The sequence below is a fragment of the Diabrotica undecimpunctata genome, chromosome 7 (assembly GCF_040954645.1).
Source record: "Diabrotica undecimpunctata isolate CICGRU chromosome 7, icDiaUnde3, whole genome shotgun sequence".
Taxonomy (NCBI): Eukaryota; Metazoa; Arthropoda; class Insecta; order Coleoptera; family Chrysomelidae; genus Diabrotica; species Diabrotica undecimpunctata.
Window position 1 is genome coordinate 64,105,880 of NC_092809.1, and position 144,179 is coordinate 64,250,058.

Consider the following 144,179-nt stretch of genomic DNA (forward strand, 5'->3'; position numbering starts at 1 on the left):
ATCTATTCGTTCAGCAAGTCTAAGTACGGTCCTGGCGGTCTAGGTACTTTTCGTCGGCATAGCCAGCTATAGCTCAGACCCAACCCGTTCCTTAATGTAAGTTTTTTTTATGAAAGTACAAAACAAAATTTGCAGTGTATTGTTTTTAGAGCTTAGCAAAACAATGTATTTTTACGAGAGAGAGGCAAAACATTTGCAACGTCTCTACGAGGAAGTTGCAACCGACGAGGAAGAAAATTATAAAGATTCAGATTCCGATGAGTCTATAGTTGGCAACTTAGAACATGAAGATGCTAATTATAACTCAGAGTCTGAATTGGATTTATGAAGAATGTATTCCACAAGGTAAGTCAAACCAACACCTTTATTACAATACCAAAGATGGAATGAAATGAAAAAAGATATGCGGATCACGAAATGTTAGAACTAGACGAGAAAATATCATAACAAAACTTCCTGGAGTTATTCGTGAAGCTAAAAGTTGCAAAACTGAAAAAGAATGCTGGGAACTGTTTTTTAATGACAAAATTATAAAACATATTGTTGAATGTACTAATGTATATATCGAGCGTGTGTCCGTGAGATATAAAGACAGTTCCGATGCGAGGCTAACAAATATATGTAAACTAAAAGCTCTGATTGATCTGCTTTACTTAGCTGGAGTTTACCGGGGAAGTAGAACTTCAATTTTTGAGTTTTGGGAAAGAAATAGTACGGGCATTGACATATTTCCGGCAACGATGGCTCTCCGCAGATTTCGATTTCTTATGAAGTGCTTACGCCTAGATGATATTCGTACTAGGGACGAACGGACACAAGTAAACAAACTTGCAGCAGTTAGAGTCGTATTCGAGGATGTAGTTGAAAATTTTTAAAAATATTATACCATTGGCCAATATGTCACTATCGATGAGATGCTTTAGGCTTTAGACTGTACTTCCAGTACCTTCAAAAAAAACCGATATGGTCTGAAGGTATTTTCCTTGGTGGATTCTCGCACGTTCTATACTCTTTAATTAGAAATATATGCCGGTACACAACCACCAGGTCCATATTCTATCAGTTCTGCAGTCAACGATGTGGTTGAGCGGCTTTGCAAACCAATCTCCAGATCCAACCGGAATGTCACAATGGACAATTGGTTTACATCAATTGAACTGGCACAAAACTTACTGACAAATCATAGTCTAACAATTAGGCACATATAGGCACCCTACGGAAAAACAAAAGGCATATCCCAACCGAATTTTTAATGAACAATAGACCGCCAAAATCAACTATGTTTGGATTTAACAAAGATATGACAATATTGCCCTATATACCAAAACCAAAAAAACATGTTGTTCTTTTGTCAACCCTACACCATGATGACCAAATCGATCCGACAACGGGTGACGAAAGTAAACCTAAAGCAATAATGTTCTATAACTCTACGAAAGGTGGTGTGGACACCGTTGATCAACTTTGAGGTTCCTATACTGTCGCAGGAAATACAAACGCTGGCCCATGGTCATCTTTTATGCATTGCTTGATGTTGCTGCAATAAATGTATTTGTGATACGGAGAAGTAACACACCGGATCTAAAAACAAGCAAAAGAAGAAGATTTTTTTTAAAAGAGCTAGTTCTTCAGTTAGTGATAAACAATATAAAAGCAAGAGTTTAATCTCCTCATTTGGCACGAGATATAAGAGAGCTTGCTGCTAAATTAAGTGGTGTTGGACCAGTAGAAGCACCTGCGTAATTGCAAAATAAAAGGGGGCGTTGTGCTTTTTGTAGAGATCGTAAAACTCGCTACATGTGTCACTAATGTAAAAAATTTATTTGCTTAGAACATACCGTACCTGTTTGTCGCATATGCATTGATAAAATGACTAAGTTATATACAAGGTGTTCTTTAAACATCTGCCATATTGTAGTATGTAATTTCTTTTTTATTTTTAGATATAAAAAAGAGAAAGTTTTTTTAGACAAAAAAACTCAATTTTATCAGTTCCTTTCCTACACAGTGATGAAGTGCCAATAAGGCCCCTTTTTTAAAAGTTGTATGTCTGTTTTGTCCTTTTAATTGTGTTCTGTTTGTCCCTAATTGTCCGTAATTGTCTTTAGTTTTATCATTTTAACATTCGACATCACAATTTCTGCCAACACAGAAATTAAATGCTTTTTTATTAAAAATCTGATAATTACAAGCCAAAGAAATTGCACACCCACAAAATTAGTACATCCAATTTAATTCATTGTCACAAAACTGTCCTCTTACTGTAAAAAATTTCAGTAAATTAACACACATTTCTAGAATATATCTCTTGACTAAATATAAATAACTTTTAATAGGTTAAATAATACAAAACATCACTTTCATTTAACAAACAATCACATATACCTTACTCCTATTTCATTTGTTAACATCTCTCTCCTCAAGAAACAACCTCGTTAATTGTAAGACAGTTACAAAATTAACCGAATATCACTCAACATCAGCAATACAGGATAGTTTGAACTATGTATCACGAATCAATAACTAAAACTTCTTGTACCGGAATCATTTAATTTACTTTGTACCGTTTGACCTGAAGATGCTTTGCAAAGTGTAGAAAGCGAAACCGGTTGTTTTGGTAGTAAAATTAAATTAATTGTGAGTAAGTCTTATTTTATTTCTTTTACCTATTTAAACTCTTTTTATGTATTTCGATTAAAAATTTCCTGCCATATATAAATGGGGATATTCCAAGTATAGCTGGTTTTTATTTTAATTTTCCACTTTCAGGTGGTTTCTGTACGTACGGTGTCTTAGCACTCCCTTACTATAAAATGTTTGGTGCGTATTGGTCCATTGTGTTTTCCTTCGTCATGACTAACTGTTCCAAGTCAAAACAGTGCAGTAGTTTTCCCTTATGGTAGTAACAAACACATAGATAGTCCAATACCTATAATGAGAAATCAAATAGATACAACATTATCAACAAAAGATTTAGAAACTCCATCAGTAGAGTTACTACACACTCTGGAGCAGATATTGGATCTGATCCCAACCCTTAAGTCGCTGATGCAATAGTGAGGCTAAAACGAATAGAAAAAAAAAAACTTCAGCAGAAGAATTTAACTATTTCAAATGTCAACAAAAGTAAAATCGAAAATGATGTAAACAATTACATAAAGGAAATAAGAACAACCGAAAATGTTGAGAAAATATGCAAATTATTTCGTGCACATCTAAAAAAGATTGTGAAAGAATATAGTGTAACAATAGATTCAAGAAACACCAATGCTTGACAAAAGAAATACTAGACGCTATAGAACAAAGAGGACAATAAAAAAATAAAGCAGACGAATACAGTAGAAAAAAAGAGAAATAAAATAAAAACTAGGATTAAAGAAAAGTGAATGGCAGAACGATGTTCACAGATGAAACAGTTAAAATTACAAAAAAATTACATGTTTAATATGTATAAGAAAGTTCATGAATTGGTTGGCCTATAAGTATTATAAGAAAATCACTTATACTCTAGAAGATAATCCAGGAAGAGTTAATACTGATGAACGAGAAATACTTAAAACATGAAGTTACTACATAACTCAATTATTCCAAGATGCCAGGCTAAACATAAAGAGCAATGTCAATCAAGAATGACCTAAAATTTTAAAATCTGAAGTTATTTATGCAATAAAATTAGCCAAAACCAAGAAAGCAACTGGACCAGACAACATCCTAGCTGAACTTTTAAAAATAATACAAGAGAAATACATCAGCGCTCTAGTTAAGCTTTTTATGACTTACATATTACTGGTGAAATACCTGAAAAATGGCTTAAGTTGGTTTTTATAATAACTCCGAAGAAGTAGTAGGAAAAGAAACGATGACTAGAGGTTAATTATTCTGATAAGCCACACATTAAAATTTTTCTTAGCATTATTAATGGAACAATAAATATTAATTCTGAAAGACACCTAGATGAAACCCAGTTTGGATTTAGGAATACGCTGGCTTTCGTGAAACAATTTTTGGGTTAAATGTACTTCTTCAAAAACTCCGCGACCAACGTAAAGATATTTATGTGGCTTTCATCAATTAAAGAAGGCTTTCGAGCTTAGAGTAAAACGTGGAAAGCTTTTGAACATATTAAGAACCAAAGAAATTAATGATAGAGACATACGATGAGAGAAACTTATATTGGAATCAGAAAACAGTCGTACGAGTCCAGAGAAAATTAATCAAAACATGTTTCATTCAAAGAAAAGTCAAACAGGGATACATTCTATCCTCGCTTTTATTTAATATCTACTTGGATATAATTGTCAAACATGCTTTGCAAGATAAAGATTGCAAAATTTTATATTCACTTTGAAGTGAGAATCAATGGTGAACTGATTAGTAATCTTTGATATGTTAACGACACTGTTATTTTATGTAATATTCTATAGAGCCTTCAAGAAAAAAATCATATTTAGTTGTCAACTTCACAATAATGCTTTCCTATAGATATCTCAATTAAACATTAAAAGTTGCTCACTTTAAACATCTGAGATGCTACATTACAGTCCAACTAGACCCAAGTAGAGAGATCAAATGCAGAATTAAGGCGGCTGGCACAACGTTTCTAAAAATAAAATAATTCATCTGTAACTAAAGCTTCAACCTAAAATGATGTCAAATAATAATAAAATGCTATATTTGGTCAGTGTTGTTACATCGCATCAAGATCTGGACTCTGAAGGCTATCAATCGCCTAGAGGCGTTTGAGATATGGTTCCGTAAAATAATGCTCTGAATACCGTGGTCAGCGATGCAGACCAACGCAGCTATGTTAAATTGATCAAATGCCGTTAGTGAGTTATTTAATACAATTAAAATAAAGAAAATTTAATACCTAGTGTACATTAGGGGAGACCAGTAATTCTTGAGGTGAAAGGTTACATTAAGGACTGCGTAGGAATTGGAAGGATGAAAGTCATGGCTTAAGAATATTAGCTATTAGACAGAAATATGCAGTGCCAACTATTTTAACCGGCTGAAGACCACGAATAATGCTCCAATAGAATTACCAACGTTGGTAAGACCTAATATGGCACAAAAAGAAGAAGTCATTTCTCCTTGCTTTCTCGGCATTGCTGTACATACACTGGTTTTATATTTAACACTATTGTGTTGCTTGATAATAAGTTTTACACTACTTCTGATCCATTTGATCTCTGCTTAGTTGTGGTAATTCAGCTGCCTATTTCTATGGCTAGTTTTTTGGTCCGCCCCTGAGTTTTTCATTTTCTCGGTACTCAGATAACTGGAAGGTACCCCTATACGACACTTGACGAAACGCCCGATGGGGAACTCGAGCAAAAAATATATAAACATCGGTAAAGGCAAAAAACAAAAGTATTATAAATTGTTCATCATTTTAACATTATTAATAACAAATAAAACAACTGCGTAGTCTCAAACCATTTTATTCCCAATAATATAGAGTAAATACATTGTACAAAGGGCTTTATGTTCAAACAATAACGTACCTTAGGTGTAATTGTTTAACTGCAAATTTATGATTATGTAAATATAATATTATAGAGGCATGGGTAAAATTTCAAGGCCACTATCAACTAGTGAATAACATATTAAGGATCCCTTGTATAGAGGGAAAAAATTCTAGCTAAATAGCTACTTTTAATTTCACTAGCCAAAATATTTAGTCATAAATTGTAGTATTCTTTACAAAATAAACGTGAAGTCTAAATTATTATAATTAAAATATCGTAAATATTAAATTATAAAAATGTAAGACATGAAAAACTAAAGAACTTATTTATATTTCTAAACGAAACATATAAAGTTGCCAAAAATTACATTTATTATTGCATTAAAAGCTAATTACATTTTTTATTCCTATATCATTGTGTTTTTACTCTGTATGTAAAAATTATTAAATATTTAAAAGTTTTCTTTTGTTTTTGTTATTTTAATGATTTAAAATGCGGTTATGGAAATTTTACTAGTTATTTTTATTAGGACAACCTATTACTTTTATTAATTTAAAAGCAAATCATTAATAAATAAATGATATATGTAGCAAGAAGTCTTTACCAAGTCGCAAGTCAACCTTTACATGAAAATGATATTAAAGAAGTTGTAAAGTTTATAAAATTAAACTTACAATTAAAGAAAATATTTTTAATGATTTAAAGTTTCAGGACGTTTTGAGTCCGACCGAAACATTATCACTGAAGACATCTTAAAAGTAATGGACAGTGGAAGTGTGACGTCACAACTGTCAATTACTTTCCAAACAAAAGTTGAAATGTCCAATCTCAAGACTTTTTAAATTTCTATAAAGTTAACATTTTGCTTCCTTTGCTGCTTTTTCTTTTAAGTATAGTGTTTTTACGATAATACCATCATAATTCAGTGTTCTATTTCTATGAAATATAGTTTAAAAGTTTAAATTAAAGACATTCTAACCTTACTTTATTGATACATGCATTTTATTGCTATTTTTATAAAACAACATGCTTTATTATTTACACAACCTTGTAAAATTGTTGTAGTAAGTATTAGAATACTTAGATATTGCAAAAATCGGAAAGGTTCTGTAAAAAAAATGAAAAAATAACGAAAAATAGAAATTATCCACACTAAACAAGGTTTGTTTGGAAAGTGAAACTGACAGATGTCAATAAAATATACGTCATCACTTCCACGGTCCATTGAAACTAACCTTCAAAGGAACTGACAGATGACATATCCTCACTCGAAAAAATGGACGTTGTCCAAATGATTGATACTAGCCAACTGAGTTATTTATGAAACTATAGAAATGATGGAATTATATAATTCTCTAAAAACGAAAAGAACCAAAATCTAAATCTAAAAAAGAATAATTTAGTGAAAAGCTTATAGTTCGTCGAAGATTACACGAATTTAGTTTGCAAAGTTGCAGACTAGCAACTGGGCCCAACTTCGCTTGGCTCTAGAAGAGGAATGACAAAACATCCAGCAAGATGATATTCGCAACCTCATAGACAGCCGACGTTTACAGGCAGTTATAAAGGCTAGGGGAAGCAATACAAAGTATTAAGTTATTTTTAGTAGTTTTTCTTTGTTATTTGCTTACTTAGGTTAAGTTACATTTAAGTTGTTTTTTTTTTGTTTTTTTATTGTTATCATTGTTTATTAAAACCAACATCATGTCGGTGTTTTTAATCATTATTTAAATACAGTGCTTCTAGGATGTCGATATCAAAGTCATTTCGCACCTAAAAATAAACCAATCCATATTTTCACATAAAACAAAAAACATAATACTAAGAAGACATGGTTGCAATCGAAAAACTACGTTTTGCAAAAATACGCTAACGGAATTATTCCACAGGATGTTTTAAAGTTAGGATAAGAAACCATTTTTCGATTAACCCCCGTATAATAAGTCAAATACAAATTTTTATTAAAAAACTCACTATACTAAATTAAAGTTTATAAATTTATACACAGTCTGCTAAAGAAATCATCAAAATAGGGCTAAAAATAAAAAAATTGAAATACTTTGAATTTGATCAAAGTTTTCTCCGTTGCTTTTTTTTTGTATCTGAGTGTATTTGTTGCTCGTAAATGCGAATATGTAATTTTTTGATTAGATGACTAAATGTATCACGTATTTTGTAAAGAACAAATCAATTCATGCCCTTAATTTTTTTTTTTTTTCGATAAACGTAAGTAGGCCTACGTTAAAACCTTCTATATAAATTCTTTGCTATGCCTAAAGTAATTTGTGAACTTTTATTTGATGCACCTTGTATATAATTGGCTGGACTTTACCAGTTCAAGCAGTACCTTACTGATCCCTGGTTAGCGACGGACTTTAATACTAATATCATCCCTTTGTTACGTATATTATTTCAAGGCATGTAGACGCCGAACAACAACTTATTTACTTTTTTTTGGACATCTTTTACTCCTTTTTATTAAGAGATCTCATTTATCTTTTTTATTGATTTGCAATGATGTTTTTAAATGCATTAAGTTTCATTAAGGCTTTATTATGCCAGTAACACAAATAAAATTATAACTTCATAATGCAATTACATTGTGTTCAACACTAATAAAGATGCATAGAACAGCATTAGATAAAAGAGAATAAAAATGTAAACAAAAGACATTTATATCACCCAAATTATATTTATTTGAAATCATTAGATATTTTGATAACTTCTTAAAATTTTTAAGGCTTTCTCGAAACAACCTCTTTATTCTTCATAGTTTTGGCTATTGAATTTTATCAGGTCAACATAAATAAAACAAAAACACAAAGAAGCAAACACACATCTCGACTTGTTAGTTGCCTACGTTCAAGGTGCTAGAATGTTCAAGGCCACGTCTTCCTCAAGTAGTACAATTTTAGATGCTTTCTATATTATATAGATCGAATATTTTGTATTTATCTTTTGTGTTTATAGATCTACCTCACCTAAGAATATATTTGTCCTGTTTATAATTTAAATTACTTTAAATTACCAGAATTTAAATCTGTACATATGAATTTCTCATATGAATTTTGTACGAAAAGATCATTACAGATGCAATATTTGACACAAAGCCAATTACTGAGAAGAATAGTATTTTTATCTCATAAAAGAGAAACAAACATGGATTTAATCGTTTATACAACACAAAACAATATAAAACATCTATCGAAACATCAATATTCAAGTCATACCTAATAGACGGACCATTTCAGTACCTTTAGAAATAGGTAATGAAATGACAGGGACATTATATCGTGCTCTATACAAAGATGGTAAATACATTTAATATGACGATGGCAAGACAGTCACATTAAAGGGTGTCCAGACACTCTCCTGACAAACGAAGACCGGAGATTTCTTAGATAATTTTAAGACAATTTAAAACAATTCACCAAGTCCGAAAATGCTTCCTGAGTGAGCTAGAGATCTTTGAAGACGGCACTTTGTAATTAGTTTTTTTAATAACTCCAGAACGCTTAGATTTAGAAAAACGAAAACTGGTACAATTGTTTACTTTCTAAAGTCCAATAGATTCCGTCAATTGCAAATTTCTAGTACCAGTCAGAAGCGTCCGTTTGGGGTAGGTCAGCGGTTATTTTAACTCACAACTTTTTTGTCTTTCAATTTTAAACATTCGTGATAATAGAATATTATTTTTTTAGGTATTCTAGTACTAAAAGGTACTCTTACTTTAAGTAGGTATGATATACCGTTTTCTAGAAAAATCGATTTAAAAATTTTTCCTTTTTTCGTCATGAAATTAATATAAATATTTTTTGCACTAGTTGGCTTTGAACTGTCAACAGAAATATAACTTACAACATACTTTGTGTCATTCAAACACAACACATTCAACAAAAATTGTATTTACTACTGAGGAATGCTGGTATGTATTTTGGCGAAATGAGGTGTAACGCTCGAGCAGCACAACGTATATACGCTGAAAAAATTTTTAATTGTGGTCATCCCACCCCCTCAAAATTTACAGCTCTTCATCAACGATTAAGAATAACAGGTTCAGTGGCCCCAAAAAATAATGAAATAGGGCTGGACATAATGATGTAACAGCAGTACATGAAGATATTATTTTATTGGAAGTTGGGGAAAATCCAGAAATTAGCGTTCGAAGACTATCTGCCATGTATCTTACAACTTCAAAATATTCCGTAGTAAAGATTATATACAACGAAAATTTATATCGTTTTCATTTTACAAAGGTACAAGCGCTGCTACAAGAAGATTTTACTGCTTGTAGAGGATTCGATAAATGATTCCAAATTAGAAAAATTAAAAATAAGTTTTTTTTAGACACTTTTTGTTTTGCGACAAAGCCACATTCATAAATAATAGAAGTTTTAATTTACAAAATACATATTATTATTCGTACGTTGGTGGCAATCCTCACGTTGTTCAAGAATTAAAGCATCAGAATAGGTTTAGCATAAACGTCTGGACAGGAGTAGTTGATGATTATCTACTTGTACCTGTGGAATTGCCGGCTGGTTTAAATGGTGCTGATTATTTACATTTCCTGAAAAATGCTTTACCTAATTTGTTAATGTGCCTTTAAATACTCAGAAAAACTTATGGTTTCTACATGACGGCTGTCACGCTGCCTTTAGCAGGAATGTACGAGACCTTCTTGATAATAACTACGAATACCACTGGATTGGAAAAGGCAGTCCAGTTTCTTGGCCAGCAAGGTCGCCGGATTTAAATCCTTGCGATTATTGTATTTAAGGTTAATAAGAGCATTTGTTTATTCTGTTCAGATGATGCAAAACCGTGCACAAGTTTGGCTAAGGATACAAGATACTTGCAACGAATTTAGAAATTGTTGGAATATTTTCAAGAATCCGGCGTTAACTAAGCAAAGGGGCAAGTTTATGCATAGAGACTAATGGCCATCACATCAAGCATCTTTTGTAACTATCTATCTTTGAACTTTTTTTTGTGTTAGTTTCGTTCCATCGTAAGGAAATACTTTAATAACCTTTAAATACAATTTTGTTTTAATTCGAATTTGTTAACGTAATTTAACTTTCATGAAGAAAAAACTAAAAATTTTTAAATAGAAAACGGTATATCCAACAGATTTAAAGTACTAGTACCTTTTAGTACTAGAATACCTGCAAATTTAATTATCTAATAACAGAAATGCTTAAAAGTTAAAGACAAGAAAGTTATACGTTAAAATAACCGTTGACCTACCCAAAACGGACGCCTATGACCTGTGCTATAAATTTGCAATTAATGAAACAAATTTAACTCTGGAGGATATAAAATTGTGCCAGTTTTCTTTTTTCTAAATAGAAGCATTCTGGAGGTATTTAAAAAAATCTAAGTAAAGCTTCATCTTCAAAGAGCTCTAACTTCCTTAGGAAACATTTTCGGACTAGGTGAATTAAGTTAAACTGTCTTATACTTATTTAAGGAATTTATTCTGTCTATTTTTCGTTCGTCAGGAGAGTTTTTGGACACCCTGTATAACTAAGATAAATTTATGCAGCCACAATAACATCAACACAGTCGTGTGGAACATAAATAAAATCCTATACAGCTAAAAGAGAGATGCTATGAAAGACAGCGAAGATGACAGTATTGTAAAGAATAACAGGAAACATGAAATATATAATAAAAACTGAAGACATTAGAAGAAATGTTATGTAGGTACAGAAAATAAACTAGTGGATATTGGACCAAACAAAATGGAATAATAGTATATGTTGCACATGACAATATGACGATATTATAATATATTAAACCAGATTTGTACATTGGTAATAATAAACTGCTTGAATAAAGAAACAAACACAGCGGAGGAATAAATGTGAAAAGCCATCATTCTATTCATAATGTTATACCCAATAAAATTTACTAGGGTAACAGAAAGTAGAAAGAATAGAACAACGCAACATGCATATTTATAACAAATTAAATAGTAAGGTCGTTACCAAAACACTATCTACTATCTGTTCGTTTATAGGATGTGCATATTTTACATGGTGGGTTTTAAAATTCAATAAAAATTTGTTGAAACTGTCCTTATTTTGTCAAGGAATGTTTATATAATATAATATACATTGTATTGCTTAAATTTACTGCCCAACCAAAAAGTAAATAACCTTTGTTCAAAATCTTGTTAAGAGCGTGTTTATTTTGTACAAAAAACCACTTATACTTCGTAGAAATATAGATAAAGTCATGCTTAATACCTTTCAGATCACTAAAGTAATTTTTGGTATATCATAAGCACCCCTAGTAACCGTAATTACAGGAAGGTACCCAAAATTGTAAATATCTAGTATTGAAAATAACTTCTCTAAACCTAACTTTCCTATAATCATTAAATATTGCTCTTCAACGCTTAAAAATCTACAACCAGAGGGTTTAAAAACAAAAACAATAAGTGTTAGTAAAGCAATCGATAAGCCCAAAATATCACCATTATCAGTGACGTACTTTTCAGTTTCCTTTCTTAATCCTAGAACTTAAAAACTACTATAACTTTCCATATATACAAATTGTACAAAATATAGAAGAGTACGCCGCTGGTTCTTGGAGCTGAGGATTGTTGTCGTGTACGTCCAGGTTCTTCTCGACACAAAAGACGAACGTGAAACAGTTGCTCATGGTAGAAGTCAGGCTAATCCAGCGGCTGCCTTGATCAGAGGCTTGCTAGCACGGGGGATAATAGCTTCTCCAGGTCATTAGATGCCGATATCCCGGTGGGAGAGCTGGATTAGGTTGAACACGAGCCATGGTGAACTAAAAACAGAAATGAATATGTTAGACAGTTATTTGTAAACGTTTTAAAATAATTTTCTATTTTGATATAGTTGGAGTCGCTATAATCACCCATAACTATACAGGGTGATCAAAGTTTGTGACAAAGTCCGTTGTGTCTATTATTATAGCAGATACAAAAAAAAATATTTACAAAAATAGGAGGTGGCTGTAAGCTTCATATTTTAAAATTAGCTACAAATGTACAGAGTCTTCCATAATACTGTACCACATCAAAGATATGTTTTTATTTTTAATAAAATATCCTGTATTTTATTTTAAATTTAAAAGCAACGACCTGTTTCAGCCATAGTTTTTAAAAAATTATCAAAATTCATAAGAAGGATTTATTACAAAATATCTTAAAGCAACATAGAAAAAAGAATAAAACGATTAAATAAATTGTTATTTTCAGTATAAAAGGTGTTGGAAATGAGCTTTCATAACGTCAACACCGGCTTAACCCGCCGTTACACGCGCTATGAGGGAACACCTCACCATATTTATTTATAACCAATTAAATTGTCTTGGCTAATACGATAACCTTGAGCACCAAGGAATGCCTTTATCATTGTTCATGAGAGGGGATGACAAAGTTGTAGAATATTTCAAGCGGTCAGTATGTTCTGATACTTAAAAGAAGTGACATACCTCTTCAGGTATGAGTATTCCTCACTGCGCATGCAATCACGGTGAAATCACATTTGTGTTATCTCAAAGAAACTTTTAGGTTTTTGTTTAATATTTGGGTAAGTTTAATTAAAATATTATGGTTTAGGTTAGGTTAGGACCATAGGCGCCCATAGGGGGGGCTGTGGCACCCCTAGCTTTTCGGGAAAGAACAATTATATTATACAATTATAACAAATTATATTATATATTTATACGCATTATACCTACATATATAGACAAACATTTTGACAAAAATACACGTCTGCCCCCCCCCTTCCTACAAATTTCTATATGGGCGCTCTTGTTAGGAACCCTTTGTTAATTTTAATTTGCATTTTTAGTAAAATGGCTTCACGTAAAGAACGTCAATTACTGCAGTGGCTTGCTGAAATTGAAAATGAAGAAAACAGCGAAAGTTTGGAAAACCTCGATGATAATGAAGGAAGTGAAATTGATCAGGTAGAGATACAAAATTATAATACGGATAGTGAAATGTCGGCAAGTTCTGAAGACGAGGGGGACTATATTCCTTGCCTCCCCGTTAGTGTATCACGCAGTCCTACGTATTTATCCTTACCAAAAAACGTGGAGTAAAAGGTTCCGCAAAAAAAAAAGAAAATTCCATCTGAGTGTTAGAGTTTATATTTTTCAGATGACATTGTTAAAAAAATTGTTATATATACAAACAAATATATATCAAAAATTCGACAAAACATATCCCGTCCAAGAGACGCAATGGACACAACTTTAGACGAAATTAAAGCACTTTTTGGACTACTTTACTTCGCTGGGACCTGGAAAAGTGCTCATCTAAGTGTGGATGACTTATGGACTGCAGATGGGCCAGTAATATTCCGAATAACAATGGGGAAAAATCGGTTTCTTCTTCTGCTAAGGGCACTCAGATTTGATGATTTTAGCGACAGAGAAGAGCGTAGGAAAACGGACAAACTGGTGCCGATACGAGAAGTATTTGACTGTTTTGTGGAAAAATGTAAGGTTTATTATGAAATAGTACAGTATGCTACAGTGGATGAAATGCTAGAAGCCTCTAGTGGAAACTCTAAGAAAAAACAAGCGTGAGATACCAACAATTTTTCTCGCTACGAAAGAAAGGAACGAAAATACATCTATGTTTGCTTTTAGGAAAGAATGCTTACTTACCTCCTACGTACCAAAGAAAAATAAAAATGTTATAGTTTTGTCAACTTTGCACGATCAAGATATTATCGACCATAAAACAGGTAATGCTAAAAAGCCTGAAGTGTTAACATTTTACAACCAAACCAAATCTGGTGTAGATGTGGTCGATAAATTAAAATCTCTATATTCAGTTTCATGAATAAGTTGTAGATGGCCACTTACAATTTTCTTCAGTATGTTAAATATTTGTGGCATAAACTGTCATATTATTTATTATGAAAATACTAGTATTGAGTTACCACGACGTAAATTTCTAAAAAATCTGGCTTTAGAACTGATTAGACCACATCAAATGTTACGAATGAACATAAGAACTCTCCCTGTATTGTTACAAATGCAAATAAGGGACTATTTGGGAATTCGAAATGAAGCAGATCCTGTAGAAATGGAACAAGTATCTAATAAATGTGCATACTGTCCTAAGAAGAAAAACCGAAAAACCCAGACAAAATGCTGCAAGCCAAATTGTAGAGGACCAGTTTGTAAGGAACACACAAAAACTTTGTGTAATTCCTGTTGGGAAATAGAGGAGGAAGAATCTGAGTAGATGCATTTATTATTTTTAGATTTGTGCAATATTTTTAAAACTTTTCATTTGTGTATTGATTATTTCTTTTGTGTATTGTCATATTATTTTTGCTGTATGTATTTGACATTTTTATACTTTTGATCTATATTATTTTATGACTTTTGTTTTGTTAAATAATAAAAAAATGGTTTATGAGACTTTCTATGATATGTGAGTATAACCCATTTTAGTTTTATATATGTTTAAATTAATTCTTCCTCGAAATAAGTCGAATTGATGTAGGTGAGGGCGACGGTCATACGCGTGCAACCACGTCACAATAGAAGACGCGTGTAACGGTGGGTTAAAGGCAATTTTCAAATGATCTGCTTAAATTTGTAAGCATTTATTAAATTATGAAATGCTTTGTGAATTCTGACCTTCATGTTATCAATGGTTATTGGAGGTTTATGGTACCCTACATCTTTAATATGGCCTCAGAAGAAGAAGTCAATTTTACTTAATTCTGGTAAGTTAACTGGCCAATAAATGGGTCCTTCTCTTTTTATCTGTTTGGAAATTGCTCATGAAATTTACCCAGGTGAAGTGCGTTATGATAAGAAGAAGCTTTATCATGTAAATGCCATAATCGTTGACATATGTTGAGTGGCACGTTTTCAATTAAACTAGATCAATATTTACTACAAAGTCTCAATAAATCTCTCCGTTTATTGTTTCTTCAGATAAACAAAAACTTATTACATAATAAGTTACGAAACCACATTATCCCTGATTACTTGCATAGCAACTTGTCATAAGAGCGTCCGCGTGGAACACACGTGTGTCCCAGGGGATACACGTGTGTCACTTTCTAATCTGCGGCTTCATCTGGTCCAAAGCTGTACACTCGCTGTACATATGCAGGCGACATAAATCGTTAAAAGATGACTCCTTTGAAATAAAAATCGAGCTGTTATAGCATTTTTACAAAAGCTAATGAATATTGCCAAATATATAGGTGGACTGATTTAAGGGGACAGCCTGTATATAATATGTATTGTATGTTAAGGTCATCATCACAGATAGTATGTAAGATGAAGCTTTCGTAAGTTATTTCTTTAAAAATATAGATGAAATTAAGTCTAGATCTAATTAGATTGTAAGTAATCTAATTAAATAAGATTTTTCATCATAGTTTTATTCTTTTAATTTGCTTTTCCGGTTGTTTTAAAATTTATTCCTGTAAAAGATCTAAATAGGATTATTACTGCAGACTTACCGGCGTTCCCCATCAGTCGAACGGAACGTTCGGCATTTTTGATGAAACTGCGAATACAAGGCTTTATTTTGTTTTTCGCCATGTTTCATTGAGTGGTATCGATCAGATTGCGCATTTTGGGTTACGACATTTTACAATCTGATTTAGCTTTTTATTCTGTATTACTTGTGCAAACATATGGAATTTTTTATTTTAAGTAACAAATTTGTACTATATAGATCATTGACACAGATACAAGGGATTTAAGATGACAATTTTATAATCGAATTCATTACTATACGTAATTCATTTTTGGATATACATCGACACTTGATATGAAAAACTTTTGTAATTCAGTATACGTAGTTTACAGAATGGCGGTTTCAAAAATTTGTTATAACACATTTTGTTGTTGAACTTCAGGTTTCGTAATTTTTAGTTTTTTATCAACTAGAAAATGGTTTTTAAGGGTGTTACAGTTGAAGTATATATTTTTATATAATCAAAAGTTAAATATGTGGTGTTTTTTTTTTGGAAGCTGTGGTTTTTCGATCTCTTGCTAAAATTATTGTGAAATTCGGATCATCTGTCTGAGTAAGACTTTAGCTTAGAAAAGTTTAATTAGTTTGGATAGCAATTAAGTTACTCACTGTTCTATCAATGAACAGATTTTAATCTTACTCTGAAAAGAGTACAATAAAAAAATATTTATATTTTGGTTATATTTTGTTATATACATGTATCAAAAAATAGTATAGTCTCTACAAAATGTGTTTATTTTCATCTCGACATTGAACTTAATAACATTTATACTAAAAAAATAATCTTTTATTACTCTACGGTAGGTTTGGCAGAAATCGAATAGCCCCTTTAGTGATCGATTGTTTCCTGGCTGCAGAAGAATGATTTATGATACAAAAACCATTATTCGAACTCGATACACTCGAAAAGTTTGGTGTAGTTTACGGGATAGTCGCAATCAAAGCTTTACTTTCGCAATAATTTCTCTTTAATTTTTACCAAACAATTTTTTTTGGAATTTTGAAAACAACAAATTCAAATAAAGAAATAATATTACCATAAAGAACTGTTTTCAGTGGCATATAAAAGTTAACTGAAACTAAATAAACTAAGGATATAAAGATAGTATATCCATATATTACAGCCAAATAAAATGGAAGTTTTTTAAAAGTTGTAGTATACGAGTAAAATTTTAATTAGATCTAGAATATTATTACTTTGAAGACGATTTCTGAGGAGCAAATGGAAACAATCGTTACGAACCGAATTTTAGCATCGATCCTTTATTTTTCTGTTTGTTGTGTTCTGTTTGTTCTGATGCTCGCCTCAGGATTTCACTATAGATAAAAAACTAAAATACAACGCCACTATAGAAGCTTCGCTTTAAAAAAGCGACAAGTGAACGGATAAAGGAGTATTTTTGCTATTCGGGTATTTGCTTATGCACGCGAACAAAATAAATAATTGATGAAAGAATGTACCCTCTTTGCCGCCGTTACATTTCGACTGGTTTTACTAAGACTGTAGTAACCCATTTTTTTACTCAATTGAGATAATTACAAAAATATATTTTCATCGTTATCAAAATGCATTAATCTATAAAATGAATGTTGTTATAGCATTAAGTGATACTTTTAATAATGATCTTACAAGAGTAAAACAGATTTAAGAGAGAAACGGTAATACGTGACGTTTGAATGAGTTTAGTAATAAATACCAGAATTATTTGCTTCTCAACTTTATTTATATAAAATACTACATTTTGAAGAAGTTAGTGATCTAATTTGCAGTTTTGCATCTTAATTCATCCTTTGCACTTTCTTGCATACTGTCCCCTCACTCTGGGTGTGGCCTTTTTCCAGAAATCTGTGAACAATATCAATGTGAAAATGTTCAGCAGAAAAAGCAAACATCGAAAACAGTCTTCCACAGTTGTCTGAGTAGAACATTATCGTTTTAACACGTTTAATGCTTTGCCTTGAAATCTAAAAATTTTCAGAGACTACCGGCAATTTCATTTGAACCCCTTTTAGCTACCTGCTCATGCCAGACAGCAGTAAAACCTGATTATTTCCAACGTTATAAACTGTAAAGTTATATGTAGATTATTTGCTATTGTAGTAAAAATCACTTACGTTAGACAAAGGAGTGGCTGAAACCTTTTGAAAGTCAAGGCAAGCCACACACAAACTCTTATAATTTCATCTAAGCTGTTTGTCCATGTCTTTTAAGTTTCTAATACCTTCTTTGTTTTACTGTCGGTAAACGGTACACTGGTCCTTTTTTCGTTTAAAGAACCCAGTATTAAACTGTTCATTGAAAATATCTCTTTATTAACCTGACTTGGCAACTATAGTGATATTATTTTGTTCACAATAGTCGTTGTAAATCGATACACTTACTGGATATTTAGCCTTTGTTTAAGGTACAACTTCTTCGTACTCTTAAGCGTATAATGGCAAGGTACTACAGGAAACTAATTTAATCGATTTTTTTTTAGTTTTCTATAGGTTATGTGGTCTAATTATCCACCATCTTTTAGTTTTTATCATTCTGCACTAATAGTTATGTGTTTTTTATCAACCTGTCTCACATGACGAGCAATAAAATCCCACTTTCTCGTATGATCTTTTAACTTTCAAAATTCATTGAAACAAAGGTGTCCATCTTCTTAATCTATTTTGGTAGCACATTTCAGTCTACATGTGTTTGCGCATGATGCACCTATTTATCTTCCTTAAATTTTAATGCCTTTTCGATTTCAATGTTCAATGTTTTAGATTTTTCATCCTCCTACTCACTAACGTTTCTAATTGCTCTCCTACTTACTCTCTCTATATTGCCCCTGCTTCTTTTCTTTCTATTTGTGGCTGCCTCAATTATGTTCTTATTAAGTTTAATTATTAATTCAGATATGTTTTCCTCTTCTATCGGAATGTAATTTGGGTCAGTATCGCAGTCTGCATGGAATGCTTCCTCATCTACAAAACTAGACTTTTAAACATAACCTTAAACTAGCGACGAACACCGTAGTAAACCATGGTACGATATCTGATGTTATCGCCTCGGATAACAACTAAAACTCAAGATATGACGATGTTCTACGGTAGTTTTTCATAAATGGGAGATACTATAGAAGAAATCATTATGTTTTATTGTTTTGCACTATTTACTAAAAAGTGGAAAATTTAAGTTACTACAGTCTTCGTTGGACCAGTCGATTTGCTCGTGAACATCCTTTGGTGGCCTGGTACAGACACGTTTACTTGCTCCCTCGCTTCTCCTGCTTCGTGGTCTAACTGTATGTTTTTGATTGATCTAAGTATTTAACACTTAATTTAATTAAACTAACACTGTCACGCTGTCACACTGTCTAGTATTGTGCCACTGGTAATGAGATGCAGAAATAGACAATAAATACCTATATAAGAATAACTGTTTTTATAAGAATGTTTTACACAAAACGCGTCTACCTCTCCAGTGAAGAGATTTATTTTATTGTAAGTTCCAAGAAGCTTGGAAGCGCACGTGAATCGCTACAGTTTCTCCGCTCCGCTCGGTATCACGCTCTCAGCGCTGGCTCGGTATCCTGATCTATTATACCAAAACTACAAAAGATGTCAAAGACGTCAACACTGTATATTATTTTGCTAAACTTTAAGAATTTATTTTTTTGTGTTTTGTTTAGAAAATGAAGGTTTATTAAATGATGGCTGAATATGCAATTTAGAACTTCGTAATGACTAATATTAAATAAATTCATATTAATAGTACACAGTTATATTTCAAATGAATTATTACAAATTAACTGGTCCAACAAAGACCAGTCCAACAAAGACCAGACCAGTGAAAAATATTACATATTTACCTCTTGTGTTTAATTTCAGTAAGCTTAGAAGAGAATGAAACCAATGGAAATGAAAATGAAATAATTGAGAGGGAAAGCGATAAGGAACCATTTCATGCAGACTCTGATACTGACCCAAATACATTCCTACAGAACAGCAAAACATCTCTGAAGTAATAACTGAAACTAATAAGAATATAACTAAGGCAACCACAAATAGAAAGAGAAGCAACAGCGGCAATATAAAGAGAGTAAATAGGAAAAGAATTGGAAACGTTAGTGAGTGGGTGGATAAAAATCTAAAACAAACCAAAATCTGTGACTTCGAAAACTGGGAAAATCGAAAAGGTATTAAAATTAAATGAAGACACATAGGTGCACCATGCGTAGACTAAATTGTGCTACTTAAATAGTTAGAGAAGATAGAGACCTTTTTTCACTGGATTTGGAAGTTAAAAATGGTTATACGAGATAGGGGAATTTTATTGCTCGTCATGGCAGTCAGGTTACCAAAAAACAAGTAACTGTTAGGCAGAACAACGGCCTCGAAGAAATTACTCTCTACAGAGAATATTACTTTCTACATTCGCAATGAAACACAACGTGTTTACAAAACTATATTCTTGAAAACCTTAAACGGCAGAAACTTGGATCACTACAGCATTAAGAAAACTGCAAGGTGGTAGATCATTGGAGGAAGATAAACGTGAAAAACATACTAACAGACCACATAAACTATAACTACAACCTATAGACAACGTAAAAAATCACATAAATCAGTTTCCTGTAGTACCTTTCCATTATACGCGTAAGAATATGACGAAAATGTACCTTGAAGAAGGGCTAAATATTCAGAAAATGTACCGATTGTATAACAGGTATTGTGAACAAAATAACATTACTACAGTTGCCATGTCACGCCAGTATAGAGATATTTTCAATGAACAGTTCAATATTATGTTCTTTAAACCAAAAAAGGACCAGTGTACTGTTTGTTCTGTTTTTAATATGGCTGGAGATGCTGAAAAAGCAAAATTGGTCGAAAAATACGAGTCCCATATCAAAAACAAAAAAGTTAACAAAAACTTAAAAACATAGACAAACAGCTTGCACTTAATGATACGTGCTTGTGTGTATCTTGCTTTGGTCTTCAAAAGGTTTTAGCCTTTGTCTATCAGAGTGGAGCCATAACCTCTTTTAGTTTACAGACCGGGCGATGCCGGTTGGGTGGCTACAATCATCATGCAACCCAACCCTCGCCATCCGAAAACCGACCTGATCCTGCTGGTCTGTTCCTCCCCGTTACGATCCGGAAATCAACAGACCAGAAGCGTATGGCCCGATATTTGGCAAGATTACTTATCGCTCGAGAATCCACCACCCCCCTCTGCACTTACTAGTTTCGCCAAGCCAAATCGCAGGTCTTGAAAAAATTAGCATATATAACTATAGGAAAGTTATTAAAAAACATTTACAAATTAAAAAATAGTAATGATAAAGAAGTAAAATGGGATATAAACATGACATAGAAGACAACACAAACAAAGACGAACGTAGACCACACGATAGGAAAGAAGCCGGTATATATACTCGAAGTGAAATTCTCATAAGTCATTTATGTTAGGACCTCATAGAATGACTATGAATATGGATACTACCTTGAATTGCCTTTGTGATAAAATTGCGGACGTCGAACCTAGAAAGGTTTAAAATTCCCCTGATAAGAGAATTCGACTGACACCAAGTTCCGCGAGCTCCAACGATTAAAGGTGCCATGAAAATGGTTTTGAATGGTCTGAAGGAATCGAGGCTCTGTGTACAGCGCCGTTTTATTGGCGGTTTTATTACCTGCTCATCCTGTTGCGCGACATCGATTAAGTAATTTTTACTACCTAAGCAAATACTCTACATATAGCTTTACAGTTTTGTGATGTTGGAAATAATTAGGGTTACTGCTATGTCTAGCATGAGCAGGTGGCTAAAAGAAGTCCAAATGAAATTGCCAGTTGCCTCTGGAAATTTTTACATCTCAGGCTAAACATAGTATTAAATCGATAATATTCTACTCAGACAACTGTGGGGGACAAAATAGGATTTTTTTTGTATTTTCGATGTTTGTTTTTGCTGCTGCATATTTTTACATTGATATTGTTCACAGATTTCTGGAAAAAGGCCACACTAAGAACGAGGGTGACAGTATGCACGTTGTTAGCGAAAATGCAAAGAAAAGGCAATCGAAAGGTAAAAGAAATAATAAATTAGACTTACTCACAATCAATTTAATTTAACTAATCAAACGACCGGTTTCGCTTTCTACAATATGCAAAGCATCTTCAGGTCACGATACAAAGTTAAATAAATGCTGAAAATAATAAACCCATATTAGGGTGTTGTCGAATAAAGATAAAACAAAGATAGGTGATATAAATTATATAAATTACAGTAATTATGCTAATATTACATGTCTGTGGTTTTTCAAAATGAATAAAATGTCTAAGCAGACAAGGTAAGACCCACAAATTGGTAAATTAGTCTATTAAACTATAATGAATTAATAAATAAACAAATAAATAAAACATTACTTACATGCCGGTACTCTATTAATGGATGGTTGAAAGAACATGGTTCAAACTATCTTGTATTGTTGATTGGAGAACTCAAGTCAGTTCTAGTTCTTTTAAAATCCTCCCCCTCCGTCTCAATTTTAATTTTTAACTTTATATATTGGACTTTACAACCATTTGCCATATATTGCAACATAACTTTATCAAAGAAATTTGATAATTACAAGCTAATATAATTGCACATTCACACAATTTATACATCCATTCTTATTCATTGTCTCACAACTGTCACCTTCCAAAACAAAAATAAAAATCTCAATAAATAACACACATTTCATAAATATATCTCCAGAATAAATATAAAAAACTTTAAAGAACTTAATGGTATAGAACCTTTCCTTTCATCAAACAAACAATTACATTTACCTATCTCTACTTCATTGGATAAAATCTATCTCCTCAAGAACTTCCCCGTTTACTGTTAAACAATTACAATAGTTGACTTGAGTTCTCCAATCAACAATACAAGATAGTTTAAACCATGTTCTTTCAACCATCAATTAATAGAGTACCGGCATGTAAGTAATGTTTTATTTATTTGTTTATTTAGTAATTCATTACAGTTTAATAGACTAATTTACCAATTTGTGGGTCTTACCTTGTCTGCTTAAACATTTTATTCATTTTGAAAAACCACAGACATGTAATATTGACATAATTACTGTAATTTATACAATTTATATCACCTATCTTTGTTTTATCTTTATTAGACAACACCCTAATATGGGTTTATTATTTTCAGCATTTAATTAACTTTGTATCGTGACCTGAAGATGCTTTGCATATTGTAGAAAGCGAAACCGGTTGTCTGATTAGTTAAATTAAATTGATTGTGAGTAAGTCTAATTTATTATTTCTTTTACCTTTTGAAATGGACTCACACAAGCAACACATTCATGATTTAAAAGGCAATCGGTTGTATATGTGTCAGAACAGTGGGTCACATTAATCACAATGGCTAAAACTATAGAAAGAGTTTATGATGTTACGGAAATGTCTAAAGAAATTTTTTTAAATTTAAGTTGACAACGAAAAAAAAAATCAATAAAAGTTAGCAAAAGGCGAGAAATAAAATTTTCGCATGAACACCAAAATTCTATAACGTGTAGATACGAATTCGATGATGGTTTTAAAAGTTGTGACATAAAATTAAATCGAAAATGCAGAGAACGGCCTTCTACTACCATCAAATTTCCACCGAAACTGTATGATGCACAATTACTAATTATCGAAAAAAAGCTAAAAGGATTACTGTGGCTGTGTAATACTAGCAAATTACCATGGATTTTATAAAAATCGTAATCCAAAGAGTTATGTACGTCCTAAAGTCGAGCTCGAAGATCAGTAACTTCTTCAAAATATAGTATTTTATATGAATAAAGTTAAGAAACAAATAATTATGGTATTTATTACTTTATAACTATCTCCATCGAAAACTATAGTAACCCATTCAAAATTCACTTACGGCCATTTCTGTTTTATCCAATGTTTTATCCTAAACATCCATTTTATAGATTAATGAATTTTGGTAACGCTGTAGATATATTTTTATAATTATCTCAATTACATACAAAATAAGTTAAGTTATTACTACAGTCTTCGTAGGACCAGTCAAAATGTATTAACATATCCGTCAGATTGTTCTATTGGTCAATTACGTATGGTTTTATTTTCATCTCTCTACGTACAAACAACAGCTTTCGCGAACAACACACTTCCCTCGCGTACTTATACAATCCTATTTTGTTTTTATGTGTTATTTTTTACAGCAACCTTATCTCTTATTACATAAACCCCATTTTCTGTTTTGTTTTTCCCGTCAACAGAAGCTATTTAATGTTATAAATTAGGACCTGAAATTAGTCTGAGATTCCCGGTCCCCAGGATGATGCCATCATTTTATCTACGCAAAATCGCTACGCAGCAAATGTCCGAACCTGAAAGATTATTTATAGAACCCTATTTCGAAACAAGATTTTTGTAAACAGCCCGTACCGTCTGTGAATACGGAGACATAAACTTTTAAATTTGTATTTTATACTGTATTTTATCTCGCAATATAAGATTTTTTAAATACCACAAGAAAAAATGATAGAACTCATCAAAATAGACATTGATTATAGACAAATTTAAAAATAAGTTTATTAAGCATCTATTCTTTTTTTAAAGACTTTTCAGTTTGTGATTACTGCAGAAATGGGAATTACCACGGTCACAAAATAAATGAAATTTAAACAAATAAATTGTGATGAGTTTTATATATGGACGTATAAATAAAGATTTATTATATCTTTATTTATATGTCCATGGTTTTATACCATTGTACATTAAATGTATCATGCATGTTTCTATATTTATTTAAGGGTTGTGGGTAAATTACAAATAATAATTATTTTTTAAAAATATTAATGTAACAGCTTTCTCCGCAAAACAAATCTTCGAGTAAAAGTTAGGAAACCAGTTTCAGTGTAAATAACAATACCTAACATCATTAGTTCTGCGACAGTTGACAATTTAACCAATTAAACCAACGGAAGTAATTTTGTAGATACTATACAAGTTTGTAGATACTAAACCTGTTGCCCGATTTAAGTGATTTTTTTAATATGTTATAGCCTTATTTCTTGACAATATCGTTATAATAATATGGTTGCTAAACAGGTAAATTTTCATTGTATACCGGATGTACGAATTAAACTGTGTTTTTTTCCTCAAGTTTGCATCACCCTGTGGAATATTCTAGCATTTATAAAATATTGAAATTAAAACCTAACTATAGCCTCATGTTTTCTCAACATTTTGTTTGTTGATTCATTCGCTTATGTTGGATAATACAAAAGTTAGGTAGTTTAACAACTAGCCATGTTTTTCATCAATACAGACGATTTAACTCACCAGCAAAATTAACCCCACCACCTTTATTATTGTTTTGTTTACATTACCTGTGACAGTTTTGTTTCCGTGTTAATAACAATTCTTGAACAATTTGTAATTAAAATTAAATTTCTAATTAAAATTGTAATTTTATATCGTTGTGAGCGAATATTGTTTAAGTTGAAATTTTAGTGCTTATTTATTTTTTGTGATTTTAAAAATGCCACTGGTTCCAACTGATGCTGCTAGGGCAGTGGCTTTAGTTGATGCTGGTTACAGTAAACGTCATATCGCTGGTATACTCGATGTACTGAGAACTACGGTACAAGATGCCATCAGATGATTTCGAGAGACAGGATCGTACAACCGCAGGCCAGGTCAAGGCCGAAAACGATGCATTTCAGTTCGATATGACCGCTTCATTGTCACTAAAGTATTGAGAAATCGCTTTTGCACCGCTCCTGAAGATCGTAGGTCTCTTCTTGAGGTAAGAAATGTTAGTGTGAGTAGACAAACAATTAGAAGAAGACTGTCAGAAATAAACTTGAGGGCTTTTCGTCCAGCTCGCGCACTACAACTGCTCCCACAACACCGTAGGGCTAGACTTCATTTTGCGCGAGAATATGCTATTTGGACTATGGCGTAATGGAAGAATATACTGTTTTCAGATGAGAGGAGAATAGCCCTAAAAAGTCCAGATGGACGCCAACGTGTCTATAGGCGTCAAAATGAAAGGTTTGCTGCATGCGCTATAACCTAACCAATGGCTTACCGATGAGGGTAAAAATAATTTGGGGAGGTATTTCTTACGAAGCGCGTACTGATCTTGTTGTGTTCGGTAGAGGCAGTGGAAATGCCCAAGAATACGTGTAAGAAGTTCTCCAAGACCATGTCATACTTTTTGCACCATTCATTGGTGATAACTTCAGACTGATGCATGACAATGCACGTTGCCATACAGCAATATCTACCCGTGAGTACCTTAATCAGGTCGGGATTCAAGTTCTACCATGGCCAGCACACAGTCCTGATATTAACCCAATTGAGCATATCTGGGACAACCTCAAAAGACAGGTAAGAGCAAGAGTACTAGCTCCTGCATCATTTGAAGAGCTTAAGACAGCTGCGGTAGAGGAGTGGCACAATATCCCCCAATCTGATATCCAGGATATCATGAATGGATTGCCAAACCAGCTCCAAGAAGTCCTAAGGGCTAGAGGCGGCAGCACCCATTATTGATACCTAATTTTTTTTTTTTCAATTAGACTTTGATTTCCAAAATATTGTTAATTTGAATTTTCTTCGAAGATTTTATTCTTTAGATTTTTACTGTAACAAATGACTTTTTTTCAAAAAGATTATTTCTTCTCTTCCGCGGAGATAAAAATTGATAAAAAACATGTCTAGTTGTTAAAGCACCTAACTTTTGTATTATCCAGCATAAGCGAATCAATCAAAAAACAAAATGTTGAAAAAGTATGAGGCTATAGTTACGATTTAATTTCAGTATTCTACAAATGCTAGAATATTCCACAGGGTGATGAAAACTTTAAGAAAAAAACACAGTTTAATTTGTACACTCGGTATACAATGAAAATTTAACTGTTTAGCAACAATATTATTATAAAGATATTGTCAAGGAAGAAGGCTATAACATATTAAAAAAATCACTTAAATCGGACAACAGGTTTAGGAGTTATAAGAAATCAAAAATTACTAATTTTTAAGGTGGCCGGTTAATTTTGGCCCAGAGTGTATATGCAATAGATAGTCACTGAAAGTGAAAAGTAGGTAAAACTTTCCAATTTTTTTCGAATTGCATGGACTTTCCTGAAAATTAGTATATCAATTCATCCGTCTCCCCACTTTATATTGCCTCGGGCTTTTCTTGTTTGAGGTAAAAATTACCCTTGTATAAAAAAATTCGAAAAGTCTAAATTTACGTATTTTAAAAATTTACGTTCAACTAAATTAAATACATTACTTTATACCGTTAAAATCCTTAAAAGCACCTCCTTCAAATCCGAAAAAATAGAGAAAAAGGTTATTAGCAGCTTAAAATGAACTTTTGTTGTATTTTGTCCCCCCAACCTTCAAGCCACTAGCAAAAAGCTGGAGTATGTCCGGCTAGTTGAACCCTGTCACGCAGGGGAGTGGGTCGGAGTTCTTTTGACCAAAACAGTTGTAAGAATGGGCGCCAGTCCCTTCCAACGGCTAAGAATGTTTTAATTTTGGAACAACCAAGAAATAAAATGAGCCTTAATGTAAACCCAACATGAACTGACTCTTCTTATTAATGACTATTTAAATGGAAATAAGCCACAATTAAAGGTTAAAATACGTTTATTGACGTTTCAATTTCCAGTTCGGAAATCGTTCTCAAAATACAAACATTAGTAAATTTAATTTAACAATAAACGTATTTTAACCTTTAATTGTGGCTTATTCCCATTTAAATAGTAATTAATTTAAAATGCCACAAGAAAATAGCTTCAGAACAATATTAAGAGACTCTTCTTATAAACAAAAAAACTAAAATAAATGAAAAAATCACGGAATCGGTATGTGCTGACAAAACAAAAAAAAAAAGATCAATCCCGAATCAACCAATACACTCCTTTTACAAAAACTATACTGAAATTTTGTCAGTAACGTAACTTGTTGACTTATAGACATAAATAATAGTTTAATAAAAAAATATAAATTAAACAACCTGTATAAGTTAATATTACGATATAAAGTTATTGGTAATATAATATTATTCTCAGAATCATCACATTTTTCCCCAATTATAACTTCTATCCAAATTTTAAGAGACAAGCGTTAATTGGAAATAAAAAGTTTATTCCAAAACTAAAACCATTCTTTAATTACAAAGTAAAAGGGGAAATCCCAGTAGTTGGCTATATGTCATAGTTTAAAAGAACTTACCAATAAGTAAAAACTTCTGGAATATACTGGTATATTGTTTTATTAAAAAATAATTAAAATTTATCCAAAAGGATAAAAATTATTCCAAAACGTTTTCGGTCCAGGCGGACTATCATCAGTGAAAAATTTTCAACAGTACTTGAAACTAGCTACTGAACTTTAACCTGGTGGTTACTTTGCCCACCAGGTAAAACCCCTTAAAGAAGAACATATGTACCCATTATAGTAAACTAAGCTTAGTAGACAGTGGTTGAAAGAAAATCAATTATCTTTAAAATGGTCTATAGTGGAAGGTTCTAGGATAAAGTCCCTTAAACTTTTCAACTTTAAACGATTTTTGCCAAGTTTTACGCTTTTTTTTAAATTTCACAATATATCTTTTTATTTCTACATTTAGCAATATGTATTCATCAACATCATCACCCAGCACTTTGCGTTCACTGCTGAACATAGGCCTCCCTCATTTTTTTTCATTGTGCTGTATCTTGATATAGAGGTATATGTATTACTAAATAAAAAGAAAGCATATTTTCTGTACTTTAAAATAGTCTATTTTAAAATATTTTAAAGCTAGCGGTAACCAAGATATGGTTCGTCAAATTGTGATATTTGCAACGATTTGTATGCACCTAAACAATGTACAAGGAAAGAATACTCCAGACGCAATTGTCAGAGAAGCTGAATTTTGCTGAAAATGTCAATATTTTGGAATCTCAAAATAGATGCAAAAAATATCTTGGCCATGTTATGAGGAATGAACGGAGATACGGCTTGTTGCAACCCATTCTTCAGGGCAAGGTATTTGCAAAGAGAGGACCGGGGAGAAGAAGAATATTTTGGCTTCAAAACCTGAGAAAGTGGTTTAATACATCGACAACCGGACTATTCAGAATAGCAGCAAGCAAAGTTAGGATAGCCATGTTGATCGCCAACATCCGGAACGGATAGGCATCGTAAAAAAAAGAAGAAATATTAAATTTATAAGTTTATATTAGATGTATATTTACAATTTTAATTTTCTTTATTTAATTTTTTTTTTGTTTAATGTATATTTTGCATTTAAATTACAATGTTATTTTTAACCCGCTTCCCCTGGGCTATCAAACGGAACCAGAAATGTGTCTGACTTTTTCAGTTATCACTTTACCCTTTCAGTGCATCGTTGTCAGTTAGATCTACGCAACCATTTACAACGCCATAGAAAATACATTACCTCTAACAAGATATATAAGTATACTATGTGGAAATGTATATGTCCAAAATTAAAGGTATATTCACAATGGATACGTGAAAACCATATTCGAATACCACAAAAGATGCGGTTTCAGTACGACGAAACTCCAGCTCGTTTTGGTGTAAATGTGTTTCTTTAACTTATTTCCTAGAGATTGTCGTCGTACAGCCCAACCCTTTCTATAATAATTGTTTTATACCTTCTTTTTTTATTTGCTTTTGTTAGAATATTATTCCACAATAGTCCATGTAAATGTTATTTAGAATCCCAAGTATTTGAAAATTTTAATTCATTTACTTGGCTACTTGTATATTAACTGTGAGTCTCCAATTAGTGCACTCTTCTTTTAGTAAGCCTATAGTCTCTATCAATCTCGTCTTCAGCCAGAATGGCTTGGTCGTTAGTGAATTGTATCGTGTACAATCTCTCGTCTTCGATTGGGATGTCTATATTGTACATGTTGCTTTTGTACTGATTTTAAATATTTTTTGTTTATTTCTTATTCAGTTATTGCTACCCAGAGCTTCAAAGTGGTACACTATTGTATGCCTTTGTCAGATCTATAAAGACTATAAATATAAGTTGATTGAAAAGTTGTAGTACTTTTGTAATAACCTGGTCCTAAAAAAATATTCTGTACATAAAGGATCTGCCTGCGCAATAGTTATCTCTTATCACCTTTAAAGCTTCTTCTACATCTGTTATCGCTTTTTAAGTTTAATTTTTCACTATTTTTCATAGAGCTATGAGAGTGAATTTATCACATTTAGCCCTCTGTAGTGTAAACAATTTTTTCTATTTTCAGCTTCTACCAGCTTCTACGGGAGCCTAGAAGCTGTAGAATATGTGTATATTTGTATATGTAGTTAGACACTGCTTTGTTTCTGAAAGGCCAGAAGTATTATAACAAAAATACTCTTTATAACTGCAAAGAGGGCATGATCGTAAATGATTTAAATATGAATCCAAGATATGCTAATGATAATGTTATATTTGTATTTTAGCTTAAATTCGTACAAGAATTGAAAGAATCGAAGAATTGCAATCAATTATTACTTGAAAATTATATTTATCTAACAAAAACTGCTTTCTCCAACCGATAGTGCGAATTCCATCTTAACTTAAAAATAGAAGTCATATGACAAATGCTTAAAAACAGCTTCAAAGACATTAAAAAATAATAATTTCCGTACCTGCCGCTATATATCTAACCCACCGATGATGTAGTGTTGCTTTATGTGTCATTTTAATTGGAAAACTATCCACGGTGAGCTAGGATTTAATTAGAACATAAATAGGACATTTGCCCTTGAGACTAAAATAATTCTGCGCCGAGCGAAAATATCAAATTTAACGATGTTATATTTGTAAAACAAATGCTAGTTTGTATTCAAACTATTGGCATAATAAACTATTGTAGTCAACAAAAAAATCTGTATGGAATGTTTCTAAGTTTGGGATGCAAAGTTGGAAATTTTGTGAATAAATAGTTGCACCATGTTTTATTATTTGCTGGATAGCGAATACGTTTTCTAATAAGAATTTAAATCTAAAAGTAGTATTGGTTCTATGGGGAATTATTCCTTTCAATCTATACACGTTAACAGGTTCGTGTTTAATAACTTCTCGATTGTATCGGTCCATCCAGTTGGTGATCGTATTTGATCTCTTCTTCCCTCCGGTTTTACTTAGAACACTAGTCTCTCCATATTATTGGCACGTGTTATATGTATGTCCAAATAAAGTTAATATTTTTGAATGTATGGAACTGGAGAGACGTTGTGTATTGTTAACCTCCGCAAGGACAAATGTATTTGTTCTTCTGGTTGTCCAGATTCTTTTCCTATTGTTTGAATAGTCTACATTTTAGGGTTACAAATATTTGTTGTTTGGTATATTTTTATTTAAACGCGAGAAATCAGCTTTTTAACTTATATTTGGAGGTATATCAGTGAAGTTAAAACATTGTGGAAGTTGCATTTTTATTAAATTTACTTTTGACGAATTGGCTTGTTTTACCGTTACGCAAAAATCGTCAAAATCGTATACTTTTTTTTCGTTTAAGGGCAAGCTCAACTTGGTGATGAAAGGAATCTGTGGCCATAAAAACATAAGCTGGCTCAAAAAATTTGATTATTATGTTTTCCACGGCAACTTCTAAACTATTTACCAAATAGGTACATAAAGAAAACCAAACTGAAAAGGGACCAATTTTTATTTTGGCTGGAGCAATTATCAAGCCAAACTGTTGAAAAAAAGCGTAGAACGCAGAAATAATGTCATCTTTAGATCTGCCAGCAATTCCCTTATGTTACAAGATGGCCAAAGGGTAGGTATTGAACTTCTTTCCAAGCTAGACAAAACTTTCACTATATGCTACAATACGTGGCATAAAAATAATTTCCTTGAACGTTTTCAAACGAGTCAGCATAATCACCTAACAATTGAGGAAACAGTATTTTAAAATTCTATGTATGTACTTAATTAACCTTATTACCTTTTGCAAATCATCAGCTATAATAATCTCATCATCTCGTTTTATTTTCTCTGTATCTTTCTGGAAATTTTATCGGGCGTTTATTCCTTTTATGTTATCACAACACAGTTACCAAGATTTTCTTCATCAGCTTCATGAGATGTGGCTTTTTTGTGTATTTCAAATGCTTCGCAGTCCCAGCACTCTTCATTTCCTAGATTGGCAAAGGATATATTTAGGTCATTAGACACAATTTTTCTGTATAATTCGTAAGAAAATCTGTATTTGGATATTTTAGTCTAAAATCTTTGTACATGACTGTAATGTTTACATCACTAAGGAGCGTGCTCTGTTTTGAATGTGATATCGTTGGGTTAAATGAACTAATATGTTCAATAATTGTGTTTCTGTCCACTTTGCGTGCATGTTAGCGGTTTCTCCCCTCTTTTTTAGGTACTTACAATTTCAAATTTGTTTTTTTGTATATTTTTCAACATTCTGTCGTTGTCTTTTTCATAGCCCAATGTCGCCAAAATAAATATCTTACACGCACATCATCAGATTTCTTTGTTGTTTGATAGTAGTTGTAAGAATACACTCTTGGTGATGTTTGATTTTGAGATGTACTTCTTTTTTTCTCACTTTGTTTTACACCGCTAAAAACAAACTGTTTTTGTTGTTCTTTTTCTAATAGCCAGTATTATTTATTAATATCTTTTTGTCTAGTAAATTTTTAAAGCGCAATTAATGTTGCATTTATATGACTTTTTAACTTCATGAGCTCTTATGTAACTCGCTCTTTTTTGTTTCTTTCTTTCAACAAGTTGCTCATAAATTTTTTTCTTTTTCTTATTTTCCCAATTTTTGTATACAGTTTACTCTCAGTCTTATCAACTGCTTTGTTTGTAATGTGTAGTTGTAAAATATTTTCTCGAATGAAATCATGAACCAAGTAAAATTCATTTTCTCCTGGTTTTATATCGGATAGGTCTCCTTGTGTTCTTCTTATTTGATAATTGAATATCTTAAATTACTTAATTCTACCTGATTAGAACTTGCAGGGACTAGTAATACATTGGACAGTATCACTGTCCTAGTACTAGTAATACATCTGTATGCTTTTACTTGGGTAAATATTTTGGTTAGATTCGTAACTAGAATTTGACTCGCTTCGTTTACATCTATCGCTGTTCCGGCTAATTGACTGCATTTCTACTACTACAAACAATAACTACAATCCGTTATTGCTTACCTAATGTTACCTAAGGTAACATTATTAAACTTACCCTTCATCCATTTCTCACAATATATATTTATTTAAAATGCAAAAAACACGAGATAATACCCAATTTCTGACAATAACATATACCTTTTATAATTTGATTTTATGAGTATGAAGTATTTGAGGTTATGTTACATATTGTTCTTCTGTTATACGACGCAAAATTGTCCTAACTGATGCCGATCAGTATAAAATGCTAGTTTAAATAGTCCTAACTACATTTTTAAAGTCAAAACGGACTATTTTTCTTAGTATATATGAGATAGGACTATTTGTGTTAGTGAACATGGCATTTTAGTCAGTTAGGACAAACAATTTGTATATAATATAATATATATATATATATATATATATATATATATTCAATAAGGCACTTACGACGTTTATACGGCAATTTCATTTTGTATATACATAGATAACATATATACATACATACCGTGAGCCAATAAAGTCAATTTATGAAATTTTGCAGATAGAACCTTTCATGTTAGGACCGCAGAATATATATGGTAAGTATTTGTAAAAACATATATTGATACGCTACTGTTTATGTCGCTCGTGCGCGTACTGTCACAGCGCCATTTAGAAACACTTCCTGTCAAGCTCTAAAAGGGACAACATATATACTCCATTCGCTTAGCTCGGGCATATTTTGTCATTTTTGACAGATTCATTGTCGGAAACCTACAACACAACAATTCCTACTTCTCAGTATTAATAGCTCAAGTATACTACTATTGCAGACTTCTTTCTGTGAAAAAAGAAGAATTATTCTAAATAGTGGAAGTGTATACCAAAGTATAGCGTCTATATTCTTTGTGTATACTAAACCCATAAAATTTTGGGTAGTATATATTTAAAAGATATATTTTAACATAACTATTTATTATATATGGTGCAAATAAATAAATATTGATTGTCGTTCTGTTTCTGAAAGTTCTGTTTTATATAGTATTTAGTTTGTTTACTATTAATATTGGCTATAAGTACGTGTGCTTGGTTGTATAGTAATTTCCAGCCACTTCGAGTCTGCCAAAAAGTAACTAACTTGCAAAAAATTATTACTAAATTCAGTAAATTCACTAGACAGTTCGGATTGGAGATAGCGAACCGAGTCTACCTACTGCAACACAGTGAGTAAAGAATTTAATTTAAATCGGTTTTTGTTTGTCCGTTTCTACAATCAAATTAGTAACTAATGTGTCTAGGAGTATATTCCCCGTGTCATATAGCTCCAATATATTTAATGTTTTTTCGACGGTGTTTAATACGTTGGGTTTAAATTTGTGTTGAATAGTAGTACCGTAAGCATAAATGACAAGATATTTCGATTTAACATATTATGGCTAAATTAAAAAGAGACAAATTTCACATTCTCCAAATTTTCATATCAATATGATATATTTCATAGTTATGTATATCAATGAATTCATCTTGTAAAGGCGAATAGAACCGTGATAATATCTTGAACCAAAACTTACATCTTAATATCGAAAAACCATACTGAAAATGAAGTTCTGAAACATAAGTCACATTACCCAACACATGATTTGCAGCAAAATTAACATTCTTCAATTCGACCAATCAGAGTGCGCAGGGCACATCACGTGATTGTCGTCACTCTGATGATGTTTTCTCAACAGTTTATTTTAACCTCACCTCACTTGTTGTATTTACATGTGCTGATTGCACGCAACTGATTAACGCTTTTATGATTGTGATTTAAATAATACGTCTTTTATTACTAGTTAATAAACTAAATTATTGGTGCTTAATAGGTGAACTAGTAGAGCCCTCGACTAGTCAAACAAGGAAAAAGAAAATAACTCCCGCGAAGTGGGACTAAAAAAATCTAAATTATCAAGGTTGGTTGTTAGTAGTCTAAAATAATAGTAGGTTAGTCTTACCAAAGTTGTTTTTAAGTCATTTTTACTACATCTAGAACCAAGAAAAATATTGTTAGCTCATAAGCTGTGGAAGAATAAAAAGCTAATAATACTGTTCTTGTGTAGGTACTCTGCGAAAAGTATGCCGGATTTTTCTTCTTGTAACCATGATGGAAGGAAATTTCAATGCGCTACCGTTTCTTTCCAAGACATTAGACGTTTCCATCACAACTTGTACTCTTAAAAAGATAAGGTTTACGAAGATAATTTTATTCTGAAGTTTTCTTCATCAATAGAAGTTAAAATAAGAAGACCAACTTCTGGACGATACAAAAGACGACCTATGAGGACTTTATAACATTAAAAGATAAATCCGTGATGCCTGTATGTCTTAACACGTTTATAGGTGTACTCCATGTTTCACGATTTCGGGAAAAAAGTATTTTGAAGCGAATCAGAGAAACCGGCCAGTTTTGTAAAGAAAACAGATAGTTATCTGTTGTCTGTATCTTGTTGTCTGGTTATGCAAAAATCATCGATTTCTTGGCAAAATTTTTCGCAGATATCTGAAGTTTTTAAGACATAGGTGGGGGTTACTAGATGATAAATAGATAAAAAAGTACTCGTATTGATACCTTGCGTTTTTTTAACAATAACTTATGGTCACAATTTGATTTTTTGTCGTATAACGTTTTTCCCTTATATTTTACATAAACAATATTTATATCGTTTTTTTATATCAAGAATATCTTTATTTTCCCGTTTTTAAATTAAAATTGATAAATAATTTACGGAGATATTTGCATTAATTTTTTTTATTAACAACATAAAATATTACTAATACATTTGAACATCGAGGAATTACCGTCTTTTAAATTTGTGCGAAATTTCCCCTGATCGATCAAATAGTTTAAAAGTTATTTAATTTATTTATCCCTTAGGCTAAATATTTAAACTATTGAACTTGCTAGAATTGATGCTAGACACATTTAGCCGATTTAATAGGAATCTTTAAGACTAAAACTACCTCAGAAGTTAAATGCATATTGCGTTTTCATTGAAATTATTTACAAAATAAACGTTTAAAAAAGGGGTATGGTTTTTACTTATAAACAATTGTAATAACTTCTATATCTTTCAAGCTACAGACTTGTACGTACAACCATTGGATAGCTGGTAAAAAAACTCACATTAAAAAAAAACCTTTTATGACCAATAGGAACAAAATTAGGGACTATTTTTAAAAAAAATCATATCTCCATTGTTTATATACATTAAGAAGTACAAATTTTGAACGAAAATATAAACTTTGTATTGAAACTTATAGCTAAAAAATTCATCTAATTTTTCGAAACTTACAGCCCTTCGAAACGAAGGTACTTTCGAAAGATCGACATAGGAAAGTGGAGGAGATAACTGTTTCAGCTCCATTTTTTTTTCGAGATTGGAACTTCAAATTGAAACACGTAGGAAAAATTTCGACTTCCATTGCAGCTTTTTTTTAACAATAATTTATGTTCACAATTTTATTTTTTGTCTCTAACTTTTTTCCCTTATATTTTACATAAACAATATTTATCATTTTTTTATATCAAGAATATCATTACTTTCCGGTTTTTTTTTAAATTAAAATTGGTAAATAATTTACGGAAATATTTGCAAAAAAAGCAATTTTTTTGCAATAATTTATAAATTTTATGAATTTTTTTTTATTAACAACATAAAACATTATTAATACATTTGAACATCGAGGAATTACCGTCTTTTAAATTTGTGCGAAATTTCCCCCCAATCGATTAAATAGTTTAAAAGTTATTTAATTTATTATTTCCCTGAGGCTAAATATTTAAACTATTGAACTTGCTCTAATGATGCTAGACACATTTAGCAACTGTTTCAGCTCCGTTTTTTTTTTTCGAGATCGGAACTTCAAATTGAAACACGTAGGAAAAAATTACATTATCTCGGCTTTCATTGCAGCTAGAAGCCTTTTTTTTTTAATCTGGGGTAACTCGTCGAAATATGAATAAGTTTATAGTTTTCACTGGCCGGGAAATATGGGAAACCTCGGAATAATTGAGTCCATTTAAAATTCACCGTAAAAACTTACTTTTTTTTTAATTTGGCTGGAATAGTCTCTCGCCGTATGAATAATGATGACATAATTTTTATCTCGGAAAATCCCGGAAAATCAACATATATTTTTTTATCATTTTATATTAATGAATATAGATATTTTATAAATTTCAAGTAATTTTTACACATTATAGTATTGTATTCCTTATAGGGGGGGGGGGGGGTAAAAATTATGTAATTATTATTAATACTGCGACATACTATTCCAACAAAATTTAAAAAAAAGTTTTTACGGCCAATTTCAAATGGACTCAATTATTCCGAGGTTTCCCATATTTCCCGGCCAGTGAAAACTATGAACTTATTCATATTTCGACGAGTTACCCCAAATTAAAAAAAAGGCTTCTAGCTGCAATGGAAGCCGAGATAATGTAATTTTTTCCTACGTGTTTCAATTTGAAGTTCCGATCTCGAAAAAAAAAACGGAGTTGAAACAGTTGCTAAATGTGTCTAGCATCATTAGAGCAAGTTCAATAGTTTAAATATTTAGCCTCAGGGAAATAATAAATTAAATAACTTTTAAACTATTTAATCGATTGGGGGGAAATTTCGCACAAATTTAAAAGACGGTAATTCCTCGATGTTCAAATGTATTAATAATGTTTTATGTTGTTAATAAACAAAAATTCATAAAATTTATAAATTATTGCAAAAAAATTGCTTTTTTTGCAAATATCTCCGTAAATTATTTACCAATTTTAATTTAAAAAAAACCGGAAAGTAATGATATTCTTGATATAAAAAAATGATAAATATTGTTTATGTAAAATATAAGGGAAAAAAGTTAGAGACAAAAAATAAAATTGTGAACATAAATTATTGTTAAAAAAAAGCAAGGTAAAAATACGAGTATTTTTTCATCTATTAGTTATCTGGTAACCCTCACCTATGTTTTCAGGTTCGGATATCTGCAAAAAGTTTTCGACCTTTTTTTTTAACCAGACTGAAATGTTCAGATCCTCATCACTGTGCCAAAGACAAGGGCAGAAAATATCTTTCTGCTGAGTTAAATATTAGAAAAATGTAGAAAAGGTATATCAATTCACTCACAAAAGATCAGAGTGATTTAAAAGTAACACACTGGTACTTAAGGTCAATTTTCAACACGAAGTGCAATCATGTCTTCGGATCCCCTAGAGCAGACGTTTGCTTTACTTGTCTATAGTTAGATGAACGATTAAAACACGCACAGCAAGGTAACGAAAAACAGGAGCTCATGACTTAAAAACGTGTTTATAAGCTATGTGCTAAGGCTTTTTTAAAATCACTAAAATGCTCTGACCCAAAAATTTTGATTTTTAGTTTTGATTGTCAAAAAAACCTAGCCTTGGCCAAATTACCAGATCAAGTCACTTATTATAGTAGGCAAATCTACGTTTACAACTTCACTGTGTTCAAAGGGAATGCTTAAAGTAAACTGACTCCGGATAATGTGACATCCTACATTTGGACAGAAAACGAGTTTAAAAAAGAATTTATTGAAATTGCTTCGTTTATTTTGGATACATTCAAAACAACAGAAATGGAAACCCCTATTACTACTGTGCGATTAGGTAGTGATGGATGTGGGGCCAGAATAAAAATTGAATAGTCGATGCTATGGTTTGGTTCTGCTATCCAAACTTGCACCAAAAAATGTAAGTTTCCCATGTAATAAAAGAGTTCTTTCTTCCCATAACAGGTTCTAGCTATCTTCCACCAGATCGAGTATTTGGAGTCTCAGAAAAGTGTATGAGAAAAAAATAGGTGATTTACAAACCATCAGAGGACATTGATATTATAGCCAAATATTTGAAAGTAGTAAAGATTGGCCAATACTGTGACATATTTGACTGAAAGAAAAAAAATAATGTATTCATGAAAAAGCCGGCACAATTTCATTTTCAACAAGGGACCTGCAAAAGGATTATTCTGACAAGAACTAAATTTAAAAATGTTTTCGTTAGAGGTGAGTACACATACAATTCAGACATGGGTGTGGCAAAGTGTTTAAGCAAGCCAGGAAACTGCTTTTGGACATGAAACCAAACTTGATTTCTTTCTAAAACTCGACGAAACCAGTGAATAAAGTTGACGTCAACAACTTGTTGAAGAGGCATTATTGGGACCAATGGAAGAACGATGAGAACTTACTCTTCTACAAAAATGTCATCAATGGGGTTGACGACAATGCAGAAACCAAGTCAGTTTGTGAACACATCGAAGAAGTCAACATCCTTAATGTTTAAAAATATGTTAGTCTAAACAGTGTATCTAAAACAATTAAAGTAAATCTGATTTACAAAACAAATAAAAATTGGTTTTAAAGAGTAAAACATCATAGCACTGTAAAATAAATTTAATAATTTGTTGAAATTAAAATTGAAATACAATAATTTATTTAATGTTTATTTCTAACCCACAAAAATCATAACGATATAAATCACTTAATTTTTCTTGGTTCTAGTTTTTAATTCAAGCTTAAAATATACATAGAGCAAAGTTCAAATATTTTGCATCATAACTAATATTATTCATGAGATTTTGGTGCAAAACTCACAGTTAACCACACTTTGGTACAAAACTCTAATTGAAGTGTATCAATTTTAAATTAAATTTACAAAACAACCTTTATTAAATACACCCATAAAGTTTAGGCAAACTAGTTTCTATTACAACAAAGTTGTTACACAAAAAAACTGAAGCATTATACCATGACCTTCAATAGTAAACAGTTTTTCTTAGTTTTACGAAAGTTGAGAAACGTGAAGCATGTGAATTTTGCATCTATACAATTCATATTATACTAATAATATGGTTTCTTAATGTAATCCATATTAAATATATAAATGTAAATGCAATTGTTTAAATTAGCTTAAATAACACTATATATTATATATATATATATATATATATATATATATATATATATATATATATATATATATATATATATACATATAAAAGAATAATAATCCTCAAATTATTGCGATTTTACTAAAACAACATTCACATTTAAATAACTTATAGGTATCGTAATAGGTCGCATATTTATTTATATAAAAATGTCAAAAGGAATCTCATATATTGCCGTAAATACCTCAATTACTGACATGAAGTATAAATACACCTTTCTCTTTAACTTTAATAATATCCAGCTTTTGCTTGCGGAGTATTTTTAGAGAAGTATGTTTGTTTTATTGTGCGTTTTGTCTTTATCTTGCTGCTTCTAAAAATAAAGCTAGATAATTTAGCATTAAAATTTACACCATATGTCCGGGGTTTCTATTATTTATATTTGTAATTAAATATCTGGAGCTGCAGATATAAATGTAACAGTAATGTATCTAAGAAATTGTTTTTAAATATATTTACTTTTTTATGCTGTATATTTTTTTTGATAAACTTTTTTAATAATCAGAGTGATAGTTAGACGTACTTTCCCTTCTTTAACATTCTTCTCTTAAAACTAAGCTGATGTTTATTAAGAAAAACAGAACGTTCACAGAAAATGTAACATTGAATGGATCTATTAAACGTGTAAAGAAGTTAACATACCTGACAACAACTGTTTACTATGAATGGAACATGACAAAGAAAATTGGGTCCAAGATCAAAAAAGCAAAATCAAGGTTATTAAGATGAAAAAACTTTCCAGCTAGAAAATTTCACTATCATTAAAAATACAATTAATTAAATGCTACGTATTCCCAGAATAGAATAACCACATAATCAGAATGAAGGAGACCCGTGTCTACAAAATAGCAAGAGATAAGTCACCAATCGGCAGAAGAAGTATCGGACGACCGCCCAAAAGATGGAGTGACAACCTTCCATAGAGGTATTAATCCTCCAATGAACAAGCAGAATTGCTTATGAAGAGAAAGAAGAAGTAATCCCAGTTCTACTATATGGGACGAAAGCTTGGACTTTGACAGGACAATCTCTCAGCCTTCGAAATATGCCCTTTCTCCTTTCTCGATGAAAACAACATTTTATCACAAAATCAGTTCGGTTGTTTTTTGTGACTATGCCAAAGCCTTTGATTGTGTAAATCACGACATTTTGTTAAAAAAACTAAATTTTTACGGAATTCGAGGTATTTCTTTAAATTGGTTCCAATCGTACTTGAGGAATAGGAAACAACTAGTAGCAAATGATACTGAGTCTTGTCACAAAAGCATTGTATGTGGAGTACCAACTATAACTTCTGATCTACTTAAAATAAAAACCTGGTCCGACTCTAATTTACTATCTTTTAACATGGATAAGATAGTAGCATTATCCTATAAACGAGCTCTTCAACCCTTGCTTCTTAATAACAGACAGATCAGTATCTTTGAGTCTGTAAAATTTCTTGGTATTTTTATCGAGACCAACCTTGAATGGTCCCTTCATATCGATTTAAGTAAGAAACTAGCCTCAGCCTGCTATGCAATAAGATATGTTTCGAAGGAAATCTTCGATATGGCGTTCCTTTCTGGAGTTCTAGTACCGCTGCCTAATCTGATGTTATTTTTAAATTACAAAAAAAAATACGATATCTTTTTGGCCTCAGTAGAATAACAAATTGCACAAACTGCTTCAAAAATCACGGGATTTTAACTCTTCCCTCTTAGTATATTTTAGAAACTGTTTGCTTAATTCGTAAATACCTACATGTTTTTCCAGCAAGACCTAATAATGACTACTCCACCAGAAAGTAAACCTTTGATGTGTATTTACCGATCCCGTCCAGTGAGTTAGTAAAGAAATCTATTATATTTGGCAAAAAAATTATACAACTATCTCCCTTTGCAACTTAGATCTACAACTTCTTTCCGTAAGTTCCGTAAATTGACAAAAGCCTATCTATCTGAAAGACCATATTATTCAGTGGAAGAGTTTTTTAACGAATAACTAAGAAATTACAGTACGTTTAGGTACAAGTTACTAAAGTATTTTTGTATATATATTTGGGTATCACATGCAGCAACTTAAACTTATTAGTTCGTAAGGTTCCATTATTATTCAATTTGCAGTTTGTTTACATTTTGCAATGGATTGTATATTTTATTTATAATACAGCACCATTAGCTTAATGTCTCATACGCTAAAGTTACTACTTAAAGTCATCCATAACCGAATATATCACAAACTGGACATAGACGTTAATAATACACAATTTGGTTTTCGCAAAGGCCTAGGAACACGTGAAGCTCTTTTTTCACTTAATATACTAATACAAAGATGCCTGGACGTCAATCAAGATATATACGCATGTTTTATTGACTATAATAAAGCATTCGATAAAGTACGACATAAACATTTAATGAATGTCCTGAAATCAAAGAAGATTGACTACAACGACCTCAGGATCATATCAAATTTATACTATAAACAGCGAGCAAAAGTACGTGTTAACGAACAGCTGTCAGAAGAAATTGAAATTAGATGTGGAGTAAGACAGGGATGCGTATTGTCGCCAATTCTTTTCAGTGCCTACTCCGAAGAGGTCCTGAAAATAGCTCTTGAGAGTGAAACAGCTGGAATAAAGGTAAATGGAGTCCCCATTAGCAACATTAGATATGCGGACGACACTGTAATCTTAGCTGAAAACATTGAAGATCTTCAGAGACTGGTGAGCAGAATAGCAGAGTATGGAAAAGAGTATGGTCTAACAATGAATGTCAAGAAGACGAAATTTATGAGAATATCGAAAACTCAAAGAAATAACGAGAATCTTCTAATAAACGAAACCAACGTCGAACAAGTGGACAAATATGCATACCTGGGAACAATGATTAACTCCACAAATGATTACAATCAGGAGATAAAAATAAGAATAGAAAAGGCTAGAGCAAATTTCAACAAAATGAGAAGAGTTCTATGTACCAGGGATTTAAAACTGGAACTAAGAGTTAGGTTGGCGAGGTGCTATGTTTTTTCGACTTTATTTTATGGAATGGAATCTTGGACCTTGAATGCGACATCAATGAAAAAACTGGAATCATTTGAGCTGTGGGTGTACAGAAGAATTCTGAAAATATCATGGACAGAACACGTCACAAACAAAGAGGTTCTGGGAAGGATGAACAGAGAAATGGAAATTTTAAATTCAATAAAAACAAGAAAATTAGAATATCTCGGACATATTACACGTGGAGAGAAATACACCTTGCTCCAACTGATTATGCAGGGAAAGATCCAAGGAAAGAGAAGCATAGGGAGGCGTAGAATGGCATGGCTGCGCAACCTGAGAGATTGGTACGGATGTACATAAAATGAACTTTTCAGAACAGCCGTCTCAAAAGTCTGAATAGCTATGATGATTGCCGACCTCCGCCGCGGAGATGGCACTTGAAGAAGAAGTATATTTTATTATCTTTTATTTTGTTATATTGACGACTTAATAATTTTAGTAAATATTAAATTGTTATTGTTATTTTTCTGACTTTTTGTAAGCTTTGTCCATAAAATTGTACAATTTTCAGTGAAAATAAAGCATATTTCTGTATAGAAGAATTCTCCTAATATCCTGGACAGACCACAAAACGAACATGGAAGTACTGGAAAGACCGAGTAAATAACACAAAACTGCATTTACAGTGAAAAAAAAAATTAAATATTTCGGTTATGTTATAAAACACAGTAAATACCGTCTCTAGCAACTGATTGTCCCGAGAAAAGTGGATGTGAGGAAAGGTCCGAGTTACAGAAAACATTCTCAGACGCAAATTGAAAGGACTCTGGCTATGCAGACAATCTAGTTACAGTGATGAGAGGTGAGCATGACAGAATTATAACTGATCGAATGCATCTTATTCTTCTTCTTTTTATGTAGACACGATTCTATCTGTTTTTCAATGTGTGTCCAATAAGTTATGATTTTATCGTTTTCGTGGTCTTCCTACTGATCGTCTTCCTATTAAATGAACCGTCTCTTACCGTCTTTACTACTCTATTTTTTGTCATTGGGCTTATATGATTGTTCCGTTCTACTCTTCTATTTCTAATTAGTCTTTGATGTTCTCCACCTTGCATCTACGTCGTATATCTGTACTTCTAGCTCTGTTCCATATTATTTTACCATTAATTTTTCAAAGTGTTTTATCTCTGCTGTTTCTAACATCCTTTTTGTTCCCTCTGTGTCAGGTCGTGTTTCTGCCGTTTATATCATTATTGGTCTGATGTCTGTTTTGTACATTGTGCCCTCCATTTCTTCCCCAATATTTTTATTTCTCCATATCGTTTCATTAAGGCAACCTGCAGCTCTGTTTAGTCTATTCACTTGATCTTCCACTTTTGTTCTGCACTTTTCATAGCAAGATAATGTGAGGCCTAGATATTTAAACTCCATCACTTGTTATATTATCTGGCCTTCCAGCTTCAATTAACATCTTAGTAAATTTGCTGTTATAACCATGTATTTTGTCTTTTTGGGAAAATTGGTTTGTTTAATTTTCTGGCGGTTATATTAAATTGGCGCAGCATGCGTTGTAAGTCATCTTCACTTTGAGATAGTAATATTGCGTCGTTTGCCTAGCACATCATTTTAAATTGTTTTGTCTTCCATTTGGTACCCTTTGTTAGTTCTTACTTTTTTATTATTTGCCATAATCCTAGGCACTGCCTGGTGTTCGACAAGAGGTTAGGTCACTATATACAGATCCAGCCATTGTGAAATTTATTAAAGTTCAGAAGATATGATGAGTTGGACACATTACTAGAATATTAGATAATAAGTACACGAAGAGATTTACATTTTGAAACCCAGAGAGCAGAAACAGAGGACGACCATGTATAAGACTGATTGATGATTTGAAAGAAGACCTTAAGATTCAAAGAGTTAGAAGATGGGGGAAAGTTGCTAGAAATCGACAGGAGTTTTAGCTCTATGAACTGGCGAAGATCGAATAAATTGTCAGAGACAGAACTAGCCTTAATTGCGTCAATCGTCACTTCTCTTTAAATCGTGACTTCACTTCCATACACCGACATTTATTTTTGTAATCTTTATTCCATTCTTGCTCTTACAATTTATTGTTTTCTTCTCACTACTTGACCAGTACCTTTCTTTTCCATTTGTATCTATACTTTCTGTTCTTAACAATATAAACAATATTCAATATCATTTATTACAAACATTAAGCCTACTAGTCTTTCTAACTCTATCTGGGGTTTCCTATCATATCTAACGTTTTCAATTTAGTGCAACCTTCTACGCCACTACTATTAAGATAATATTAACTCTTCTCTTACTGTGACAATTTCGCAATTTTCAAATACCATTTTTCTTCTTAAAAAACTCTACAGGTTCTTCGTACATATATTAATTTGAAATTTTACAGATACCCATACATCGGTAACCATCAATACTCTTCGAATTTAACCATAATCTCCAGTTTTTAGGTCATGTCTACAAAAGCCTCATATTATCATCAGCACATTCTCCAAATTTAGCCAATCATAATTGATTTTTTATAAAATCCTTATTTTAATAAGTCAGTTTATTGAATGACGTTATCACTTGAAAGGAAATAATTATCTGACTTTTTAATTATTCATAATACAATTATTATTCTTTTTTCTTCAACAAAAAATAAAAATATTTTTACTATATACCATTTAAAACAATAATATAAATTTAATTCTAAATAACAGCCTTATTGGGCATAAATCATTCGACGATTTTTTTTTTAAAACTACCTATCACTTGTCTTGAAGGTCTTGTCATTTCAAAACAATTTTTACTTCCTTCTGTCAACAGTTATTTGTTATTGTACCACTCAGGGCATAAGGTTCCCTTTTTCGAGCTGGGAAATTGTACGTTCTTTTAAAAAAAGTAATCCTTTATCATCGACCTAGTTTCTTATTAGTTACTCAAATTATGTTATTTAAGGTTCACCTAACCTCATCATATGGCTACTTCCAAATACTATATAAACGTAAGTAATAACTAAATTTTCAATTTAACAGTCAAAATTGTACCCCTTTTGTTTTCATTTTTAAGTGGTTATACGTTTAGGTTTTTCACTGAGGATGATCTGATAGGGTCCAAAAAGGCTCTGAAAATTCATAAATCTATTTTAGGCAATTTTTAAACATTTTAATAACAAAATTTTATACCATTTTACAAAAAGAATTTTTAGGTAAACCATCAGGTTTTGCAGCTTCCAACAGGATATCATATATAATATATTTTCAACGTTTGATGTTTGACCTTGAACGGTCAGTACGAAATAAGCTGACAGTAGCAAATACTGGAGATTCATCTACATCACAATCGCTTGTTGCACTCTTAGTTGACGGGCAAGATGTTGTAAACACCTCCAAGTGAGGATCGTCCTACTAAGAAGCAGAAAATTAGTGCTGTGGATAGCGAATTTTAACGTGTCATAGAGAAGACGATTCAATCTCGTTGTTAGCTCCCACCACAAACACTCTCGATGGAATGCGACGATGAAAAATTATTGTGTCTATTTTTACGTACATAGCTCCTTAAGGTACCTGAAGAGCAGCGTCTTCAAACTAAAATCGAAGTAATGAGCGTGCTTCAAAAAGCATTAGACAACCATTTCGCAACGTACATAAAACATCTACAGTTAAGTTATTCACATAGCTTCCATATACTACTCAACACCCATTCCTATCCGTATTATCAGTTTCAACACGAACTAGATATGCCACCATAGTGACACCACGTGCGGATGGCTACTATTCACGCGAAGGTTCTGAATGTCTACAATTATCTAATTAATACAAATATCTAAATATTTATAAATACGTTTTGGTTTCACTGTAAGAAAATTAAAAATTTTCTTGCCTCAAAGTAATGACGAGTTTTTCTTCCGCAGAGACAGTATCTCTTACTACATAGTTTTCACATGAGGATAAATCCTCTTTTATAATTTCTAATAAATCATCAAACCATCTAATGAACATGCGAAAGGAATTAAAAAAATTATTTTATGATTTCTTAAATTTGGATATAGTTTCACAAACTATACCGTAAGACATTTTTTTTTATTTAGAAATTACAGCCGCATCCACCATAATGGTTATTAGCGGCGGCTACAGAATTACAAAATTAGAGTTTATAAAATATTCCTATAGATTTTAAGAAATTTACGATATTAATAACAGAAAAATTAGTGCCTAATAAATGACTTAAACTGTTACGTATGTTAAATGTAAGACGAAAATGGGCAAATATATGACATTCAATTAATAAATGGTTAACGGTTATTTGTACATTACATGTTCCACAAATAGGTGGATCACTTTTGGACAGTAAATATGAGTGAGTAAGTCTCGTGTGTCCAATTCGTAATCTAGTTATCACCAATTGTTCTCTTCTGTTCCTGGTTGAGGGTTGCCAAGCTGTAACGTTATTTTTAATTTGCTTCAGTGATGTTTGAGAAGATTGCCTTTCGTTTTTCCACTTGAACAAAACTCGATTTTTTATAAAAGCTTTTATATCACTCGCGGTATTTCGATTCTCGGCTTTTTCTATATCGGCACATTTAGCAATTTCACTCACGCACTGGTCCGCACTTTCGTTGCCAGCAATGCCAATGTGGGATGGAATCCATATAAATCTGATACTCCTAGAATTTTCTTGAGCCTTCATGAGTTCTAGTTTTATCAGTTTCTCAAGGGGACCTTTAGGATAGATCTGTTTAAGGGTTTGAAGGGCGCTTAGTGAGTCACTTAAGATAACAGAGTTAGGAATGTTATTAGAATTTATATGCATGATAGCTTTAAACATTTCATAGAGCTCAGCGGAGAAAATCGAAAAGAAGGTTGGAAGACGAAATTGATATGTATCGCTTGGAGTAACGAATGCAGCACCTACTCCTTTATCACACTTACATGCATCTGTAAAGATTTTATAGCTATGTTCGTAATGCTGACGGAGAATTAGATCTAGATTATTCTTAATCTCTGTGTAACAGTTAATATGTTTGTTGTAATGGGTTAGACAAGTATTTAAATTTGGGGTATTAATTATCCAAGGAGAGGGGCTTTTAATATTGATTGGAAAGGTATTTGGGAATTCTATATTAAGACATCTCAGGTAACACCGTACTCGCTCATAGTAAGGCTTATGTTTGGTACTATTGGTAAAGAGATTTATATATTTATTAGTGAACGTATTATTAAATAGAGGTTTGTTTACATTTGAGGCTATTGACGTTGCGTGTGAAAGTGTTAAGGAAATTCGGCGGTGATATACCGTAAGACATTATATCATGTAAAATGGGATCCACCCTAATTTGTCTGTTTTCTTTTATTTTGCGGTTTTTCCATCAACGATACTCCACCAAGCCACAATATATCTGCTTCGTCCAACTTCATTCTAAATACTGATCGAAAACTCGCATGGAAAACGACTCATGTGGACCAACGAAATAAAATGCATATTTCGAAACGCGTTACTCAAATAACGCGCAAATCGCCTCATCTGAACCAGCTCTAAGGGTATTTACAATAGTGAGGTGCTAAACGTTTTCACGAGAACAAACTGTATTTAGATCGGGATACAGCTCTAACGACCACTTACTAGTGATAAAGAATCTGGTGAAGAAGTCTACAGAATACAACAAATCATGCCATTCGAAAATGTTAAAAGCATTGACATAATGCCGAATAGGCCATCGCTACATTAACATAATTAAATAGATCTGAAAAATTGCCACAGCTCGCGTAAGACTATCTGAACAAAAAACGAAAAAATTCTGTATACAGCGAGGAGTACGGCAAGAATACGCAGTGCCTCCAAAGCTATTCGCAACGCTTTTAGAACATACTTGTAAGAAGGGCACATCTGAACAAACATGGTATCAACATAAATGGAGAGAAGTTTAGACATTTGAGATTTGCAGATGACATTGTCCTTATAGCCGATCGTACGGATGATACAATATTAATGTTGGAAAAATTATTTGACGCTTCCTTAGAGGTTGGACTAAAGATTACTATGAACAAGACACAACTAATGACTAATCTGGTGCTAAATCGAAATAGTGCTCTTGATGGAAGGGATTTTGTGCAGACTACATCGTATAAGTACCTAGGACATGAAATTCGGTTGGGTAGAGGTAACCAAACATGTGAGCTCCCACGTCGCATAGGATTAACCTGGGCAGCCTTTGGTAAATTAAACTATGTATTTAAATCGGATCTACCTATATGCCTCAAAAGGAAAATCTTTGATCAATGTGTGTTACCTGTACTCACTTATGGAGCGGAACCCTTAACACTAAAAAAAAAGGTAGTTAATAAAATTCGCGTGACTGAGATGGCTATGGTGCTCCAGATGTTGGGTGTCTCTCTGAGAGCCCGAATCCCAAACGAAGAAATACGTCGTAGAACAAAAACAACAAATGCTATCGAAAATTAATCACCGTTAAAATAGAACTGGGCAGGACACGTCGCCAGATTATCAGAAAACCGATGGACAAAACGTATTTTAATGTGGAGACCAAGACAAGAAGCAATAAGGAGTAGGGGACGCCTACCAACTAATTATTAAGCTTAAATTACCCTTAAAAGAAATTAAAATGATTAAGTTTAACAAGAACAGTTCAGGTGTTATGTACGAGATGACGTGATATTGCCAGAACGACTATGTTTGAATCATCATAGTTGGTGGTAGGAAAAAAAAAGGATTTCATAAAACTTAAGCCAGCCGGCGAAAAGAAGGTGAAAATCATTAAAAACGAGAAAGCAGGTGTAATAGTAGTATGCGTGAATTGAATAAATTTTAAAAAATGTGTGACTGAAGTGTACTCGGTTTTCTTTAAAAATGTATAAACATAATGTTTATCTATAAGAAGGTACATAATACAATGGCATTTTAAGCTTATTAAAGTATTTTTTAAAGCTTAAGTTGTGTATTATCTCATTGTGTGTTTCCCAGTTCCCTCATGTATGCGGGGTAAACATAAAAAACCTCGAAGGTCAAGCAAAAATTTTATTTTTTTTTTCCTGAAAATGACGTGAGAGTAATAGACGAAATTTCATACTAAAAACAAAATAATTAATTATTTTAAACTCCGAAATTTAGAACATAGTCTGAGCTTACAGTTACGAACTTATTACGGTTTAAAATTAAAAAAAAAATGAAATTTTCTGAAAAAAGCAAGAATTTTGATTTGTGACGTTTTTCTTCCGGAAAAGCCATATGTCTTAGTAATCATTTTTCCTTATATTTCTGCTCTATTTATTTGTTAAATGTCATATTGAAGCATATTTCTTGTTTAGCACTACGACTAGATACTTTGCGGTTTTTTTATTCTTAATTTTATAAGATATTTATTGCTTGTTTTGACCCATTATTATCTGTATAATGGGTCAAAACATAAATTTCAATGAAAAACTATTAAAGTTTTTATTTAATATAATTATTTATAAACAAAAAATGTACTAATATTCTTGCTTAGATTTGGAGCTGCGACTGATAAACAGCAACTTGAGCTAATTGCCAGAAGTCGTAAAATCAATCAATAGAACACCCGAAGTAAAACTTTTAACACATCGATATCAAAATATTAGTTTAAACGTTCCAACTTGTTGCACACTCATTGAACACACTGTTTACTATTATTGGCCATTAAAATGTTGGCCAAGAACAACACATTCCAAACAGTAGTTTTGGCGGGAAGTCGTGCAATATTGACCAGATGGCCTCCCGAGCACGTGGGCTTTTGGCTTCGGCTGAGGTTTTCCCCGTTCTATAGCCAACACCTCTTATGAGTCAGTCATCAAGTCATAATTTAATATTATTTTTCATGTTTTATTATAAAAAATTTGATAAAGAGAGAGTGCATTAAAAAATTATCAGAGTTAAGATATGTGGAAAATAACAATGTCCTTAAACTATCAAAATATTACTTATATATCTGAATTGGTTTTAATTTAATTAAATAAGTTATTTTAAAAATAAGTCACTACCACTTTTAGTTTAAATTTTACAGGAGTCTGACGCTGATACGCTAGAAATCTGACCATCCAGATTTCTTTTGAAATCTGGATGGTCGACTTTTTTCCTTTCCATTATGAGTTCGCCGTTTTCGTCCTCCACAAAAGTCTACTTACCCAGTCACCTTCTCTGAGGTCTTAATCTATCATAGCATTTTGTATGTATGTCTTCCATCTTATAGCAGGTCTTCCTCTTTGTTTTATTCCCGGCGCGTTTCAGTGCTATATTCTTTTCGGTCACCTGTGTTCTGGCATTCTTTGTACATGCCCGTATCACTGCAGGGCACTTTTTTTTATATTGTTTATAGCGCAGTGACGCAGTAATGCAACGTTTACAAAAAGAACCCAAAGTCTTGAAATCCATTAAAGAAAGTTTCTTCGGACATATAGTGAGAAATGAAAATAAATACAGAATACTACTATTGATATTAGAAGGGAAAATAGAAGGAAATAGAGGACCAGGACGCCGCCGAATATCCTGGCTTAAGAATTTGAGACAGTGGACAGGTATGACTACCACAGACATATTTCGAATAGCTGCTAATAAAATACGATGGGCCATTGTGGTAGCCAACATCCATAGAGGATAGGCACTGGCAAAAGAAGATAGTTAAGCATTCTACTTTTATTCTGTATATTTCCTCTGTTCTTATTCTATCCTCTCTGGTGATTTGTAGATATCTTCTAATAAAGTCAAATTCAACTGTTCTTATTTTATTTCGTATTGTTGTTTTCATTGGTCATACTTCCGCTCCATATAGGGTAATATTCAGCACTGTACTCTGAAAAATCCTTTTTTGTTTTTTTTGTATATGTTAGTGTATTGTTTCATATCACTTCGTAGAGTGTTTTTGTAGCTTGATTTTTCCGTGCCATTTTAATTTCTATATATTTCATACAAGTACCATCTCGTCTTGTTATTTATTCTAAATACTTAAATGAATTACAACTCTTAATAGTCTCTTCTTCTAAAATAAAGTTCAAATCTGCAGCCTCGGATACAATACATAACTATTTAGTCTAACATATATTTATCTTGACTCCCCATAGCTTATATTCTTTTAATTTCGTTATCATATATTCCAAGTCTTCCTGTCTTGTACAAAGATGGCTTTTTCATTTGCGGAAAGCAGTGAATGCAATATATTCTCTTGTACTGATATGCCGATTGTTCTGCATGTTGTATATCATTCTTAAAGCATTAACACCCATTTATATTCACCTATTTCTCTGCATGCATTCTTTTCATTCCTTCCCATAATTGTTTCCTGGACATGCTATCTTCTGCTTTCTTTTCGTCCATAAAGGTCATACGTGTTTTAATATTTTTCTCTGTGATCTTTTCTATCACTTGCTATAGGACGAATAATTACCTAGACATGATCTGGCTTTTCGAAATCCGGCCTGTTCTTTGCCGTAATAGTCCATGTGCATTTTACTGATCCCTCTATAGTTATTTGTTGACCTTTAGTCACCTTTTTTGAAAACTTAGAACATATATGATACACTCCACTTATCTGGAATCTCCTCTCTTGCTTTGATTTTATTGAACAACACTTGTATAAAGAATACGATCCTTATGTCTCCATATTTCAGCAGTTCTATTTTTATGTTCTCTGGTCCAGGTTCTTTATTGTTCTTGGATTTCTTTAGTGCTTTAGTTTAAGTATCTTTCTATGTGAAGATCGGCTTTCTTTTTTATTCTCACCGGGTCTTGTGCGATATACTCCGGTCTATTCTCCTGCAATAAGTTTGTCTTGGTCTACGGTTTCATAGTTCTTGGTCCACTCCTTTGATGCAATAATCTGTATGATATTTTTCTTTTGTTATCTTGCACATGCTTATTTATGTCTCCCACACTTTATTCTATCTATGTCTGTACATTTTCTCCCAGTACCTATTCGTTCTTCTCGAGCTTTATTCTTTGTTTTACTTGTTGTTTGAGGGTAACATATTCTTCTTATGTGTTCTCAAGATTCTGTCGTTTAGCCATTTATAAAACGTATCTTTTTTCCTTATAATTATCTCTTCTCCGTTGTCACCGTATTTCTTTAAATATTTATTCGCCGCTTTCTTTAGTTTTTCTTTAATTAATACTTTTCTTTTGGTGTTCATACTTCGTTTATCTATAGCATATTCTGTGGCCTAATCCAAAATAGTGTTCGAATACTAAATTGTTGTAGAAGTTGTACTTTTTACCTCGTGTTTACGATTTTTTGCATCTCCTTATCTCTTTGGATATGGTTTTTGTGTCGTTTTCCCGTATGTATGAATTTCCTTAGTCTTATTCGGAGGTCACTTGCACATTATGTTTGTCTGTATACTACTTATGTCTGTGTATTACATCTTGTATTATTGTTTTGCTAGCTTTTCTTACTTTTTTTAAATCAATAGAATCAGAAGGTAACATTGTGATGAAAAAAATACGCAACTTAATTACAAATGGATCTGAATTTAAGAAGAAATTAGAAAAAAATAAAAAAAGAGCATGGCACTTGGTGAGTGCCAACAGAAGTGAATACATCTTATATAGAATTTTTCATATAAAAATGATTGCACGTCATTCAAGATTTACCACGTCAGCACCCCGCAGCGTTACCAAAACATCAGAATAGTTAGTAAGTGAGGAATTTTTAAAATGTCGACTATTTGTCAAACTATTATATAAACAGTAAATACACTTAGTTTTAAGACTACTGTAACACACTAAAATACATAAGAAAATATTTTAATACAAAATTATATATTCTAAATTTTAAACTTACCCCTTTAAGAGCATTAATAGTAAAAACATTCCGCCATTATTTCTTGTTCAAAATAATCTATCTTATATGAAAGCTTATCAGCTTTCTACAGACTATTTAGTTGTTTTGGCATAGCACAATCACAATACACAACAATAATTAGTTTTTAAAGCTATTAATCTAAATTTAATATGTATTTATAAATACAATGCGGCCTAAATACCCTAAAAATGCGGCAACACTTATACAATTATACAATTTTGCCACACGGTGAACTGTCATTAAAATTTGAAGTATTCCCGTATCAGTTGCGTACACTTATCTAATCTATTTCATTAAAATTATTATTTTGTGGAATATTAGACTTAAAGAGTTATTTCATAAAATTTATATTATTAATGATAACAAATGTTTTTGGTTATTTAATCCATCCATTTGGATAATTTATTTAATATAATTCTAAAACTCCGAATATAACGAATGATTACATTATTCTGATTATTATATCATGTTACGCCCACAAAAGATCGAGCAGTTCCGTATGGGTTTCGTATTATCAGCTGTGTTAGGAAAATTTGAACACTAAGGTTGACGTTCTGGAAATTTTAAATATAAGTTATGTAACTTTATATAAATTGTGACGTGCAACGGTTTTACTTTGAAAAATGGTATAGCGTGCTATTACTATATATGTAGGATAATGAAATTTTATGTCTACTTATTATTGAATTATAAATATTTTATATAACAACATTACACATTTAAAACCTTAAAAATTAAAAAAAAATTTTATTTAAAGATTTTGTTTCTCATTCATCATTATCATTTAATAATCATGAATAATGGGAGGGTATAATAATTAATTCTCATCATTTAATTAATATTCATTAAAAACTTTCCATTTGTAAATACTTATCTACAAACGACTATAAAATTTCCAAAATAAACTTTTGTTTATTTGAATTATTTGATTTAATTTTTAGTTTTATTTAGTTTTATTTAATTTTAGTTAGCTTTTTATAGTTTTATTCAATTTTATTTAATTTTGTTTATTTTATTTAATTTTATTAAATTTAAATAAATTTTATTTAATTTTATTTAGTTTTATTTAATTTTATTTAATTTTATTTAACTTTATTTCATTCTATTTAATTTTACTTAATTTTATTTAATTTTATTTAATTTTATTTAATTTTATTTAATTTTATTTAATTTTATTTAATTTTATTTACTTTTATTTAATTTTGCGTAACTTTATTTAATTGTCTTATACAATTGGATATGTATGTATATTATGTATATTACGGTATACCGCAAGCTTCCAAGCCCGTCCAAAAGATCATACCGAGCGATAGGGAGTATTCACTTCAAAACTGCAGTAATCTATTCTCTGTGCAATAAAAGCGATGCTCTGGATTATTTCAATGATAAAATATATTATTAGTGCTGGATATTGTTCATAAAATTTTTGAAAATGTATTAAATGGGAGACTAAATGCTATTACTGAATCTATCTTGGAAGACAATACACATGCTTGCATATATAATATAATAGATAAAAGTACGATCTGATCTTCTATATAAAACAAATTTTAGTGAACGGGTGCACGTTGACATGATATTCATCAACTCTTTTACCCATCCTTGTATTCTTATATAAGTTATACCCACTTCAGAATGCCATACGACATTTGCAAGAGAAGAAGACTTATCAAACCTTATGGGAATTCAGGTTACCAAATAAATTAATAAGGTTGGTTAAGATGACACTAGTAGATATTAAACGTGACGTGAAAGTAGGTAGAAGAATGTAAAAACAAATACATGTCAGCATCAAGGACTTATTTAAGGACTCTTGACATTATTCACAATATCGCATTACGAATATGTCTCGGAGCTTTCCAATCCAGTCTCGCCGAATGTCTTCGCTATGAAACAGGTAATCGTTCCCTTTCGCTCCGCAGGCAACAACTTCTTCTTACAAACTTTGCTAAAGTGTCTTCGAATTAAAACAAACCTATATATTTTAATATTTTATTTAATATATTTTTTTTAGTAACAGATACTCACATATTTTCATTAACTCCTCCTTGGATTAATAACTTACCAAAAATTAACCTTTGGCTTTATTATTATCACAAAAAAGAAATTTTGAAGAAATCTTTCCTAGAGTTGGTCAACACAAACTCATATGCCGAGATTATCTACACAGATGCATCTAAAACTAAGACAGGTGTCGGATATTCTGTAAAAACTTCAAATAGTATCATTCAGAAGTTCTGCCTTCCACAATCTACCTCTATCCATACATACAGGAGATCTGTACGCCATCCTACAGGTTGGTACAAAATGGTTATGTAACCAAACTAAAGCCAAGAACACTGCAATATGTACAGATTCTATGTTCTCCATCGACTCGATTAAAAATATATATTCCGAACATCCATTAGTTCATGCAATACATAAAGCAACAAACTGTCACACTTCTTATGGAACAAACATTAATCTAAATTCCTTTACATGTTGGAATTTTAGGTAATGAGACTGCTGATACTACTTTATAAAAAGCAATTACAATAAAATCAGACATCAAATCTGTTCAACTAGCATAATATCTAAAACCACTTTTCAAATCCCAAATCAAAAACTCCTGGCAAAACCAATGGAAGAATTTAACCTCGAACTTACTCAAAAATACAATCCATCGAAACCTTTCAGCTACCTTACTTAAGTAGAAGAGACAAATTAATCGTTCGCAGGCTAAGAATTATTGGTCATACACGGCTGACACATGGACACCTGATGGTCTCGCAGAAATCACCTGTTGCTGAAAAGTGAAGTTCAAAATATTCTTACACAGTGTTTCAAATACGAATAAGAACAAAAAATCCTCTATACAAGGCCTTACAAATGTGATTCTTAACAAATTAGAACTTGTTTAGAATGTACTAGATTTCCTTTTTGATTGCTTTCATTTTTACATATTCTCTTTATTGTAAATCATACCTAATGTAATGTAAAATGTAGTAACAAAACTGACCCAGTGTCAACAACCTTGTAGTTGAGAAATAATAAACTAAATAAAAAAAATCTGCTCTTTAAATATTTAAGATTTTAAGTGCCAGATGGATGTTCTTTGGGACTAAGTAAATAGATAAATTAAACATATTACATGATCACTGCAACGCTTATAATTTATTTTCAATGTTTTTCAAAATCAATTTACGAAATAATATAATCTTTTATTAATTATTTTACATTTATCTGAATTATAATTTTTAAAATATATTTATTGTATCGAATATTACTAAACATCAGTAATAGTTTTAATTGTGTTTGTTATTCTAGAATAGCTGTGTCTTCTCTTTATTTATCTATTCATTCTTACGCAGAACTGAATACTACTTTGACATAATTCCAAGAGACAGAATTTTATCCGAATGTAACCTTTGGAAAAATCCCAAAACCACCTAACGCCACGTCACTCACACACATACACACACTCTCACACACACCTCAACTTAACATGCCAGCCAATGTGCGTGTCCATTGACTGGGTGTCTTCCAGTTGGCAGACGAAAAATCGTCCGACAATCAGAGCCAACTAGGGTGACTCTCTTTCGGCTGTTAATGCTAGGCCTGCTTGTGTCAAACAAGTGACTGTTTACGTTTCCAGAGCCAGCCCCGATTTGTGCCAGTTTTTATTGTATTGAATGAGGTACAGTTATTGGCAAGGTAATAGGTCTAGCCTTGACTTTTTAAAATTTCTACGGAAATGTATATAAAATGATTTATGGTTTATGAAATGATATAAACAAAATATAAAACGAGGGATAGTTACTGTTGATTTTGGTTTGTTGTCCAAAAGATGTATAAAAATAATGTGATCTTTCAATTTGGTTTTATAGGAATATTATATTCATTTCAAACATTATATTTGGTGATATAGTTGTTTAGCTTAAGAATTTTTTTTTTTTAAATATTAGCTAGTTTTTGTGAACTCACTACGAACAAAAAATACCAAATTAGTGTCAGCATTGGTAACATTTCCGTGGACCTGTCAACAGAAGTATAACCTGCGTTTTTATTTGTCAAGTTATGATCAGTTCGCGAAGTTTATCTTTTAGTTTTTTACTTCGTAGCATTCAAACACAACAATTTCAATTCAACAAAAATTGTTTTTACTAATGAGGAATTTGCTGATATGCTTTAATTTATGGCAAATTGAGGTGTAACACTTGAGCAGCACAACGTAGATACTGAAAAATTTTCCAATCGTGATCCGACTCATTCAAGATTTACAACTCTTCATCAACGATCAAGAGAAACAGGTTCGATAATTGATGGATTCGACCGTTACTTGATGGAAATTCATTGTATGTAACAATTAAACACTGAAAACTTTGTTTTCAAAACTTTCACAAAATTGGTTATAAAATCTTATCACTACAGCTGTTTCGACAAAGTGCCTTTCTTAATTGATCTATTTTTGGTATGCGTTAAAACGAAATAGGTTGAGAAGGGGAGAACTGTTTGTCTCAAGTTGGTCATTCAGAATTATGTCTGTGTTTTTTAATTCGTTAATTTCCATAGATTCTAACAACGATAGCTTAAAGCCTTTATTTTGAATGTGAAGAATTTGAAAATCGTCATTAAAAAAATGAGTATGATCTATAAGGTGAACTGCGTACGTAGAATCTATGTTTCTATTATTGAAAGCCCTTTTATGTTCTGCTATTTGTTTATTAAAATTTCTACCAGTTTGACCTATGTAAGTTTTTGGACAGTCGCCACATTTAAGTTTGTATACACCACTGTGTAAGTGCTCTTTATTTTGGCTCTTGTTGTTTTTAATATATTTACCTAAGTTGTTGTTCTGAAAGCGGATGTTATTCCTTTCTTTTTTATGTGTTTGGCTATTTTTTTGATATCTTGCCTGTATACGTAATCGAACAGAAGCTACTGGGTTTTTCTTTCTGGTGGTGGAAATAGTAATTTTAGGACTTTCTTGTGTAGTTTTTGATTTAAAATTTTATTAATTGTTTGTTCGTTGTATCCATTGTTTACTGCAATTTGCTTAATGATATTTAATTCTGTCTCAAAGTTGTATTTTGACATCGGAATTTCTGTTAATCTATGTAACATTTATTATGATAGGCTGCCAGTTTATGTTGTGTGGGATGAGATGATGAATTGTGTATAGTCGTATCAGTATGGGTAGGTTTATGAAATATGGAGAACTCATGTTTGTTTTTAAGTCTGATAATTTTTAAATCTTAAAAATTTATGGATTTATGTTTGTTTTTAAGTCTGATAATTTTTAAATCTTAAAAATTTATGGATTGGTTTTGTTCTGTTGCTATTATAAATATTCAATATGACTATGGAGTGAATTAATATACGATAAAAATTGGTCGAGTTGCCTGTTAGTTCCTGTTGAACATACCAATACATCGTCTACGTATCTCCACCAATATAAAAACTGTTTGAATACGGGATGTTTTGAAATCTTTGTCTTTAGATCTTTAGATGATCTATAAAAATATCAGATAGTTATGCAATGGGCTTAGAGGATTGCCCATTTTAAGTCCTGCACTGTTACTTGTATATATTTGATTATTAAATTCAAAGTAGTCCTGGTTTATGGAAATTTCAAAAATATGTAAATTTTCAGATGTAATGATTGGATTTATAATATTATGGTCCACAAGTTTTTTTACTATAATAAAAGTCTGTAGGAGGAATACTAGAAATAAGATTTTTTACGTCAAATGAAATTAATCTGGAGTTGTTAGGTAATTGCAAATGTTGTATTTTGTTAACTAGTTTTATTCTATTTTTTATGGTAAATTGAGGTGAAAATTTAGTGTGTTCTAAAATAATCAGTAACAGTTTTTTTAAAAGTTTATGTGACGGAGCTGTATAAAAAGAAATTACAGGTCTTATTGGGTGATCCGGTTTGTGTAGTTTAATAAATGAGTATAATTTAGGAGGCTGTGGGTTCATAATATTGAGGTATTTCTGTTCTGTTGGACTTACTCTTGATTTTGAATTTTCTAACGCTAGCTTAATTTGTTTTTGATACTTTTCTGTTGGATCTTTGTGTATCGTTTCAATATTTTGATTAATTCAAAATTCTATTGTTTTGTTATTATATTTTATTTTATCTATAGCAGTAATGTTACCTTTGTCTTCTTTGATAAACACTATGTTGTTTTCTATTGATTTATTTTTAATTGAAATGGCTATTTCATTCTCTTTGTAGCAGGACTTTTTGGTTTCACTACGCACATCTGTAATAGATTTTGCAACTATACTTTTTTCGATATTGTTATCAGTTTTGTTTAATGCTACTTCACATTCAAGTTTTCTGATTATTATATTGAGACAAGTTGTGTTTAAATCCTTTCTCTGAAAGTTGTATCTTGCTATTACTGAATTAAGTATCTGTAAAATTTATAAATCTATTGAAAAAATTATGGTTCGAAAAACTTTCTGTATAATCATTATTGGGTTTTTTACTATCGCAAATTAGATTATTTAGTTTTTTTACACGGCAAATTGAACCTTAAGGTTATATAGCACGGTTTATACCTTAAGATAAACAGCTACGATGTCTCACTTTTTGTATTGCTTTTTTCTGTCATCTTTCAGCCATCTGGTCTTGCCGTGACCAGACCTTGCCATTGACAGAAAAAAACAATACAAAAAGCGAGATATCATAGTTGTTGTTTATTTTACGCTATGTCATTCAGAATTAAATTATAGATTAAATAATATAAAATTTGGTATCCTAGATTTTAACTTGAGAATTAACCTTTAATAAACACAACATATTTAAAAGGACCGCAATTAAAACATTTTACAGGAACTGGCATCTTTCAATGTGTTGCTTTATGAGGTTGGTTCGGGCTAGCACTTGCCCTATACTTGATTCTGTAACAAACCTCTGTCCACACCCTTATGCCACTTCTTTAACCACGCTCTCCATTAACTGATATAAATCTTCTGTGCTATTGAGTACGGATAACATCATTTTGGCTTGATTTTGAAGTAGAAGATTATGATAATGTAACATATCTTCATTATCAACTCCTGCTTCGTTTACCAGTAACAGTTTGTCATGAAAATATGTTGAAACGCTCTGCTTTTTTCATCCTCTACTCTTCATCTTTCTTCTCGACAACACTGGATCATAAGTTTTCCTATACATTTTCTTAATTTCATTTTTTAATCCTGTTGAAATCTATTGAAATTAAATTTGGTTTGCTGAGGTACCATATATATATATATATATATATATATATATATTGTTATGATTGTTTATTTTGACTTTGATTTTAATTTATTGAGCCAATAAAAAATTATAATTTAATTTTATCAAATGTAAAATAAGACTCCTTATATTACCTGTGTTCGATGGATTCAAAGATTTTCTAGTTGTCCTTTATCGAGATAGAGAAGAAAGATAATAATAAAAGAAATAGTATATTACAAAAATTAAGTATTCTTTATTTTATATAAAAAAGGAATAAAACAATTTTCAACTTCTGCCGTTATCTTATCAATCAGCATACAAGAAAATAAATGAAATTTTTATAATAATAAGATTTTAAATCTACATAAATTTATAATAAGTGAAAACCAATTTTACTTAAACTTAACTTGAAACAAAAAACAACAAAACTTTAACTTTTGATTAGAAAAACAAAACTCAATTCTTTAAATTTGAATGATAATGACCATGATGTCAACACAGATCCTTCACAGATACCAATTTCAATTGTACAAAACACTTACAGCTTTTTTTTCTTTTCTTATTGAATCGTATGTTGGCACATACCCAGAAAAGTCCAGTCTCCTCAACGATGTGATCTCTCCTCTTTGGCACCTCGGCTGCTTCCTAACGTCTCTGCAAACCTCCTGCAGACTACACAAAAACACCTGATTCACTTCTCCAAAAACTCAGCTACTTATTTATGACACAAGGACCTCCTTTTGTCAACTTGATGTCGTAAAACTATTTTCACATATACTTCACAAAATGCCTACTGTAGATATAAGGACCTCTTTTAATCTACTTGTTATCTCCTTCTGCAAAACTATTCACTTCTTTTCACAATGCCGGTATCCAAACTCATGAACCACACTCTATCTTGAGACAAACGACTGTTTCCTTCGATGACCAAATTATAACTGACTTCTCCGGTCCTCATGATCGGCTCACAAATTCCCATTTAAAAACGACCGTCCAATCAAAAGCTCAAATTGTGTTTACCATGATTTTGGAAAAGCCTAATTTCGGTTTCAGAGAAAAACTAAATAGCTTACTTTAAAATTGGTTTTGTCAATACACAATTTATACATAATTCAAAAGATTAGAATATGGTCATTTAATACTCGATTATACAAACAATGAAAAGATTAACTTACAGGTAAAATGTCTTCTAATTCTAAACAAAGGTTTTTTGATAATTTTGTTTGAAACGGAAAAAGGTCATTTTCCAAACAAATTTCTATTCTTATCTACACTAAATCTTATCTTAAATTACTATATACATTTTGTTTATAATGATATCTTAAAATTTTATTCTGATGGATCTTTTTATTTATTTTTTTTTCTTTTCTAATATATATATATATATATATATATATATATATATATATATATATATATATATATATATATATATATATATATTTGGGTTACGCCAGTAATATTATAAATAGAAGCTTAGTCGTAATTAGAAAAAGAGTTAAGCGAACCGTTTCGAATGGTCGTATATCTTTTAAATAAACCTTGCAATAATTAAGGATGACAGGAAACTACTTTTAACAAACGCTACTTTTCTTAAATCTATTTATAAGTAGTTGTTGCTCTTCACAGAGCATATAATTCAGGAAGCGTAGCCCAACTCTTTTATTTAACATTGCCGACAAATAAATGAATCGGATAATGACATTTGACATTTCATTGCCCAATATAAGAGATAAATTAAACAAAGCTTTTTTTAGTCTTACTATTGGATTTATTGTTTTAATTGCTTTATATAAATCCGCTTTGTGATTCTTCTAGTTATGTTTTATTTCTGGCATTATTTTAATTTGTTCAAATATTTTCATAACTTTACCCATTATTATGATTACTTGATAGTTTTTGCACTTCGTAGTAAACTGTATATTCTTTTTCAATTCTTTGATCTAGCATTCTTTTTTATTTAAATTATTTCTGAAGCCCTAGGAGAACTTACATGATAAGTATCAAATTGATTAGTGATTTAAGAACGAAATCAAAAATATACATAAATATATTCTCTTCTTCTTTTAATTTTTTTGTGTAGACATGGCATGTCTATTTTTAAATGTGCCTTTAGTAAGCTTGTTCCATGATTTTCGAGGTGTTCTCACAGATAATCTTCTTATTGGGGAACTGTCTCTCGCCGTCTTTACTGCTCTATTTGTTGTAATTCTGCTTATATGATAGATCCATTCTACTCTTTTTATTTCTTACCCAGTTCTTGATTTTCTCTACCTGCGTATAGTAGAAACCCTCAATTCAGAAGAGTGATTTCATATTTTAAACGCCGAATATCCTCAAATTTAAATGTACACAGCGGCCCTCGAAAACTGCCTGTTTTCTTGATTGCAATTTGCGTTTCCTCATAAGAAATTACAGAATATATAAAGTAGTATATTTATTTGTGCTTCTCTATAGTAGACTTGACCAGAAGTTGTCGTACAGTGTAGCCAAATCTTGTTCACAAGTAGTAATTATGGTCATACAAAACCTGTATTCTTCCACGCAGCGATTATTACCGTCATAAAAATACCAAAAAACATGATTTTTTCAATAGTAAAAATTAAGCACAAAATTGTAATAAAATAAATTTTATTTATATGTTCCGTTTCGTTACGTATTTAAATTTATAAAATAAAAATCGATATTTTAAAACATTATTTTTCAATCGTTTGGCAATGTTGGAATTAGCGAGGGAAACTCGGTTTTACAATTCGGATCCAGATATGCAGTAAAACTAGTTTTTATTATTTTTTGCCGAAGAAATGAACGAAGAAAACATTGGTGTTTCTATGGGTAAATAGTGCATGTGTTTTTGTGAGTATATTTTATGTGATAAGTTTGTAAACTTATTGTTGTCAATACTGTTTTATCAATACTGTATTGTAGTATTGATAAAACGTGTTATTGATAACACGAGTGTTATAGTTTGTCGTTTTATAGTAAATATTTAGTTATATTCTTTGAAATTATTGTATATATAGTATATATCCAGATTATGGAAATACAATGGACGAAAAACCGAGTTGTTCCAAGAGAAGACAGCAAAATTCTAATGTTGATTCCAAGAATGAAAAGCCGCAAAAGAGACGGAAAATGTTAACGTCCGAAGAGAAGGTAATGATACGAAACGTTTATGAAGAAATTGTCGGCAGAAAAATGGCATTAAACGTTAGCCAAGCGGTCGACATTTGTAGCAGTTTAACAAAAGTATCCGTTAGCTGTATTTATCGTGTACTTAAAAATACATCGGAAAATAAAAAGCAAGAAAAAGGTAAAACTAGAGGTAGGAAAACCATTGTTTTGGATGACGAGACAAGGAATATTATACGTCATTTTATTTTCAGAGTGAAATTCCAACACTGAAAAAAATTTCTCAAGAGCTCGAAAATGATGACTCTTTACCCAAGATATCTCGTAGGGTCTTAATCAGGACCATGCACGAAATGAACTTTCGATACGTAAAACGCAACAGAAAAAGTATGCTATTAGAAAAAAATGAAATTATTCTGTGGAGAAGAAAATATTTAGAAAAAATACGAAAAATTTGCAGCACTGGATGCAAAATATATTATTTGGATGAAACCTGGATTAACGAAGGTCATACAGTTGGAAAAGTTTGGCAAGATTTAAATGTAAAAAGTAAACGCGAAGCATTTATAGAAGGCTGGTTTTGCTTCAATTTAAGTCGAAAAAAACAGGTGATTATCATGAAGAAATGACTTCTGAAGTATTTGAGCGCTGGTTTAAGAGAATCTTACCAAAATTGGAATCTGGGTCTGTGGTTGTTATGGACAATGCGCCATATCATAGCCGCAGACTAGAACAATTACCGACGACGGTATGGCGGAAAGGGAGAATTCAAGAATGGCTTACAGAAAAGGGGATTGCATACAAAGAATCAATGCTCAAAATTCAACTACTTGACATTGCACGGTTAAGGAAAAGTAAATATCTTAAATATGTTGTGGATGAAACTGCAAAAGATTATGGTGTTAAAGTTCTGCGTCTACCACCTTATCATTGCGAACTTAATCCCATTGAACTTATCTGGGCACAAGTGAAAGGAGAAGTAGCACGCAATAACAAAACGTTCAAATTAAACGAAGTTAAGGAACTTTTGATTCAAGCAATCCTCCATGTAACTCCAGAGAAATGGGCTAAATGTATAGGCCACATAATTAAAGAAGAATATCGTATGTGGGAACTTGACACTCATGTCGAAGTTTTACTAGAGCCAATTATAATTACACCAGGTGAAGATAATGACAGCGATAGCAGCACTGCATCTTCAGATTTAGACAGCGAATAATATTTTCTCATAGTTTAGCAGGAACACCAGCATAAAAAAACCAAAAACAAAAAAAAAACGAGAAGAACATAGTGTGTATAGAATTTGTGTTAGAATAGAACAATGTTTTGTTACATCCAAAATTATTTTTATCTTGTTTTGTTTTATACTATTTAAGTGTTTTGTTTATTTTATTTAATGGGAAAATATGGCTCTTGGCGAACACCCATTTAAAAAAAAATAACGCGCCACAAGACATACCTCTCGGGTGGTGTGGAAACTGTCTTAAAATTTGTTTTAAAAACATTTCATTGTGTAACTCTTTAAGGGGGGGTCACGTCAAAAGACGTTTTAGCGTAACTTCCGCGGCAACCGGGTGGCATCAGTAAGCTTTCTGCAAAATTACTTGTTTTTTATAGCTTTTTGTTTGTGGCATTCTGTATTTTTAGGAGACAGTAGGGAATAAGCCACAAAATATTTATTCATAGGTTTAATTCACTGACGTTTCGATCTCTATATAAAGAGATCGTTTTCAACTATACAAATGATAGCAATATTTATTTTTTTTTGTGGCTTTTTGCTTGTGGCATTCCGTATTTTTAGGGAGAATGTTGGAAATAAGCCACAATACATCTATTTACATGTTTATTTTACTGACGTTTCGATCTCTATTACAGAGACCGTTTTTAAAGTTAAGAAAAAAAAAGAAAATAATATAGGAATATATAAATATATAATATTAAACAAATAAAATAAATATAACTATAATTTATATCTTTGAAAACGGTCTTTGGATATAGAGATTGAAACTTCAGTAAAAACCAGATAAATATATTGTGGCCTATTTTGAACAATAATATTTAAACAATATAATATAATTAACGTTGAAATAAAAGTGAGTGAACGCCACTGGATTTTCATACGTCTTTCCCAACTTCTACGCTTTCAAACGATGACTCACTCTCCCAAATAGTGAAATTAGAGTTTAGTATATCTGAACTGTAGCTCTATTTCATAGTTTCTTCATACAATCGATTTTTCTAACGGTTTTTATCTATATTTCACACCATTATGAACCTCAGTACCTATGTTGGTGCTTATGGCCCCACGAGTGATGTTTTAAGCAGGGGGTCATGAGCGTCACCTCTGGTAATCACAATAAAATACTTTATTCTAATATTTATCGACCTGCAGATTTCTGTAAATTAAAATTGAGAATATTAGGAGTTGCCAACGATACATGTCTGTCCTATTAGAAGTGGCAAATACAAAAAAAGCTTTTTGCAAACTCTAACGGGTAGTTTAGTTGTCTGTTGTTGCTTTCCGATATAATCGCGATTGTAAATTATAATAATGGATTCCAAAGATGAGAAGAGATTATTGCATTTGATTGAGACTGTAGAAATACGAAGCGGATCATCGTTTATTTCTGAGTTTCATGACAGTGACCCAGCAGACCCAGAGTATGCACTAGACAGTGAAAATTCGGACAATTATGAAATTAGTGAAAATAAAGTTTTGAGAAATGAAGAGTTAAATAATGAGCAAGAACCAGCACCTGAAAATGTTCCCATATCTGAAGATTGGCAAATACCTGATCAGCAAAAGATTAAAAAAAATATAAATTATAACACGAATTTCGAAGAAGTAGGCGTAAACCTCGATCTTGCAATAGATACCTTGCAAGATACCAGTCTTTTTTGATTTTTTTTGTTTGTTTTTTGATGAAGAAGTGGTATTCCTGTTAGTAAATCAAATAAACAATTATTCTCAACAATGTCTTGGAGGACCCAATATAAAGAGAAGTGCAAGAATGAAAAGCTGGGTACTGACAAATCGACAAGAAATGCATACCATTTTAGTCATATTTATGTGGATGGGTTTAGTAGATATGCCCTCTCTGGCTCAATATTGGAAAAACAGTTATATAATAGCAAAGTGGCAGTTTACATGGCCAAAAACAGATTTGAGTTAACTTTGAGGTACTATTACAATATTTTATATTAGGTTTTAATTACTAAAATATATATTCATTTTTAGCATATTTCATATTTCGGATAACTCAACACAGGTTTCCGGTTATCGGCTTAACAAGGTTCAGCCCCTTATTTATAATTTATAAGTACCTATACCTTGGTGGTACCATTTCAAGGTAGGCTAAAGTTTAGGCGGTACCTGCAAAACCAAAGGCATCGGTATGGGGTTAAAATTTCTAAGTTGTGCACCGATCCTTTTTACACTTTGCAATATGCAATATGCAATATGCAATAAGGTTTATCCTTGATAGGAAGATCAGCCTGGTATATGTGTATCATCGAAAGTGGTTATGGAATTAATGAAGCCTTATTTAGATTTTGGTAGAACAGTATATGCAATCCAATTGATGTTACTAAAATAAAACTAAAAAAGGTGATATTGTTGTAAGGCAAAATGATTTTAATGGTTTTAAATTCGTATAATTCATTTTCAGAGAGGTCATTGAAATGGTACCGAAAAGTTGCCTTTGTTATTTTACTAAATGTTGCCGTTGTAAATGCCTTGTCACTTTATTCTAAAGTGACAAATAAATCAATATAAATAACACAATTAAGAGAGGAAATTATCAAAGATATGCTTATTAAAAGCGATTGTGTAATGCCTGCTAATAATTTACACAATTTAGTAAAATGTCTAAAAAGAAACCGATGCAGCCAACACTATAGGGATATTGTTACCAAGCATGGAAGACAAATAGCACAAAAGAAGAAGTGTGTGGACAAGGTGTTTTGCTTGCGCGAAATATTTGTGTTCTGACAGATATTTTAAGGTGCATACTGCCAAACTTCAGTAATTTTTCTTTATTATTATTTTTAATAAATAATAATAATAAATAAATTATTATTATTTTTCTTTATTATTTATTAACAGTTTAAGTTATACTGATTACTAAGTACCATATATGGTACTCAAATGACTCTTTGGCAATGCAACTAAAAGAGGCTTGCAGTTAACCTGTTAATATTGTTTAATTGTATTGTACTTCAGGTCTAATCTATATTCCTATCATAATTTTTAAGGGCACTCTGTGGTGCAAAAGAGGTCTAATCGACAAAAAAGCTAAAAATTTTATTTTTTGTTTAACATTATGTTTGCTCTGATTTGATGTACTAGTCAATTAGATACAAAAATAACAGACCGATACAAACACAGGACTAAAAAGAGGCAACATACATTTAAAAATACAGATAATTTTAAATGTCACTACAAACTATAAAATATCTGATATCCAACGGTATCTAGATATCGTACGCTCCCCATAATACTTTAGAATGCAAAGTCACTATATTTACAGCCATATAGCACTTATTTAGGCCGTAGGCATGTTCCGGAAGGAACGCAAAAGCGATGCTATAAGTTTGGTGGAGATATTTTGGTCAATGTTAAACAAAAATCAATAAATATATCCACGCTCATACCAAGTATTCATGCAGAACTAGCTTGTGAGATATATTATTTTTTGGATTTATTTGGGAAAAAGAAGAGAAAAAAATATTTATGATGCTAGTAATAATTTCGGAAATAGTTATCGTCCTCTTATATTAAATTGTGTATCGATTAATTTCCTCCTCGTGACTGTATCACTTACTCTAAATTCAATCCTAAAACTTAATAAGAACTTAAAACTGATCACACAACAAGGCAGATCTCACTTGTTTAATATTTGGATTTGTTTCACTTATATCATAGCTTTATACAGGGTGTTTTAAAAAGGTATGTCATAAACTTTCGAGCTGTTTCTAGCCGCAGCGAGCAAGGTCATGATTGCCAATATGATTTCCAACATACGAAACGGATAGGAACCAGAAGAAGAAGATGTCATAATCACGCATTCCGGGGACAAAAATAAATTGATTGAATACAACTTACCTTAGTAAAAAAGTGTACAAAAAAAAGTTACAGCCCTTTGAAGTTACAAAATAAAAATTGTTTTTTTGCATTATCTCCTAAACTGCTTAACATTTTGTATTAAAAATGGACACGTTACTTTCTTGTTCTGAAAGCATTTTTTATATAAAAGAAACAACAAAATCTAAGCTTACAGAAAAAATTTAAGGGGGGTGTGCAACCCTAAAGCCTCCCAAATTTTGAGGACGTTCAAATCAAATAAATTTTGTGGCATCATTAGTTTAACACATTATTTTTAAAACTTTTTTGCCTCCTATCACTTTTTCGAAAAACTAGGTTTTTCCTAGTTGGCCATAAAATTACAATTAGTTTGTACGGATACAATAATTACAAACAGTTTCATCAATAATAGTTAATAATTTGAAGCTATTATTTATTGTGTGCATAAGATTAATATTAAAAATTTTGATATAACAATGGCCTACACATTTCAGGAAATGGCAAATATGCATTTAACTTTGGGTAAGTTGAATCAGATTAAATTATGATTCAATAAACTATCGGGAATATCGTAGGTGAATGTCAAGGAAATAGTGCAGCAGCCGTAAGGCGTTATGCAGTAAAATACCCCAATCGAAATACACCCGATAGACGATTATTCCTGACCATTGATCGTCGTTTACGGGAAACGGGTACATTCTAACCGCAAGTTGCTGGCAATAGTGGTCGTCCAATAACTGATGAAGACATTTTAGAAATCATTGAAGGGTTTGGAGGTGTTTGAAGGATCATCTGCTTAAACCCTATCACTTAACAACGGTTCAAGAGTTATTGGTTGAAGATTATCCTAAAAGGATTGGATTTTGCGATTGGTTGTTAATGGAAAACACTCAAAATGTTAAGTTTATTAGAAATATTTTGTTTACCGACGAGGCTACCTTCAGTGTAAATGGAATACCAAACCATCATAACGAGCACATTTGGGCCGACGAAAATCCTCACGCCAAAAAAAACGACTGATCACCAAAGGACTTTCAAAGTTAATGTTTGAGCAGGAATTGTGGATAACAATCTAATAGGCCCAGTATTTCTTTCCAACAATTGAAATGGTGATAACTATTTGCAGTTCTTGGCAAACAATTTACAAGAGTATTTGGAAAAAGTAAATATTGCAATAACGCAAAATATGTGGTTTCTATAAGATGGCGCTCCACCGCATTACAGTAATGAAATTCGAGAATACCTTTGAAGGCAGTATCCTGGTCGGTGAATTGGAAGAGGTCGTGACCTATTTCTTGGCCACCCAGAAGTCCAGGTCTTAATCTCATGGACTTTTGCTTCTGGGAATTTATGAAAGAGAAAGTGTATTCTGTAACAATAGAGGACGAACAACAATTGAGGGTTAGAATAATTGAAGCTCCAAATCAATTTCGTCAGAAAAATATGATTTTTCAGCGCATTCGGTTTTCCTTATTAAAACGATACCGAATGTGTACCGAAGAAAATGTGGGTTATTTTGAACCTTTATTTTTATATCATATTTATAGAGATTATAGACATTTTTTGTACTTGTTAATTTATTTAAGCCATTTATTTAGTTGCACGTATTTTTTTAAAGGATAATGAAAAAGGCCGTAACGCAATAAAAACTGTTTTTTGAAAAAAGTGATAAGAGGCAAAAAAATATAAAAAATAATTTGTTATCTAATGATGCCACAAAATTCATTTGATTTGAACGTATTCAAAAGTTTGAGGGGATTTAGGGCTGCACGGCCCCCTTAAAATTTTTCTGTGCTCTTAAATTTTGTTGTTTCTTTTGTATTAAAAATTTTTTCAGAACAAGAAAGTAACGTGTCCATTTTTATTACAAAATGTCAAGTAGTTTAGGAGATAATGCAAAAAAACAATTTTTATTTTGAAACTTCAAAGGGCTGTAACTTTTTTTGTGTAAACTTTTGTACTGAGGTAAGTTGGATTCAATCAATTTATTTTTGTCCCCGGAATGCGTGATTTAATTTACGACATACCTTTTTAAAGCACCCTGTATAGTCCACGTAAATCTTAGATTCAAAAGAACGAATGTTTTGATTTGGTTTCAAAACCAAACACATTATTGTTAATGAGATTTAAGATGAAAACTGGTTGAGAGGTTTATGATAAGGTTATTTTTTCATTCTATTCAGGAAATATAGAACAACAGCAAAGGTAAATAGAGAACATTCACAAATATAGGGCGTTCAATATCCTAACAGCCTCTAAAAAATAGTGGTAAAATAATAAAAATAATCCACCCTTATAAATGTGGGGTATTGAAGCAAAACCAACAATCTCCATATTTTCCCCTAAATTGAGCTATTGTTGCAATCTATATCTTTATATTCATCTCTACAACTTCACAAAATATTGTGTAGCGAAACCTTCAATATTTTAAGCATATTTAACGTCAAAAAATGAAGTAGCAAAAACAGCAATCTCCATCATCGGTCTGCGAATGGCAACACCGACAATCTCCGTTGTTTTGACCGATCACCACACATTACATTTTGACGCCTTTGACGAAATTGCAACGCCTTTGAGTGTTATTCACATTTTGTTGAAGAATTAGTACGTATTTACTAAATGTATCGCTTAAGAGTTAAATAGTTTTGGGTTTATTATCTTCTGTGGTATTAAATTTAAAATGGAGACTGAAGCTACTCCAGTTACACCAACAAGAACTCGTAAGAGAATTCAACAAAAACGAAAATGGAAAAGGAATATTACTAAAGAACTGCTGTAAGACATTTTTTAACTGTTTTTGGTAGGTTATTTATTTTGGCGCATTTATCTAATACAGTAATTATGAAATAAACGTATATAACAAGTAAATTCGATGACAGTAGAAACAATATTTTTGCAGGCTTTTTATTATTAATTTATTATTATTTGTTTCGGGCACAAAAAAGTGTGTTCAACCGATAAGGTTTAGACACGTTTGTAAAGTTTTCTTTTAATATAAAAATAATTAAGAATAATTGTTGACCATAATAATCTTTGCTTTATTAGATTTGCCACTTTTTTTAATATTTAACTGGAAAGAACAAAAAATAGTTACTGCTATATTTTTTGTTTTTTACAGATATGCACCAAAAAAATCCAGGATGCATTTCTTACTAGATTTTGTAAAGTTACATCCTGAAAACGAAGATGCCCAAAACATGACCGTCAAGCCCCTAAAACACTAAAACATCAACAGTTAAATGTTTCGTTAGAGCGCAAAATGGTATTTTGGTTCCCGTTTATCAAGCAACATTTTTTAAAATTTTCTATATCAAGAAAAATAGATTTCAAGGCGTAATGAAAAATTACCTTATGATGGGTTAATCACTAGGAAAAAAGAGGGGGGCGAATCAGCTTTAAGTTTAAAAGTAGAAAAGAGTCGGTGATGAATTTTACTAAAAAATTTAAATGTGTAGAAGCTTACTACACAAGAAGCTCAACAACTATTAGGCGATATCTTTCATCTGAGTTAAATATAAAAAAAATAGAAAAAATATATAATAACGAGATTACATACAATCTTAAAGTTAAGGATTATTATTTTCGAAAAATTTTTAACAAATGTTTCAACTTGGGGTTTGGAACATTACGAACGGATATACGTTCTACTTGTTTGTTATTTGATGAGCAATTCAAAGTTGAAACAAATAATATGTATAAAAAGAATGGCCTATTTATCAACAAACGCGTTCATAAACTAAGAGCAAAGACTTTTTATTCACTACTACGAGAGACTAAAGATGATTTAATTACAATATGCTTCGACTGTCAAAAAAATCAAGTACTGCTAAAGGTTCCGGATAAAAACGCTTACTTATAGCCTACAGTTGTATATTTATAACCTTTGCTTTGTACAAGGAAGATGAGTTTCATAAAGAATCCAGTGAGGTAAGTTTCGCTTTATTTCATTGACTTAATAAAACAAATTTGGAAGGCATTAAATCTTTGAGATTGGTCTCCGATGGATGCGGTGATAAAAATAAAATTGCAATATAGTGGCCATATGCGCTAGATGGTTTTAGGATACCCCCCAAAATTTACATTATATTGAACTTATATACCCAGTCATAGGTCACTTATTTCTTCCAAGCGATCGTGTTTTTGACAGAATCGAACAAGTGTTAAAGAAAATAGAAGTTATTACCAGGCCAGAGCAATACAATCAGGTATTCAGTCAATTTAGCACAACTAATTTGCATAGGAAAGGATTTTAAAGTTGCTAATTGGAAAGAACCTATAGGGTGTTAAAAGGCACTGCCTCTTGGCACTTTAAGCTTTTAATTATTAAACGTATTATTTTAACCAAGACTAAAAAGGATTAAACGTTTTGGTACGGGGAGAGCCGCACTATCGAAACGATATTGGAAAATCAAAAAGTGTTTGTAAGGCTGGAAAAGATATCAGGATGAATAATCCTGATATTATTAAATTGGGAGCTAGTAAAGTTAATCCCCTAAAACTTCGGGACGTAAATAAACTCCTAACAAAACATTTTGGAGAAGGGTGGAAAAACTTTTTTTACCATAACGCTTTAAACACGATTAATGATACGCTAGAAAACATTATTGATTCTAAAGAAAATGAAAGATATATTGAACATATTAAAGGAGAAGCTGATGCTTGTGATAAAATTTCAGATTTGGTTGTTTAAAATTTTTTTGTTTCATAAATATTTGTTTTAAGATTTTTTCAATAAAAATTTAGTTATAAGGAAGAGGTGTGTTTTTTTGCATCCATATATATTGTTTTTTCTGTTGCAAAATCGGCAATCTCCAAGTGTTTGAAAAAAAAACAGACATTTCCAAACCTAAATCGTTAATTACTTTAAATTTAATTAAATAATTAGGTTAATTTTGTGAATTACCAAAGCCTATGTACAAAATTTTATTAATAAATTCTAGTTCCTGAAAAATTTGTCGAAGTGGAGATTGCTGGTTTTGCTTCTAGACCTCTCAAATCTTCTATGGTCAAAGATTTGTAACTTATCAAGGCCGATTTAAATTACAGTTAAATAATTCTGCAAATTTTTATGTTTTTCAATTCTAAGAATTTGAACTTAGGTAAATTATTGAGGATTTTTGCAAAAAAGTTGTGTGATAATTTCAGTTATAATACTTGACTGATCCTTCCTCTCTAATAGATCGGGAACATTGATAAAAAAAATTAAAATATTTAAAAATTATTCAAAACTTTGATTTTTTTTTATTTTCGTTGCTGATAAGCTTAAAACAATTTGTTGTAAAACTCGCAGATCAATTCCAAAACCTTACTAATTTCTTCTATGAAACCAGGCTTTACCAGGAAGTTTAGGAGAAGAAACGTAGTTTAGAATTTGATAATTAATAATTGTACTAACATTTAATGTATTTCTTTGTCGATTGTAATGTTACTGTATATTTTTGTATTGTAATGTAGTAAAATTGTACCTGTGTCAGTGACCTACGCTGTCAAGACACGTAAAGCTAAATAAAAAAAAATTCCGGCAGAGGAAACTTAAAAAAATAGCGACACACAACGTCCTTATCTTAATAAATCAGCGATCAACGATAGAAATAAAGTTAAATAGAATATTATAAATTCTCAATCTGTCAGTTATTTCAAACATTTTTAAAAAGTCATAATAAAGTCATAAGAGAGGGAAAGTTATAAGTTTAAATTATAGCGAACTGTGATCCAACTACTAGTACTGTATGACAGTGAATATTGGGTGATGAACTGAGCTACATTAAGAAAGTTATTTAAAAGAGTTAAGTCGGTGTAAACGAGTAGAGAATACAAAATATCGCTGTAGTTGTAGGGGCAGTCAGATATAAGCAAAATCGATCAAATTAAAAATACTATTAAATAAGACACGTCACAAGAGTCATAGTTAGATAATAGGCAAAAAATTGTCGAGTGGGGGCTTATAAAAAGCAGAAAAAGAAAGTGACCACACAAAATTGATTAGTAATATATAAAGATAATCTACAAAGAGCAATTGTTACAAATTGAAGGACGAGAATTAGGGAAAAGCAGTGAAAAAAACCATGGCAGTCTGGGCCTGTAGTACTGTCTCTCTCTCTCTTTCTCTCTCTCTCTCTCTCTCTCTCTCTCTCTCTTTCTCTCTCTCTCTCTCCAATAGCTTTATAGCTCAAATCAAGCCTTGGCATTCTCCAAACTATGCCTCCAATCTTGCCGGTCCCGCGCCGATCTGTTCCAGGTTCTCAGATCTAGCAAATTTTGCACGTCCGCTGCCACTTATTCCTTTCACCTTTTCCGTGGTCTTTCTCTTGGTCTTGAGCCTGAAATTTTATTATCTAGGCTTCTTTTTGGCAGTCTTTTCTTTTCCGTTATCACTATATTATCAGCCAATCGAAGCCTCTAAAGTTCAACGAATTTTGAGATCGTTGCTTCTTTGAACAGTTGGTAGAGTTCATGGTTGTACCTAGATCTCCATACTCCGAAGACTTTCAGATTTTGTTTTGTGTCTTCTGTCATTACCTATGTCTCGCATCCATAATATACTATTTATCTGATAATAGTTTTGTAGACCCTAACTTTCGATCTCTAGTGTGTTTTTGAGCGGAACTCATAGGCGAGTAAAGAGTAAGCTTTATTTTCCTTTACTATTCTTTTTTAACTTTCTGGTTCTTCTGTTCCATCCAGGTTAAATGTAACTTCTACATATGAAACTTTTTACAGTGTCAATGTCGTGTCCTATAATCCATCTATGTGTTTTTTTCCCCTAGCTCTTGCCTATGTTAGCTTTTTTGTCTTTTTGAATATTTATTTTCAGTTATGTCACTTTTGCGCTGTTTTAAGACGTGAATATATTTCTGCTGTCTTTTCTGTTCTTCGTAATATAATGCTAATGTCATCGACATAGCTGGCAATCTGTAGTTGAATAATCTCGGGGTCAGCTCGTGTCCTTGCTTTAATCCCTTGACTATTGAAAAGTTCTCAGAGAGCTCATTTTGTACTCTGACAGTTGCTGTTGACAAGGACATTGTTGCTTGTACTAGTAAAATGTATTTTTGGGGGATTTTAAAGCTATGCAATATTTGATATAACTTTTGTCGATTAATTGAGTTGTAGGCCTGCTTGAAATGTACGAATATGTTATGGATTCCCATGAATATGTCGTATTGCCATGATTTTTTTTATAATTTGTTTTACTGTGAATAGTTGATTAGTTGTAGATCGTCCTTATCAGTAACCGGTTTGATAATCCCCGACAATAATCAGTTTGTGCTTTACTATAAATTTATATAATGATTTATAAACAGTGAATAATAAAAACAGGTATCTCCTCAGTACACCTTCTAAATAGAAATAGAAGTTAACTAAAGCTTCTTAATATTTACAGTTGAAAAAATCCTTTTTTGCTATTCTATAAAAGACCTAATTTTTTCATCTTTAGCTATTTTAAAAACAAGAGCTTTTATAATAAAGAAAGACTTTTTTAAATAAGAGCAGCAAAAAGCTTTAAATTGATTTCTTACTTCTTCAGTACCAAAATGGCTATTGAGCTGTGTTAAATTTTGTAAATCAATACGTCAACTGTTTTGTTTAATTTTCTTATAAAATGCAACAAACTTTAGTGTTACTTTCCAATAAGAGCTTTATAGAGAAAAAGAACGAGTTGTCTCCCATTTTAAAATGCGGAAACGGTAAAGTAAAACTTTAAAAACGCAGAGGTCAGTTATTTATCCTCGACACGAAACTTTTCGCTGAAACAAGCTGCAGTAGTCAAAATGCAAAGAAACAAACCAAAACATCTCTATTTTTTGCGACAGAGAACCTTAACCCCGCTCTATAAATTCCAGTCGAATGTCTTAATCTTCCACATGAGAGGCTGTAATTTATCAATAGAGTCGCGAGAAGTAAAACAAGGAGAGTACGATAGTAGAGTGCCAACGAAAACATTTTCGATAATAATGCAAATAATATACATTGGAAAGAGTCAAATAAGTCTTATAGAATATATTAGATATGTAGTTTTTTTACAGTTTCTAGAGAAAATTTAAAATAGTACTAAATCATATTTAAAATTCAAACTAATTTCTTTGGTACATGTTTGGAAATATTGGACCAACATAAAATTTTAGAAATTTATGGAACAGAGCCAGTCAAGTAATTATTATTCAAGCAATCGAATACTACTGGCAGTAAATTTGATTAAAACGTCCGACATCTTCCGATTTAAAGTCGCCGTCTATATGCCTTCATGCAGAAAAAATATTGATCATTTTTCTCTGATATGGCAACATTCATCGCTTTGGTAGATTTTCTGAACATTGATATTTTCTAATCTTTTTAGTTATTCTGTATGTAATTTTTAACAAAGGGTGATGTTTTTAGTAATGCTTTGTTCTTAAAGAAAAAAGTCTCTTTTCCTTCTTCCTACTTTTCTTCACCAAAATAAATGCATGGTAATCCTTCGGAGTATTTCTCGGTTACAAACATTGTCTGGCTATTAGTTTCTTGGTTTTCCTGTAGATCGTCCATTAGATAATTTAGAGCTCGCTATTTTTATTATTCTACCATCTGTCATTAACATTATTGCTCTCCTACATACATTTGCACTCAAAGCTTGGAAAAAAATTGAATTTTCCCCTCTTGATTAATAAACATCTCTTAATAAACTTTTAGACACTTACCATAGCACAAAGGATAAACAACAAAATTAATAAATATTTTTCGTTTATGGTCATCAAAGCAGATGAGACCTTTGTACGCTTACCACCTGAGTTGGTTTTTCGTGTTTAAGTATGTAGTTAGCCCCTGCATCTGATAAGGCGATGAGAAGCCAAAATGACGTCATACCGCGACGTTGCTTACCAATTCTAAACACAGATAAACACATCGTGCTCCTACGATATGTGCTATATCAAAGCGATAGCAAGCTTTTGATAGAAGGTATAAACTATATATATATATATATATATATATATATATATATATATATATATATATATATATATATATATATATATATATATAAGAATAAGAAAAAAGAAGTACTTGTGACTCGTTTGGAACAAATATATAACTGTTTTGGATGGGTTGGAGTCAATAATAGGGCTATTGGTTAACTATTTTTTTATTCTCGAGCTTTCAATTGTGTTTACAATTATTATCAAGAGCTAAAAAAGACAAAATACTTACAAGGTTGAACTAAAAAGAAAAAACAATTTTTGTTAACTTACCAAATAAAAATTAGTTTGGTAAGTAAAAATCACTGCTCACATCTTCAAAATATTTAATACAAAAATGTTTTTATCTAATAAATGTTTCTCTGAAAAATTTTTATAATTTTGAAAACATTTTTTTTTAATATAAGAATAATTGAATTTATAAATAAGTTCAAATAGCAACCAATTACAAATAGCCTCAATGTCATAAATGCCAACATAAAATTTTTATTTTTGACAATTATATTGCCAAAAGTAAAACTTCGTTTAAACATTCTTTTTTGTTTAGTAACAAAAAGAAGAAGATTTATTCACCGTTGACAGATGTCTGAAAGAATGTGACAGATATATGGAGAATTAAATATGACATTTTACAAGTTTTATATATAAATCATAAAGAAAGAATATAATTATAAATTTTGCTTAAATTTTGAATTTCAGATCTTTTGTTTAAACTCGTTATCATTTTTGCTAAAACAAACCATTTCCAAAAAAGTCCTTCTAAATTTATTACTTTCACTACATAAAATTTTAATGTTATCAAAATCCATAATATGGTCTTTATCGATTACATGTTCTGCCAAAGCACAAGATGGTTTTTTAATTCTGCAATCACTTTTGTGAGAAATAATGCGATTTGAAAGATTTCTTCCGGTCTCACCAACATATTCAGCCTCACACTGAGTACAACTATAATGCTGTATACTAAATTCGTTTTTTCAAATTTGTCTATAGGATATTTAGTTTTAGAATATAAAGATGAAATAGTTTTGATGTTCTTTGTTGCTATTTTTATATTGTCAATAACCTTTAGTGTTTGTATTAATTTAGGTGTTAATGATGGTATAAAAGGTAGTGAATGATAATAGATGTTCTGATTGTTAGATACAATGTTTTGAGATTGAGCAAAAAATGGTGTTAAATTATTTATATTACCAATATTAGAAAAAAGCATCCTATGTAGCATATCTGGAGGATAAGAGTTTTCAATTAGAATATTTTTTAATAACTGAATATCTTCCTGTAGATAATCAGGATGAGAAAGTTTTAAAACACGTTTTTTAATCCTGTTATAAGGTTCATTTTCATCTTATTTGGATGGTGAGAGTAATAGCTTATAAATCTATTACTACATATGGGTTTTCTGAACCATCTGGTTTTTAACATATTGTCTGTATTTCTTACAATTCTCATGTCAAGGAATGGTAGAGAATTATCTACCTCTTCCTCAACTGTGAATTGTATATGTTGATTATGACTGTTGAAAATGTTGACTGTTTCATGAATTTTGTGTTTAGGAAGTGCCAAAACTAAATCATCTACATATCTCTTAATAAAAGGAATGAAAAAAGTGCAATTACTGATACAATCACTGATAACATCATCCATGACATAGCTACTTAGAATGGGTGAAAGACTAGATCCCATAGGACTACCAAAAATTTGTTTATAAAATACACCATTAAATATAAAAATATTAGAATCAAAAACAAAGTTGATAAGTGTTTTGAAATATAATAAGTCAATATTAGTGTGTTGTGAAATCTCATTCCAATGTTTTTCAACAATAGCACAGCTCCTCACTGACATCTTAACTAATGCTTATAATTTAAACAACAATTTTTACATTAAAGATTCATTTGATTTTAGTTCTTTCATTAATAATTTCCAATTAACACAAAATTATGTTTTAGTTAGTTTTGATGTAACATCTCTTGTTACTAATTTGCCTTTAGATTTAATCATAAGTAGTGTTAAAAAACATTGGAATGAGATTTCACAACACACTAATATTGACTTATTACATTTTAAAACACTTATCAACTTTGTTTTTGATTCTAATATTTTTATATTTAATGGTGTATTTTATAAACAAATTTTTGGTAGTCCTATGGGATCTAGTCTTTCACCCATTCTAAGTAGCTATGTCATGGATGATGTTATCAGTGATTGTATCAGTAATTGCACTTTTTTCATTCCTTTTATTAAGAGATATGTAGATGATTTAGTTTTGGCATTTCCTAAACACAAAATTCATGAAACAGTCAACATTTTCAACAGTCATAATCAACATATACAATTCACAGTTGAGGAAGAGGTAGATAATTCTCTACCATTCCTTGACGTGAGAATTGTAAGAAATACAGACAATATGTTGAAAACCAGATGGTTCAGAAAACCCATATGTAGTAATAGATTTATAAGCTATTACTCTCACCATCCAAATAAGATGAAAATGAACCTTATAACAGGATTAAAAGAACGTGTTTTAAAACTTTCTCATCCAGATTATCTACAGGAAGATCTTCAGTTATTAAAAAATATTCTAATTGAAAACTCTTATCCTCCAGATATGCTACATAGGATGCTTTTATCTAATATTGGTAATATAAATAATTTAACACCATTTTTTGCTCAATCTCAAAACATTGTATCTAACAATCAGAACATCTATTATCATTTACTACCTTTTATACCATCATTAACACCTAAATTAATACAAACACTAAAGGTTATTGACAATATAAAAATAGCAACAAAGAACATCAAAACTATTTCATCTTTATATTCTAAAACTAAATATCCTATAGACAAATTTGAAAAAACGAATTTAGTATACAGCATTAGTTGTACTCAGTGTGAGGCTGAATATGTTGGTGAGACCGGAAGAAATCTTTCAAATCGCATTATTTCTCACAAAAGTGATTGCAGAATTAAAAAACCATCTTGTGCTTTGGCAGAACATGTAATCGATAAAGACCATATTATGGATTTTGATAACATTAAAATTTTATGTAGTGAAAGTAATAAATTTAGAAGGACTTTTTTGGAAATGGTTTGTATTAGCAAAAATGATAAGAGTTTAAACAAAAGATCTGAAATTCAAAATTTAAGCAAAATTTATAATTATATTCTTTCTTTATGATTTATATATAGAACTTGTAAAATGTCATATTTAATTCTCCATATATCTGTCACATTCTTTCAGACATCTGTCAACGGTGAATAAATCTTCTTTTTTTTGTTACTACACAAAAAAGAATGTTTAAACGAAGTTTTACTTTTGGCAATATAATTGTCAAAAATAAAAATTTTATGTTGGCATTTATGACATTGAGGCTATTTGTAATTGGTTGCTATTTGAACTTATTTATAAATTCAATTATTCTTATATTAAAAAAAAATGTTTTCAAAATTATAAAAATTTTTCAGAGAAACATTTATTCGATAAAAACATTTTTGTATTAAATATTTTGAAGATTTAAGCAGTGATTTTTACTTACCAAACTAATTTTTATTTGGTAAGTTAACAAAAATTGTTTTTTCTTTTTAGTTCAACCTTGTAAGTATTTTGTCTTTTTTAGCTCTTGATAATAATTGTAAACACAATTGAAAGCTCGAGAATAAAAAAATAGTAAACCAATAGCCCTATTATTGACTCCAACCCATCCAAAACAGTTATATATTTGTATATATATATATATATATATATATATATATATATTATATATATATATATATATATATATTATATATATATATATATATATATATATATATATATATAATAAACAAGGATTAAACATTAAACGTTGGTATAGGTATCGAATGATTTGATCTTTTCCTGAAAAGAGAAAACCATTAAAATCTACGTACCTAAATGTCTAACTAATAGTCATGAATGGATTGCAGTTGATCTAAAAAGTCAGCCAGCTGTGCCAAAGAATCTTACCTTCTACGTCCATGAAGACATAAATTGCCGGCAATATATGATATATATGATATATTATGGCAGGAAGTACGTCAAATAGCAGAAGGGGGAAGGTGAAAAGCGTTTTATAATCAGAACACACCAGCGAACCTTTACCAACCCGCACTGGGGTAGCGTGATTTTATTTTCTATAGTCTCAAATGTCTCTGAACTGGGTAGCTTTTAAGATCAAGCCAGGAGAGTAGAGGCTCCTAAGAATCTGTGGAGTCTAAACCGATACCCAAATTAAACAACAACGCTTTGTATAAGTGTTTAAATCTGCCGCTCGCTATCAAATCAATCCAGGATTGTAGAACTAAACAAAGAAACGAAAAATATAAAAAAGGACGTCATAAGCTTACTTTATTTTAATTTATATGAAATATAAAACAAATAAACACAACGAAATTTTCAAATCAAGTTTAAAAAAAAAACAAGTATACCGTTTACAGCACCCAGTAATTCTATAGAGAATGAAGTGTAATAACGAGATCGTATATTAAAATTTTAGATTATTCAGTATAATGAAAAAATAAGTATTTTGCAAAGGTTTCTGTTTTTTGAAGTACTGTATTAGGTTCTCTATAATAACAGTAAAATTTTACTTTGTTTAAATAAATAATTAAAATATTATTTTGGTACGTCCCTGCAACGTTGATAAGAAGAATATGATTTCGTCGCTTTAAGTGCGATGTTGCCAAGTAATCACCTTTAATTAAAAATTGTTTTAGTATAGGTCTAAAACTATAAAGAATAAAATTTATCGCAAAACCAACAATAATTGGTGTAAATATTACTAAAAAGAACATCTAAAAGAACAATTAGATTGCTACCAAACTCTAGAAAATATATTCAGCAAAATAAATTGATAGAAAAAAGGCTTATCCTTTGATGAAGAACATCTTACTTATCTAAAATTTGCGGACGACATTTCTAATCCTGATTTCTAATAATCCTGTAGAACTACAAGAACTTATAAGTGACCTAAGTGCATCTACCAATAAAGTTGGCCTAACAATGAACTTGACAAAAACAAAAACCACGTACAACGAACTAGTGGATGCCAAAGGTGTAATAACAAACAACACTGCACTTAAGACAGTAGACGAGTATGTATATCTTGGACAATTAATACATAAATCTGGATCCTTACTCCCAGAAATCAATAAAAATATAAAACTGTCTTCAGCGTCTTTTGGTAAAAATGAAGTTATATTCAAATACAAGATGTCACTCAATCTAAAGAAGAAGCATTTGATCAGTGTATACTACCAATCATGACATGCGACTGCGAAACTCGGACACTAAAGAAAGAGATAATAGCGAAACTCAAAGTCATTGGAGCGATGCATATTAGATATAACAAAGAGAGATCGAAAAAGAATATAATAGATCAGACAAGAAACCAAAGTCACTGACCCAAGAATTTGACATCACTGACATCAAGACCCAAGAAGACGTCCGAATTTAATATGGAACTATAGGAAAACAAGCCGGTACAACATGGCACAGCAAAGCGAATCTTAGACAATCGTTGGTAAAAATAAAAAAAAACTATATAATGGAGGCTGCACCTCCTTAACAGTCTTCAATAAAGTATTAAAAACTAATAAACCAATGTTCCAAAGCAAGAATAATCGCTGTGAAACTTTTTGCATTTAATTAGGGAAAGTGTCGATCATATCTACATAAATGAGATCAATTTTGATACTAGGAAATTTTCAACGTCGCTAAATACGAATATAAATAATAATTATATACGAATATAAATAATAATTAATGTTAATAAAAAATCTAATAGAGCGGTGGAATGCTATTTCCCTATCTCAGAAAGAGTAATGGTACTGAAGTTAGTGACATCTCATGCCAAACTGAATTTGATACAAGTTTATGCTCCTACGGCGAATGCCGACGAAGAAGAAGTAGAATTATTTTATCGAGATATCGAAGAGGCACTTAGAATAACGAAAACAAGAGAAATCACGATAGTCCTAGGTGATCTCAATGCAAAGATTGGAAAGGGACAAAGCGGAAAGTGTATAGGAAACTATGGTCTGGGAAATCGAAACGAGAGAGGAGACCGTCTGTTACAATTCTGTCAAGAGCAGAACTTTATTATTACAAACACATTTTTTATGTTACCAAACAGACGACTGTATACATGGCGATCGCCCGCAGATACATCGGAGAAAGTAGTCAGGAACCAGATAGACTACATTATGATCAATGAAAGATACCGTAATGCTGTTAAAGCCGTGAAAGCATATCCTGGATCAGACGTGGCCTCAGATCACAATCCACTTATAGCCAAAATTACACTCACCCTTAAAAATATTAAAAGACATCAAAGAATCCCTACAATAGACACAAGAAAACTTAAAGAACCTAAAGTAAAAGAATGCCTCCAACATAAACTGCATGTGAACTGCAACAAATTGAACACAAACACCAACGATATTGACGAGTACTGGAATCGACTAAAAGATTGTCTACTGGAACCCTGTAAAGAAATATTAAAGACTTCCTCAAAGAGAAAAGAGGAATGGATGAATGACGAGATACTCAATATGATGGAACAACGGAGACAATTTAAAAACAAGGATAACAATAAATACAGAGAGATAAACCACGAGATTAGAAAGACGATAAAGCAGGCAAAAGAAAAATACTTTGAAGAGCAATGCAAAGAGATCGAAGACCTTCAAAATAAATATGATTTGTTTAACCTACACAAGAAAGTCAAAGAACTGGCAGGACTAAGAAAACAAAATCCCACTTGTGTAATTCTGGATAGACACGGTACTGCTATAACACATACGGACGAGAAAATACAAAGATGGACAAAATATATCGATGAATCGTTCGATGATGAAAGAGAAGATCTGGAGCACATAGAACTTACGTCAGAAGAAATAGGTCCATATATTACAAAAGAAGAAATATTGCACGCATTAAAAACAATAAAGAGCAAGAAAAGCCCTGGACCTGATATGCTCCCTATAGAAATCCTAAAAATTCTAGATGAGAAGCACATGGATGTTTTAGTGACACTCTTGAACCAAATTTATAGTTCAGGTGTATTACCCAAAGAGTGGTTAACATCTATTTTTATTTGTCTCCCTAAAAAGAAAAACGCAAGAGAATGCAGCGATTACCGCACCATTAGCTTAATGTCACATACGCTAAAGTTACTACTTAAAGTTATCCATAACCGAATATATCACAAACTGGACATAGACGTTAATAATACACAATTTGGTTTTCGCAAAGGCCTAGGAACACGTGAAGCTCTTTTTTCACTTAATATACTAATACAAAGATGCCTGGACGTCAATCAAGATATATACGCATGTTTTATTGACTATAATAAAGCATTCGATAAAGTACGACATAAACATTTAATGAATGTCCTGAAATCAAAGAAGATTGACTACAACGACCTCAGGATCATATCAAATTTATACTATAAACAGCGAGAAAAAGTACGTGTTAACGAACAGCTGTCAGAAGAAATTGAAATTAGATGTGGAGTAAGACAGGGATGCGTATTGTCGCCAATTCTTTTCAACGCCTACTCCGAAGAGGTCCTGGAAAAAGCTCTTGAGGGTGAAACAGCTGGAATAAAGGTAAATGGAGTTCCCATTAACAACATTAGATATGCGGACGACACTGTGATTCTAGCCGAAAACATTGAAGATCTTCAGAGACTGGTGACCAGAATAGCAGAGTATGGAAAAGAGTATGGTCTAACAATGAATGTCAAGAAGACGAAATTTATGAGAATATCGAAAACTCAAAGAAATAACGAGAATCTTCTAATAAACGAAACCAACGTCGAACAAGTGGACAAATATGCATACCTGGGAACAATGATTAACTCCACAAATGATTACAATCAGGAGATAAAAATAAGAATAGAAAAGGCTAGAGCAAATTTCAACAAAATGAGAAGAGTTCTATGTACCAGGGATTTAAAACTGGAACTAAGAGTTAGGTTGGCGAGGTGCTATGTTTTTTCGACCTTATTTTATGGAATGGAATCTTGGACCTTGAATGCTACATCAATGAAAAAACTGGAATCATTTGAGCTGTGGGTGTACAGAAGAATTCTGAAAATATCATGGACAGAACACGTCACAAACAAAGAGGTTCTGAGAAGGATGAACAAAAAAATGGAAATTTTAAATTCAATAAAAACAAAAAAATTGGAATATCTCGGACATATTACACGTGGAGAGAAATACACCTTGCTCCAACTGATCATGCAGGGAAAGATCCAAGGAAAGAGAAGCATAGGGAGGCGTAGAATGTCATGGCTGCGCAACCTGAGAGAGTGGTACGGATGTACATCAAATGAACTTTTCAGAGCAGCCGTCTCAAAAGTTCGAATAGCTATGATGATTGCCGACCTCCGCCGCGGAGATGGCACTTGAAGAAGAAGAAATACGAATATGATAACGACGATCGACCTCGAGATACCTGTTGCCCAATATGAACCTCCTCTCCTGGAGAATGTTAATTTCATTCTTAATCAGTTGACAGTCATTAGTCGAGGGCTTTCGAGTTCACTGAATACAAATATGATAACGAGGATGCTTCTCTAGCTACCTAGTGCCCAGTGTAGACCTCGTCTTCTAGAGTTTTACGTTAATAAAAATTTTAAATAAGTAATTAACAAAAAATTTTAGGAGACGCGGTCTATGCTCGTCACCAGATACATTGGAGATTATTGCCGACGTAATATTCGTGTTTAGAAACCACAAAAGCTTTTAATGAATAATGACTTTTAACTGATTTTTAATGTAAATAATACAAAACTGCAGGAGACGAGATCGCACTAGGTTTCAGGTAACTTGATGATCATAGCTGTTATAATAATCGTGTTAATCGATCTCGAAAACCCAGAGTAACGACTTTTGACCGATTTCGAATAAAACGAACATAAAATTTTTCGACGAGATTCACTCTAGGCACCATGTAGGTCGGGGATCATCGCCTTTGAAATATTTGTGTTCAGCTACCTTGAAAACTCTCCAAGTAATGACATTCGACGGATTTGGAATTAAAATAACTTAAAACTACAGGAGACGTGGTCCACTCTAGGCACTAGGTAGCTCGAGGACCATCGTCATTATCATGTTTGTATCGAGCAACCCATTCGAAAACCCAGGAGTTATAACTGTCGACTGATTTAGAATGAAATTAACATACTCCTGGAGATGAGGTCCACCGTGGGCACCAGGTATCTCGAGGACCGTCGACGTTATCATTTTCGTGTTAAGCCACCTCAAAAATCTCACACTAACAAAATTAAAAGAATTCCTGTTGTTATTTTTTTATGCACAAAATGCAACTTTTAATTTTACCACCATCAATTTTGTTTACAAAGTGTCCTGACACTTTCCCGAATGGAATTCAAAAAGTTTCACAGCGATTCATCTTACTGCGGAATATTGGTAGGGTTAGTGCTTCGTTTCCTAGCCTAATAGTATATAGAGATAAAACAGGTTGACATTCCTCCCTAGATGCTATTCGCTGGAGAATTGCAAAAATAGTGTTAACATCGTGAAAAATATTCACTTATTTCCTTTCTAGGCAACACTTCTTCACATTAACAAACTTATTTCATTCACAAACTTATTTCGGTCTGTAAACTTTTGTAAACATTAATTTTGTCACTCGTTTTTATATTTCTATTAAGTTTCTTCTCTTTCCATATTAATGTCTAGTATTAGCAGCAACTGAAAGACTATATAACTTATTTCAGTACAAAATACAGGTAAAATTTTCTTCACTATTCACTCGACTATCGAGAACAGTACAAATAAAACAAAGATATCTATTATAAAACAAGCCATAGAGCAAACCTATAAAATAAATTTGACGCATCAGAGCATCGGAAGCTATAAACTGCTGAAAGAAATGGGTCAGACAACTGAAAAGATTCTATTCAGAAAATGTGTGCTGGAGTATAACTATATATACTGCATCATCGCTTCAATAAGCTTTGTTATTTTAAAGCGTAGAATAAAGGTGGCGCATACTCGCATTTTAAGAGGTTTTCACTCGGGATTTTCTGTATTTTAAAGTGTTACTTGTATTTTGGAGGTAATACTGAAAATGGTTTTGTCTAACGATGATTCTGTCATATTGCAGTCACTTAAAAAACAAGGAATACATTTAGTTTAATCACTTATTGACGTTTATGTATATGACGTTTAAAACACTTTCACTATTTTTATCTAGATACAACGACGGTGAAGATATTTCTCGGTTAGTCTCGGACTGTACATCAAAAGTACAATCTAAAGGTTTTAATGTTTTGGGTAATTGAAAAAATTATTTTCAAGGTGTTTTAAATTTTAAATTTGGATTTTTTGATGTGTTTATTATTTAATTAAAAACATTATAGATTTCTTTAGGTCTAGAATAAAGTTTTATGCGCCAAAAATGGCTTATTTGCCATTTAAAATGCATTTATTTTTAAAACGTCTTATCTCCTCACTGGTTCTAGTTACAAGGCGTCTTAAATCCGACTATCCAATTTTTCATAGAAGTTACGTGACTCATCATTCCTGTTTACTCGTTTGCTTTTATTTGATGTGGACAGTAAGCAGCAATCAGCAAGGATCTGTATTACAAACTTACATTATTTTTTGTGTTAATTTGTGTAAATAATGATATTAGCTATCTTTAAAGAAGAAACACATGGGTTGCATCGCGAGAAAAAGATTACAAACGCCTGCACAGTGGCCGAAAAATATAGATAAAACAATTCAATGTGCCAGTAATAGTGCTTGGTATCACCACTTAACTGCTTTTTGTAACCCTCATCTATCCATAAAGAAAACCTTTTTTTGTGATGGATACAGTGCTAAAAACAAAAACTACATTGTTCTCTCAAGGTGCTCAAATATAGGACATTACAATTAATATTACTTTTTACCTACGAGAGCACAGTTATTTGCCAGTAGATAGGGTTTTTTAAAGAGTAGAAAAAACATTACGGAAAACTGAAGAAGCGTAGTTACCAACTGATTAACACATTATATATATATATATATATATATATATATATATATATATATATATATATATATATATATATGTTTTTTCTCCTCGAGGACTGGTTTACTCATAACTGGAATCTATCGTTTAGGAGGCACATAAAATTTAAAATGGGCTTTAATATAACAGAAATAAAATTAGAAATGAGATAACAGGTAGCAGAATGGGTTGCAAGTCCAGCTACTCGGATATTTATATATGTTTTATACAGTGTTAAAATGGTAAAAGAAATGGTCATCTTATAATCTAAATAGAGAGGTCTTAGACCATTTAATTAAGAACGAGAAGTTAAAAGGTAATAAATTATTCATATATTAATTAAAGTAAACTAGGATACAAGATGTTATTTGTAAACTAACATCACAAATATCAGAAGCTTTTGAGTCTAATAAACGTAGTTTATTTATATTCGTCGATCTCTCTAAGGCGTTTGACACGATATCTTGTTTAAAAAATCTTGTTTGAGCCCCTGTTTAAAAAACTTGGGAAGCATTCTGACTTTATTCTGGGACAGATTCTGAAATTACTAAAAAACTGACAGAAAACAATTTGTAGAAATTGTTGGTGTCAAAAGTGACCCTGAAATAATTTTACTTCAGGATCACTCTACTTTTTACCCTCTATGTTATTGACATGCACAAACTAAAAACTGTTAGAAACATAATTAGTTTTGCTGATGACACCGCAATTTTTTATAAGGCCGATAATTAGGAAGATCGTAAAATTATAGCAGACCAAGACTTCAAAATTATAAAAACATGGTTCCAAATAAACAAACTCACATTAAATTAGGAAAAAACTAAATATATACCTTTTTCAATATATAAAAATTCTCTGCCAACTTTTAGTTCATTAAAAATAAATAGAAAATAACAAATATTTAAAGCAGAGTACATAAAATATTTAGGAGTTTTAATTAACAGGCACCTTAAATGGGACTTACAAATAAAAAATATTATAAGAAAAATACGAGGACTGCTACCAAAATTCCGCTATTTAAAACAGTTTTTGGATGTTGAACAGCTTAAAATGCTTTACCTATCTCTAGTACAATACCATCTTGTATATGGGATTTTAGGATGGGTGAAGTAGCTGAGTGCCATCTGGTGACCCTTCAAAATACTCAGAAATGGTTCCTTAAACTAATATAATATGGAAAACGAAAAACATATCCCTCAGACCAACTTTGTCATGAAACTCAGGCTCATGATGTTCGTTAATTGTACTGATTAGAGCTACTTAAAAATATTCATAAAGATAAAATTCCTCTTAAAGTAAAAGTGTCAAATTATGAAACAAGAAGAAAATTGAATGTCGAATGTCTTCACACTTTAAAAACAATCACGCAACGGTCAATTAAATATTTTGCTTCAAGAATATACAATCATTTGCTCGTAAATTATAAAAATATCAAAAAATTTGATTTGTATAAAAAATTAGTTACTGCTTGGGTAAAAGAAAAAAAGGAGTTGTGTAACAATTTATTAAATTTAAATTATACTAGATAAAAAAAATATAGAAATTAGATTAGAAACTGTACAAATAAAATATTGATTTAAAAACAAACAATAAACATAAACCTGTCAATATTAGACAGATTAAGTCAACAAGCATGTTTATGCTTTTAACACTATTTTTACGTTCATTTTATTATATGTAAACTGAAATTGTAAATTAATGTAATACCTATTGATTTGAATAAACGTATATTATTATTATTATTATTATATTAATCACGTACATGATTAAATGTAATATAGTATAATATACATACACAACGCGAAAGAGAGTCACCAGTGGGTTCTAGAATGAACATACACATTCTCCTTCCCTTTATCATTGCCTCATATGTTATATAAAGATCATGGTATGTGCAGAAAGCAACATACAGTTTCCTAGTGTCTGCATGTATGGACATCGTAGTATGAACTCTTTAGCGAAAGATAGGATAAAGAACTATTTTGAAAACGATTTTCGAAGTAGAAATTAAAACGTGAATAAACTTATTTTAACGTTCAAGTACATCTTATTTCCATTAAAATAGTAATTACTTATTGGACGATTTAATTTAAGCTCAGTGGAAATATATATTAAATTCCCACAAGAAAATAGCTTCAATGCACACATTCACTAAATGTTTAAACTTATCAAATGAAGTTGTTTACCTCGTTAACGTATGACTACCAGCAGCTTGAATGTCAAATCCAAGATCAATACGTAGTTTACCCTTAACCGGTCTTTTTGCCATAACTAATCTTAGCTATTTCAAAATAATTTGAAACAACTATGAAATAGTAAAGTGTATTTTAAGATAGTAGCTAGAAAATGAACGGTAATTTACGAATTTTTATTTCTCTAACCTCTGGGTATCTCCTTGAAACATTCAGACGACTGACTTCGGGCCTATAAATAATACGCGGTTGCATCTGTTCTTTGCGTTCAACCAGGACCGACTTCAGTCTCTCCTATTGTGAGTTATGGGGTTCATACTTATATTATCTTTTATTTGCAAAATTATTTTACAGGATTAAAGACATTTTATTTAGACAGATTATTTAATTTTTATTTTAATTTTAATTCATCGTTGTTACGTCAAATTGGTCTTATTGTCTTTACAAACACTTGCTTATTATATACAAATGAAAAAATAGAAATAATATTTTGTCAGACATGATATTTATGTACTAACAACGCACACGCGTTAAGTTCACCACTAACAAACAGCTGCACATTTTATCAGGCGTTTTATTCCTAAATCTATTAAGTGATTTACCGTATGCTATGGGATAAAAGTATTGCAGGCAGGTGTAGACATGAAGTCTCTTCAGCCTTGGTAGATTGGGCTCAGGAAGTTTTGCTTACGTCTGACATTGAAACGCTAATAATTCGGTCGGACAATTGTTCTGGACAAAATAGAAATATAATTATGTCGGTGAATCATTTCTATCTGCTTACAATATGTCTTAATTTAAAATGGGTGGTGCATAAGTGTCTGTTAAAAGGTAACATGCAAGTAGAAGCAGATTACATTCATGCGTTAATACAAACGAACATTAGAAAGAAATCAATAATGACCATAGCTACACCGTGGGACGGACAGATTAGATCCACGAATTCGTGCGTTTTTAACATGGAATTACGGGATTTTAAGAATAATAATGTCTTATTTCCTTCATCTAATTCCCCATTTTTGAATAGAAAGATGGATACCGAATAAAATGTATTCTACATTTTATCTGCAGTTTGGCTAGAAGCTCGCAGAGGCAATTTACAAATTCTTTATTATAAAAACATATTCGATAATATTGATGCAAAAATAGATGACTTGCGTCGATTTCCTCGAAAAGACCTTGGTAAGCTTTCTTTTTTTATTTAGTTTTATATCTTTGTTGTCCACCAATATGGTTTTTTGATTTTATAATTTATCTGGTCATTTACCCTTCCAATTACTTCTTCTACTGGCTTCTTCTAGATGAATTTGGGTTTACACGTTTGCGTATCGTTTTTTATTTGTTATTTTTCGTATATCTTTCATTTTTAACGCTAGTGTTAATTTACAAAGAAAAGTTGTCAATTCGTCATTTAGTTCATTTGTTGGCTAATCGTTATATTTTATGTATATTCTTGACCTCACCAAATGGTATTCTGATCCACAGGTGTCTCCTTTATATACTCTTGTTTCTTCGACCTTGATCACTGACTCGTTGAATACTGGTCACATGAAATTTATAAAGTTGAATTTATTTGCAGTTATTCAGTGTTTCTTCTAGAATTTCTTCGAGCTGATCTTTTTTTACTGTCTTTTGTGAGGGCATATACTCCTATTATGACTATATCTCTTCCTTTTATTTTCATGTCTAGACTGATTTATTCATATATGACTGACGAATTTTTGACATATTTATTATATTTTTTTCTTACTGCTACAGACGTTCCCCTTTTTGCTCTTTGAACTTTATTTACTTCGCTGCAGTAATGAACGCATTCTTCCATTATTTTGTATCCTTGGTTCATTTTTCTTATTTAAACAAGTACCGCTGTGTGCATTTTCAATGATTTTAGATCCGTAAAACTTTCATGGTGTTTAGTTTTTATACTGTGTACGTACATTCCATCATCCTATATTCATTGTCCGTTTTTGTTGCTGAGTTTGTTTCCGTACAGTATCCAAGGATTTGTATTAGGATTGCTCTTTTTCTTCCCTTCTCGCTTTATAAGTCATTTAGCTTGTTCATTGGCGGATTAACACCTCTATGGAAGGTTGTCACTACATCTTTTGCACGGTCGTACGATCATTTTTCTGTCGATTGTTGGCGTATCTCTCACTATTTTGACGACACGATTCTTCCCTATTCTGCTTATGTGGATGTTTCATTTTTTTTCCTGTTTAGTGTCTATTTGTTTACACACTGTACGTTACAATTTCTTCTAATGCCTTCACACTTCTTTTTCGAGCTATCATCGTATTTCCTGTAATTCTTCTCAGTACTTACTCTAATCTTTAACGTTTCCCGCAGCCTTTGTATTGTATCTGTGTCGGGTTTCTGAAGCATATATCATTATTGGTCTTAAATTGACTTTACAAATTTTTGACTTCATCTCAGCGTTTACGTGTCTGTTTCGCCTATAGTGGCGCTAATATTCAGGCATCCTGCCAGTCTATTTGCTTTTTGTACTTAATCTCTCACTCCTTTGTCCAGGTCTTCATAGCTGGACAGTGTAATTACAAGGTATTTTGTTTCCATTACGTGTTTAACACTTATGCTATTAATTTCTATTTTACATCTGGTTGGTTTTTTGCTAATTACTGTTGTTTTAGTTTTTTTTTAGATGAGATTGTACTATTAAATTCTTTTGCGTTGTCTACGTAAAGATTATTTCTATAGGTTCCATCTATTCTGACATCCATGTTGTTCATCCAAGTCAATCAGACACAGACATGGTAGTCTATTATACTCTAGTAATTTCTCGGTAATTTGATTTATGACGAATATTGCATCTGTGCACGATCTTCAACTACGAAAACTCTGTTGTTCATCTGCTAAACTAATTCTATGATTCATTGTTCCTTGTAAAATTTTAATTGTAAGTTTTAGGTAGTATTCAACAAGTTTATACCTCTTTAGTTTTCTCCTTTACCGCTCTGCTTTGACCTCTTATAAAGCGCCATATTTTCCTTTGCAGACCGTAAAAATGCGATGACAAATAGACAACAGAGGAAACATTTTAATAAATCATCCCAAATTTTGGTATATGCAGATGAGGTTGACCTAGTTGCCCGCACAACACGCAAGCTAGAAGAAATGTATACCACCTTGTCAAACGCCTTAAAAAATATGGGCCTGCAAGTAATTGAGGAGAAAACTAAGATAATGGCATCAACACCCAACAACAGAGCCAGAAACATCGGTCACCAATTCACGGTTGATAACTGTACCTTTAAAGCGGTGGACAAATTCACATACTTAGGCTCCCTGATTACCAAGGAGAACGAAATGACGAAAGAAATCAAGCGAAGAATAATCCTAGCAAACAAATGCTATTTTGGTCTGAGTAGATATATGAAAAGCAGAAACTTAAGCCAAAAAAAACAAAAATAACCATATACAAAAACCTTATACAACCAGTGTTGACATATGGGTCGGAGACATGGACCATTTCCAAGGCAAATGAAAACCTCTTGCTTATATTTAAACGAAGGATTCTGAGATGAAAAATCGGTGGCATCTGTGAAAATGGTGTTTGGAGAAGGAGGAACAACTACAAGATATATCATAGATATAAATATATATTTGGTGGTAAGGACGTAGTATCCCTTTTAAAAATAGAAAGACTAAGATGGGCAGGACATCTGACAACATCACAGCAGAACAACCCTCCTAAAAAAAACCTTATGTCACAACCTGTGGAAAGTAGAAATAGGGGTAGGCCAAAACTCAGATGGAGGGATGATGTAGATGAGGATGGTAAAAAAATAGGCGCAGCAAACTGGTAACAGTTGGCAATGGATAGAACTGACTGACGTAATAGACTTGGAAAGGTCGAGGCTCTTTTATAGGGCTGTAGCACCAATTATGATGATGGTGATGATGATCATAAAAATCATGTTCCATTTCTTTCGAAAAGCGTTCCCAATGATCGATCATCTTTTATTTTTCGTACAAGTGTATGTGTTTTGTTTCTTATTGTCTTGTAACTATGGTATACCTTTTGTATTTTGGTTGACATGTATTTCAGGTAAGCTTTTTTCTTTTCTTTACATTGTTCCTTTACTTCTGTTTAAAACCATGGAACTCTTCGCCTTGGGAATAATTTATTTTTACTTTTATTCCTTTCACCAAGAACTTTCTTGATCGAGGCTAAGATGTTAGACTTAATTTTTGCCCTGCTTTGTTTGACCTTTTCACTTTCTGTGATGTGTTTCTGCTTTTTTCGGTTATTTTTCTGGAATATGTGTGAAGTCATCCTGTAAGCTTTCGGCTTTTATCTTTGTGGTGTATTCTGGTGTTTTGTTATCACATATATGTTTTCGTTCGAATTTTGCATAATAAAACATTTCAGCATCAATTTTAATACAATTGGGATTGTTGGCTTATATTTTTATTTTCCAGGTACCACAATGCCCAATTGAATCTTTTTTCTTAACGAGACTTGGGACCGACTACACCTTCATATCTTTTAGTTATGATTATTTTTCAAGTATTACCTAATCATTTCTTCTTGATTTTTACACATATGCTCACATATTTTGTTTTTTTATATTCTTGTATTGTTTATTCTATTGGACCAAAATATATAAAAGACAACCTAAGAATTTGTTACATATTAGGCTAGTACTTGGCAACAACTGTAGAGTAAATCCCAATCGGTAAAAAAAAATAAATGTATTTTTAAGTACGTATTTTCAAAAAATCTATTGATTTAGTTTAGTATTACCGCAGTCCAACAATTCATCATGTCAAAGAGATTAAAACCGGTTCTGCTCAAGAACCTTAATTATTTACCACGTAACATTATGTGGATTATTTTTAGTATCAAAACTTTGTTAAGGTTGTTTTTATTAATGAGTGGATGCTTAAAATTTCAGCATAGGAAACTCAGGTTTTTCAATTGTGACCAACAACTGCTACAAACAACTGGAAGATTTATTAAACGGCACATGACCACAAAATAGATAGCGGTTTTAGCATACCGTATTAAACTGCGAAAAATATCGAAGTAATTAAAAATAACATTAATAAATTGGGTACATCTAAATAGATTAAAAAGAAAAATATAAATATAGAAAGTGTAAAAAGTTATTGGAAATAGTATACAAGAAGGGTTTGTTAATATGAATACCTGTTTTTTTTCTTTGGTACCACTGAGTTACTATAATAATTGAAATAATGAAAAACTTTTTACTTTTTTTTAAATGCGCCACAAGTGTATGTTTAATTTTCGTATTATTAATCAGTTTTTATTGTTTTGCTCCTTTTTCACTTGCCATATTATAATTATCCGATATAGGCGATCACCATTGCAAAGGTTTCTCAATTTTCTGCCACGTGAAATAATTGTCCTGCATTGGATGTACTGTATATACACTGTATATACACTGTATATACTGGATATATAGTGTTCTCTACTCTTCTTTATAGCTTGTAAGCGTGGACACTAAAACAAGTCCATCTGAATAAGTTGGCCTCCTTTGAATTTTGGTATTACAGAAGAATCCTACGAATATCATGGATTCAAAGAATGTCAAACATGGAAGTAACTAGAAGGAGAGGAAATGAGGCGGAAATAATATTAACTATCAAAAGAGGAAAACTTGAGTACTAAGGATATGTGATGAGAGGGCAAAAATACGCATTATTACAACTTATTACGCAAGGCAAAATCCGAGGAAAGCGAAATGTGGGAAGACGAAGAATATCCTGGCATAAAAACTTAAGGGAATGGTTTGAATGCAGTAGTGCAGAACTTTTTAGAGCGGCAGTCAACAGAGTCCGCATAGCCATGATGATTCCCAACCTTCGATAGAAGATGGAACTTAAAGAAGAAGATTGGATATACGAGTCCATTCACGAAAGTTTTTTAACCAAGACACCTGTTTTCTTCCTGCACCTCGACGGCCTTTTGTTTTGCCTTCAGCTATAGTATTATATATCAGTTTTCTCTCAATATCTGTCCCAGATAAGACATTTTCCAGTGTTTAACAGTCTTAAGCAATTCTCAGTTTTTGTTGACCCTTCCTAGTATATCCTTATTAGTTTTTCTTGCTGTCCAAGGTTTCTTCAGTATCCGTCTATGTATCCACATTTCCCGTGCTTTAATTTTGTTCATACTTGATACTCTTAATGTGCACACTTCTGCTCTTCTGCATTTTTGTAATAGGATATTTAGCGCAAAAAGTGCCTTCCTAGTTCCCATAGCATTTCTAAAAACATGTCTATTTTGTAGACTGCTACTTAAGTAGATTGTCTTCTTAAGTTATCTTCCGTGTTTCTTAAGCTGGATAGCTGTATTCCCAGATAATTTAAATTCATTGATTGTTGCCCTATTTACTTATTCTTTTACTTTTATCTTAATCGTTCAACAGCTTAACAAAATGCTTTTGCTTTTATCTTATTCTTTCAATAGCTTAAGAAAATGGGACTCAGGTATTTGAACTTCATCACCTGTCCTATAATTTTTTCTCCTTCTTTAATCCTTATTCAGAAGTTTAACACAATCTTGCAGATCCGGCAAAATTATTAATAATTATAAACTAATGGAATGTAAGTAGGCAGATAAATCGAACTAGTGATCCTAACAACCAGAGTTTGCAATTGCTGGACGCAACATCCAGCAATCTAGCTGGATCCAGCGTTTTTTTCGATGGTGGATCCAGCAAACTGGGCTTGATCCAACGGAGCGGATCCGCAAACGTGACAAATTTGAAATAAGTTTATTTCGTGTTTTCATTGGCCGCTTTATTCAAATCCGTGAGTCGGTCACTTTCTCTTCTATCGCGCTAACGTCGCGATATTCTCTCTTGCTCTCTCTCTCTCTCTATTGTACGCCTACGCCTATCCTTCGACACTTAGATCTCTACTATTTATTGAATTTTTAGTTGACTTTCTGATCTCGCCAGTAAAAGTGTTTTTGCATCTAATAAGTGCTGTTTTCAATCTGCCGTACTGCCGCGTGTCTTGTGTGGAAACTAAATGGTAAGTTATTTGACTAAATATCTAATAATTTAGCATAATTTATAATAAGAACATCATTTGATTTGATTTATGTAAGGTAATTGTATAAGGAAGGCCAACCAATAGTAAACATTTCCTTCTTAACTATCTAACACCGACCTTATCACAGTGTGAGTGCGATCTTTTATCACAGGACGATGGTAATGTTTGTTTGTTAATTTTTAGTTTTTGTTTTCAATCAAACTATTCCAAAAATATAACTCGTCCAGATAACGAAACAATATATAAAAAGTTGCCGGTGATTATGCTTTTGCGCTTACACTCAGACTAAGGCTCACACATATATCAGGCGTTCTTGTTTTTTTACTTACGCTCACGTTGAGATAGCCGTCGCCATTTGCACATTGTTTCTTTATCTGGACGAGTTATACATTCATCTTATTTGACAAACGTTTTTTTAGCATTAAAGCTGCTTAAGTTAAATTAATATCAATAATATTTAAAAGTGTCTCTTGACGATGATAAAAGAAAATTGTGGGACTTCTTCACAAAACTAGATGAGGGGCGAAGTGCAAGATGCTCTTTATGCTCAAAAAATTGTTGATTAGAAACAGCTTAACAACAGTTGAGCTGTTAACAACAGCTCGTTAACAACGCACTGTTAACAACAGTGACGTTAACAATATTAACGTCAGTTCGTCAAGATTCAGCACCAGCACCAACATACCAGCTTCCAAAGCCGCTAAAGCAGCCTCGTTATAAAATGATACTACTAGGATGGTTTGCAAAGTAAATTTTAACTAAAGTTCATTGTGTACCTCACCCGAATGTGGACGATTATTCGCAAAAAGAAAGGTTGGAAATTTTTGGTTTAATGATTGATTTCAACACCATTAGTATCACAACCGACTACGCAGCCGCTATGGTGAAAGTTGTTAAGTTCAGGCTTTTTTATTAACAACTGTACGATGCACATGGAATTTAGTTGGCTGTAGTAGACGTGCTGTATGAAAATATACCTTCAAGAGAAGTAGAACAAGTGGCGATAGACGACACTGATGAATATGAAGGTAAACATGAAGATATGGAGACAGAGATGAATGAAGTATTGGTAGTAACAAATAAGCCAACATCGGTGAGCCCTATTGAATTAATTTCTCGTTACAGCTATCTGCTCATGAAAATTCGAAAAGTTTTAAAATGTTTAAAAAATCAACTACCAAAGACGACATGTTTTTGTCAAAATATGTCAAGGAAGGGAAAGGTAAGAAATTAAGTTTAATTCTTGACTGCCATACCAAGTGGAACAGTTGGTTCACTATGCTAAAGTGTTTCTACGGCCTTGAAGTTAGCATCGATAAAACGTTGATAACCATTGATTCTGCGATAAAATTCTCTGCTAGCGAGTGTTTATTAATCAATGAGTTGATCGCCACGCTTCAATTGGTAACACTGGCTGTAGAAGCTCTTTGCAGAAGAGAGTTAGTCCACTTTTGATAACGGCCGACACAACCATGAAATTTGTCTTAGATAAACTAAATAGCCAGGATTTTAGCCTTAGTGACTAGATATCGAAAGCACTACGCAACAGAATCGCTAAAAGGCGCCTCTCTAAAATTAAAGGAATATAACTGTACTTACAAAATCCAAAAATGTATGACAAAACACTAAATAATCCTGGTTGAAAGAGATGAAAAGTTTTTTTGAGTTTCTGTGGCGATATTATTAGGCGATAAGACGACAGATAAAATATGTTTTTAAGTCTCAGTTTCAAAAAACTAAATAATTTATGTTTATGTTGTTTACAAATTCAGAATACAGACTGATTTTTATCATGAGATGTCAAAAAAATTCGTCCTCAGTAAGCCATGAAAGAAAAACCTATTACTTAACTTGTGTCAGCTCAAAATTGCCATCAATGAAATTTGCTTCAAATAAACTAACTCTTATAACAGATAAGTTCATTTGGATAACATTTCATTCCTGACAATTCTCAGACAAAACAAGCAAAGCCCTATTTTTCACTTCTATGGCTTACTGACGACAAGTTTTTTGGGAATCTAATGATAATTATTGTAGCATTTGCTCTAGCCATTTTAAGTTAAAGTGAGGTAAGATTGCGAATTGCGACTGATTATTCGTCCTTATTTGATTTTTACACCTAAAATAATTTTTATTCTGAGTTTTTATTTTATGAGTTGTTACTAAAAAGCTTAAATAATAAATGAACAAAAAAAAAACATTAAAATCGTGTTTTTACTTTGATTCCACCTTTTGCTAGATCTGCGCTGGATCCAGCTGGATTTAGGCCAATCTTGCAAAAATTTAGCTGGAACAAAAATGTTGCTGGATTGCAATCCCTACTAGTAACTAATTATTGGTTACCGTACAAGTAAATATCTGATATTTATTGTTTGCCAAAAACAAGTTTGGGTATTTTTGATAGTAACTAAGAGAATGTTTAATTTATTGATTAATATTTGATATACATATCTAAAAAAATCGCTATGTTTTTCAATCAAGTTATACGATACTTAAAATACTCCAAATATAAATCCATGACGTAGATCAGAATGACTACGCACAAACAGTCTTCCTTGTATTCTAATGATTTTCCTATCAAACGAACCATGATTGATTACGAATCCCATCAGACCTATTATATATTATAAAATTTCCGATGGGTTTACTTTTTTCTACAATCCGCAAAACTATAAAGTTCCGATATATATTTACATAGGCAGATAGAGCCAAAAAATATTTTCGTCTTTGGCGATCAGTAAAAAATGAACTGGTGATGGATGTAGTAAGCGAGAAGCTTTATTTATTATTTTAGTTTGTTTAATATAATATAATATTATATTATTAGAAATTTATTTAAAAATTTCTTTAACAAAGCCGTAGGATAATACACTTCGTTTAAGGGACGTATAAGTATGTTGTCAACATTTTCAACTCTTACAGCAGCTGAAAACCAATGTGGAGAAAATTGGTTAGGATTATTGGAGGAAATAACGATCTTTATTAATGGTAAACGACAAGAGTGTGAAAGAGAGCGAAAGACAAAATGCAGTATAATCAACATATTAAAAGAATGAAATAAAAACACTGGTTATAATCGCTTTAGATCAATCATCAGTCGGAAATTAGAATGTTGATTTTCCTAGAAATAGGTTGAGCGATGACCCAAGCACTATATAGACACTGAGTTTCTATAATTTTGATTGTATTTTAAAAATGGCTTCCTACTGTGCATACCAAGCGTCAAATAGTTAATTCTCGAATTTGTAAATAAAAAACCAACCTATTAATAATATTTATTAGTAAGTCTTACTAGAACCGACATGTTCTACAAATTCAAGGAAGTAATAACAAATAAAAGAAAATCTAGAACAAAATTTTAGTTCCTGTGCTACTCAAATATTTTAAAAGGAAAATATATTTTCGAAAAAAGTTTGTCGCTAACTACAAACCACACGACATTCTAGGACGATTTATTTCTATTTTTAGAATAGTTTAGGTGTTTTAGCAAATGCCGAAATATTTTGAACATCAATTTAAATACCGGATTTACTTCTGGTACTAAATATTTTAACAAAGTTGCTTTTTAAAAATAGAACAACAGAAAAATGTGTTGTTTTAATTTATCATAGATAACAGGACCTATAATGATACGATCGCATTTGATGGCAGATAATTTCAAAATACAAATAAAAAATATTAAAAAAAGTGTAAAAACTGGAGTTAATTGCATAATTCTGCATAGTACTTTTTTCTTGGTTTTTCTCAAGATAGCAGTAGTTAAATTCATTAACAACGACTCAATTAGATGCCGTGAAGCTGAAACCAATAAGCGACCTATAGTTAAGTATTGAACTAATAAAAAGACATTAATAAAATGAACTTTGAACTTTCATTTATCTCTTAATTTAGATAAACGTAGGTAGAAATAGTAATGGGGTAGTGAGTAGTACCCTTTTACAGTTTCCATTAAAGAACAGACTATTTCAAGTCTTGGCAATCCTGTCCCTACGCTATCTACTCTTTCTCTCCTAAGCTTCCCCTAGGAGAGGTCCCAATCCTGTACTCCATATAATCGCTATATATCCTCACAAACCTTGAATGGAAGGTCGTTAAATATTTCCGACGAGGGACAGCAGCGATCAAGACTACCAAGATAAGGCACATAGGAAATGATCCTGGACCCACTTATCATTGGATTTTTACAAACAGGAAATCTATCGGTTTATTATTCTTAAGATGGTTATGCGTAATGTCTAAGAGAATGCCCCGAATGTTGTCACACAGTATTAGTGACGACCGGTAGTAACTTGAGTCCTGATCAAGGAGTGTGAAATTGGCCACCGGCAAAGCGAATGTTAGTTATTAGGCATCGGGTCGTGTATATATTTAGCTACTGGTCCACAGAAAATTAAATAATGTTATTACATGAAACGTACAAGGGCTAAAGGCATTCAGAAGTAAACAGTCAATTTTTGAAAGAAAGCTGGCAAGGTATGACACTGAAATTTTTGGACTAGCTGAAACGCATTGGTTAGAAAAGGGCCATTTTAGAACACCTAATGACAATAATTATGTTTGCCTTTCTAACAGCGAGACTAAGAACCATACGGGTGTTGCCATTCTGGTTTAACTAATATTACAAAAATCTATCGTCATATAGTTAAAGCTGTGAGCGATTGGATAGTTCTCTTTAAACTAAAAAACAAACCAGATAATCTCAATATCATACAAGTTTATGCGCCAACCAGCACAGCAGAAGACATAAAAGTCGAGGAATTCTACCAAAAATTGGGAACAACAATTATCAACATTCCTAATAAAGATTTAAACTTAATATGCGGTAACTGGATCGCAAAAGTCGGCAATATTACACAGAATTTCGACCTAAAGACGTACTGGGAAAGTTCGGCATAGGTCTAAAAAACCAAAGAGGAGTCCGCTTAATCGAGTATGCTACCACAAATAACTATTCTAATGATTATAAAAGCGCCGAAACTATATCTAGAAATCAAATTGGCTATATGCTCAATAATATTCGCTGGAGATCATCAATTCAAACAGTCAAATTATATCCAGGAGCGATATGTGGATCAGATCATACTATCTTCGTAGCTAAAGTAAAGCTTAAACTTGAAGCGACCAAAGAAACGAAGAGAAACAAAGAAGATAGAACTAAGAAAAAAGAACGACCTTTTCGTCCTATGTTTACAAAAGTATGATCTTCATTGCGAATGGTACATCACAGGAAATATAAGAGACTAATAAACATTCTGTAACAATACCAATTAATCGCCCAATACTTAATAATTCTGTGAAACAAAAATATTGGGTAAGAGATGAAATCCTTAAAATAATTCGAATATAAAGAAATATTTTTCAAAGTGATTTAAATGATAATAGGGAAAAATCTAATCTAAGAGACCTTAACAAAGAAAAAAAAAACGAAGATGCAAGGCTAAAAAAAGCAACAATACCTACTATCACAATATATGCAAAGAAATTGAGAAACACGATCAAAACAATTAGCCAAGAAATCCATTGACAAAAATACGTTACATAACAACAGACTTTAAAGACCACACAGGGAACCTGAGAACTCACAGAAAAGATATAGCAGTTATATACCTAAAGAATATATTGCCGGAATTTATATAAAGATTATCTTCACCAAACCAAAGTACCAGGTCCAGATATGGGATAAGTGGCTATGTGGCTTCTGTCCAAAGCCACAGAAGAAACCGGAATAAAATTGCTTTACTTAATCTGTAACAAAATATGGCATTTCAAGCAATGGCCTGATGACTGGGCCAAATTTACAACAAAGACAATACATAAAAAAAGGCAGTTTCCATAAATGTCACAACTATAGAAATATCCCCTATGTCACGTGTTAGACAAATAATGCTATACGTTATTAATAAGACACTGAAAACTTTCCTACAAAGAGAAATACCTTAAGAGCAATCAGGATTTTCCAAAGGTAGAGGTACTCAAGACAACTTCTGAATATAAATAGAAAACTTTAGGGAATTCGATATGTCACTATACATTGGTCTTATAGATTATCGCAAAGCGTTCAATGGGACATCACAAACACTTATGGCAGATCCTTAACACGTTCAAGTCCAACAATGCGACTGTCGTGTTCAATGAATATAGCCTCCAACGCGAGTCTTGCGGTCTTTGACTATAGGACAATATATGAACGTTATCTTAGCGGATTTTTCACAAATTACAACAAATATCTGGTGGCCGCTTGGAAACACAGGCATATACTGGAGTTTGTGTTTGATTTTCGAATTTTGATGTTAAACTTTATTCTGAGTATATGACAACGTATGAATGTTATCTCGGCGGATTTTTCACAAATTATAACAATTATCTACTGTCCCATTGATAAATTGGATGATAAAATATAAAATTCTCAATTTCATTGCTTAGTTTTCAAATATTGAAGCTAGACGTGCTCGAAAACGACAAAATTAGCTGTAATAAAAGATACCTAGTTAAAGTATCGGTACGCTTTAAAAGAATCACCAGATGCATTTAGATTATATTGCATTTCCAATAATTTGTTGTATTATCATAATCCAATCCCATCGGTATATTTTGCTATACATTCAGTAATATTTTTAGTGTTTTGGTTTTACTGTGAGCTATTGCACGTGTTCTGCTAAATAATTCAATTTTAAATTATTTTTAAAATGAGTGATGAATAAGTATTGCCACCCTTCGACTTCTAAACGAGGTAGGTGAGAAACTTTTCAGCCAATCTTAGATGATGAATTATTACACATATTAGAAGATTCACATGACGACAGTGACGCAAGTGATGAAGATTTATATTTTAATGAAGATGATCCGACAGATGATCCTACTTTACAAAAAGAATCTGAAGATGATGATGGTGATGATAAGTCTCAAAATATAATTGAATGATTTTCAGAGGTTCAACATCCTACGGTGCTACCATTTACAGCAATACCAGGATTGAAAATTAATGTGAGTGACAGCAATCTTGATTACTTTAATTTATTGGCATGTGAATTATTCTATGACCTGATTATTGAAAATAGCAATTTATATGCCGTTGATATTCTTTCTCAAAGAAATCTGAGAAAAGTAGAATTGCGGCTTAGAAAGATATAACTGTAGAAGAATTTAAAATTTTTCTTGGTTTGTTGTTTCACATGAAAACCATAAAAATTAAACGTATGAATGATTATTGGAAGAAAAATCATTTATTTCCTATTTCAGTGTTTGGACAATATATGAGCCGAAATCGCTTTATGTTAATTTTGCGTGCCTTACATTTTAAAAATAATAGTGACAATAACCAGTCCAGACTTGGCAAGATATCTCCATTGTTAGAGTTTTTAATAATAAAATGGAGAATCTTTATTATTCAGAAAGAAAATTAGCCCTGAATGAATCTATGATTTTATGGAGAGGAAGACTTAATTTTCGTCAATTTCTCAAAGGCAAACGACACAAATATGGTGTCAAACTATATACTTTGGCAGAATATACCGGGATGATTCAACGCATATTAGTTTATAGTGGAGCTAGTGATCCCGTAGTTGGATAACGTAATCATACGGAAAAAATAGTGCTAAATTTGATGGATTCGAAACTAAATGTTGGTCACTCCTTATATATGGATAATTTTTATAATAGTGCTCCATTGTGTAAAAAACTACTTTCGGTTAAAACTTATCTTACAAGAACATTGAGAACAGGAAGAGCGGAAAATTCACACGAAACAGTTTCACGAAAATTAAAACAAAATAAACTGGTGAATGCTTACAATAATAAAGGGATATGTGTGTGTAAATGGGAAGATCAACGAGATATTTTAATGATATTTCCCGAATTAGGTCATGAAATGGTTCCAACAATATCTAGGAAAGGAATTGATAAAGAAAAGCCCCGTTTAGTCGCTGAATATTACAAAAACAAAGGTGGCATTGACTTAGGCGACCAGATGTTAAATTATTACCGTTGCGAACACAAAACTATGAGGTGGTACAAAAAAATAGGCATACATATTTTTCAAATTATGCTTATCAACGCATGCTATTTCTATAATAATTCTAATACAAAAATGTCATTGTACGACTTTCGATTGTCGGTGATTGATAGTCTTTTGGAACCAAACCCAAAAATCCCCCAAGTCAAGAAAAATTTGACGTTTCATTTGCCATCCTATTGCCCTAAATCAGCTAATGGTATTATAAAACGACGACAATCTAAATATTGCTGGCAAACTAAAAAAGAAAGAAAGGAAAGAAAGAAACAACAGACACATTTTCTGCCCTGTGGCCGCGACTCAATTTTTTTTTACACATATTTATTATAAATGACTTTTTAAAGTCTACCTTAAAAATTAATTAGTTTACACGAACACATCTCAGTGGCCCACTATTTTCCCTTAAAAAAAAGGGACGGAGCTGAACGTGCAAGTAGGCGTACAACAACACTTAATTTCGCTTATAACTGAACTACACGAACATACTACTATAACAGTTAAAATTCTTAACACACTCTTAAATGAATTCCATCCAAAACAAGGTGTTAGACAAGGATTTATACTGTCTCCATAATTATTTAATTAATATAGGAAACATATTATGCGACGAACGCTTGCTTAAAGAATGCGAAAAGGGCATCTCAATAAATAGCCAAACAAACAATAAACAACCTAAGTTTTGCAGATCATACAGCCCTTTCGCATGCCTTTACAGCCATAAAAATAGTCAAGAAGAATTAATTGATCTTATACGACTGGTTGAAGACGAAAGTTAAATATTTGACGAAGTTGTTTTTCCAACACTTGGTATCTTTTCTAAGTTCTTACTTTTTTTATTATTTCATCCATAATCAGGTTGAAGAAAAGAAGACTCATGGAATGCTGTCTTATTCCATTGCCATTGCCAGTTTCAATAGGGTTAGCTAGTTCTTCTTCTTCTTTTACTTTTATTTTGTTGTTTCGGTAGATAATTTCGATCGTTTTGATTATTCATAGAAGTATCCCTCTTGCGTACAATAAGTGGATATCGTCCTTTTATTTGACACGGTCAAATGCCTTCTTAAGGTCCACGGAATATAGATATGCCGGTTTGTTATATTCTAATAATTTCTCTTTTTAAAGAGAGGTACCAACATGCTTAATCTTCATTCTTGAGAAATTCTGTTTTCTTCTTCTATTTTTGGATTAGTTTTAATAGTTGTTTGGTTAGATCTGGTCCTCCGTACTTCAGGAGTTCGTTCGGTATTTTTTCCTCTTCTTGTGATTTTCTATTTTTTAATTTTTTTTTTCTCTAAATCCATATCTGGATAGGCAAATACTACATTAATAATTAGGTGTCTTTAAGGATAAGAACACAAGAACGCAAATTCCTAATATAAGAAGCTCATTGCAAAGTTTCGAAAAGCTTGGGATTGTGCAAAAATATCGAAACTACATGAAACATTGAAAACCGTTCAAGCTTTTAAAGTCACCAGGGGAGTCCGACATATATCTCAAAGTATTTCCAACTTCTGTGAGAAATACATAATGGAGAAAGCATTTGATAGATGAAAAGTAGGTGAATATCGCAGGAAAACACATTTAAAACCTTAGCTATGCAGACGACACAACTCTAATCATTGCATCCGAAGAATAAATGTTAAGCCTGCTACATCTAGGTGAAACCGAAAGTAATAGAAAGATAGATATAGATACATTGTACATTTTGAGTCCTTGTATAAGGCCCTGAATCGTCATATAAACTTATTTCTTGCTGAGAGATTTGATACGGGAAATAATATTAACCATTAAATTACTTAAACAATTGTTTACATTGATTACAAAACTAAGGTTATATTATTTGTAACATTTGTTTTGGCTTTCTTGTATGGAAGTGACGAATATCTCAAAAGGAAGGCGAATTGATCCATGGGCTATTTCAATTACGATAGTATTTGATGAGTTTATAATATTGAATATCAATAAAAATTTATAGAAGAAGCAATAAAATTTTTTTATAGAATTTAGATTAATATAATTATATTATTGTTTATGTTGAGACAATACAAAAATCATCCAATACATAAGAGGTCACAAGTTATATGATTTTTATCAAGATTCATAAATTATACTCATTAATACATGGTATACGCTACGTGAGAGTAGAATGTATACATGAAAAGCACCACATAATACGTAAGTTATTGGAAAACCAACAAGAAACAATATAGACCAAATTTCAATAGATAATCGCTTAAGAAACTACACAAAAAATATCAAAACTTATCCCAAAGCTGATCTGAAGTCAGATGGAAACCAACGAAAACTAACTTAAAAACTTTCAAAAAAGCAAGAATAAGATTAATAAATACAACTAGATTAAATCAATACCAAACCAAACAAGAAGTCGCTGTAGAGATTAACAATAAATTAACTGAATTACGTAGCAATGACTAAAACTCTTTAGAATAAAATCAAATCCAATATCAGTAATCACGTATATATAGTACTTTTAAGGAAAAAATACAACAGTAAAAAAAATTGATAATAGACATATATGTACTGAGATGAAGAAACGGGATAAAAGAACACAGGAAAATAAAACACAGTAAGTGGATAAAAATAGAATGTGAAATATTGAAAGCATTACTTCAAAAACCTAACACATTTAACACACACAGAAAGGTCTAGTCTAGGTTTAGTCAACAAACAACAGGAAATAATTTTAGACAATGAAAAATTAAAAGACAACTGGACAAAATATATACAAGACACTTTTAAAGATAATAGATCGCATGTTGTATATAATGAAGGTAACGTGTCTCCAATATCAGAAATCATCAAGTATTAATTAATACACGAACCTAAAATTGGCAAAAACAAGAAAACAGCTCACTCAGATGGTATACCAGTTGAAGTATTGAAGCTTATAATGAAGAAAACATTCATCTACTTGTTACGGTATTTAATACTATCTATAAGTCGGGTAAGATTCCACAAAACTGGGACTAGGAAAGACCAACGCTGGCGAACTGTGCTGATTACCGACTAGTTATCCTTATATCCTATATGCTTAAAATAATTTAATAAATAATAGATCAGATCAGATCTAGTATCTATTAGATATTAGATTAGTACGTAAAACACAGTATAAAAGAGGTGGCATTAGAAGATTTGGGAGAACTTGAGAAACTAAATACCCAACATAAAATAAAAATAAATGAAATAACCAAAATATGTATTAAAGAAAAAAAATTATATATGAACACCCAATCCCTCGAAGACATGCAGAAATATAAAGAGAAAAACAGAGAAGTAAAACGAAGAAGGACAACAGAAAATAATGAAGTATGGGAAGTAACATGCACACAAATTAAACGATACATAGAAAAAACTAGGAAATCTGAGCCCTGGAAAATATTGAAATCTTTAAGGAAATATACCAACGAAATAGTCCAAATACATCACTTAAAGTTCAGAAAGACGAAAAATATCGTGGCTTAAGAACTTAAGGGAATGGTTTAAATGCAGTAGTGCAGAACTATTTAGAGCAGCAGTCAACAGGGTCCGCACAGCCATGATGATTTTCAACCTTCAATAGAAGATGGAACTTAAAGAAAAAGACACCACTTACGGAAAGAAGTGTGGGAAGAATACTATAAAGGACTTTGCTCGAAAATATGTAAACGAAGGCAGCTGAAAATCACTAGACCAACTTGATGGATTATTAAAATAGTAAATAGGATAGATGTAGGCTTAAAACACCAATCAAATATTAAAAATGTTTGCGCCAAGAAAAGACCAACTGCGGATTCTGATCACTACTGGGTCAAAAGTAGGTTAAGAGCCAAAATTTTAAACATTTAAAAAAAGAAATAAGTTTTAAACATAAACGATACAATGTAGAAGGACTCAAAAATACAAGCAACAATATATAAACAAAATATAAACATCAAACCAGAAATCAGACTAAAACATGAAAACATAAATGACGAGTAGTAAGGGTGCAGAAACATTATGAAAGGAGGAGCTGAAGAATTACTGGGCATGGAAGGTAAACAAATAAGAATAAGAACAAATGACTGTTTTGACGAAGAATGTCAGATTATGTGTACGAAACAGAAAGAAAAAACAGAGCATATTTACTGATGTAACAGGATCACAAAACCCGACAAGCAGAGGAGGAATATAAATAACTACGTAAGGAGGAAAACAAAATTCACCTCAGAAAGAAGAGAGAAAATATGAACAAAAAAGTTCCCGAAATATAAAATCTAAGTAAACCAATAGAAACGAGAAAATTTTACCAGAAACTAAACAAAAGCAAAAAAGAATTCAAACAAAAGAAGTGAAAAGATAAGAAGAGTAACATATTGACAGAACAGCAAGGAAAACTAAGAAGATGGAATTCCTAAATGCGATATAAAATATTTAAGATTATATTGACATATCAGATGGTTATTTGTAATACTTTCATTTAACATTTTTTATAAAAATATCGCTACTAAATAAATTCTCCGCTACTGACACGTTTTTTGGTAAAACTTATAGGGGCAGCTAAATTATACGATAACTTAAGAGATCACGCTTATTATTCATTTTATTATTTCTTTGCTGGAGTGTAGCACTAAAAGAAAATAATTGATCACAATAAAGTGCAGGAAAATAGCATATATCTGGACATGTACGATGAAAAAAAAAACTACTTACTACAGCTGATACTTATAGGTAAAATGGAAGGTAGAGGGAATTGGAAGAAGAAAACGAGAATCATTAGACTGTGGGTAGGCATAAAAAGTGTTAAACAGCTTTTGTTTAAATATAGCACAAATTAAAACAAGTCTTGGTATAAGTAGTGATCGCGAACGTCCAAGAGACCGAACAAGATACTTGAAAGAAATAAGTGTGTGTATATATTACTTAAAAAAATGAAAACAGTCTTTGACGCAACGAAATAATAATATCACAGTTAAGAAATATTATTCTTAAAAATTCACAGAAAAACATATCAAGCAAAAAAATTTGATCATTAAATTTGCATAACAACACATTTTTAAAATAAGAAACAGTAAGTAAAAAGTTATTTTATAGCTAGATAAAAAAACAAACATTCCTGTATTCTATATAATATAATTAATTGTACCAATAGCAATGGTATTAGAGGTACTTTATGAAAAAAAATAATTATGACAAGTAGGGGTGTCGTTTAATAAGCATTACATTTAGTTAGGCAGTTAGGCATTTTATTTTCATAGTGTTAAAGATAATTGTTTGCGCATTGTTTAATTGTAAAGAAGATAGCAATATTATAGTTTAATGCAACTAAACAAGTAAAGTGAATTTGCTATTAAATCAAAAACACGTGAAATTGAAATACAAGTAAATTGCGATATAAATAAATAAGAATGCAGTGGTTCTGAGAACGAAAAGTGAACTATTTAACTGAAAATATCATACTCGTGTTTTACAGAGAATTCCATAGAGTTTTCCAAAATATATGCCGATACCAATTAATTTCACAATTTAAATAAATTTGGAATGGAAGAAAATAAGGACGTCAGTCAAAACAAAGGTCATAGATAAGCACGTTAACATTTGAATGATACGTATAGATGACCAATTGATAATAATTTTGTAAATATAAATCTTCATATAAATTTGTAAATAGAATTTTTTAAATCATTGTTTTTGTCAAAATATGTATTTAAGCATGTGTTTAATACCTTAAAGTTAAACTAACCATGTTATTGCCTATTGTTAAAGACTAAACAATCTAGTTGATTCGCGGATGTTAAAAATAATATTTGCCGTTTATGAAATGTTATTATTTTTATATCACTTTATAGAAGGTATGACATTCACTGATAATACCAAAGATTATAATACAGTTAAGGAATAAAATGTTTGGCTACGTCTAATTGGGAAACTTTTAAAAATAACACAAAAATAATAAAAAATTCAAAAACTCACCTTAACGGCATCGGTCCTCATCCGTCGTAGCTGTCATTGTAGGCTCATTTTGAAACAACTACTCAAAAATACAAGCAAAAGAGTTACATATTAGTAATTAAGTGATTATAGTAAAGGTTAGTAAAATTGCCGAGCTGCATGGTGGTGCAGCTGGCCAAGATCGGCTCTCGTGCCGAACTGCAGCGGCACAGCCGTCTGGACGCTCTCCAAAGCGTCTCACCGCGACGTCACTGTTGCAGAACCGGCGTCGGCGACTTGGTCGCCCGTACTAAGTGGCTGGTGAAGTGCTGACATCCACTAGGCAGGTTTGGAGTGAGGAGTTCTTATTTTTCCGATTTGGCAATAAAACAGATTATTTGAAACTCACAAAATACATTTTTTAGGTTGACCTCTCGTTTATTAATTATTCTCTTGATCATCGTTGTTTCCTTTACCTTTATCTACATGAGAAGTTTGCCTTACTATATTCCGACTATTTATGGGAGAAGGTAATTCATTGAAAAATTCCACAATTCCAGTGGCGTCCTTATTTTATTATTATTTTAAAATTGAATTATTTTATTATAAATTAATTTCATCCTGATGTATCTGTACATGTGTCTTTGTCGGTATGTAATTTCTATAATTACCCAAGCCTTGCATCACTATTATGAAAATATGGGTAGGTGCCTGCCTTCGATTAAAGCTTTTACCTGAATCAATTTCTTAACCTTTGGGTAGTGGCGCTATAGTTTCTTACAAGTTTAGTTAGCCCGGTGTCATAAACCAGGTGAGTCTAAAAAATTGATTTCCAAGTGTACAGTTTCCTTGGGTGTAGCTTAAACCAGGTGTTCATTATAACTAATTGATTTGCTTCCGCAAAAATCTCCAACCGATCTCACCGATCTTTCCGGTTTCGTGGACCAAATGGTCCAACTGTAGTCCCCCATGACAATTGTTAGGTCTTGCTTTTTCAACCTTTTCACGACTTGATTGATGCTATGGTACAGTTTTTCTATCTCTTCTTCTGTTCCTTCTGTTGTAGGTGCATAAACTTGAATTATATTGATGTCGATTGGTGTTGCTTTTAGTTGTTTGAGCATTACTCTTGCTAAAATTGGGATGACGTTGTCAACAGATTTTGCCACTTCTTTTGTCAATATAATGCCGACACCCAATTCATATTTGCCGTTATCTCTTCCAGAATAGTAAACGCGATGTTCCCCGATATTTGCGGTTCCTGATCCTGGCCAACGCATTTCGCTTATTCCCAGAATATTTAATTTCATGTGTGCCTTATGGATTTCTTGTATTGCATTATGGATTTTACCTTCCTGTGCCATGGTTTTCACGTTTCATGTGCTTATTCTAATGTCTTCTTTGCATTTTAATCTTTTTGTTATACTTGTAACTGCACCTCCCGGAGATCCGATTGAGAAGCTTACTCCGGAATTGAATTTCGCTGCAAGCATAGCCATTTGATTCTACTAGGACTTATCCAATCCGGATCTTTAATGAGGTGTCTTATCCCAATATTTCTTCCTCATCTCTATGCCGTTGACCGCTTCCACGGTTCTTCCACCTTTGAAGCCAGTTTCTTAACTCCAGGACAAATGGGTACCCTACCATTTACTAGCTCCTCCACCCGAAGCTGTTGGCCAGTAAACGGGGGATTGCTTATACCGGCAATCGATCGGTGAAATTTTCGCGATATCTGGCTACCCTCACTTAGTTTAGCCTGCAGACCAACGCAGTTGCCCGGGGTGTGGCACGTGGAGCCATAAGTGAGAGTTAATTGTCTTATGAGGACCAGTTGTCAAGAATCATCTCCCGTCTATGGCGCCCGATGTGGTCTAGAACACAACTCTACACCCCCTTTAAATACCTAGAGGTCCTTATTGTTGTTTTGTTGTTGTGTCTATTTGTCCAGAAGATTCATGTAAGTACTCCTTTGTTTTATTTTTTTGTGGCTGCCCCAATCCAACCCCCTTGCCATGCAATTGTCCATTACCCCAGCTCTCCAAATAAACCCGGAGCGCCGTTCGCATAAGTTTCGTTTATTTCGCTTGCCCTATCTTTACCCCAATAATTTCTGTCTTCACTTTTCAACCCCTCATAATAATATCCTATGTGGTAGGCAACATATTTCGTTACAACTATCGCACAGATTATCTACAATGTCGATAATACCTTTTGTAATAATATACGTAGTGACTAATACTGGTTTAAATTTATCGCCACTCTTTATATTAACCCTTAACTGGTGACGTGCCCCCAAATTGACACCTCCATCAAATTAATATTAAGAAATTGCGAATGTTTTTATTTTTTAATTAATATCGCTTAAATACACCTCGTAAAGTGTCATTCTCTTAAAAAAATTGTTACAACTGAACTAAGTATTTATTTAGATAAGCCAGAGTACAGCGTCAACAAAAAAAAACAAAGATTCTCTATTTAAACTTTTTACTAAAATTTTCTCAAAAAACAATAAATTTCATTACAAAACATTCAAAAGGATAGTTCATTTACCATGCTTATTTACAAAATAAATCACTTCTTTGCTGTACTTAGAAAAATTCAACTTAGGCGAAAAAAGGTATAGAATAAATAAAAGCATACGATACTTAGCGTAGACTGTAACAAGTATTACAAATTTTTTTTAAACAGTCCAAAGAAGTTGGTCTATTGCATTCAACACACGCATAAACAGTTCTTCTTTTACCCTTGGCTGACAGATAAGGCAGGTTTTTCTATTTGGAAACTTCTCGATCACTGTTTCGATGACAACCGGAACTGGAACCTAAAGTATCCTACTAATATTCATTAGAATTTCTCCGGGAATTTGTGTGTTGGCTAGTCTTCTGGTAAGCAGTGGTGTTACTAAATCATGTGCTAAACTTTTGATAAATTGGAATCGAGTTATTTTCTCTTCAGAATTTGCCGAACAATACACAATATATGAATTTGTAAAAGGTATGTTGACAATTCTGTTGTCAAAAATATTGACATTGGCCATCTACGTGTACAGTGACTGCTCGAATATTTGCTGCATTTTTCATCCAGAACATCTACTCCACCCTTTGTAGCATTATAAAATGCAATAATTTTAGGCTTTCCAGAATCACCGTCCAGCTCGCTCACCACAACTCCTCCTACAACATCGTAGGGCTAGACTTTATTTTGCGCGAGAATATGTTAACTGGACTATGGCGGAATGAAAGAATATACTGTTCTCAGATCAGAGCAGAATAGGTCCTAAAAGGTCCAGATGGACGCCAACGTGTCTATAGGCGTCAAAATAAAATGTTTGCTGCATGCGCTATAACCGAAACAGTGGCTTACTGAGGAGGGTCAATAATGATTTGGGGAGGTATTCCTTACGAAGCGCGTACTGATCTTGTTGTGTTCGGTAGAGGCCGTGTGAATGCTCAAGTATACGTGCAAGAAGTTCTCCAAGACCATGTCATGCCTTTTCCACCATTCATTGGTGATAACTTCAGACTAATGCATGACAATGCACGTTGCTATACGTGCATATGTATAATGGATTACCAAACCGTCTCCAAAAAGTCCTAAGAGCTAGCGGCGGCAACACCCATTATTGATACCCAAATTTTTTTTTCAATTAGACTTTGATTTCCAAAATATTGTTTATTTGAATTTTCTTCGAAGATTTTATTCATTGGATTTTTACTGTAACAAATGACTTTTTTTCTCTTCCGCGAAGATAAAAATTGATAAAAAACATGTCTAGTTGTTAAAACACCTAACTTTTGTATTACCCAACATAAGCGAATCAATCAAAAAATAAAATGTTAAAAAAGCATGAGGTTATAGCTAAATAATTTCAGTATTTTACAAATACTAGAATGTTCCACAGGGTGATGCAAACTTTAAGAAAAAAAACACAGTTTAATTCGTACACCCGGTATACAATGAAAATGTACCTGTTTAGCAACAATATTATTATAAAGATATTGTCAAGGAATAAGGCTATTGGCCCATAGTGTAAGCCCAAAGTGTAGTTTTTGTAGGCCCTGGTAAGCAAATTATTATGTTATCTTGTATTATTTTGGTAGTTCTTGACTTTAAAGGATGCTTCTTTTAGTGAGTTGTACGGTTCTTGCCTAAAACAATAACAATTTAGCATAACTTTACCTTTTCCAAAGGTTAAATCCCCCCATATCACTAAAAATTGATTCATGCTATCCTAAAACTGTTATTGACAAGAAAATATGTACTGCGTCAGCGACAACTGTGAATATCGAATTACCATCGAATTTCTAATTGTTATCATATTACAGTTTTGTTGATGGTTGAAAATTAAATTATCTGGTATTATTTATCTATATTTAGTAGGAATTACATAGGTGGTATGTAATTGCTTGCTAATATGATTGCTTCGTCTAGGTAGTTTTCGTACTCATTTTGTGATTGAGCTTTTTATTGTAAAGTAACACAAAATATTAGGCCAAAGTACCCCGATTTGTCATATATTTCATCAGTTTTTTATACATTAAAAATTTATATAACCAGTGGTATACATGACATTTAGATCATATTTATACCTGTCTTACCAGGAGAAAAACCAATTATTTGGAAATTTAATGGTCCAATAACCCATCCTTCAATGGCAACTATTAGTTGCTATTCTTTTTAAATAGCAGTATCAGTGGCAATAGTTGAATGTATTGTGTGCGAGGAAAAAAAACCAGTGGTTTTAAGTCTCCATATAGAAATCAGCGCCGAAAAAAAACCTATAAGTAGGATGAAATTCAAAAAACAATATTCCTCATAGAACTGTACATTCATTTTCTTTGAAAATAGAGCTCCAACTCTCAAATCTGTATTTGGTAAAATAAGTAAAATCTGTAACTCCTAAAATAAGCTGCTGTGCTCTTAACCTTAACTTTACCTTAACCTTAATCTTAACTTTCGATATACGAACGATGCTGGAATTCCATTTGAACAGAAAACAAGAAAATAATATCATGGGAACGTAATTATCTACGCTTAATTCGGGAATACTGTGTCCCATAATAATAAATTTATTACCTTGACGAAACTTGGGTCAAAGTCGGACATAGAATCACCAAAGTTTAGAAAGATAAAACTGTAAAAAATGCGCAACAAGCCTGTGTTGAAGGTTTATCGATAGGATTATGAGCATCGTTAAATAAGGGCCAGCGTCTAATTGTTACCTATATTGGCAGAGATACTGGTTCTTTGCAAAATGGTGCCATTGTTTTTATATCGAAGAAAACCGGGGACTACCAGAAAGATTTGTACTCCATATGCTTCCAGAAACGATTTGAGGACAATCTCTAGTGTAGATAGTAACTTTGTCATAGTATTGGATAATGAAGCTTACCACAGCCGCCTTGTTGAAGCCATTTTGACAATGACTGATAGAACAACTCTGATATAAAGCGGGCTACAAGATAATGTATTCTATTAATAGAGAAAATGGTCAAAGCAGAACTAATGACTCAGAGGCTTAGCTGAGGCTGATCTGTAGGCTACCAGCTCAGTCACAGGTGGCGGATAGTTGATAGTTGTCAGATATGAAGCTTAGTTGCGAATACATTAAATAAGTAATTCCCGACCAAGAAGCAGCGACACTGGAGGTTGCAGTGGGCATGCCTTAGGAAAGCATACCTTATAAAATACTACAATAGAATTAGGAATGTAAGCATAGCCTAACCCCACTTACTTTGCTGACTGACTGACGGGATACGCAGTTACTCTCTTATTAGTCAACAACTTCGTGTAGACAAACAGAGAAGAGAATAAGGGTACCCCATTGTTCATATAATAAGAAATTCTCCCAAAATCCGAATAAGCTGATAATCTACCAACGGCATAAAGATATAAAAGGCAACGAAAAACCACTATAATAAAGATCCCTAAGGATATTCCAAGAACAATTATCATATCAAGCAATAGCGACCAAATAGCAGTTGTTATTTATGTATTCAAACCTCAAGATCCAGCTTAGGAAGATCATAGGACTTCCTTGGTAACCAACAAACAAAATCTCAATAAAAATTAACTTAACTTAAATAAACCATAAAAGAATTAAAATATGCACGTACAATGTTAAAACGTTATATGAAAGAGGAAAGCTTAGCAACTTTTTACTCAAAATTAATAGACTCGATATCTCTGTATTAGGAGTCTGCGAAACAATGTGGCCAAACACCGGACAGTACAATTCTTAAGATTATCAGATATATTACTATGGGACAAACGATAAGTGACATCAAAACAGCGTAGCGGTCATACTAAAGAAAAAACTTGCAAATTCTTATCAGATCGAGTAATGCTAATTCAATTGGGTGCCTTCCCAAGGGACATAAATATAATACAAGTATAAGCACCAACTCAAGACAAAGAAAATACCGTGATTGAAACATTTTATCAACTTGTATCAAAAGCCTTAGCTACGACAAAAAATCACGAACTTACTATTATCATGGGGGACTTCAATGCAAAAATGGAATTAGAAAGTACTTTCTATATTACTGGAAAGTTCGGTCAAGGACAACAAAATGCAAGAGCCCAGTTGGTACAGTTCTGCCAAGAGGAAAAATGATTAATTAGGAATACATGGTTTTATCTACCAAAACGTAGACTATATTCTTGAAAGTCTACAAGTGATCGTGGAAAAATATTGTAAGAAATCAAATTGATTAATTGATTATATAACAGTCAATGAACGATCTAAAAACTGCAAACGAATCTTAATGATAATATGGAATATTTTATACAATTAAAACTAATTTATTTGGGTATACCAATTCTGACATTTTCCACATTATTTTCTAACAATTCTCCTAATTTTGCATACTAACTGCGCAGTTTCTTTGTTTTCCTTCTCTAGTTAAAGTTCTTTTTGAGTAGTGTCCTTTTGGATTTTTAAGTAATGTCCTACGTTTTCGAGAACTCGTTTTAAAGCTATTTTTTGAAAAAATACTCTACCAATTTTGAAAAAGACGCTAGTTGTAAATAAACTCGGGCAATATATCGTCTAAAGTTTAATAATGGCATGCTGTTGTTGATGCTGTGTCGATAATGTTATATCATTATATTATTATCGTTATATTATTTATATATAATGTATAAAAACAGGAAATATTATATATATATATATATATATATATATATATATATATATATATATATATATATATATATATATATATATATATATATATTTATATATATACAGAGAGAGAGAGAGAGAGAGAGAGAGAGAGAGAGAAAGAAAATACTGGATATCAGTGACTGTCGATATAAACCATCGAGTTAGAATCTATGGAGAAGCTATGAGCATATTAACGTATGTACTAAAAACGGCGTAGGTAGGCGTGGCTAACTGTGATATCAATATGGCGGTGGGATCATGGCCGGACTCAATAATATTAAAACTACTATAAAAATATGACTAGTTATTCAGAAGATTTAATCATAATCTAAAAAAGTGCAATACATTTTTAATAAACTATGATTTATTTATCCCGCGGTAAACACTAAAAACACGATATATTATACATAAAGATAAATTAATACAGTCAAATACTATTAATTTATTCTCTGAAGTACGGGCCATTACTTTGTTTACATATTTGTACACTAACCTGTAGAACGTTGTTCCTGAAGATTTTTTTTATTAGCATTGCTTCTGCTGCTGCAACTACGTTGAGAACAAGAAACCATTATTATGCACTATCACAATATATTATTACAGTTTCTATAAAAGTATTATAAAACTAAAAATATTCGAAAAACAACAAACGTAAATAAACATATACGATCTGTCAAAAGTGTCAAAACAATATGGCCGAAGTGAGGTCGTTTTTAGTCACGTGATGCCCTCTCCAAAGATTCTAACTCGATGATATAAACAAACAACCAGTTTATTAGGGCTGCAGTCAGAATGTTGGCCGAGATTTTGACTTTTTGTCTAGCTTTCGGAATTGTTTTATTCCTTTTTCAAGACGCTCTAATATAGATAAAAAGGATATGTAAATATTTACAAAATATCACAATTCGTCAGTGCAACTTACTAGTCGTTGAGATTATTTATAATAAGCTTTGACCCTCAACATTAATATCACAAACATAAAATAATGGACAAAATACATTCTAAAATTTTGGTAAGGATAGTAAAATTTTGTTTAGTTTTACTAACTTAAGTTAAGTTTTTGATAACAAAGTTTTACTATCCTTGCCAAAATTTTAGAATGTATTTTGTCAATTATTTTATGTTTGTGTTATCAATGTTGAGGATCAAAGCTTATTATAAATAATCTCAACGACTAGTACGTTGCACTGACGAATTGTGATATTTTGTAAATATTTACATATACTTTTTATCTATATTACAGGGTCTTGAAACAGGAATAAAACAATTCCGAAAGCTAGACAAAAAGATATATAATATATGACATAGGGCTGCGAAATTTGAACACTAAACAAAGAGATAACATCGAAACTCAAAGTCACTCAAAGGTCAATAGAATAGATCAGACAGAAAACCAAAGGTTATTTATGTCATCCATAGAATTAAATCTTTAAAATGGCAGTGGGCGGGAAATTTAGAAGAACTGACAATAGGTGGTCCACTAGAATTACACTGCGGTATCTAAGAGACGTCAAGAGACCAAAACGATGTCCAAATTTAAGATGGGACTATGACATAAGGAAACGATTTGAGAACGATTTTTGAAGTGGCAATTGAAACGTCAATAAACTTACTTTAACTTTCATTTGTAACTTATTCCCATTAAAATAGAATAGTAAATACTTTAAAGTGGCACAAACAAATAGCTTCAGAAGAATATTGATTGTACCAAATTTATATTATATATCGGGATCCATATAAATGATTACATATGAGTTTGTATATTGATTTCTGATTCAGTTACTTAGTAGGTAGGTTATGTTTACTGGAAGTTGAACATTACTTGAACCAGGTTTTCATAAAATGTAGATGAGAGTGCTTTATTTTGTTAAAGAAGTATCGGACGATCGCGCAAAAGATGAAGTGACAACTTTCCGTAGAGATATTAATCCTCCAACGAAAAAGCAGAATTGCTTATAAAGAAGGAAGAAGAAAAAGAAACAGGATGTGATTACCATGACCATGTTTATTTGCCAATATAATATGTAATATTTGCCAATATTTTCCATCTGTCTTACCAGTTAAAGTTTAGTTTTTTATTATGAAATTTGATTAGATCTCTGTTAAATATATTCTTGTATACCAGAATGAGTAGAATCCTTAGCAAACTCGTCTACTATTTCAGTACCTTTTATCCCGGTGTGACTTTTTGCCCAAATAAATGATACATCTTTGTTTCTCATTTTTTGTTTAATGTTACGTATCATCTCACTTGTTATGGTTTAACTCTGTTTTATTTAGTCCGCTAAGGACTGACTTAGACTCTGAGATGATAACAGGGTCTTGCAAATTTTCTTGCTCTAGCTAATCCAGAGCTTTCCCAGTAGCTACTGCTTCTGCAGTGTAAATAGAGCAATGCGAAGAAAGTTTTATTTTAAATGATTTGTTATTGAAATGAATGTACAATGCAGATCCTACCTTCTCTTCGTTCAGATGAGAGCCATCTGTGTAAATTATAGTTTTATTGGTATATTCACTCAATATGGAGTTTAACAACTTGATTTTTATTTTATGTAAGTAAATGTAAATATTTCGAAAATATAATATTTGATTTTTTGAAGACCGTATTAAATTCTGATTTATAGAATGGTATAATAAAAATTAGGCATGCCCTTATGGTGGTGATTTTTTTTATTTTCCAATAAGTGTTTACTAGATTTTATATGGATAATTCGTACAGTGTACTTAGTAAGCCACTTGTTCTGTCCCTTTAGTTTTAATACGTATTTTTTGGCCAATAAATTTTTACGATTTTCTAATAGCATTTCATTACTTTTAGCAAGTAAAAGAGGGCATGGTATTGATTTCATAGCACCTAGACTTAATCTTAAATTTATAAACTGAATACGATCTATTTTTAGTAAATGTGTATTGCTTGCTGATCCGTATAACTTCTTCTTGCAGTACCGTCTTCTATCGGAGGTTGGCTACCATCACAGCAATCTTTACTTTGTTGGCTGCAGCTCTGAATAACTGTATTGAACTGCACCCATACCACTCCCTTAAATTTCGCAATCAGGAAATCCTCCTACCACATTTTTCTTTCCCGAGATTTTTCCTTGGATTATGAGTCTAAGTAGAGAGTACTTTTCTCCTCTAATTATGTGGCCCAGATATTCCAGTTTTTTCGTTTGTATGGTTTTTATGACTTCGCATTCCTTCCCCATCTTCAGCAGAACTCTTGATTTGTTACTCTTTCTGTCCATGGTATTTTCCACATTCTCCCGTAACACCAGATCTCGAATGCTTCAATGTTTTTGATGTTTATCTTTTTCAGTGTCCAGGCTTCCATGCCGTACAGCAGAACGGAGAAAACATAGCACCTTAACATTCTCGTTCTTAGGTTTATATTTATGTCCCGGCTGCATAGGAACTTTTTCATTTTGACAAACGATTGTCTCGCTATCTCTATTCGCCTCTTGATTTCTCTTATCTGGTCATTAGTATCAGTGAAGCAAACCGCTAAATATTTGTAGGACGTAACTCTTTCAACTGGCTAATTATCTATGGTTAAATTCACATTGGTGTATAGCTTCTTTGTTACAATCATGAATTTAGTCTTTTTTTATGTTCAGTTTTAGACCATACTTTTTGGTATGGGTGTTTATGTTTTCCATCAAAAACTGTAAATTTGCTAGGATATCTGTTACTATTAGCGTGTCATCAGCGTATCGTATATTGTTAATTAACTCTCCGTCAATGTTCATACCAACGTTTTGCTTTAGGAGCGCTTCCTGATATTGTTTCGCCATATCGTTATCCGTATAACATACATCCGTAATCCTAAATTTGGGATTCAGCCCCCCATCTCCTGCAAGTGACACATTTAAGAAGATAAATGCCTTTCTCGCATATTTTTTTACGTATTGGACATGTTTGAACCATAGTAATTTGGGGTCTAGGATAAGATATTTATACTCACTAACAACAGGTATAACATATCCTGACAAGTTCATTTTCCCACGCTTTATAGTATATATATCCTGACAGGTTTAGACTGTCAGGTTTACGTATGTCATGTAAATATCATAATGGCAGATTTTTATGTATATAGTTAGTTCACGGTTTTTAGTTTTTATTTACATAATCGCCATATAAATCACGGATGAAATAAATACATATATCATCGGCATACTGAATACATTTTATAGAATCAACAAAAATGCCGTGTGTACTTGCCAAAAGTATGTTGAAGAGAATCGGGCTTAATACAGATCTCTGTGGTAATCCTGTATGAGTTAAACTTTGACCATGTTACTGATTACTAAGGTCTCTGATATATAAAGTTCAGTTACTAAAAATATTAACTATATTAGCGGATAAATTTGTGGTTAGCCCCAGTTCGTATAACTTTAAAATGTTAATGCTTGGCAAAAGATTATAGTGTTTGACTGTCTACATCGATATGGTATTTATTTATATTATTAAAAAAGGAAACCAAAAATATCATGCTTTAAAAATAATAATTTTATTTTGTTCAACTTTAAGGTTGTTTCCAAGTTTGGCCACTTATTGACAAGAAGCAAAACACAACACAGATACCGTTTGCTGTTCATAATAATAATTATTGTATGTATTAGATAACCACAAACTGTCAAATGCATAGTAGATATTGTTGGGCTTACGTCAAATGCTAAAATTTCTAAGTGGAGATTGTGGCAGTTAATGAATTAATCAAGTTCTTTTATCAGACGTTTTTGTTGATCGGATCCAACTAAAGAAAATATAGCCTTAGTATTAATAGAAACAAATATACTCTTAACAGTCAAAGTTGTACTTGACAATTAAAACTACTTGAAGAAACAGAATCGTTGTTCCTTTTTTATAATCAAAATAAAAAAACTATGGTTACAGTTATCTCAAGAAGCTGTAAAAAAGGAGCAAAGAAGCGTATGAAGCTAGACAGTAGATCTTATAGATGATATTAGATATTGTTCGATATCATCTCTTTCACGAACAAATTTGTAGTTCGTAAAATATGTTAAACTTATTGTTCTGCCTTTATAAAAGAAATAGTGTATTAATGTATTGATTTTTAATATTCTTTCTATGTAAGCTTTTTAAAAAGCAAAACTCTTTGGAATTTTTAACTCAATCAGTAATCATTTTTCGTTCCAGAAGCACTTTTATCTACAAAGTAAAAATCGCTAGGCATAATTCGTGTAAAACGCCACACGTCCCATCCCTAGCGAACACGGCTTTCGGCCAGCAATCCCACAAATCTACTTAAGGTACGGTCCCACTAAATTTCCCTAACTCCTTTATAATAGCATATCGTCCTTACGGGACCAGGATAACGTTCTCATTAAGTGAAGCCGTTCAAGCATGCCAACATATCCTGGTGAACATAAACAATGATGCATGCATATTGTGTCGTCCGTGTCGTTGGCGACGGCTATACGTCGGTGGGACGGTGAAGCGGTGGCGCATCGCGGACATGAAGAATACATGTGCATGTGCAACTTGCATTGCATGCATACACATTGCAGCAGATGCCCGCGTAGAACCGAGGACACTAGACATTGGTTAGGAACGACAAGATGAGTTACAAAATACGAAAAAATGCATATTTTTATTTTTAAATCACGATTTTGTTTCTACGTCTCTCGTCTGTTTTCTTAGAGAATATATATATATATATATATATATATATATATATATATATATATATATATATATATATATATATATATATATATATATATATTGTTATGATGTATTGTTTGTGAATGATGAGCAATGAGTGTTTTTTACTAATATATATATATATATATATTTATATATATATATATATATATATATATATATATATATATATATATATATATATATATATATATATATATATATATATATATATATATATATATATAGGGTTGTTATCGCGGTTCTCAAAGAATTAGTTTGTAAGTACTTTTTTAAATTATCTTTATTATATCTATTATGAAACACACATATATATCTAACCTAGCCAATGTAAATTTAAAATAAACTATCTTTAAATTGAAATTCTTATGAAACTAATTAAATTCCATAGACAATGTAAAATTTAAACAAACTATCTTCAAAATTGAAATTGTTATGACACTAACTAAATTATATTAACAAAATTTTGTACCTTTCTGTCACTGAATGCCTAAATGAACTGTTTTCCACTATATAGATTCTAATCACCACTCAATGTCTTCGTGCTTCGGTTATCCTTGTTTTTGTGAAATTACTTTTTCCAATTATCAGCTTCCACCAATTTAAAATATATTTCTTCTTAAGCATTTATAAACCACCAAGCAAACCAGCAAACAGCATTTATATTTATTCTTCTTTTCACTATACCAATATCCAATCACCAAATATATTATATATTTATATTTATTCTTCTTTTCAATATACCAATATCCAATCACCATATAATTATCATAAGTTGATTTATACTAATATCCAATCATAATATAATTTTTAATTTCTTCCAATATCCAACCAATATTCTTCTAATATACTTTCCAATATTATCAAATTTTAATACTAAATCACCAATTATTACATACTTTATACTTTCTTCCTAATTCTGACTAAACTGTAACTGATCTGACTTCTTCTTACTAACTGAATGGTTTATTTCATACTAACTCTAACTAACTTTCATACTAAACTCGCCATCTTGAATCCAAATCACCGAGTATTTTTACCTTTTCAATCTTCCAGAACCATCTGGTAAGAAATCATGTTCGATTTGTTCCATCTCCTACATATCTGAATTTTCTGGAACAGTCCATTTCGCAAACAAAGCCATCTCCGGTGATCTAGAGAATTCCTTACTTTTCTATCGAGAATTTTGTTGACATTTAGGCTTTTCAGATCAGAATATACACTTAAATTAGTAACTAACACTCTAATTTAATAAACTACACATTTTAAACAACATATTATTATAACCACACTTTATATTCGCAACCATTACTTAAACTTCACTTCATTGTATAGTTGGTTGCCTATGCACATGGCTCACTTAAATATATCTACAATATTATAATTATTAAAATACAACTTTTTACAATTATTATATGCTAATTTCTTAAAAATGCCCTCACATAAATATATTTTTATAAAATTCTCTAGTATATAACTTATTAAAATAACCAAATACTTTTTATATCTAATATTATCTAGTAGCGTAACTTATAAATTATTTTCTATAAACACCAATCATATCAATATATATATATATATATATATATATATATATATATATATATATATATATATATATATATATATATATATATATATATATATATATATATATTTGTTCGTTAGAATTGAAAGAGCGGAAGTTACTTTTACTTTGTTTTGCAGCAGATCAAAATTAGTGCTCTTAATTTGTACACCATAATTTAAAATGCCTTTAAAATCATCTATCGATGTTGCAGCTTCATGTTTTTAAAGAAAGTGGTAGAGATAGTGCAAGTACTCCTGACCACGGCGCAGTAGACGAAATTTGGTTTAGTCCCCACTTCCATGCGAAACGCATTGTACTATGCACTGTATAATTCCACTTACAATAGAACCTTTCTGCCTTTACGTGAATTTGACTCCGCCTTCGCGCAGCTCCATGGTCAGGAGTGTTTGAACTATCTCTAAAGCATGCTTTTTATTTGATTTTACACTAACATTATCGGCGTTAAGTTGTTTTGTCTTGAAGTAATAAATAATTTAGGACTACACTCTTTTTTGTTCTGTGGTACTATATTAATAAAAAAAAAACAGGACAACCGCCCTTTTGGTATGATTTTATTAGAACCTTATAATTTGAACTTAACATTATAAAAATAATATAAAACTTAAATTAAAAAGCATTTAATCATATTCGAAACATAAAGAATTGTCTCCGTTAACGACAACTTTATTTTTTGTTGTTTTTTAAGATTTATAGAAGGAATGGTAAATAGAATGTACCCGTTCTAGCAATTACATTAGGTGTTTATATTTTAAACTATCAATTGAAATTGATTTTTCATTATTTATTTGGTCCAATATCTTTGGTAGGAGACCATCGAGAGAACTTCTTAGTTTCGTTTTAAAATTTTGTAAAATTGACATAAATAAAACATTTTCCTGGGAAAATGTTTAATAAAACATAATGCCAGGGAGGCCTCTTTCGACTTTCAGGTGCACAATTTTAGAGGATAGAAAGGGGTCATTGTCTGTGTTCCGTTTCCTATTAATAAACGGACTTTGCCCGATTTTTGTCGATTCTTTGCCCATTTTTTCAAACTTGAAAAAGTCACTTGTATTTATCTCATTAAAAATAAGCGGTTTTAAAGACCTGCATGTGCTTATAAACTGGGCCCATTCATGGGGTAAAGAAATACTCATAGTAGGCAGTCGTTTCTTCTTCCTCCCAATCAGTGCATGTATTATGTCTGCTTCGTTCTGTGTATGCCCATTGAGTAATTATTTATGATAAATTCTAACTACTGAAGTGTTATGGACACATATATCGTCATACTTCTTTTTCCCAGCCCAAGAGAAAAATAAAAATTAATAAATAGACCATTTAAAGAAATTTTTAAGACATCCTGGTAAACAAAACAAAATTTATGTATTAAATTAAGATAAGATTAGATTACCAGAAAGTTTTGCCTGTCAACAACTGATTTTTAAACATTCGCAGGTAAAATCTTTTTATATAAAATTAGAAAGCCCATACTTATTATAATCTTTTTATCGTTTGTATATGACCTAGGATTAAGATATTATAATTAACCTTTTGTTATAGGAATGAGTTATGTATTTGTAAACAAAGGGAAAGCCAGTTTTAAAGCAAACATTTTAGTTTTTCTGGAAACAGTAATGGGGTTTTTTCTTAATGATTGTAAACAAAATAAAGCTTTTTGATTGGACAGTTTTTTTTTTGAATGGGAGAATTGATAGTCGATGTATGAGAGAAAGTGGCAGTTGTCATTTTGATCATCGAAAGGAAAGGTCGTGTCTCGATAAAGGGTGTATTTGTGAGTTTGGATACCGTCATTGTGAAAGGAAGTTAGCAGAATTGTGGAAGGAGATTACAAGTCGATGAAAAGATATTCTTGGATCTAAAGTGGGCAGTTTCTGGAATACGTAGGAAATAGTTTGGCGTCACCAAGTTGACAGAAAGAGGTCCTTGTGTCATTGAGAAGTAGCTGAGTGTTTTAAAGAATTAAATTTTAAGTGTTAATTGTTGGAGAATTGAGTCAGGTGTTTCGTACAGTCGCTGCAGGAGAATTGCAGATACGAAAAGAAGAAAGCCGAGGCGAATAGTGGCAGATCACATTGCTGTGGAGCGTGGGCGATTCTGGGTATGGACCAAATACAATCTACGAAGGAAAGGTTAGTGATTTTCTGTTTAGAATTGAAAATTTTGTAACTGTGAATGAGGTTTGTTGACATCATTGTCGTTACCATTTTAACTCAAGAGTAGATTTCATTTGTAAAAGGTTTTAAAGTTTTGTTTTTGAAATAAAGTAAATATTGAAAAATCAGAAAGATATAAAGTTTTAAAGATATTTATTGAAATTTTCTTTAAAGTGGTTTTGTCTTCAAGAAGACTTAAAATATTCTTTTTGTGTAAATTTTATTGTATTTATTTACGCTTATTTATAAGGTAACAGCAAAATTTGATAATTGTTTTATTCTTCTTTAAATAAAATAAAGAATGCCAATTTTTTTGTACCATACTATTTTTATTATTATCCTTTTTTCTCTATCCCGTTAAAGGACAACTAGGAAATCTTTGGACCCACACAACATATGTAGGTTAATATAAGGAGATTTTTCACCCTGAGAACAATTAGGTTATGTTTTTGATTTGCTCAATTAATAAAGTAAAAAAATAATAACATAATAATATATATACAAAATAAAAAAAAAATGGTTTTGGCTAGAGCAATTGTCTGCCCAAAATGTTACTTCTTCTGTTGTAGAAGGTCAATTTTTTACCCCCATTATTACAGCGGAAGCTATCTGCTTTAAATTAAACGATTCTCCATTAGTTAACATAGCTGTGGGGAGGGTTAACATTTTTGCAAATCAATCTTATCTTATCCTATTATCTTTTTAACTTGTATCTGTTTTCTGCGTCATTCAAATGATCTGCCTTTTTTTTAATATCTTTATCTCCATTAGGAGTCTGCCTCTTTTCGCTCGTATCACGTGTATCAATGTTAAGGGGCTTGAAATGATGTAAACTCGGTAGAAAAAATTTCCCTGTACATACTTTTCTTTACGGCAAGTTGTTTTGCATACACCTTCTCATTACTCCACTCTAAATATAATAATTTGTACATTATTGTTACGTTTAGTTCTGGATTTAAATATTCTCTTCCAGACCTATTGCTACAATAATAAGTTTTCATTTTTGGAAAACAATTTATGTGTTCCATAACCAATTGTTTTGCCTCTTCCGGAATTTGGTGTTTAGGTACATGGTGACTAATTCGTCGGCTTAGTGACACAAACATGTGTCTCAAAAATGACTACTTCTCAGGAGAGCTTATTTAAGGTTTTTAAAAAAATTATTTGCATTTTGTAATTACCTGTAGTTTATTCTCAACTTTTTTGTTCCGAATTATTAATCTTAGAAATGTATTATTTACGGTAATATAATCATACGCAACAATGTATAAATTGTCTTTTCAAAATATCAACAATTAGATAAAGTAGCGGAGATACATTTTTGTGTCCCTAACTGAAAAGTCTATTATTATAGGGACTTCGTAGGTACCATTTTATTTTAGAAAAACTTAATCTTAATCCTATTACAAAGTCATTTGTATTTGAGTAATATCGATAAATTTTGGGAGATGAATATACTGAGTGGCAGGTATAATAATTAAAAGTACAATAGATTAAAATTTATTAACCTCTACCTTTTCCGAAAACTTAACCACGCCATTTAAATACAAATTACTTTGTAGTAGGATTAAGACTAAGCTTTTCTAAAATAAAATGGTACCTACTTGTAATTCTTAGTTGCTGTAGCATTATAATCTAATTTCACAACTGAGGGTTGCCCAATTTACTAATAATAATAAAAATAATATCATAATTTATTTTATAACTTTATATTTTTCTGAAGCTATTTTCTTGTGGCATTAAATACTATTTAAACGTCTCGATGGAAATAACCACAATATATTTATTGAAAGAAGAAACTTTATAAAATGTTTAGACAACGATTTCTGAATTAGAAGTCGAAACGTCAATAAAGTTTCTTTTTTTAATAAACATATTGTGGTTATTCCCATTGAGACGTTTATAACTTTATTTAAAATCATAAAATACTTTTTTTAAAAAACATTTTTAAACAATAAATTTAATTATGTCAATCACTTTGCACATCTGATTGATTGTCCTTACTGTTGGTGATTAACGACTTATAGAGGAGATGTTACTGCGAAGGATTAATGCCTTTATTGCACAGCTCTTCTAAATCCTTATGTTTTTCCTCTTTTTAATGGCCCTTGTTCTTCATATGCCGTTGTTAAGTTTGGCATGGAAAATTTCCTAGTTTCTTTTCGGATAACCTCAAAAGACCCGAAACTTTCATTTTCCTTGTTTTATATAAAAAATTAAATTATAAACGACAAGAAACATATATTTAAGCCAATTTATACTACTACCATTAAAGTTCACTTTTTTGTTTTTTATTAGAATTGTGGCAAAAGCTTTCAAGTCATAAATTTCTTCCTGTCCAATCTCGTGTACAGTGTATTTTGATTTCTTTGACGCTATTCTTACAATGCAGTACCACCCAGTGGGGTCAAATATGTCCACATTTTTTTATGCTTTCTCAATAAGACCATGGACCGAGTCACACTCCATCATCGAATGGATAGTTTCAAAAAAGCAATGGTCAATTTTTAGAATCTCTAATGTCTGAACAGCATAAAGCAACATAGCAGATACATTTACGTTGCGATTTTGGTCAACACACGTATCACTTATTCTTAGTCGTCACCAAAAAATATATCCTCACATTGTTCATATCCTAAAATATAATACCTTAGGTTCACTGGTACGATACAGTCTGTGTATCGTGGTTTACTGGTAGAAACATGGGAGGCACTATCTGAATGTCACTTGTTCTGATGAGAGCGGTAAATTATGACTATGTGTTGTATCATCTCGTACCGATTTGTTAAGAGCTAACAAAACTAACTTCTTTCCTCTTGAATCCATTATTGTGTAATAAAAAAATTATAAAACAGTATTCTAACGATTATTATAACAATCTCTACAACAATAAACTTAAAACTTATTCACGTAATTACGTCTTCACAGTTGTAACAGAACTGGAAATGCAACGGACCACACTGCTAAACATAATAAACAAATTATCAAATCCACAGTTACTGCCTGCAATCACCATTCAGTGCAATAAAATTTATGCCACAAAATGTAACTCAATATCAGCCTATTTAGAGTACGAAAACATAGTATCACAGAAGTGTAACAGCACTTACATTTCTGTGACACTAAAAGATTGCTAAGAAATGTAGTTACGAAAACTCCTTACTAGGCTGTTAGGTGTTCGGAGAGATACAGTTTTGTGTCACTCAATAGAACTCACTAAAGTAAGTTCAATGGTGTAGATATCTCAAAACAGAAAAAAATGTAGTTACATTTTTGTGTCACTAAGCCGACGAATTACCAACACAGCCGCATCATTAATTTTCTTCTTTATTACATTTCTTACTATTTTCTTCGAGATGGCAAGTGTAGTTAAACAAAATGACTTGCACACCCTTGTTTTAGATCAATTTGAGAGGAGAGTGTAAGTGTAAGAATGCTGTCTTCGGTCCTTTTGATTGTCATTTCTTGAACTTCTTCTGCTAACAGTACCCACATCAACTGCTTGTGCAATAAATTGTCTTCTTTGGTCTAAGTGTGTCTGGCTTTTCCAGAAACTATTAAATATTTGCGTTCTAACATTATCCTGTATATTATAAATACATTAAAATCTACATAATCTATGCACGAAGGATCTACTTCTTTAGCTTATTTCAATTTATTTTTAAAACCTACATATTCCTCTCCTAATTGTCTCTTCTTCTTTGTTAAGTTATATTTCCAAGTTAAAGGCTTTAAGTTTTCTTTACCACTGCTTCTGTTTTGTCCCCCCGTTCACTTCAATATTGTTATCTACGGTCAGTTTTTTTTTGAAAAGCAACTTTTTGTAATCATGTTCTTGAACACAGGTAATGGTTGTAATTTTTCCACAATCATCACTAATACTGCTATCATCTGGTTCATATGTTATTTCATCCACAGTTTTCCGAATGTCTACTACGATAAAGTTCATCAAATATGTTTTCATTCTCAATTTCTTCATTCACGGAGAAATTTTCATTGGCAACGTCAGAATATCTACTACAAGAAGGTTTAGCAAATACGTTTTTACTCTCAGTTTATTATATAAGAGGCTTTAACTAACACTAGGTTTTATGGTTCTCATGAACAGAAACATAGTTTTGTTCATTGGATGAATCAGATTTAGAGACATAAGTAGACTGAACATCAGGAAAGTCTGGAAAATAACAATGCTTCAATTACTGCGATACTCCTTGTAAATAGTTTTATTAAAAATTAAGCTCTTAAGCTAGATTAAACTCTGTACAATATTACACTTTACAACCATTGTGTAACTATTTTAATTCATTATAATAATTACTTCTAGAAACGATAGGTACAAAATTTTGAAGATTTTCATAGTATAACAGAAAAACGTTCACTTACTTTTATTGTTTTCTTGTAAACACATTCTTACCATATCCATTGCTGTTCATTTAGACATGTATGGTTGTTGTTTATAACCACATTTATCTCGATAAAGAAAAAAGTTACTTTTATCTATAAACCATGCAAACATAGTTGCTTATAACCTCAATTTTTACACAGCTGCAGGCGGTTGTTCGTAGAGATTGGACTACGGTCTTTTTAAGAATCAGTGTGCCATGCAAAAAAGACTCATGTACCACATAGGGCTTTTTACAACAAATATTATAGTGTACATCCGACTTACAATTTTAGTAATATGAGAACACCTGGACAACCACCTATTAAGAACCATTCGAAAGGTAATACCTTTAAGTGTATTATTGGCTGCTAACCTCCATTTACTGTGGAAGTGGACTATTATTGACAATAATGTCATGAATGTGTTTAGAATAATTAAGTGTTGTGGATGTAAAGTAATTTTTGAATTTTAAACATAGAAATAGGTTTTTTATATTGAACAAAGATGACAGACTGTGATAAATTTTATCAACATTACATAACATCGTTGATGATACAACCTCATTAAGTTTTCTCATGAAAAATAAATAACTTATTGATAAACTCGAGGAAAAGTAATAAACTGAAAAAAGGGAGGAATAGGGTATTAAATAAAAAAAAATAAAAGAGTTAGTCTTAGCCAAATGAAAGAAAGGAAGAGATAGATTAAAAAAAAGTTGTCGATGAAAATGAACAAATTCACGATTAAAGAAGGTATCGCAATTAATACAGTTGTTTGTCTTTCATAACATCTCTCTTTGTCTCTAGTGCCATCCTTCATTGTAGAATATTGGGTGCTTGTGCATTTCTTTGACAAAAGTGTAAGTTTGTTAACTGGCTGGAAAAGGGCATCTTCTCTCTTGTTCATTCTTTAAATAAACTCTGTACTAAATCCTTCCATTCTCTTTTATTTCTTGCTCTGTTTTTGACATCACCCAATCTTAGTCCAATTTTTTCGTGTTCTCTGTTGTCCAGCTCTTCTCTTGTTTTCTTCTCTTTCTTTTACCCTCAGGTTGGTATCCAATTGCTTGTCTTGATGGCCATTCAACTCCATTTTTTTATTGTAGTAGATATGTTAGTTTGTTTTGTTCTTTCTTATAGTGTTGTATTAGTTATTCTGTTAGTAGTATATTTTCCGAATATTTCTTAAAGATTTTTTAACAAAATTTATACCTTTTTTTATAGTTTCGGCCTACTTCCAAGGTTCTTCTCCGTGAAGTAGTACATTTTTAATGCAACTATTTAAGATTTTAATTTTTGTTGTTTCTGCCACTTTCACTTACCTGCCAAATTTTATTTAAAGCATTAAATTATAACTAAAAAAATAAAAAATAAATAAAGCAAATACATTATAATCCTTTATTATTCTCGCCTGTGTATATTTCTTACACCCCTACTTTTTTTTCATAATTTATCTCAAATAAGTTAACTTCTTCTTTGTCTACTTATTCTACTTCATTTATTATTAATATTTATTATTGTTAAAAAAAAACAATAAGACGCTTAAACTAAATACCTTGTGAATAAAAAATTACTGACTTTCTGAATAACTATTTTTCTCGTCCAATTAGTTTTTTCATCCAAGTAGACAGTATGCATTTTTACAGCATCGTTAAGACAAACTGAACTTTCTGAAAGTAAGAAAATTAGTCTGAATACCATATAAACTGGTAACATTAGGAAAATTTAACACAAATTAGAAACTGGGTAGAATAGTGAGAACGAGACTATTATCATGCAAAATGTTACGGACAAGAATATGTGGGTATTTGCAGTGGCGGCGCAAATTGTGAAAAAATGCAAAACGGATAAAAATATGTAATTTTTAATATAAAGCTTATTTTAAAAATATAACAAATATACGAAAATATAATTAAAAGGTTCTACAGCCCTTAAGGGGTCTCGACCTTTCTGCGGCTGTTTTTATATAAGGGGCCTTTGTTTTTATGAGAATGGTTAATGTTTTGTATAAAACTTAAGAGGTCGCTGGTTAAATGATAATAGATAAATAATTATAAAGATAAAAATGTAATATTTTGTTTGTAAATCAGTTAGCGAAAAATAGCAAATATAACTGTCAATAAATTAGGAAAATAACTGGTCTTACTCATTATTGATGTTTGTACAAAGAATATAGACTTACCCTTTAAAATATTGGAGTCGTTGCCAAGGAAATCTCGTTGGTACCGCGTCGGGGCGCCCGCCGACGCTCGATGGCAAGAACCTATCACACACTAGGTCCGTTTGTTTCGCTGTCTTGAGATGAAGTCAGAAAAGAATCTTTTGGCCGTTGGGTGGAAGAGGGTACATCAATAAATCACCCTATTGTATTGTGATTTAGAATGCGATAATTTAAGTTAATTGAGACCGTAATACGAAACCGTACACTTGTGTGCATATTTGTGACACAGAATACAAAGGAAGTCAAATTCTCCGTACTTAAAACATAATAGATGAGATAGACAGTTTAGCAATTTTACGAAATAACAGGAAACAATATATTTTACCAAAGTCGTTAGGGTACAGTAATGAATTAGATCACATTACAGTACCGTAACAGAAAAATATTAAATGTAAAAATATGAAAACAAATAGTATATACTTTCCTAAACAGTAAATATAGATTGTTTTCACTTTTAGTTCCGTTGTAGTTCTCGTACGCTAATAGAGTTCTAGATCATTATTGTGATTACGTTATTTAAAATCATAATTTGACGTTAGTCTATATTTGACGGGTGTACAATTAAAGGCGACAATCTTCACTTTTTCTTGTTTTGAATTAGGGACGCCATCTGTTGCGTTTTTTTTATTATTGGTTAGATAAAACTATTTGTAAGAACCAAAGCGGTCTTAACTTTATACAAATCGCAGTGAAAAGTTCATGTGGGGATCAAAAGCGTCAATTTCCATAGCTGAGTGCGTACCAAACACGGCAATCTCCACTGCAGCCAATAAAAACCGCGTAGCGCACGCACGTGATCAACACATGGTTAGAATTGCCGTTACATCGTGCTATTATAATTTCTTTTAGTTTTGGGAGTCGTTACATTGCTTTTGTGCATCTCCTAAAATATATAAATATGTGTCTAAGTATATTTGTTTTTAAGAAATTAGTTTTACATACAAAAAAGTATTAGTTTTTTATCATCGAAGTTAATTCGTCTCCTGTCACAACAACAAAGACAAGGAAGCAAATAAGACAACCTGAAAAATGAAAGAAAAACGTTGCAAAACGTCTAAGGTGAGTAATTTTATGATTCCATTTCCAAGTCATTGTTGAATTTTGATATTTTGTTTTTCGTTTTTGTTAAAATTTTGTTAAAATTTGAACCCATTTCAGTACTTCTGTTCGTAATTGTTTTTTGTTGTAGATATTTTTCGAAGAATATATCAGAATATCCAACATGTGGTCGCAATTCAACAACAAATAAGTGCTGCTTGCTGAAAATGAACCATATACAGAAATGTCATAGCTTATTCTATCAGACCAAATATAAAGCGCTCAAGATGCCTTTATTTTGAAATACAGCACTATGAATCGTACTGTCCGTCGTCGGTCGAAAAATGAAAAGTATTCGCCACAGAAGCACCAGATAGAATATTTCATTTTTATCCAAGGAGAAAGTTCTAGTGTATGTACTGAATCTCATTACTGCCGTTCAGTGACGAAAAGAATGTATCTTCCATCTGAACTCAGCGTCTCAAAATTGTATTTAATATATGCTCAGGCATTTCCATCGGAGACTGTGAAGAGATCATATTAGCTATATATTTAACAGAAAATATAATTTGAGCTTTAAAAATCCAAGAACAGACGTTTGTTTTTAAATTTTAGAGCTAAATAAACGCAATAAATACTAGAAAAATGAGCAATCCAAAATTAAACTAATGACTGAAAAACGGCTTCACAAATTCCGAGCAAAAGCATTTTTTTAATTTCTTCAAGAAAACAGAGAAGACCTAGTCACTTTGTCGTTTGACTGCCAAAAAATTTGGTCCACCCCAAAGTTTCTGATCAAAGTGTTTATTATTCAAGGCAGCTTTATTTTTATAACTTTACTGTTGTCGAAGGTTCCTCAAAGTCTTTGCTTTCAAAGGAAAATGTATTTTCATACTGTTGGACTGAAGACATGTTTGGCAAACGATCAAATGAAATTTCCTCTGCAGTCCTTCACCGACCCAATGATACTGATTTTGGCAACATGTTCAAACAAGGTAAGACTAATCGCCGATAGATGCAGTGGCAAAAATAGAAACTCGATAATGACTGGTATGTGCTGCAAATCTGCAAATGACTAGCCGAGAGCGCACCACCGAGAAGTAGTAACGATACGTGGCAAATACAAGGAAATTATTTCCGAATTTTCTACGTTCGCTGATATGAAACAAAGCTGTGTTTACGATTGGAAGTCTGCTGTTTAAGGGGTTCTTAAACCAGTAGAGGCAAGGGGCTTTCAGTTAAGGAATTTAATTAAAGATGGCAAGAAGGATGGAACAACACGGAGAATATGGCACAGTGGATGAAAATGGTGATCCCAAACACAAGAGATTGGGTGGACTGTGGCTACAGGCGACAGAATTATTTCCTGACGCAGGTGCTCACAGCACACCGCTGTTTTAGGGCCTACCTCTCTAGGTGCCTGAAAGGTTGACACAGATAAATGCCTATACTGTGAACACTTGGACACTGTGACACATACGATGTTAGAGAGCAACAGATTGATAGTAAAAAGGAACTGAATTAAAAGAGAGATAGGTGTGAATTTTGTTCCAGTGAGAGAAATGATTGAGAGAATGATTAAAAATAAAGCAGGTTGGACTAGCGTACACAACTATATATCAGTGTAGTCATCAAGAAAAAAGAAGACGAAGAAAAACATTTGGACCAACGGAAAAGGTAAGAGCGAAAGATGCTAGAAGTTAAAGCTAGAAAAGTGAGTCAGACTGTATGAGTTAGACTGCGTGAGTCAGACTGTGGGGAAGGAGAAAATGCCCGTCTGTGAGTGATGCCGTACTAGGAGCGATGAGGGTCTTCTACGCGCTACCTGGAACGAGACAGGGAGCCTCCTTGCTGATGAATGGAGTGTGGATGTGAATGAACGGAGAATGAATGAATAAAGGTAGGGTGTCGGAAGTGATGCCGGCCTTACAGCGGCCACTCCGCATGCGGATCGCTGAATGACAGAGGAGAGTCTGGTTTAGCAGGTAGGCATTCGGCGTAGACTCGGCGACGAGAGGGCATTTTAAAGTACCTCGGGAACTATCGCCGGGTCGCCGGAAGTACGAAGAACAAATCCTGCACTAAGGTCAGTCAGGCGGCGTCCTAGACTGCGATGTCTTTTGAAGATTCAAGACCCCCCCTCTATAAAAAGACAAAAAAAAAGTTTGAGGAATGTAAAATAAACATTTTAAAACGATGCAGCACAGGAAATGTTTCAACACGAGATGAACTTCATTACAAAAACGATTATGGATCTTTTGGAAATATAACACTAAAAGGCAAACAGATTAGCATAATCAATCTAGAAAAACCTTATCCCCGATGCTCACAAAGTAAATAATTTAAAACTGCGTAATATGCGAAATCTTTTGACCAAACATTTTGGTTTGGACTGGACACACACCTTAACTGCTGTAAAGAGCTTTTTCAAAGTTATGAACAAGAAGCAAACGAGAATTACTTGGAGAATCCTGTTCCAGAGTTAGAGTCTGTCGAAACCTGTGAATATATATATACGAACTTTCAGATATTTTAGTTGAAGTGATATATATATATATATATATATATATATATATATATATATATATATATATATAAATTGTTTACATATTATATTATTGTTCAACATCAATATATTTTTTTTTACTAAGCAAACGACACAATGATGTTTTATTAGTTTCAAAACTGCCAATATCCTTATAGACCGTTTTCATATCCGTCAATCTCCAACATTACAAACAAAAACGGCAATCTCCTAACTAAAATATTAAAAAACAAGAAAAACAAATAATTTCTTAAGCTCCTCTGTCTGGACATCCGATCATAAACCAAATTTTAAATCATTTTTCATCAGTTTTATTGTTTTAATTTAATTTACACCCCTAATTTCTAACTTGGTATTAACAGATGAAATTAATATTAAAGGCGGTCCAAATAGTATCATCCCACCAGGAGTCCTGTACTATTATTCTAATTCGTAAGTGAAAAGAGGGCGGAACTGGTTTGCTACTAATTGATTTTTAAATACTTTCTTTTTAATTTTAGATTTGATTTGACACAGTTTGAAAAAATGATACAACCTTAGTGTAAAAAAGGTACAAGCTTATGATTCACTAAGTATTTATTGGACGTAAGAATATTGAAGGTTTGGTCTGTACATATTTGATTTTTTTCAGTAATTGAATTTAAAAAGTAATAAATTCTTAGACAGAGGTCAGTAACGCATTATTTTTAGTTTTTATTTCCATTTGTAACTTTTAGTTTTAAATTGTAAAGTATAGACCAGAATATAAAATTGATAGACTACAGGCACTCATTATCATTGTTACTCCAGTTATTCGGGCTATTTACCTCCTAATTTTTTTTTTGGAATAAACCGATTCACTTAAAATTAAGTGAGTTAATCAAAAAGTGCTCAAATAACAAAAGTTATATAACGCCGATGTATGCTTCCACCACAGGGGTGGTTGCCACCCATTCCCGAGGGTGGAAATTCTTTTGTTTTATAATAATTACGAGAATCCATAGAAAATTAAATTATAAGCAACTTTTGTTCTATACAATTTTTTCAGAAAGTCAATACTGTTCAAGCTATATATAGATGGAAAAGGTTTTTTAACGGTTTTTCATATACAACTTAAAAAATATGCCTTTAATCGAAAAAGCATGCAAAACAAAAATAAAGTGTATAAAAGAAAAATGAGATTCATTTTTTAAACTACATTCCAAATATAATACAAAGTGGTCGGTGAAAGGAGACGTTAAAGAGTAATTATTTCTTTTAAGTATTAAGACCTTTAAAATAAGCATTACAAAAAGTCATTTGCACGTAAACTGAATAAGTTACAGCTCGTAAAAGATGGAGTCTTCGAATATTTTCAGGAAAAAAGAGCAGTATAATTATTAACTTAATATCAATCAGAATTAAAATGATTCGTTTTCTTTCTACATTACATTTTATTTGAGATCCTTTAATTGGTTTAAAATGTATTATTTTTGAAAAAAGTTATATAATTTAATAATTTCTAAAAAAACATTCTTTATTTTAATAAATTAAAACTATAATATTTTATGTACGTAAAAAATGTACAGTAAAGTATGAAAATGTAGTTATTTTTTCAGTAAGTGCTCTCGTGTTGTATAATCTTATCTACCGTAAAAAACAATGGACTGCATCAAACCTAAATTTTTCAAAATTACAGCATTCTGTGTTACCCCGTCTATCCACCTCAGTTTTGGTCTAACCTCTCTTCTCATTCTCATTTCTACTGATTGCGCTGTTAGAATTTTTTAACATCCGATTTCGTGCCCCTGGCTACATATTCTGCTTACTGCTAACGGTTTCGCTTGAGTCATCATTATTATCAACCAGCCTTTTGGGTCCAAAATTGAATATAGGCCTACCCTAATTTCTTCTGGTTCTGTCGGTCTTAAGCTTCCTGCAGCCAATTCCCAGTGATTCTTTTGACGTCGTCTGTTCATCGTGTAGCTGTCTACTCTTCTTCTTCTTCGTGCGACTAGGATTACTCCTGATTGTCAGCCTCTTATTCTATTTCAGTTGTTGTTGACTGTACATTATCTTTCCACCTTTTTGGCGGCCTTCCAACGGGTCTTCTGCTATACGGCTTGTTGTTTTTACAGATGTTTGCTAATCTATCTAGTCTCGTTCGGTTTACATGTTCGATTCAGTTGTTTTTTCTTGTTTTTATCCACCTGTTAATATTTTGAATTTTGCATTGTTCGTGTATATTTCTGTTGGTTTGTCTGTCTCTTAATGATATGCCTGCTATTGATCTTAATACTTTCATTACAATATTGTTGATTTGTTGTTTCATCTTTCTTGTACCGGTCCTTGTCTCCGCTGCATATGTTAAGATTGGTCTTATTGTTGTCTTGTATACTTTCATTTTGCTTTCCGTGATCAGATATTTGTTTCTTCATATGGTTTCTTGGAGGCAACCACTTACCCTTGCCGCTTTTGATGCTTGCCTTTTGGTCTCTGTTCTTATATCCCTGTCAATAGTGATCTCTACTCCTAGGTAATTGAATTTCATTACTTGTTCTATAATTTTGCCGTCTATTTCTAGTTTGCTTCTACGCGGCTCTTTACTGATCACTATACATTTAGTTTTTTCTACTGATATTATCATATGAAGTTTGTTTGCTGTGATATCAAAGGTGTGGAACTTCCTTTGTAGGTTATCTTCGTTATCAGCAATTAGTACTGCATCATAGGCATAGCATAGTATCGTGATTTTATGCGCAATCTTATCGCGATTTTATGCATATCGTGATTTTATCAGCAATTAGTACTGCATCATCGGCATAGCATAGTATTGTGATTTTATGCTCTCTCATGTAGTATCCGTGTCGTTTTATTACTTCGTGACTTATTTGATTCATCCCCACATTAAATTACAATGGACTGAGTGGTGAGTCTCCTTGGTGGATTCCTCCTTTTAGTTCTATGCATTCTGTTTTCCCTGTTGGCATTATAACTCTGGTCTTGTTGTTCTTGTTAATTTCACTAATTGTCCTTATTATATGATGGTCTATTTGTTCATCTTGTAATAAATTTAAGATGTCATTTCGCTTCACCCTGTCAAAACCACTTTTTAAATCTACAAAGGATATGCTCGTTTTCCATATGCAATAGATTTTCTATTATTTGTCTGATAATAAAAATTGCGTCTATTGTACTGCGGTTCTTCCGGAAGCCTTGTTGTTCATCTGCCATGTTCGCTTTTTCTTCGATTTTATCTTGTATGACTGCAGTTAACAATTTTAATGTACTATTCATCAGACTAATGCCTCTATAATCTTCAGGATCTCTCGAGTCTCCCTTTTTAAGTATCGGTAGCAGGAGACTTTCCTTCCATTCCGCTGGTACTACTCTGGTATTTATTATATCGACAAATAATTTTAGGAGCCATTTGCGTAGTGTTGTTCCTTCATATTTTAGCAGTTCATTGTTTATATTATCAGGAACAGCTGCTTTTCTGTTTTTGAACTTATACTTATACACGCGCGTTCGACGTTGAAAATTTGTACGGGAGTGAATCGGCAAAATCATTAAATATGTAAGATATATTATTATGTAAGAGAGAGAGACAGAAGATATATTTTCTCTCTCTTTCTCTCTTGAGAATAAAATATTCCTTTGGTAAATATATTTAATATTTATTAATATTATTATTATTTTTTTATTAATATTATTATCATGGAAAATTAAACATATGCGTTAGTAAGTTATATACATATATTGTCATTTTTAAATACTTATGAATATTGCACTTTAAATTTGTATTGTATTATTATAGTAAATTATGTTGCAGTGTATTGTATTGTATTTTTATATTAATACCTAACAATATAAACAATGAATTTTACTGCAGAGTATGTGTAAATTTTTTTTGCATTCAACTCCTTTCATACATATATGAAAATAAAAATATACACTTTCATCAAAATATTGATTCAATCCTTCGTTTACTATACTCCTATTACAGGTCAAATGTTGTTTATATACATCAAATGATGCACCATATACCTATACGTATATACCTAACTATGTTTCTCTTTCTACTCTCTATTACCTATAGCACTACATATGTAATGATTGTGCAAATTGACTCCCATATACATTTGTAACGGCGAACGTGTGTATAGAAGTATAACTTCTAACGGCAGTCCCACTGGACTGCCACACCCGTTTTTTAATTATTTTATTGGTTCTTGTAGCTCTTCTTCTGATATTAGTACTCTATCGTGAGTTTCGTTACTAATTCTTTCTCTGTTCTCTTCTTCTCCTTCCCCACATAATTTCGTGAAATGCTCAGTCCATTGTCCCTCCGTAATGTTATATATGCGTACAAATTCATTCATTTCTGTTTTTTGTCTTATTATCACCTTCTACAGCTTTTTCTTGGATCCATAGAGGTCGTATTCCATATCTTTGGTAAATTTCTCACAGTGTTCTTTTTTGATGTTATCTATTTCTTGGTTTACTCTATTCCTGTTTCTCACGTAGTTTTCTCGTGCCTCCGGTATCTTCACTCCTTTGTATGTTAGGCAAGCTTGTTTCTTTTCATTTGCTAGTGCTTTCACCATTTCGTCGTACCATGGAATTTTGTATTCCCGTTTATTTCTGTTAACTTTTCCTTTACCTAAAGCTCCTTTCACTGCTTGTAGGGTACATTTTTTAATAATTTTCCAGGTTTCTTCTATATTCTTTTTAGTCTCTAGGTTATGGCTGTTTAGCTATTCTATTAGTCTGTTTGTTTTGTGTCCCTTCTTCTTCTAAGCTTTCTATGTTTAACTTTTCTTCTACTTTTGTATTTCACTTGCCTTGTGTGCTGATTGCT

At 31.8% G+C, this 144,179-nt stretch overlaps 1 long non-coding RNA gene across 1 annotated transcript; it reads right to left on the bottom strand.

Annotated features, from left to right (window-relative positions):
* Window positions 1-5,428: 5,428 nt before the first annotated feature.
* LOC140445455 (uncharacterized) lies at window positions 5,429-112,862 on the bottom strand. Its single transcript, XR_011951397.1, has 2 exons — window positions 112,616-112,862; window positions 5,429-12,278 (listed from the first exon to the last, which is right to left on the bottom strand). It is a non-coding gene; the product is annotated as an uncharacterized lncRNA (long non-coding RNA).
* Window positions 112,863-144,179: the final 31,317 nt, after the last annotated feature.